Here is a 144,179-nt window from a genome sequence, read left to right on the forward strand (position 1 = left end):
AATGATCAGATGGAGGTGGGAACAAACTAGTTGGCAACTAGTAAAATTTTTTAACCTATTGGTTTCCTCCTTTGTGAAATGACAGTGTTAATACTTCTAGGATTACAAAAGTTAATTTATGTAAATTTAAACATACTTTAGAAAATACTGAAGAAACACAATTCCATATTGCTAAGTGAAAACAAACTACACAAAATTAGAAAAACCACATTCTACCCCTCACCCACAACATACTGTGACACCAGGTTTCAGGACTTAAACTTCTGTTACTTAGGTACCATCCTCATGGATCTCTGCCAGTTTCAGAACCATCAAGTTTACTTTCATAATACCTTTGCTGATTGATAGTCTTTGACTGGAATTCAAAAGTAGGAAGTAAAGAGCTACCTGGAGTAACAAGCAAATTTGGCCTTGGAATACAAAATGAAGCAGGTCAAAGACTAACAGTTTTGCCAAGAGAATGCACAAGTGATAACAAACACCCTTTTCCAACAACACAAGAGATGACTCTACACGTGGACATCACCAGACTGTCAATACCGAAATCAGATTGATTATATTCTTTGCAGCCAAAGATGGAACAGCTCTATGCAGTCAGCAAAAACAAGACCAGGAGCTGACTGTGGCTCAGATCATGAACTCCTATTGCCAAATTCAGATTGAAATTGAAGAAAACAGAGAAAACCACTAGACCATTCAGGTATGACCTAAATAAAATCCCTTACGATTATACAGTGGAAGTGACAAATAGATTCAAGGGATTAGATCTGATAGAGAGAGTGCCTGAAAAACTATGGACGGAGGTTTGTGACATTGTATAGGAGGCAGTGATCAAGAACATCCCCAAGAAAAAGAAATGCAAAAGGGCAAAATGGTTGTCTCACGAAGCCTTACAAATAGCTAAGAAAAGAAGAGAAGCTAAAGGCAGAGGAGAAAAGCAAAGATATTCCCATTTGAATGCAGAGTTCCAAAGAATAGCAAGGAGACATAAGAAAGCCTTCCTCAGTGATCGATGCAAAGAACTAGAGGAAAACAATAAAATGGGAAAGGCTAGACATCTCTACAAGAATATTAGAGATACCAAGGGAACATTTCATGCAAAGATGGGCACAATAAAGGACAGAAATGGTATGGACCTAACAGAAGCAGAAGATATCAAGAAGTGGCAAGAATACACGGAACTATACAAAAAAGATCTTCATGACCCAGATAACCATGATGGTGTGATCACTCACCTAGAGGCAAACATCCTGGAATGCAAAGTCAAGTGGGCCTTAGGAAGCATCACTACGAACAAAGCCAGTGGAGGTGATGGAATTCCAATTGAGCTATTTCAAATCGTGAAAGATGATGTTGTGAAAGTGCTGCACTCAGCAAATTTGGAAAACTCAGCAGTGGCCACAGGACTGGAAAAGGTCAGTTTTCATTCCAATCCCAAAGAAAGGCAATGCCAAAGTTTGGCAATGCCAAACTACCACACAACTGTACTCATCTCATACACTAGCAAAGTAATGCTCAAAATTCTCCAAGCCAGGCTTCAACATTACATGAACCGTGAGCTTACAGATGTTCAAGCTGAATTTAGAAAAGGCAGAGGAACCAGAGACCAAACTGCCAACATCTGCTGGATCATTGAAAAACCAAGAGTTCCAGAAAAATATCTACTTCTGCTTTATTGACTATGCCAAAGCCTTTGACTATGTGGATCACAGCAAACTGGAAAATCCTTAAACAGATGGAAATAGCAGACAACCTTTTCTGCCTCATGAGGATTCTGTATGCAGGTCAAGAAGCAACAGTTAGAACTGGACATGAACAACAGACTGGTTCCAAATTGGGAAAGGAGTATGTCCAGGCTATAGATTGTCACCCTGCTTATTTAACTTATATGCAGAGTACATCATGAGAAACACTGGACTGGATGAAGCACAGGCTGGAATCAAGATTGCTGGGAGAAATATCAATAACCTCAAATATGCAGATGACACCACCCTTATGGCAGAAAGTGAAGAACTAAAGAGCCTCTTGATGAAAGTGAAAGATGAGAGTGAAAAAGTTGGCGTAAAGCTCAACATTCAGAAAACGAAGATCATGCCATCCAGTCCCATCACTTCATGGCAAGTAGATGGGAAAACAATGGAAACAGAGATTTTGTTTGGGCTCCAAAATCACTCGAGATGGTGGTGACTGCAGCCATGAAATTAAAAGATGCTAGCTCCTTGGAAGAAAAACTAAAACCAACCTAGACAGCATATTAAAAAGCAGAGATATTACTTTACCAACAAAGGTCTGTGTAGTCAAAACTATGTATGGTTTTTCCAGTAGTCATGTATGGATGTGAGAGTTGGACTATAAAAAAAGCTGAGTGCCTTAGAATTGGTGCTTTTGAACTGTGGTGTTGAAGAAGACTCTTGAGTCCCTAGGACTGCAAGGAGACCCAACCAGTCAATCCTAAAGGAAATCAACCCTGAATATTCATTGCAAGGACTGATGTTGAAGCTGAAACTCCAATACTTCGGCCACCTCATGCACAGAACAGACTCATTGCAAAAGACCCTGATGCTGGGAAAGATTGAAGGCGGGAGAAGGGGACGACAGAGGATGAGGTGGTTGGATGGCATCACCGACGCGATGGACATGAGTTTGAGTGAGCTCTGGGAGTTGGTGATGGACAGAGAAGCCTGGCATGCTGCAGTCCATGGGGTTGCAGAGAGACACACAGAGTGACTGAACTGAACTGACTGCTTATTACAGCCAGAGGCCCAATGTTTTACGCCTTTTATCACATTTACTCCCAGGAGAGGGCGCTAACAGTGTTTACCTGGTCCTGTTTTCACAAAATTTGGAAATATTTCAATTGCGACTGGTTAAGATCCATTTATAACTCTGGGGCTTCACTGGTGGTGCAGACGGTAAAGAATCTTTCTGCAATGCGAGACGTGGGTTCCATCCCTGGGTTGGAAAGATACCCTGGAGAAGGGCATGGCAACCCATTCCTGTTCTCTTGCCTGGAGAATACCCACGGACAGAGACAGGCAGGCTACAGTCCACAGGGTTGCAGAGTCGGACATGACTGAGCAACTAAGCACGTACATTTAGTGTTGCTACAGTGACCACAGGTAAGTTACAAAGCAAGTTGGGGAGATAGTTGGACTTAGGGATACCTATTCATATGTATTAACATGTTACTACTAGACCTCCTGTTTTAGGAATCTCTCCCAGGAATACTCCCACCACTCCCTAGTCATGACATGAAGGTGCAGGTCCAAGTTAAATGAAGGCAGGATTCGGCACTGGAATACAGAACCCTGTCTGCTGGTAATCTTAATCGGAGGACTCAGCCCTTGTGGACTCCTACTTAATTTGGACACTCTCTCAAGAAAACACTGCATTATGTAGCATACAGACTATAAACACACTTTATGAATCCTTTTACAGTGGTAATTGAACACAATTTTTCTTATTTCCCGTTTGTACGGTATGATATGCAGACAGCATGTCCATCTCTGAAATCTTCTGCATACCAGCTATCAAAAAATAATTTCACATCTTAGTATTCCGAATTATGTACTACTTTTCTTAAAAGAGAGCTCCCTGAACTATACAAGCATTAAGTCCCACACTATAGAAACAGTATATTAAATCTTTAGCCTCCTTCTGTTCACACCTGTATTATCAGCACAAAATAAAAAAGGAACTTAGAATTGGTCACCTTCCTGTTCATTTCTGCACTTGCATATGTCAGGTTACACAACCTGAAAACGTCCCAGTGATATGTACTAAAGAACATCCTTATTATATAACAGGATACCTAGATTTTCATAGTATTTACACACATTTATGCTAGGCCTCTAGGCCCTCCTGTGCCTGTGCAGCCTCGGGTTGGTCCTCCCGGCCACCGGCCCTGGCCTCGGGCGTGGGTGGCTCCTCCCAGCTGCCGCCCCTGGCCTCGGGCTCATGGTGGCTCCTCAGGGTCACTGCCCCTGGTCTCGGGTGTGAGGTGGCTTCTCCCGGCCGCCCCTGACCTCGGACGCGGGGTAGCAGGCACAGGAGGGCCTAGAGGAGCTATCCCACGTTGAAGATCAGGAAAGGTGGCGGTAAGGAGATACCCCTCATCCAAGGTAAGGAGCAGCGGCTGTGCTTTGCTGGAGCAGCCGTGAAGAGATACTCCACGGCCAAGGTAAGAGAAACCCAAGTAAGATGGTAGGTGTTGCAAGAGGGCATCAGAGAGCAGACACACTGAAACCATACTCACAGAAAACTAGTCAATCTAATCACACTAGGACCACAGCCTTGTCTAACTCAATGAAACCAAGCCATGCCTGCGGGGCAACCCAAGACGGGCGGGTCATGGTGGAGAGGTCTGACAGAATGTGGTCCACTAGAGAAGGGAATGGCAAGCCACTTCAGTATTCTTGCCTTGAGAACTCCATGAACAGTATGAAAAGGCAAAATGATAGGATACCAAAAGAGGAACTCCCCAGGTCATTAGGTGCCCAATATGCTACTGGAGATCAGTGGAGAAATAACTCCAGAAAGAATGAAGGGATGGAGCCAAAGCAAAAACAATACCCAGTTGTGGATGTGACTAGTGATAGAAGCAAGATCCGATGCTGTAAAGACCAATATTGCATAGGAACCTGGAATGTCAGGTCCATGAATCAAGGCAAATTGGAAGTGGTCAAACAAGAGATGGCAAGGGTGAACGTTGACATTCTAGTAATCAGCGAACTAAAATGGACTGAAATGGGTGAATTTAACTCAGATGACCATTATATCTACTACTGCAGGCAGGAATCCCTCAGAAGAAATGGAGTAGCCATCATGGTCAACAAGAGAGTCCGAAATGCAGTACTTGGATGCAGTCTCAAAAACGACAGAATGATCTGTTCGTCTCCAAGGCAAACCATTCAATATCAGTTATCCAAGTCTATGCCCCAACCAGTAATGCTGAAGAAGCTGAAGTTGAACGGTTTTATGAAGACATACAAGACCTTTTAGAACTAACAGCCAAAAAAGATGTCCTTTTCATTATAGGGGACTGGAATGCAAAAGTAGGAAGTCAAGGAACACCTGGAGTAACAGGCAAATTTGGCCTTGGAATGCGGAATGAAGCAGGGCAAAGACTAACAGAGTTTTGCCAAGAAAATGCACTGGTCATAGCAAACACCCTCTTCCAATAACACAAGAGAAGACTCTACACATGGACATCACCAGATGGTCAACACCGAAATCAGATTGATTATATACTTTGCAGCCAAAGATGGAGAAGTTCTATAAACAAAAACAAGACCAGGAGCTGACTGTGGCTCAGATCATGAACTCCTTATTACAAACTCAGATTCAAATTGAAGAAAGTAGTGAAAACCGCTAGACCATTCAGGTATGGCCTAAATCAAATCCCTTATGATTATACAGTGGAAGTGAGAAATAGATTTAAGGGCCTAGATCTGATAGAGTGCCTGATGAACTATGGAATGAGGTTTGTGACATTGTACAGGAGACAGGGATCAAGACCATCCCCATGGAAAAGAAATGCAAAAAAGCAAACTGGCTGTCTGGGGAGGCCTTACAAATAGCTGTGAAAAGAGAGGCGAAAAGCCAAGGAGAAAAGGAAAGATATAAGCATCTGAATGCAGAGTTTCAGAGAATAGCAAGAAGAGATAAGAAAGCCTTCTTCAGAGATCAATGCAAAGAAATACAGGAAAACAACAGAATGGGAAAGACTAGAGATCTCTTCAAGACAATGAGATACCAAGGGAACATTTCATGCAAAGATGGGCTCGATAAAGCACAGAAATGGTATGGACCTAACAGAAGCAGAAGATGTTAAGAGGAGGTTGCAAGAATACACAGAACTGTACAAAAAAGATCTTCATGACCTGGATAATCATGATGGTGTGATCACTCATCTAGAGCCAGATATCTTGGAATGTGAAGTCAAGTGGGCCTTAGAAAGCATCACTACGAACAAAGCTAGTGGAGGTGATGGAATTCCAGTGGAGCTGTTTCAAATCCTGAAAGATGATGCTGTGAAAGTGCTGCACTCAATATGCCAGCAAATTTGGAAAACTCAGCAGTGGCCACAGGACTGGAAAAGGTCAGTTTTCATTCCAATCCCAAAGAAAGGCAATGCCAAAGAATGCTCAAACTATCGCACAATTGCACTCATCTCACATGCTAGTAAAGTAATGCTCAAAATTCTCCAAGCCAGGCTTCAGCAATACATGAACCGTGAACTCCGATGTTCAAGCTGGTTTTAGAAAAGGCAGAGGAACCAGAGATCAAATTGCCAACATCAGCTGGATCATGGAAAAAGCAAGAGAGTTCCAGAAAAACATCTATTTCTGCTTTATTGACTATGCCAAAGCCTTTGACTGTGTGGATCACAACAAACTATGGAAAATTCTGAAAGAGATGGGAATACCAGTCAGAACTGGACATGGAACAACAGACTGGTTCCAAATAGGAAAAGGAGTGTGTCAAGGCTGTATATTGTCACCCTGCTTATTTAACTTATATGCAGAGTACATCATGAGAAATGCTGGGCCGGGAGAAACACAAGCTGGAATCGAGACTGCTGGGAGAAATATCAATCACCTCAGATATGCAGATGACACCACCCTTATGGCAGAAAGTGAAGAGGAGCTAAAAAGCCTCTTGATAAAAGTGAAAGAGGAGAGTGAAAAAGTTGGCTTAAAGCTCAACATTCAGAAAACGAAGATCATGGCATCTGGTCCCATCACTTCACGGGAAATAGATGGGGAAACAGTAGAAAGAGTGTCAGACTCTCTTTGTGCTCCAAAATCACTGCAGATGGTGACTGCAGCCATGGAATTAAAAGACGCTTACTCCTTGGAAGAAAAGTTATGACCTACCTAGATAGTATATTCAAAAGCAGAGACATTACTTTGCCGACTAAGATCCGTCTAGTCAAAGCTATGGTTTTTCCTGTGGTCATGTATGGATGTGAGCTGGACTGTGAAGAAGGGTGAGTGCCGAAGAATTGATGCTTTTGAACTGTGGTGTTGGAGAAGACTCTTCAGAGTCCCTTGGACTGCAAGGAGATCCAACCAATCCATTCTGAAGGAGATCAACCCTGGGATTTCTTTGGAAGGAATGATGCTAAAGCTGAAGCTCCAGTACTTTGGCCACCTCACGCAGAGTTGACTCACTGGAAAAGACTGATGCTGGCAAGGATTGCGGACAGAAGGGGACGACCGAGGAGGAGATGGTTGGATGGCATCACGGACTCGATGGACGTCTGCGTGAACTCCGGGAGATGGTGATGGACAGGGAGGCCTGGCATGCTGCGATTCATGGGGTCGCAAAGTCAGACATGACTGAGCAACTGAACTGAACTGATGCTATTTACCTCTTTGCTACTCTGATTCCACCTATTTACTTACAAGCCATAGTTTTAAAGTTTTTGCCAAATCAACACGGCTTCTTCAGTTTTGATTTAACTTTTAGAAGTTTATCTGCTATCATTAACTATGTTTGCCTACTTAACACATGCACTTCATTTAAAGTGTGCTTTATTGGTTATAAATATTGCTACATATTTAATTTTTAAATCACTGTACCAGTTTTTAATAAAAACTAATTTTTTTAGTCCCTTATTGGTTGGATGGCATCGCTGACTTGATGGACACGAGTTTGAGCAAGCTCCAGGAGTTAGTGATGGACAGGGAAGCCTGGTGTGCTGCAGTCCATGGGGTCACAAAGTCAGATACGACTGAGCAACTAAACTTTTGGGCCCATTACAAGAGGACTAACAAGCACTTCATCACAACCAGTGATGTGACATTCCTTACTTAACCAATGCCCTTCAAATGAACGTTTCCCATTTTTAAAGTATCTCAGTATAGGCTTCCTTGATGCCCTCTCCTGTTTCTGAATATGGCAGAATTGCTTACCTCTGAACTGCTACCTGAGGATATGTAAAGCTCCATTTTACTTAACAGAATATATTTTTAGGGGTCCTTCTTAACAACACTGTAGAATCTAAAGTATACTGTGCATGAGTGATAGACATAAATATAGGACGTGCTGGAAAAAAAGGGGAGTGACGGTGGTGGGAACAGTCAATATTCAGTTTGAAGCCATACTTTATTTTTAATGTAGCTAGAAATATCCAGTAACTATGTATTTTTAAGCAGAAAAAAATTCCTTTACTTTTCCTTTTTATATAGCATCATTGGCACAAGAAAAGGACATTTCTGGTTTAGAAATGATGATGTTGAGTTCCTACTGAAACAAAGTACGTGCTTTATATTAACCTAGAAATCTAAAAGCACAGGATTACATTTTCAGAAAAACAATTTTACTTTTACACACTTATGTTAGAACACACTTAGGTAATGTATAAATCAAATAAAAAATCCAGCAGTAGCTGGTCCTGAGGTACTCACAGCACACACTGGAAATTTTGAGAATGGAGAACACACATTAACAAAAGGAGCATCAGCAAGCTCAAATTCAGGTTTATATGCTGAGTATTTCTAAAGGGTTTAAAATGCATGCTCAATCAGCATAGTTTTTTCTCACTTCACTGATGCATTTCTACTTGCTTGTATACAGCAAAGGGTGAGAACCCGAATTATCTTATGATTTCAGAAATGTGTTCCATGGAATTTACATCACTGCTCCTACCACTGATTCCTCAGAGGAGCAAAGTATAGGGGGTCTCATCCCTTGAAATTTCTGTTCAACACTGGCACTTTAAATTGAAAGATAGCTAAGTAGAAACCTAGCAATTCTTGTTAACAGTGCTTGGACTTAAGTCTCATGTAATGTAAGAATTGGATGTACAACAGAAAATCATTTTCTTTATCCTTGGAAGAAAGGAAAGGGGAGTAAAGAGAGTTGCAGTATTTAAGAACTGAATAGAACAATGAATCTTTCACAATGCTGACAACTCCACAATGAAGAATCATCGTGAATCTCATTAATTCTTTAGTGATTAGGAAGTCAAGTTTCCCTTTTTGTGTATCAATTAATTCAAAACTCTCCAAAGATTAATACTACAAGATAAACTCAAACTGCAATAGGTATTTCCTAAGTAGGAGACCAAACATCAAAGGGAATCCCTTTTTCCAAGGTCCTTTGAAATGTTACGATTTCACCAAAGAGAAAATCTAACACTTAAATATGAAATCTCTTCGCTAAGTAAGAAACTGAAGCTATTATGGGTATTACCCTACATAGTCACTGTTTGTATTAAATATTAAACCCAGCATTAAATATGCCTGCACAATTATGCTATGAATAATGATAGCAATGATGTTAGTCAAAGAGGACCATCTTTAGCCCAAGAAGAGTAGGAAGAAAAAACTGAAAACAAGCAGAAAAAGCAGACAAATTGGGCATTTTCTGATGTGAAAAGGACATTTTTAAACACAGAAATACAGAAAGGAAAACATTCCCTTATTTCCCCTATGTGGAAATACGAAACATTTATTTTAGGTATCAGACAAGAACAGAGCTAAGTAATGCAATTTTACTGCAGCATTATAAAAACCATCCCTCCACCACAGCGTAAGATTTAACTGCATGTGCGCAAGGGGACATGTGATATAAAATGTAGTACGATGACTGCTGCCCTGCCAAGTACTTCCAGTCCCTCCCCAGGCCCTACTGCAATACTGGTGGTCCCAAGAGTTCCAGAAGCAAATCATTTACGACAGTAACAACAAAGCAATTAAAAAGACAAATCAAAATGCCTCAGTAACCATATGTCCAATTCAAACTTTATCTATTTAAATGTTGTATTTGTCTCCCACTAACAAATCTTTATTTCACTCAAACTTGGAACAATAAATCTTCCACACTGATGTATCTTACTTGCCTAATTAATTCAAAGGAAAAAATCAAAATCATTAGTAAAGAAAAATGTAGGGGTTAATACACCTTTTTAAATATTTTTAAGGTTTAAAAATTGCTTAAAGTTTTAAATTTCTAGTAAGAAAACATTATCTGAATGAATACCCTAATGGCAAACCGCTGTAAAATGTTTTCAGCTGCATCTGGGGCAAAGGGGTAGGGATTATCTTCAAAGCACCCCAGCTTTCTTCATGAGAAGGTCAGAGGTACACTGGTTTGTATTATTGCAACATCCATTAGGTGATCTAAGTTGCTTTTCCTCCAGCAGGGCTTTATGTCAGAAGAGCATTATGCTTGACCTCCAAATTTGGCCGACAATTTACTGATGAGATTCATAACCTTTGGGTTGCTCTGATATTTTGACATATTTGCCGGGTTCTGGGCCACATCCTGGAAGGCCACCATAACTTCGGATCCTGCAAAGAAAGGTATATGTATATATATTTTTAGTATTAAAAAAATATTCTATGGGTCATCAATTTTATTATCCTAAACCCCATCTCTTAGACCTATAGTTCTGATATACGGCAAAACTGACACAACACTGAAAGCAATCATCCTCCAACGTTCCTCATGGCTAAATCAACTCAGATTTGGACAAACCCCTGAAGCATAAATATCATTAATGCACACTTCAAAGTCAAACTCGACTATGTCACCCAAGACAATTGAAAAAAGAGGTATACAATTTTGATATAAAGATAAGGACAACTGGATATAATTAACTATTGCAGAGTATTCCCTACAGACTGCTTTTTAAAAACTTGAACTACTCATTCTGAAAAACAGAAAATGAACGTCACGACTACATAATAAGCTACTGGGTAAATTCAGCTCAGTAAAATATGGCTATCAGAGTAACCTTAGTATGTTCCCACATGGAATTATGAAAAAAAGATGTTTAATGATATAAAGTTCAACTTTGTTCTTCCAAGTCTTACCTGCATGGCTGCAAGGACCTCGGGATCACTAAGAATTTCATTGAGGCCAGGCATTCCCGGCATTCCCCCTCCCATTCCAGGCATTCCTCCAGGAAAATTACCAGGCATTCCCCCAGGAAAGCCGCCTGCAAGAATAAATGAGAGATCTGTATAGACACCAACCATATTCCCAAGTAGTCTGGGAGCATATTATTTCCTCTGATAAAAACATGTGCATGCACAAAGAACAAGGCTGCTGCTGAACACTAAACAGTCTGAACATTCAAACTGGAGGCTACAAGATAATTTTCTTTTTAAAAATAAGGCTGTAAATACTTATTCCCTAGTAACAAAACTAGAGAGAAAGCTAATAGTCCCTTGGAATTATAAAATTGAAAAGTCTAATGTTGATATTGGAGAAGGAAATGGCAACCCACTCCAGTATTCGCATGGGAAATCTGATGGACAGAGGAGCCTGGTGGGCTATAGCCCATGAAGTCGCAAAGAGTCAGACACGACTGAGCGGCAGAATACACACCAATGTTGATATATGGCAGAAACTGATACAATATTGTAAAGCAATCATCCTCCAATTAAAAATAAATATTTTTTAAAAAAGAAGAAATACAATTAAAAAGTGTAATAAGTCATCTTATATCTTCTCAGTCTTTAATATTATTCATCTGTTTCAATTTAAAGTCATGTTTTTCTTCTTAAAAACAATATTCTTCTAAGCAGTTATTCCTTCAAGAACTACCCTAAATACATGTTATAAAAAGTTGTGGATTTTTGGAAGTTCCCTGGTGATCTAGTGGTTAGGATTTGATGTTTTCATTGCCGTGGCCTGGGTTCAATCCCTGGTCAGGGAACTGAGATCCTTTAAGCCACACAATGTGGCCAAAATTAAAGAGGGAAAAAGAAAAAGCTTATGGATTTTTTAATCTTCACCCAAATTGCATCAAAATTTCTGAAAGTGAAAAAAAAGTTCTAACAAAAAACAATCTAATTCTAGTATATTTTTAGATTATAAACTCAAATTTTTCTACTCAATTTCTCATTATCATTAATCTTTACATTCACTGGAGATATTCTAAAGTCACAATTAACACACTATAATAATATAAAGACATCCTAAAGAGAAATACAGGTAACATTAACATATTCCATGGATCAAGTCATTACAAGTAAAGCTACTCTAAAGAAGAAATATACACAACAAAGTGATTTCCATCTGTCTCAACAATTCAAACATGCCCATAAATAACTAACAATCACAGATAAGACCTAATCAGATAAGGAGACCTGAAAACAACTTCTAGCTTCTTACGCTGCTGTGACTTTTTAAAACTAGTCTCCACAAAAATTACTGACCCAAGGCAACAACAGTGAGACAGCCTGCTTGTCAAATCTATGTAATAAAGCCCATCATACAAAAAATTATCTCAAGTGCTAGCCCACATTAGTGGTCATTTTCTAAAACAAGCAACCTGATATGAGGTATTAGCTTATAAACAAAAAGTAAGCCATGAGCTAAAATCTATTTTCTTGCTTTTGCTCCAAGTCATCCCCACCCCCTTTTTTAGTTGCTGGCACATGACCTGTCACAACAGCAGCTACCTTTTCTAGCCTCTGATCACGTAAATTCTAAGTAGAGAGGTGATGTGTACCTGCCTCTATAACTCTTCACAAGAAAGCTAGTTACTTTGAAGCTGCTGATTCCCCATTACAATGACAAACTCAAAAAAAAAAAAAAAAAAACCTCTTCATCTTTACATAAATGTCACACTGCCTCAATTCAGAAAGTATCCAAAAATATACTGAGCACCTTTTTAACAGCTCTTCTACCTATACTGCAGAGGCCTCTGCTGGTGGCTCAGACAGGAAAGAAGGTAAAGAACCTGCCTGCGATGCAGGAGAACCAGGTTTAATCCCTGGGTGGGGAAGATCCCCTTGAGAAGGAAATGGCAACCCACTCCAGTACTCTTGCCTGGAAAATTCTATGAACAGAAGGAGCCTGGCGGGCTTCAGTCCATGGAGTCGCAAGGAGTTGGACACCACTGAGTGACTAACACTTTCACTGCCAGTACTCAATGCTTATAGGAAAATAATATACTGTATTTCCAATAACAAAATTTTACCAAGAATGAAACTTTCCCAGGGACTAATGGTACTAAGTACAATATACACCTGAGCCCCAAACTGAGAATAATCCCCAATATTAGGAATTTTAATTTTTCTTTCAAAATACCTGGAAAAGAGCCATACTGAGATCCTGATTGTCTTCTGGCTTCTTCCTCCTTTAATACGAAAAGGAAATAAATTACATAGTAAGAAGTCTGCTGTCCATGCCTACCTTATCCATACAAACCATGAAAAAACCGTAAAATAAACTAGCTAGAGGAGGTACAAGAATGACAAGTTTCAAAAGGCAATACTGGGCTAAAGACAACATCCCATCCCTCAAAAAACCAACTTTCAATTGGATTCTCAATGAGGAAATATTACTTTTGGTGGGCTTCCCAGGTGGAAGCTAGTGGTAAAGAACCCGCCTGCCAATGCAGTAGACATAAGAGTAGGTTCAAACTCTGAGTCGGGAAGATGCCCTGGAGGAGGGCATGGCAACCCACTCCAGTGTTCTTGCCTGGAGAATCCCATGGACAGAGGAGCCTGGCAGGCTACAGTAGTCCACAGCGTCTCAGAGAGTTGGACATGACTGAAGCAACTCAGCATAACTTTTGCTAATGATTTTAAGTAGTATTTTGGACTTGGAACTAAAACTAAAAAATAACGAGCCAATTTTAAATAGCTATGAATTCACTACTAAAACAGAAGGAATCATAAAACTTAAAATCAGGGCATGCATTCTAAACAATGCAAATAATACTGGCAAGTTTTAAATTAATTACCTGGCCAGGAAGAAGTCTTGATTTTAGGAGAACACAAGCAAGGATAAATTGGTGCTATAAAAACTCACTTAAGAACTTGAAGACTAAGCAATGAAGGGAAGGAAAACCTTTTAAGTAGTATCACTATCCTATAGAACTGCAGCCAGCTCTTTTTATTTTAAAAAAGCCAAGAATTAGAATGATATCCAAAAAAGTCTAATCTACTATATTTCTCTTTAATGGTTTAGGTACAGAAATCTTACCCTCTGGGCTCGCTCATGTTCTTCCCGAGCCTTCTTAACCCTTTCTAGTCTTTCTTTGATCTCACGCTCTTCACGTTTTCGCTCATACTTTCTCCGATGTTCAGCAATTTTCTGGGCCTAGGAAAGAAACAGTCACAGAAAAATGTCTTCTCTGAAAATAAATAAGGTCATTGATTTGTGTTGATTATTTTTCTTTGGGGAAAGATTAAACTTAACACAGTTCCGAAAAATTAATTAAGTTTATCTTACAGAAAAAGACCTAACTCAGCCACAAGCGGATGGTGGATAAATTCTGGGTTAATGAGGCCATCATTAAAGGATGTGAAGAGGGAACCATGTCTGGGCAGCTACAGTTCACGTGCAGGCAGCAGATCTTAGAGCTACCACAGCCAAGCAGTGAGACTCAGAACCTTAATGACAACATGAGTGGGCTTCCCTGGCAGCTCAGCTGGTAAAGAATCTGCCTGCAACGTAGGAGACTCCATCTCGATTCCTGGATCGGGAAGATCCCCTGGAGAAGGGACAGGCTACCAACTCCAGTATTCTTGGGCTTCCCTGGTGGCTCAGACGGTAAAGAATCCGTCTGCAATGTGGGAGACCTAGGTTCGAATCCTGGGCTGGAAAGATTCCCTGGAGGAGGACATGGCAACCCACAGCATTCCTGCCTGGAGAATTCCCATGGAGGGAGGAGCCTGGTGGGCTACAGTCCACAGGGTCTTAAAATTTTGAGTCAGACACGACTGAGTGACTAAGCACAGCAGAGGCTTATCAACTGTGACACAGAGAAAAGAGATTTGAAGTTAGAGGAGTGTTAAAAATTTCAAACAATTAACTAGTGCAAAGATGATAAACAGATGTCAAATTGCATGGCAATTCTTGCCCGATACCTGCCATGGGAAGGCAGAGACTGGGAACACATATAGCAGTTATTTCCCACAGTTTAATTATACTTAAGTTTTCCTCATCAATCAAATGAGGGGGCAGGAAGAGAAGTATGTTAGTTTTAACTATAAGAATCAACCAGGCACTAGTACAGAGTAGATGTCAAATACTTGGAATCTAGCATTTATTCATAGAATAGAAATCTAAGATTCATATTCAACTGTTACTTTAGCTTCTTCATGATTATTTAAGAATTTGCGTTCTAGAATATTTCACTCAATAACCTTGTTGATTTAGCCGTTACAAAAGAAAGAAAATCAAATCATGTGACAGATTAAATTTAATAAAACTTCCACTATCTTAAAGTCTTTGAGAGTAAATTCTTCAGAGTGGAATTTCACACAAAAGGAAAGATTTGCCATATAGATGCACTAAGTTATTTTAACTAACAATTTTAGACAGAAATACAGACAAGCCAGACTCAATCTTGTGTCACATTTTCTAGATTTTCTGTTTTCTCCTCTGCAAAAAGTTGATGCCCCCTTTACCATTTCTAATTTTCTGGTTATAACTTTGCAGGCCTGCAAACAGAGCCTGCTGTAAATAACTGAATGAGAAATTAAAGCATGAAAATTCAATGAGATTTCCTGAATTCAACACAAATTTAAGTGATTACAGACTGTAACTTCTAATGGTTGTTTCTTTGCATCTGCAGTAAATTTACTGCCAAGGGTTAAGTAACAGAGCCAAGGAGTATCACCGTAATGACTTTCCCTTCCTTTACTTTAACATACCCTTGGTTGAACTTCCTTCAGCATTGCACTAGCATCTTCATCATAATCCAGCTTACAGGCAAGGGCAAGATCATGGGCAGCTTCTTCCCAATGGCCCAGAAGTCTGAAACAGATTTAAAGTAATTTTTGGAGGCCTTTATCCATATTCATTTATGTAGCACAGTGTCTTTCTTATAAAAAAGGACTGTAACAGAACAGGTTTAAGTTAGATAAGGAACTACAAATTTTCATGGACTAATTATTACATTTCTACTCTATAAAAATTTAGTATGAGTTTATTTCCTCTATGGTAACTGGGAAGCTGTTTTCCTAAAAAACATTTAATAACTTAAAAAAAATTCTTTTTAATTCAGAATATATTTTTAAAAATTATGTAGAGCCACAATTTCCAACTCATCAAAAACAGAGTTAAGGGGTGTGGGGTGGCTCTGGGGCTAGGGATGGCGGCGGTCGCTGTTGCGGCGGCTTCAGAACCAGCAGGAGGAGCCCAGGGAGCGCCGTAAGATGGGCCGGCTCCCAAGACAGTGGGGAGGACACTGCTTCTTATTACAGCTGCTCAGAAGCCCTGGAAGCTCAGATATGGGCGCTCCAGCCAAAAGCACAGAAGGGTGCAGGGCAGTCACAAAGAAGCCCCTTCTGACGCCCCAAGGAGTAAACCGACCCTTTCCAGGATCCAGACCACCACAAGGCAGTATGAAATCTGTTCATGAGAGGAGTCAGGAATGCCTTCCACCAAAAAGAGACCTCCCCATGACCAACGAGGATATGGGGAGAACCACCAGCTGCTGAACTAACCACACACCCTCCAGTGATGCCTCTGAATGGTCCCCAGGGGTTGCGGTGGCCGGGTAGAGCCAGAGTCAGCCTGGGGGGCAATGGAGCTGAGGCCACCACTGGTCTGACCGTGGACCAGCATGGCATGCTGTATAAGGTGGCTGTGCCACCTGCCACCTTCTCCCCAGCTGGCCTCCCATCTATGGTGAACATGAGCCCTTGCCCCTCAAAAACAAACAAAAAACAGTTAACATGATGTGTATTTAACATGCTAACTTCTATATGAGATAGGAAACAATACATGTGTACACATTTTATTTAAAATAGAAGATGAATAAGAAACTAAAGTTTGGTGAGTGAGTGAATGAAGTCGCTCAGTCGTGTCCGACTCTTTGCGACCCCGTGGACTGTAGCCCACCAGGCTCCTCCGTCCGTGGGATTCTCCAAATAGAGTAGAGGATAGCAATGGAAATGAGACTTCTCTGGGTATACCTATTAACACAGTTTTGAGTCTTTAAACATGCAAATGTTTCACATACTCAAATAAGAACAGACAGAAATAAAACAAGCCCTAACCCTGAACACAAGCAGAAATAAAAAGAGGCTACTTGTTTATCACATTGACAACATTAACCATGCAGGAAAAATTTATGCAAGTAATTTTTAAAATAGCATTTTGACTATATCTTAAGTGAGATGTATCCTAAGGATAAGAAAAAACTACCAAAAAAAACCAAAAAAACCCACTTAGAGCATGTATCACTTTTTAAGGCATGATTCTAGAATACTGTCAAAAAATACTAAAGGCAAAACATTTAACGCTGAATTTTAATTGAAAATGTCAGTATAAACTCAAAATTTTAAAACTTTTCACCCCAAGAACATTATATTTTTAAGTTAACTGAAATGACAGTGATGATATCCTGGAAACAATAAACATACCTAAGTGGCCAAACTTCAGTTTTCCACAAAATAGTCCCACTAAGACAAACCATGATTTCTTGGAGAAATAGTCTGTTGCAAGTCAAAGTACAGAATGACTCCTTGTACCAGTAGACAAAAGAAATGCTCAAAGACAAATGGGGTCTTTAAGACCATCCACAGCAATGCATGATCTTTCATATACCCAGAGAGCATTAATAACAATTTTCCAATCTTTTACCTGTATCTTTAACATTGTCTTCATAATCATTAGTGCTACTTTACTGAGTCACCTAATACAACTGCCAACATCCGCTGGATCATCTAAAAAGCAAGAGAGTTCCATAAAAACATCTATTTCTGCTTTATTGACTATGCCAAAGCCTTTGACTGTATGGATCACAATAAACTGTAGAAAATTCTGAAAGAGATGGGAATACCAGACCATCTGACCTGCCTCTTGAGAAATCTGTATGCAGGTCAGGAAGCAACAGTTAGAACTGGACATGGAACAACAGACTGGTTCCAAATAGGAAAAGGAGTACGTCAAGGCTGTATATATGCAGAGTACATCATGAGAAACGCTGGGCTGGACGAAGCACAAGCTGGAATCAAGATTGCCGGGAGAATTATCAATAACCTCAGATATGCAGATGATACCACCTTTATGGCAGAAAGTGAAGAGGAGCTAAAAAGCCTCTTGATGAAAGTGAAAGTGGAGAGGGAAAAGTTGGCTTAAAGCTCAACATTCAGAAAATGAAGATCATGGCATCTGGTCCCATCACTTCACGGGAAATACAAGGGGAAACAGTGGAAACAGTGTCAGACTTTATTTTTCTGGGCTCCAAAATGACTGCAGATGGTGACTGCAGCCATTAAATTAAAAGACACTTACTCCTTGGAAGAAAAGTTATGACCAACCTAGATAGCATATTGAAAAGCAGAGACATTACTTTGCCAACAAAGGTCCGTCTAGTCAAGGCTATGGTTTTTCCAGTGGTCATGTATGGATGTGAGAGTTGGACTGTGAAGAAAGCTGAGCACCGAAGAATTGATGCTTTTGAACTGTGGTGTTGGAGAAGACTCTTGAGAGTCCCTTGGACTGCAAGGAGATCCAACCAGTCCATTCTAAAGGAGATCAGCCCTGGGATTTCTTTGGAGGGAATGATGCTGAAGCTGAAACTCCAGTACTTTGGCCACCTCATGCGAAGAGTTGACTTACTGGAAAAGACTCTGATGCTGGGAGGGATTGGGGGCAGGAGGAGAAGGGGACGACCGAGGATGAGATGGCTGGATGGCATCACTGACTCGATGGATGTTGAGTCTGAGTGAACTCCGGGAGTTGGTGATGGATGCGTGCTGCTATTCATGGCGTCGCAAAGAGTCGGACACGACAGTGACTGAACTGAACTGAACACAATAGGTCCCAAGCATGTTCATCTCCATCTGCACCCGCCCTTGAAGCACAGAACTTTTCCAATCCAGTAAGACGTAAACAGCACAGGACACTTCACCCCAAACCACAAAGACTTATCCATATATTAAACTTTGCTTTCAGATCTGATTACTAATCTGGGTGAAATTCATTTATTTCCCCCCTTATCTGATAGTTCATGTTACCAAGCAGTGATTGAAGTAGTTTCAAGTTATTGTATTCCTTCTTCCATAATATACTGGTTGTTTAATGTTAAGTTACAATGACAAAGTCTTAAAATAAGAGAAAGTTTGTAAGACACTGATATAAAGTTACTCTCTTTTCTTAGAGACAACTTGGAGAAAAATCCTTGGCTACATGTGGCCAAAGATGTTAACACTGATATTCATTGAATGGAGGAAGTGAAAAGAATTCTTATTTTCTTACTTGTTCCATATGACATAGAGTCTCTCAGTTTTACACATTGAGCATATACCATATCAGGTTTTTCTTTTTTTTTAATAAAAAGAAGGTATACTAAAATACCAGATTTAAATTTGAGGAGCTCTGAAAATAACTAGGTTCCGTTATTTACCTGTGCGCTTTCCCTCGCCACTTGTATGGCTGAGCTGAATCAGGATTTATTTCAATAGCTCTGTCACAGTCTCGGATGGCAGCATTTGGCTTCTGTAATTTGATGAAGACACTAAAAAATAAGTTTGGTGTTAAAAAGTATTCATTTCAAACAACATCTTTAGGATTGCCATAGAAGCAATTCTATCTAAACAAATAAGCGGAAATTAGCTCCTTTATTTAGATTTCTCACCTGGCTCTCTTGGCATACAGAATAGCCAAACGAGGATTTAGCTTGATGGCATCTGTGAACAAGTCAATGGCTTTCTGTAGTTCACCTAAAGTGAAACAAGTTTATTGAGAAATAGTGGATAAAAAATATTAACTGTTTCTCTCTTTTATTAGCCTTTCACATTCCCCTTTTAGTCCAGTAGAAGACTAGTTTCTAAATTAATACACAAAAGTAGCTCTTCAAAGCAAACCTTTACCTATACTGTAAGTCACCCAAGACAAAGAGAATTTTGGGGAACACAACCCCCCTTAAAAATATCAGAATACCACACTCTTGGTAGGACTTATTGACTTTTTAAATTAAGATAAAATCAAAGGCTAAGACAATTTTATTCCATTAATTTTCTTTTATCCATTAAAAGGATAAAATTAAACTTATGAAGGAAAAAGTACCCATACTACGTTCATGAGGCTGATATAGAAATTCAAAAAAAAACTAAACATATCAGAGACCAATAAATTATACATATCAGAGACGGTTCAAAAGCCAAAAAAAAGGGGGGTGGTGGTGGACTAGAACTGATGAGAGACCATACCCGTATTTTAAACTCATTTTCAGTACCCCATTCTCGTAGTTGGCTTTTGTTTATTAGTACCTTCAGTAAAGTCAGTTAATAAATAAACATAATACACAGGAAACTAGTGAGACAAAACAAAGAGTTTTAAAGTAAAGGCCACAATTCACTATGAAAAATATTTACCCAGTTAACTAAAGTGTTAATTAAGGACCTTAACAGAACTCATGAAACAATGCAGAAAAATGTTCTGTCTTATCAGTTACTCCTACAGATGCCTATTAGAAGTTAAATTTGGATGTCTAACAAGCAATTCACATCTACCACGTTCAAAATGAAACTCTTAATTCCTACCCCATCTCCAAATTTATTCCCCTACCCTACATTCTCAACTAAACACTTTTTATGTATATAATAGGATAACACAAGTAAATATATTAGAGACAAAGATTTTGACTTTACGAACTAAATGGCTCCTTCGTTCAGTCTAGTTCAGAGGTCAGCAACATTTTCTAGAAAGGGCAATTTAATAATTATTTTAGGCTTTGCAGACTAACAATAGTAACTATTAAGCTCTGCAGTTTTAGTGGGAAAGCAGCCTCCAACAAAACATAAATGGGTGTGGCCCATGTTCCACCAACTCTATAAAAACATGAGGTTGCAGTTTGGAAACTCCTGATCTACCCTCAAGCCCCAAATCTTGCAGTTATTCTTGACTGCACAATCTGAAACCAAAACCCCTCTGTCTCTACTTTTAAAATATATCTAGAATCTAACCACTCCTCATTCTGTTAGGTAAACAGAAATCCTAGGGGGTGGGGCTTTTAAGAAAAATTAGTGTGGAAAAGGAATGGTCAGGAAGAGAAGTGGCTGGGACGAACTGCTGGGTACAAATTGAATTGAAATAGGTGAAGACGACCTTTATACAGAAGCAGTAAAGCATAAGTAAAGGAACACTGAAGGAAAGTGAGAATGGAAGATTAATATTCAAAAAGAGAACAAGGCTGGGACGGCAAATATGGGATCTGACTCTAGCAGGTCTAATGCTATAATTATCTTCAAAACGTATGCAAAAGTTAATTGCAGGTTACAAGCAAAGAAGTGTGTAACAATAAAAACAAGTTCTAAGTAAGAATAACCTAGGAACAGTGATCAGAAAGCAAGAGAGACATTTCAGGTAGACAACCGATTAAGGTACGGCAATCATATATAGGAACCTGAGTAACAGTCAACACTGAACTCATTCTAGGGCCTTCCCTGATGGTGTGGAAACCATTTTAAAATAAAACTTTTGGTCATCTTCTAAGTCTATGGATGAAGTCCAAATGCACAACAGCATCTATTCAACAATGGCATTGTGACACTACGCCACAGGTATGAAGAGGTCTGCTTAGTACCCAGTTACTAAATAATTTGTTGTTATACATTTTAAGTAATTAAACAATATACTTATACTATCAGCACTCTCCCATTCTGATAGGATTTTCTGAAGAGGTTCTAACGTGCAGAGACTAGAACAAGACTGTTATGTCAATGGACAGTATTTGTCAAGGGTTTTACTATGTAAAAAGTTGAGGATCACTGATCTAATACCCTTTGGGGTGAAGTCGTCCACCTTTTAAAAGCCTCTTGTCAGGCGAAAAACACTATAGTTAAGAAAGCACAGTCTTGGAGTGACAATCAGGATCTGTCCACACTCTGAGGCAAGATAATGATACTTGAGTGCTCATTCCAGCCTCTCTATCAATGGGCAAGAGCTGAGTGGAGAACAGGACACTTTCTTCTCCAGCACAAAATACTCAAAAGATTTAAATTCCCTTTCACTTGCCCATTATTAACAGTTACTGTAGCAGAAAACTAGAGAAGAGAATATTCAGACTACTACAGAAATACAGCAAAGAGAAAAAAAAAGAACACTCACCATCATTTAGGGCATCAATGGCAGCCACTTTTTTATCATTTGCCTGATCCATCATCTCCTCAGTTATCTAGGGGAAAATTGAAGATCAACTCAGAATTAGTAGAAAAGCAAAGGGAAAGAGGAAACAATTTGGATTTTCTTAGGGGTGTAGTAATCACAACTCCCATTTTCATTCATTCGTCTCTGGTCTTCAGAGAATAAAGAGGATAATTAGTAAGAAATCGTACAGGATACACTTTAATCTTTCATACTAAACAATAAATTTCACTCCCTGTATACTCTGCCCTAGACATGATTTTTGCTCCCCTCCATCCTGATCAGAGCAGGTTTTTGCCAACCTAGTTTTTTCAAATCTTTTCTAGTTATTCACAAGTATAGGCATAGCTTTTTAAAAATTGTACTTTGCAAAGAAACACTGCACCTTTTACAAACTGAGGGGTTTTGGCAACCCCAGGAGTATACAGGAGGTATTTTTCCAACAGCACTTGCTCACTTTGTATTGTATTTGCTATGTGATCTGTGATGTTACTACTGTGACTTGCTGAAGCCTCAGATGGCCAATTTTTTTTAGCAATAAAGTACTTTTAAATTAAGGTATGCACATTTTTAAAGACATAATGTTATGGCACACTTAACAGACTACAGTATAGTGTCAAGATAACTTCTTATATGCACAAAAAAATTTGTGACTCACTTTATCCTAAAGGTCTGAAACCTAACTCACAATATCTTGGAGGCATGCCTGTACTATAAAACCCGGTCTCCTCACAAGTGAAAAAGTTAGTTCCTAAGAGGCTTGAATTGACACAAGAAAAATGTCCCATTCTTTTGGTCCAATAACCATCCATGAGCACCTATACTAGACAGAACAAGACACTGTACAAGATGTTGACACTACAAAGATTATTAATGACAAAAACATAGCAAATGTCCTACAAGAAGCAATTTAACAAAAAAAATCCACTCTATCACCATCACTATAAAATATGCTGGCTAATTCATTAAGAAAATGATCTGACAGATTTAAAAACTGGAAGGAAAATACCAAGCTGTCTTTGTACCTAGAAAACCCAACAGAACTGACAAGTTATTAGATTTGCTATGACAATTGAATGAAGTTCTCAGATACAAAAGCTACATAAAAAATAAACCCAGAGTTCTTCCACATCTGTAGAAGTCAATTCTAAAATACAATAGAAGAGGATCCCATTCTAAAAGCACACAAGACTTTCGAGGGAGGGGAAGGGGCAAGAGATAAAATTCTGTTAAAGGACACAGATAAACACTATGCTCATGAAAAATCTATTGACTACATCAATCTTTCCAGTGGTCATGTATGGATGTGAGAGTTGGACTGTGAAGAAAGTGGAGCACCGAAGAATTGATGCTTTTGAACTGTAGTGTTGGAGAAGACTCTTGAGAGTCCCTTGGACTGCAAGGAGATCCAACCAGTCCATTCTAAAGGAGATCAGCCCTGGGATTTCTTTGGAGGGAATGATGCTGAAGCTGAAACTCCAATACTTTGGCCACCTCATGCGAAGAGTTGACTCGTTGGAAAAGACTCTGATGCTGGGAGGGATTGGGGGCAGGAAGAAAAGGGGACGACCGAGGATGAGATGGCTGGATGGCATCACCGACTCGATGGACATGAGTTTGAGTGAACTCCGGGAGTTGGTGATGGACAGGGAGGCTTGGCGTGCTGCGATTCACGGGGTCGCAAAGAGTTGGACACAACTGAGTGACTGAACTGAACTGAACCTTAAGTTACTCAGTAAATTCAAAGCAATTCCAACAAAAATTCACACAAGTTTTGGACAAACTAAAAAACCCTTTTAAAAAGAACAAAGGAAAACACACTTGTCAGATAGTAAGACATCCTGCAGGGCCAGGATAATTTGTAAAAAGACGACTTCAGTTTATGGCAATACGGTACACATAATACTCTGAACAAGTCTAAAACACACCTTTCAAAAGCCATCTATGACCTAAGAATGTAGAAATCCTCAAAGAACAAGATTAAATGAAGACATGAAATTCAGCCAGGTGCCAGGCACTCCATCTGCTTTTAACATTGTGGAAGGTATCAAACCTGGTGACCTTGCAATTCTGTTTTTGAACACAGTGCAGAACACATGAAACAAAGTCTAGATTCAGGTGACACAAACGTATGCTGCCTACTCAGACAGCCTCCAAAACCGGTCGGGAACCCCAAATGCCTATTCCAAAAATAAACCTGTGCAAAAAGGGAGGGCTGTGTAGTGAGAAGAAAAAGAAATCTCCACTGAAAATTCATAACCACAGTCACATTACTTGTGTAGTTAAACATTCAAGGAAAAAACCATGAAAATTTAAAGTGGCCCTTGAGTCAGTAGCACCAAATCAGAGTGTTGATGGAAGCAAACATCTCTCTCTCTCTGGAGAAACACCTATTTAGGCCTCAAAAACTTTCCATAAAACATCCACACACACACAGTCTCTCTCTCGTGCGTGAACTACAATAAACAAAGTACCTCAATGAGCAAGAGTCAGAAAATATAACACGAGAATAAGACCAGCAAAACAATCTGATAAAAGAATTTAATGTTTTAAGACTATTAAGAAAGATCTGAAAATGAGTAAGGAGCAAAACACTTATAAATAACCAAGTCATCTTTAAAATAAAAATCAAAGTGAAAATATCAAAATGAAAAACAAGCATTCAAATTCCAACTTCAATAGAACACCTGATTAGACAAAGAAAGCATATGTAATTCATCAGAGTGTTAAAGAGATGGAACTTAATGATGAAAAGGTCTAATGTGTATCTAACTACGGCTCCTGAATGATAGTAGAGAGAATGGGAAAGAAGCCGTTTTTGAAAGAGATACTAGCTGTAAATACTCCAGAGCTTAAAAAAAAGTTAATCACCCTAGGATTTAAGATGCCTAGTAAATCCCAAGTAGGATAAATACAAAGTATTATAAACCTAGACACACTGAGATGAACACCACCATTTTACGCAGTATGGCAATGATGAAATAGGACAATATTAAGTAGTGATAAGGGCCTGGACCAATCTTTTAAGCTATGATTAATATATTACACTGTTTCTCAAGCTCCATTTCATTATCAATCCCCAAAAAAGCTTACTAGGCATTTTGCCCTTACTTCTCACCTCCTCCATTTTAACTGTGCAGATATACTCCATACATGTTAATGTGTTATGATCTTTGGAATACCACTAACCACAGTAACACCTAAAGGTTTCTGTCAAGACCTGCCTCCCAAGAATCAATTTTCACCACCTTGAGATTAATATAGTGTGTTGTGACAAAATCATTTTAGAAAACAACTGGTACTAGATATCCCATTAAGAGGCAATTCCACTTGTAGAAATAAATGTGAGGTGAACTCTATAGTTTTAAGAGCAGGTCAACCAGATGCAAAACTGAAATAGATAACAGAAAACCAGCATTTTTTTAGAGTATGATTAAAAATACAGGGAGTTTTCCCAAATATTTTAAGTAATAAATGCTTTCCTAGATGCCTTAAGTCAGAGTAAGATTTAACATGCCCTTTTCCTAGGAGAAACACGTCATAAGATAACTACAACAGGTAAGCTTTCACAGTCCTGACACCAAATAGAAAATAAGCCATTGACTTTACCTCTACACTTTCATCTCCCATTTCTTGAGGTGCATCAGTATCTGGTTCAATCACACCTTCATTGTCAATTTCTGTCAAAGTTAAGAAAATGACAGTAAGAGCTGTGCTATCCAATATAGTAGCCACTGGCCACAGGAGGCTATTAAAAACGAACTAACCTTGGCTTGTGTAACTGATGAACTGAACATTTCACTCTAGATTAACTTAAATATTTTACTTTGTTAGTTTTATTTAAACCGATATACTAAAATATTTCCTTGTAAAACACAATTCTATTGTTTTGGTGAGATTACATTTCATTTTATTTTTTTTTATTTTTTATTTTTTATTTTTAAATTTTAAAATCTTTAATTCTTACATGCGTTCCCAAACATGAACCCCCCTCCCACCTCCCTCCCCATAACATCTCTCTGGGTCATTTTAATAGGCACATAATCACACTATAGTAGGTACCCTGCCAAGAGCAGAGTCTACACACTATTCCTAGTATGTATTACACACAGACACACCACTGATTTAGTCAATGTCAACAAACCGATTCAATGCAAATACTCCGTTCTACATACCAATACACTATACTTTTTTTTTTAATTTTATGCAGATAGCACAAGTTACTGTGAAGCTGTTGTAAATTGTGATAAAATATTTAACTTAACCATTTTCTGTCTCTGTAAACAGCACGGATAAATTTTAAACTCAAGGTATACTACTGACAGGGCTTCCCAGGTGGCACTTGTGGTAAAGAGCCCGCCTGCCAATGCAGGAGACAAGAGAGATTTGGGTTCAATCTCTGGGTCAGAAAGACCCCCTAGAGAAGGGCATGGCAGCCCACTCCAGTATTCTTGCCTGGAGAATCCCATGGACAGAGGAGCCTGGAGGGCTACAGTCGCAGAGTCAGATACAACTGAAGTGACTTAGCACAGCAAGTACTACTGATACAGTATTAGGAAACATATTTAGCAAAGTGAATTTGATAAAAGCAGTTTCCTCTAAACAGTCAAAAAAGAATGAAATCAGAATTAGCTACCTGAAATCAGAATTCACATCCAAAAAAGAAAATTTTAATTCATTTTTAACAGGAACTGAGCTTGTGTGTGCACTCAAGCTTGTGTGTGTCTGACTCTTTGCAACCCCATGGACTATAGCCCACCAGGCTCCTCTGTCCATGGAATTCTCCAGTCGAGAATACTGGAGTGGGTTGCCATTTCCTCCTCCAGGGAATCTTTCCGATCCAGGGACTGAACTCTCGTCTTCTTCACTGCAGGCAGATTCTTTACCTGCTGAGCCAACAGCTTAATTCAAGCACAAAATGCTTAATTTTTTAGAAATGATTAAAGTCATGGTAATTTTCATAAAACTGTAAGACTAAAAACTATTTTACAGTAAGTAAAAGATCTGATTAAGCCCCCAAACAACAAGCCCTTTCCAACATACCAAAGATTAAGAACCAATTCAAAATTTTAAAAATTTTAACTATTTTTTTTTTAGCTTTTAGATAGGTTCTATGAATTAAGAGACTATCCAATTAATAACTAGGGTATATATTTATAGTCTCAAAGGACCTCCAAATTTATGAAGAAATTGATCAGTTTGTAGTCTGAAAAAACAAAACCAAATAAAACCCCAGGCCCATGACACATCAATTCTTCTAAACTGAAGCAATATTACTAACATAGATGCAGATACTAAAGGAAAACAATTTTTTGGTACTTGATTCAGTTATTTGTACATTTTTACACACATCTAGAAACACCTGGGTATGTGACCCAAGTTTCTCTACAAACTTTTTTTTTAACAAAAAAAATTGTTTTGTTCTTTTTTTAAACAAATTTCATGTCTGAATACTGATCAAGTATTTCCAACAAAATGTAACATCTGCATTGAGATATACTATAAATATTTAAATACTCTGAATTTGAAGACCTACTATGAAAAATGGAAAAACAGCTCATTAACAATTTTTCCATACTGATCACATGTTGAAATGCTAATAACATTTTACATATTAGTCTAAATCCATTATTTGAATTAATTTCAACTGATTTTAATTTTTAAAATGTGGCTACTAGAAAATTTCAAGTTTCATATGTAGTTCATGTTATACTACTATTAGCACTGATTAGTCAATCTAGTAAAAAAAATCAACACGGGATCATATTATAGTGATCATATTATATTATCAAATACACACTAACTACCATCTCCTCACCTAGATCACTTTCCTCACTTGATGGTTCGTCTGTCTTTATGTTTTCCTCCGCCTTCTTACTATCTGTTTTTTCTTCCTAGCAAAGGGAAGGCAAACAACGCTATCAGCATTTAATAACACACCCAATATATATTCTATTAATTTATACAGATTTATATATATATACTATTCACATACACTATATTTCAGTTGTTAATGTTCTATCTTGTTGTGTTTTAGCAAACTACTTTAGTTTTCTATTTTTATTGCTCTTTTTAAGTATAGGTCCACTCCCTTATCCAAACCATTTAGACAATGAGTTTTAAAATTTTAAAAACGTTAAGATTTTAGGAAGCTAATAAAGTGGATATACCACATATTATGTCCACTATAGTCCACAACTCCCCATAATCAAACACATAACTACTTTTGCAAAACAAAAAGTTTTAGCAGAGATACATGTTAAACACAATTTTATCTTCATACGTATTTATCATATGGCAAAATAGTCTATCTAGGGCTCAGAATCTACCAAACTGACAAATGACTCATCTAAAAAAAGAATTAACTATTTCTGGAGCTTTTACTTCTCTCATTTCACCCCTCAAAGATAATGTTAAATAATAAAACGGCAAATTTTCTCATCAATTTAAGACAGCTAAAGAGAAAATTCTGAGGAGGGGAAAACCTTCTAGACATAGAGGCACAAAATAACAGAAAAAAGAATCTTGAAGAGAGCACTCTTCCCCCACCCTCATTTCTAAACTTTAGCTACCAGTAACCTCCCCCACGACTGAGTGACTTCACTTTCACTTTTCACTTTCATGCATTGGAGAAGAAAATGGCAACCCACTCCAGTGTTCTTGCCTGGATAATCCCAGGGATGGGGAGCCTGGTAGGCTGCCGTCTATGGGGTTGCACAGAGTCAGACACAACTGAAGCGACTTAGCAGCAGCAGTAACCTCCCCCAGCAACCTCCCTACTGTACACACCTTTTTGGCAAATATGCTAAAGCAACACCCTGAATCACACTCAGAAATACCCCTCAGGTAGTAGGCAGAAAAAATAGAGCACAACAAATTTGGGCTGTTTTTTCATTTACTTTCCAAATATTAATAAAGTACCTACAAAAATACTATACTACATGGTAAAAAATGATGATAATTATGAATGGGAATTTCCCAGAGGCCCAAAGGTTAGGATTCACTGCAGTTCCAGGTTTGATCCTGATCCTCAGTGGGGAAGTAAGATCCAGCACGACATGCGGCATTGCCCTCCCCCACCCCAAAGGATGAAGACTACAAACGCACACAATGACAGAGCTTACCACTTACAGCTCATGCATATAACATGCATCCAGCGTTTATTCTCACTTATTTTACAACACAGTGAACATTCAACCCCACATTCTAAGTGTCAAATCAGATTACAGAGATTTGACCGCAGAATAGAAATCTTATCGAGATCTTATTTCCAAATGATTTCTTGGAGAAATCAGGGGTGGTAATCTGAGGGCAGCAGGTGAAAAACATTCCTAAGAAACCTTATAGTACTTTATCACTAAACACACAAATGAAATTCGTAACTTACCTTGGTATTTTCTTCCAATTTAGTTTTATGAGCAGCAGGTGGTATTTTACCCCCCATGCTTGAGGAAGATGAGAAAAAAATATATTTAGAAAACTAAAATTAAATGTGCACCTTTCCCATTCTATTTAATGTGATAGTTATCAAAAAGAATCTTCAATTACTCAGTATCTTTGATACTGATAATGAAAAATGGCTCCTGTGTACCAATCACTAAATCATTACATAATCCAAAACACCTAAGCATGCAATTCAGCAGAGTGAAGGGATTTAATGATAAGGAACAAGCATACAAACAGGACAAAATTCTTTAAAATTAACTTTTCAAAAGAACACAGTAATCAAATATGAGTTTTCAGTTAAATTTTAATGAAGACACTAGAATTCTTAAACTAAGTAAGTTTCAAAATGCAGCATTCCAGAATGTATTTAGGGTGACATCCAAACACAGTCCTAACAGTTTAATTCATGTTAAAACCTTGGGAGAGTATGGCAAAAACCACTGCAATATTGTAAAGTAACCAGCCTCCAATTAAAATAATTTAAAAAAAAACAAAAAACAAAAAACCTTGGGAGGTAACAGTCCTGCCAAGTAACGTATTAAACAAAATCTAACCCTAAGGAAAGATCAGACAAACCCAAATTGAGGTAAGTTCTATAAAACAACTGGCTTGTAATATTAAAAATTGCCAAGGTCATGAAAATCAGTGAGACTGAAGTACTATTTCAGAACAGAGACATGACAACAAAGTGCAACATGTAATTCTGCAGACTAGATAATATTAATGCATCAGTTTCCTGAGCTGATGACTGCACTGCAAACGACAGTCCTTGTTTGTAGAAAACACACACTAAATGGCACTGGGGACACAGTGTTGAAAATAGTTCAGGAAAAAAGTTCTTCATACTACATTTGCATTGTTTGCAAGCTAGAAAACAGTTTCCAAAAAATTTAAAACTTGGGAGGAAAACCCAAGAGGGTTTTATTCATAAACTAGATTTAGAATTTCTCACACTCCAAATTCTAGTTAACTACTGGAAGGTAACACCAATTTATAGGTACAGAAGTTTTATTTTATGCATCCAAGATTGAAAACAAGCTAGTTCCCTGTCAAAATTGGACTTTGTCAATACAGGCGTTTACGTAGAACTAGGGCAGAGACCTTCTCCTGTGGGATCACAGAAGACTTCAGTCCTAATTCTCTTACTTTGGCAACATTCAGTCTACTCTGGTATAGTTACTGACACACATGTACAAAAAACTGGGTGCTATATTCTAAATTCACTGACAGTGCAAATGCATTCGGTTCACTTCATTTAAAATATCTGCTGAAACAAAGCTTTACTATATAGCACAGAGAACTATTAGAAAAGGAAATGGCAACCCACTCCAGTATTCTTGCTGGGAGAATCTCATGGACAGAGGAGCCTGAAGGGCTACAGTCCATGAGGTCATGAAGAGTCAGACACAACCGAGCAACTAACACATAATGGAAAATAATTTTGAAATATACGTATAACTGAATCACCTTGCTCCTCACCTGAAACTGTATTTCAATAAAATAAATATATATATATATTTTTAAAGACAAAAAAAGAGTATTTGCTGAAGAGCAACAGTCCATGTACTATGCTGGAGACTAGAATACAAAGATACTCCCTTTTATCTTAAATTACCATAAAATGAAAGGATAAAAAGCACCTACAAGATAGAATGTAGACCGAGTTGTCAAATAGGAGAAAACAGCTTCAGAAAACACTTCTGCCTCTAGAAAAACAAAAATACTCCAAAACATATTTCTGGGAAAGAATGTAGCCTCCCCAATTCCCACTAGCTACAGAGCCAAAATTTTTTTCTTCATATTTCTCTTTGTCCAGTATATTAAACTTATAAATTCTTAAAACTAAATGAAGTTTGAAGGTATAAATAATGGTAGAAATTATGGCAAATAAGCAAACAGATTGTCTAAGCCGCAGTATCCATGACTAATTTAGTACCGGAGTGGAGGAAAACCTGAAATGGAAACTGAAGTAGCCTTTAGGAATATTCTTAGACCTTGCAAGTCTCCACATTCAGCCCAATCTACTATAACCTTAGACTGCTTTAAGAAGGGTGATATGAAGGCAGAAAAGAGAGGAACTGAAACACTTCAGAGACCCCAACCATTTAAGTTTTAATTTAGATGGAAACAAGTAACAAAAGCTTGTAGGTTAGCACCTCAGCTTAAACGTTCAGAATTCGGTGTGTACACATGCAGATTCACCAACAACCAAAAGAATATAAAAAACAGAAGAAAACTGGAATTACCTACTGGAAACATTAAAATAAGACACAAGGTTATCTTTTTTTTTTTTAACGACACCTCAGAGTATTTTTCAGACCTTAAACCAGAATTCTCTTACATAGCGACCAGCTCTCCGTGATAAGTTAACAACAATGTTCTCAGATATGTTTTAACTTTTCTTCAGAGTCCTCTCTACCCATCTAGTGGTGGAACAAACCATGTATCCACTGGGTATAACGTTCACTTTTGATGCCAGTTATTTCTTTCTGCAGTACAAGTCCCTTTTTCCTGCAATTTTAAGAACCTGAACTAATTGTAGGCTCTTTCCTCTAAAGAATGGATAATAAGAGGAAAGCACACAAATACCTTAAGTGACACTTTTGGATCAAGTTACGCAGATCTCAGTTTCTAGTCCTGAAAATCTAACTGCAGCTCTTACGGGCTTTTTTCTGTCAAAAAGGAGAATCTGCAGAACAGTATTCTTAACTGTTAACAACTGTTACTAAGCTACTACAGTAACTAACTGTAAGTGTGCTCAAATTTTTACATAAGTATCAGGAGCAGAAATCTTACAGTAGCGAGTAAACTGGTATGGGTAAACAAGGACTGAGAAACTTAGGAAAAAAAAAGACTATCCCACCACAAATAATGTTGATGGATTTGAACTTAAATCTCTTCATTAGAACAAGCTCATTGGAAGAACTAGTCTTTCAAATGCTGGCTAATCGTTGGTGCAGCTTTCCCTATAAAAATATTACTGAAGTAAACACATCAATGTTTAGGGTAGTACCTTTTAAGGGTCTCGTTTCTTTGTACTGTCGCTACGCATCACGGTGAGATGCAATTTTGTATGTCATCTCTTTCAAATTCCTCACCAGAGGTATTGATTTAAAAAAAAATCATCTCGGGGAAGGGTTCCCTTTCTTAAGTTCCCCTCCAAAACGCAGAATACTAACCTCTAAATATCAAAACGAGTTTCTGTGTTTATTTATTTGTATTACTCAATAGATTGCTCTCATACTGTTTCACAGCTAGCATCTGGCACAATGCCTGTTCAATTAATTTCACGCTCGTAGCGACGTACTCTAGAGTTACAGATAACAGGAACAGACGGTGTTAACAAGCGGGTTCTTAAAAAATCATTTTTCTTACAGTGTTTGAAGTGATGGAACTGCCACTACCAAAGGACAAGAAGTGATTCCCAAAATAATTCTACGCACTTAGAATCGTAATCACATACAGCTATCACTTGTACCGTAACTTATTAACCACACCAATTTTTAAAAGCATAGTGCGTGTAAGAGTTGCTTTGTGTTACTGCGACTTCAACAGGACACCAGAGACGGCAAGAAAAACAACTCCACGCTAAAGAGCAGTCTTGCCGCCCTCCCCCTTCCCGTCTAGTGTCCAGGTCCCCGCAACACCCTGCATCTCCGTATTTCGACGAAGACCCTGAGGTGGCCAGGGTACAGGCAACCCAGCTCTGCCATTTCTTTCCGTGCCCCTGAACCATCTAAGCGTCCCGATCCTCCATTAGCCCCTCGAGGTGGCCTCCAGGGACTGAGCCCCGCCGCCGAGCTCCCTGCTCCTCTGCCCCGCGCCAGCTCGGGGCCCAGCACCCGCTCCGGCCGTCCCTCTTCCCTCCCCCCAACGGTCCTCAGGCCCGGGTCTCACCTCTCCACCCACTCCCTCAGGAAGCGCATTTCCTCGGTGTGCAGAACGCTGGGGTCCTGCTTACACATTTTCACGAAGGCTCGAAGCTCGCTCACTTTGCGGGGGTCCATAGTCTAGCGGTGGCGGGAGGCGGCGGCGCGGCGAAGGCGGCGGCCCGATTCCAGGCCCGGGCGCTACTTCAGCGTGACCGCGTAAAGGGGGCGGCTGCCGCGAGGCAGAACAGACTAGAACCTCCCTGGCCGCTGGCTCCGCCCACCCAACGGTCTCGTGACCCCGGGTCCTTCGCCTGTTCATTCCTACTCCCTCTGCCGCTGCCCTGCGCACTGCTCAGAACCTTCTAGAAGCGTGGCTGTTCGTGCTGTTGCCTGCCTCTCCATACACTCATTGTTATATTAACGCTAGAACTGGTGCTTTAGAGGGATCATCCTCCTATCCTGTGCTTTCAAGGAGGCGGAAGCTGTTAGACTCTGCAGGTAGTCATTTAGAACAGAATAGTCTCTTGAGTGTGACCATTAAATAGAACAGGATGCCATGACGCCACCAAGATGGCCCTCCGGCCGGAGCGTCCCTCACAGCTCTGGGCGTGACGTAAGCATACTGCGCCGCTGTGGGTGGAAAGCCCGGCGAGAGGCGCCGGCCGGAAGGGGAGGGGCGCCTGGTCAGGTTTCCTGGCGACGCAGCCCTGCTGGCGACCGCTACTCCGGCAGGTTTCCTCGTTTTCTTCGTGACGCCTGAGCGTGGCAGTTATGCCTTGGCTACTCTCTGCAACTAGGCTTGTTCCCGCGGTAGCAAGCGCCCGCAGCCTCTCAGGTTAGACTTAACCTCCCACAGTGTCCCCTCCGGAGCTTGCTCTACGAAGCCTGAGGCGCGCCAAGCGGGATCCAAGTTGGTCTCAGGCGACCCCTGCTTCGGCGGACCGTTCTGCCGGGACTTCCACGCCCAAACCCTCTGTGCACTCCTCGAATTTCTTCTCTTCCTCCTCCTGCCCCTGATAAAGGGTGGGCCCAGTGTTCTCTCTACCGTTGAGGTATTCTGGGAGTTGAAATGACTGCAGAGAGAAAAGTGTGTACTGTCTTCCCCGAGGGGCTAAGTCATGCGGACTCAAGAAACTTGTGTCAGTTATCACACTTGTTCTGGTGACAAGGTGTCTCTCATCAGGTAGCTCTTGTTAGGATAACGTAACAAGTTTAGGATAACTTAAAATCGTATTTTCGTGTTTTCAAAGAGCTGACATGAGAGCTGGCTCTCACGAAATGGAAGTGAAACGTTACATTTAATAATACAAATCCTTTGAATAGTTCCTCTTGGAAGAGGTGATGTTTGGAAATACTCCTGAGGCTTTATATGTCTGAAAGTTTTGCTTGTAAAGGCAAGGTAGAGTATTCTGGGAATATGGGGGCGGGTATTTTTAGGGTGTATTGTATCCTAAGGAATTAATGCAATGAACATGAAACTTGATCAGTGAAGGCTGAATTGTCTGCCTTTCAGGCAGATCTGCCATTGGGTCATATTTTAGTTTTCTGGGGCGATAGATGAACAGTGTGTGCATCAGAGCATGTGGTCTGTGACACCAAAACTGTGTCTTGGCATTTACTTGTTGTGTTGCTATACTTGAATTTATTGACACTGGGATGGTAATTATATCAAGACTTACTCCTAACTCTAAAATATAAAAATAAAAAGTAATAATTGTCCAGTGCACAGAACTTGCTCTTTGCTTCTAATAGCTAGGCTGCAGAAATCTGTCCCTCTCCATGGAGAGTAGGTGGATAGATATGCTGTTAGTCTTGAACACAAAGCCCATAGCTTATGATTTAGAGCTGGAACCATTGATTTACTTGTGACTTTTCTTCTTTTTTTGTGTTTGTTGAGGCTTTGTGTGAAACCCGATTAATCAAGGTTTAGGACAAGGTACTGGATTACACCAGGGCTTCCATGGTGGCTCAGCTGGTAAAGAACCCACCTGCAATGCAGGAGACCTGGGGTCGATCCCTAGGTTGGGAAGATACCCTGGAAAAGGGAACGGCTACCCACTCCAGTATTCTGGCCTGGAAAATCCGATGGCCAGAGGAGCCTGGCAGGCTGCAGTCTATGGGGTCTCAAGACCATGAGATCTCAGTTGACTTAGCGACTAAACAACCACCATACATATACAGGCTTTCTGAATGAATGATCTCATTGGATCTTCACAAGTCCAGTAAGTTAGAGCAAATATTTCACTGATAGCGAACTGAAACTAACACAGTATCACAAGTAGCAAATCAGGAATGTTTTGTGATTGCCATATAGTCCTTTTCCTGTTACACTTGTGCTAGGTCTTTCTCTAGCTTAGTAGAGTTCTTTTGGAACTTTTTATTGAGCCAGAATAGCTTCAGTCAATAACTTTTGAGTTAGGGAGTCATTCTGGATGAATCTCCACTTGCCTAGAGTTGCAGTCTAGTCAGATGATAGAGAAGCAGCAGACAAATGAGAATATAGCAAAGAATGGTGATTAGAGTCGACTCAAGTGACATGGGAGCTCAAGAAAGGCAGTATTGTCAAGTGGCCAAGTTGTGTCTGACTCTTGGCAACCAGATCTTAGTTCCCCAACTGCTCCCTGCAATGGAAGTGTGAAGTCTTAACCACTGGACCGCCAGGCAAGTCCTACTTACAGCTGCCATAGTAGGCCTGTTTAAGTGTATCAGATTATGTCACTCTTCTGCTCAGAGCCTCCAGTGGCTTCCTGTCCCAAATGTTATACCATAGTTTATAGTGTGATCTGCAAGTCATTGCATACTGTGGACTTGTGTTACCGTTCGTACTTCATCTACTTGCTCTCAGAAAGGGCCATGCAGATCTCCTCCATGTTCTTCATGCACCTGACACAACATGCTTTAGGGACATTGTACTTGCTAGTCCTGCTGCCTGGAATCCTCTTTGATCAGATATCCACATGGCTGACTCCTTCATTTCATTGAGATCTTTTCTCACACATAACCATCATTTCACCCTGGCTACCTTGGCTGAAATGTCAACGCTCTTGCTCCAAAACTTGTATGTCCTTCCCCTGATTTTTTTACTTACACCTGTGACTAACATATTTTACTTCGTATTTGTTTATTGTCTCTCTCCAATCTAAGCTCTGTGGCAGCTAAGAGTTTTTTGTTTGTTCATTATTGCATCCCAGGTACCCAGGACAGACCTAGGTAGACCTAGGACTACCTCACAAATAGTGGGTACTCAAAAAATACCATTGAATGAGTGAAAGAATAAATAGGATGAAAGCAGTGTATTTTGAAAATGAAATAATTGTAGGAAGCTAAGAAGTAATTGTGTTGAAATTAAATTCATTTAAAGGAAGCAAATATATAAAAACATTGAGCTCAAACCAGTTGCTCAATATCTGATATATCTCTAACTCTGAAACTCATCTGTTTTTCTTCCATCGTAAGCCTAGGTTGCGATGGCTAAAGGTGGTATTTTAGAGTAATGTATTTTTATATCCTGTGTACATACTCAAAAAATTAGAAAGTTTCCTATCTGGTAAACGTCACTGATGGCCACCCATGCATGATACAGTCACATTGCTCTGAACAATCCAGGGTAAGTCTGGCTTTAAAAGGAAAAAAAATGTAAAATACGTGCATGCATGCTGTCACTTTAGTCGTGTCTGACTCTTTGCGACCCCACGGACTGTAGCCCACCAGGCCCCTCTGTCCATAGGATTCTCCAGGCAAGAATACCGGAGTGGGTTGCTGTTCCCTTTTCCAGGGGATCTTCCCCCCCCGGGGATCAAACCTGCATCTCTTAGGTCTCCTGTGTTGGCAGCTGAGTTCTTTACCACTAGCACTACTGGGGAAGCCCGGTAGCCAGTTCAAAATCTGTCTGCTGCTGCTGCTGCTGCTGCTGCTAAGTCGCTTCAATTGTGTCCGACTCTTCGTGACCCCATGGACAGCAGCCTACCAGGCTCCTCCGTCCATGGGATTTTCCAGGCAGGAGTACTGGAGTGGGTTGCCATTGCCTTCTCCATGTAAAATACATGTAACATCAAATTTACCATGTTAATAATTTTAAACAGTTGTGAAAAGATCTCCAGAACTTTTTCATCTTGCAAATCTAAATCTGTATCCACTAATAGTGCTTTCTCCTCCTCCCTGCAGCCCCTGGTAACCGTACTTCCACTTTCTATTGCTATGAATTTGACTTTAGAGACCTCATATATGTAGAATCATAATGTCTCAAAGTTCATCCATGTTGTCACATGTGGCAAGGTTTCCTTACTTTTTGAGGCTGAATTCAGAATCTGTGTATGCCTATATATATAAATATTTTACTTATCCATCCAACTGTCAATTGACATTTGGACTGGCTCCACCTCTTGGCTTTTGTGAATAAGTGTACTATGAACATAGACGTCCAGATATAAGTGTAGCTATTTTTAACTTAAAATGCTTTTATACTTTAATTTTTAATTTATAGTGTCTTAAGTTGTGTATGAAGTGCTGTGATCATTGAAAAAAGTCATCTCATTAATAACTATGTAGACTGAACCCATGTGTTTTAATACATTTTTAGCTGCTAATGCTTTATGTACGTCAGAAGCTTTAATTAGATCAAAGGAATGATTTTAGATTATAGACTTGACTAAAGAAAAACTTCATAATATATAAGCATGTATATGATATATATAATATATAAGCATTGCAGGCAGATTCTTTACCATGTGAGCCGTAAGGGAAACCCAAGAATACTAGAGTGGGTAGCCTATCCCTTGGGCTTCCCTGGTGGCTCAGAGGTTAAACCATCTGCCTGCAATGCGGGAGACCTGGGTTCAATCCCTGGGTTGGGAAGATCCCCTGGAGAAGGAAATGGCAACCCACTCCAGTATTCTCGCCTGGAGAATCCCATGGACAAAGGAGCCTGGTGGGCTACAGTCCACGGGGTCATAAAGAGTTGGACACAACTGAGTGACTTCACTCACTCACTCATGCAGCCTATCCCTTCTGCAGCATATCTTCCCGACCCAGGAATTGAACCAGGGTCTCCTGCATTGCAGGTGGATTCTTTACCAACTCAGCTATGAGGGAAGCCCATATAAGCATATATCTCGAAAACAAAAAGTAAAATAATTGTTGCTGTTTTCTAAACTCGTAATATCACTGTTAGCACAATTCATCTTTTTCTAACAAATCTAATCCAAACGACCACTCATCAGATGTCTACAATCCTGCTAAGCATGTTAAAAACATAATTTTAGTGTAGTATTAAACAAATATTATCTACAAAACTGATTAACAGAAATACACACGGAGTTGTGTTCAAATGTTATATGAACATAATGTGTCTGAAGAATCAATTTAACGATTCCTTTTAGTTGACTTCTTCTTCTGTACTTCTTTATGCTTCTTTTTTTTCCTCTTACCACCTTCTTTGAATCCTGCTGAGAAAACAGAGGGATTCCAGTTACTGGTGACCCAAGTCATACCCTGCTCATCATTGTTTGCATGTTTGGGGCTGCAAGATTTTGGTGAATAATTGTTAAGTGACTGTCTTCTCCAACTGCATTCTTCAGCAAAGCTCTCTTCACCTGCCACACCATTTGAAAGAAAGAACTTCAACTCACCATCGTCTTCATCTCTTTCTAGGTCATCCTTGATAATTATTTTTGTATTGGTATTTCTGCCATTAACAATCTTACCTGAAGTTGTAACAGTAACGTAGTTATCCATCCCACTATCATCAAATGCCAGGGAAGAAAATAAATAAAGTCCCTCATGGCCCAGTGAACCAAATGGTGTATAGCTTGTATCATATGAAGAAAATCTCTCAAAAACTAGGTATTCACTGGATGTAGGGAAAAAGGATCTTGCACCTCTGTTTCTGCTTCCATCGGAGCGCCTTGAATTACTTAAAAGGTCTTCAAGTGAGTCTTCAAAGAAATGAAATGAAAATGGGTCCCTTTCACGAAAAATTTCTTTGAAGACATCATCTGGCTTACGGAATGTGAAGCCATATTCAGAAGAATCATCGAAATCACTTCCACCTCCACCATTTAATCCTTCTTTGCCATATTTATCGTAAATGTCCCGTTTTTCATCATGTGATAATACCTCATATGCCTCAGCTACTTCTTTGAATTTTCTCTCGGCTTCTTCTTTGTTTTCTGGATTTTTATCCGGGTGCCATTTAAGTGCCACTTTTCGATAAGCCTTTTTAATATCCTCAGGTGAAGCATGTCTCTCCAGTCCTAGAACTTGATAGTAATCCACCATGTTTTTAACAGATGGTTGGAAAGGGCTGCTCTAGGGGGTGAGAACTGTAGTTTCCTCTCAGCTCAGGCTCTGCTGGTGCTGGTGGTAGAGGCAGTGACTGTAAATAGGCATTTTTACATTGAGGACAATGTTATTACCTTGGACCACTGCTAGGAGACGTTAGGATACTGATTATGTGGCAAGCAAGCTTACAAGCTTATGTCAGAGGGCTGCATTGTGGTGTCACTCTGGGCTTGGTGTAGGGACCAGACCTTCTAAATGGAGCTAGTCCAGAGTCAAACCAGACCATCCTTAACCCTCTGGACTGTTTCTCCCATGTTTTCCTAGAAGCCTCAAACAGTGCCCCATAAACCAGTGGAACCTGTTGTAATATGGCCACAGCATGCCCCTTGCATAATATGACCTCTGGGTTACTGAGCTTTAATAACCTACTTCTCAGTTCTTCCATGTTTTGGTTTGGAAAAATGAAGACTTTGTGAACTCTGAAAAAGTACTCAAGCAGTTGACATACTTATTTCAACCTTAGAAAGTCATCGTATTGGTTTCCTGAGACCACCATAACAAATTAACATGAACATGTCTGCTTAAAAGAGTAGAGGACTTCCCTGGTGGTCCAGTGGATAAGAATCCCCCTGCCAGTGCAGGGAACGTAGGTCCAATCCCTGGTCCAGGAAGACTCCACATGCAATGGAGCAGCTAAGCCCAAGTGCCGCAACTGCTAAAGCCTGTGCACCTTGAGCCCATGCTCCACAAGAGAAGCCACCCAGTGAGAAGCTCACGCACCACAGCAGAGTAGCCCCCGCTCTCCACAGCTGGAGAAAACCGCACACAGCAATGAAGACCCAGCACAACCAAAATTTTTTAAAAATAAATACATTAAAAAACAACAACAACAACAACAAACGTAGAAATGCATTGTCTCCCAGTTCTTGAGACCAGAAGCTTGACATCGTGTGTCAGCAGGGCTCCATTCCTTCCAGAGGCTCTAGGAGGGACTCCATCCTTTACGTCTCAGCTTCTGGTGGCTCTGGGTATTCCTTGGCTAGTGGCCACATCACTCCTATTTCTGCCTCCGTGGTTACATTGCTTCCTTCTCTTCTGTCTCTCTTCTTCTGCATTTCTCTTGTAAAGAAGGACACAGGTCATTGGATTTAGGACTGACCCAGATAATGCCGGATGATCTTTTTATCTCAAGTTCCTTAATCTAGTTCTACATTTGCAGAAACCTTTCTTCCAAATTAACAGTCACAGGGTCTGGGGATTACAGCATAGGCATATCTTTTGGGGGCTACCATGCAAAATATTGCAGTGATAAAACCATTTTAGTGCACTGAGACAAACTTTTTTAATGGAGTAGGGACTAAAAACAACAATCATAGGAAGAACAGTGTTCAGTGAAATTTAAATACATACATCGTCATTCCTACTTTACAATCCCTACTAGAACCTTTAACTTGATGTAGACTTTGGCATTTTGCTGTTGAGTGATTGTATGTTCACAGGGAGATTGTATGGCACTAATAGTGTCACTGGGAATTTGGCAGAGAGGACTTACCTGAGTGGCAGAGTGGAGGGGAAGGAGCAAACATTTTGAAGTTAAAACTGAGTTTAAATCCTAGCTTTCTAAGTACTGCATGAGAAAGTGGAAGTGTTAGTTGCTCAGTCATGTCTGACTCTTTGTGACTCTATGGACGATAGCCTGCAAGGCTCCTCTGTCCATGGAATTCTCCAGGCAAGAATACTGGAATGGGTTCCCATTCCCTTCTCCAGGGGATCTTCCCAACCTGGGGATCGAACCCAGGTCTCCTGCATTGCAGGCAGACTATTTACCATATGAGCCAACATTGCACAGATTACTTCAGAATCTTGATTCCTTATTTTTTTTTTTTTAAGCAATAACGCCAATCTTGTGACAGTTAAAAATCTAATTCCTTAGTTTGGTGTACAAAGCCTTTAGTTGTCTGATCCTTATCTTGCTGATATTTTACTTTCCCTCGAGCAGCAGCACTGACCTGAAACTCTCTTTCCGTCCCTCTTCCCTTAGTAAGCACACACGCGCGCATGAAAGCACAGTGTCTTCTCTGCCTTCCCTTTCGTGCCCCATTCATGATACCTTCCACTCCCCTTGTCGCTTTCACTTGACCAGTTCCTGCTCAGAGTAGGCGTCAGCTACTTCTGCAGCCCCACAGGAGCCCCGTTCATGTGCTTCTCTGTTGCCCAGAGCTCTGTGCCTGTCTTTGTCACCGAGCCTTCCCACAGCATTGTTTTAGACTTTGTGCTCTCAGAAACCTTGTGTGTGAATCCATCACTGTGCTCACCATGTGGCATTGCTCTGTCTCACATCCACTAGACTCTATATTCTTTTAAGACCAGGGCAGATGGTCTTATGTTATTCTTGTGTTTTTCCCAGCATGTGCCAGTCACACACTTAATAGATCTCACTGAGTACTCAAGTATTGAACTCTAGTATTCAGTACTAGTATTGAAGCTTACTAGCTTCCTGTGTACTAACGGTGATTAAGCATTTTTCATACATTATTTCATCTAGCTCTAACATTCTAAGATTAAATGAGATAGTATGTGCATATTTTCCCAGACTTCACATATTCTCAGTAAAAACATTCACTTTTTCTGAATTTTAGGGCACAGCGTAACACTACTTCAATGAAATGCTTCCTACCCCTTCCCCTGCTTTTGTTTGTTTCCTTTCTTCTGTTCCCTTAGTTCCTTATTCATATGCTAATCATACTGTGTGTATATATGCCTCTATTATGTAATAGCAGACTAAAGTCACTCAAGGTAAAAATAATCTTATTTCTATATCCCTGAGGCCCAACACAGGCTCTGGCTGTCTCAGAGGAAGGGCCATGCAAATACTGAAGGAGATACTGACTTATAATTTTCTAAAGCAAGCCACCGCTGAAGACAGATAAATGTGGATATATTGTGAGGGCTAGCTAAATGCACTGTTCCATTTCATCATCCTTATTTCTCCTTCAGGATGCTTGTCATGTTCACGGCGAAGATACTCCCTGCAGCCCATCCCAGAGAGGAGGATACCAAACCGATACTTAGGCCAGCCCAGCCCCTTTACACACCCACACCTCCTCAGACCAGGTAAGGCCTTTGAACTGTGATGACCATCTCTCTCCTCAGATGCTTTGTCTAGAACCATGCCATCCAGTAGAATTTTTTAATTAATGTAAATTTAAATAGCTGTAGGGCTAATAGTACTGTTTAGACAGCACCATCTAGGGGAGTAAATATGATTAGGCTAAAATTCAAACGTATCAGTGAAAAAAATATGTATTTCAAGATGTTTTTAAAGAAACGTTTCCTAAAACGTAATTTCTAGAACTGTGTTCTGACTATCGATTCATTGTGAACTGTGCTAAAGACATACTGCTGCTGCTGCTGCTAAAGTCGCTTCAGTCGTGTCTGATTCTGTGCGGCCCCATCGACGGCAGCCCACTAGGCTTCCCTGTCCCTGGGATTCTCCATCAAAAACACTGGAGCGGGTTGCCATTTCCTTCTCCAATGCATTAAAGTGAAAAGGGAAAGTGAAGTCGCTCAGTCGTGTCCAACTCTTAGCGACCCCATGGACTGCAGCCTACCAGGCTCTTCTGTCCATGGATTTTCCAGGCAAGAGTACTGGAGTGGGGTGCCATTGCCTTCTCCGAAAGGCATGTTAGGAAACATTTTTCTTGAAAACATGAAATGCTCATTTCAGTATTAACAAAAATATTTCTATAGAGATTACACAAGATCTCCAGATGTGATTGTCCCAGCTTTGAGAGGTGCTAACAATGATAAAGGTGATGCAAAAAGTTGATAAAAGTTTACTCCACTGATTCTTACAATAAATTGGTAAAGGTTTACTGCACTGATTGTTTTTCTGCTTTATGATTCCAATATTGCTGCTAGAAGATATGTCATTTAGTTGAGTTCAGTCGCTCAGTCGTGTCCGACTCTTTGTGACCCCATGAATCGCAGCACGCCAGGCCTCCCTGTCCATCACCAACTCCTGGAGTTCATTCAGACTCAGGTGCATCGAGTCAGTGATGCCATCCAGCCATCTCATCCTCTGTTGTCCCCTTCTCCTCCTGCCCCCAATCCCTCCCAGCATCAGGGTCTTTTCCAATGAGTCAACTCCTCGCATGAAGATATGTCATTACTATCATTCAAATTCATACCTAAGGTTTCTTTGTTTTGTTTTTTCAAAAAGACAGTTAAGTGATGAGCTATGATGAATGAATATCATCCCAAAGAGGTAGATAGGATGAAACCAAATGCTTTGTAGAAAATGCAGTCAGGTTTTCCCAGGCTTCTGCCATGGGAAGTTAAATCTGTATTTACTGTGTAAGCCTAGATTATTAATACAATCTGAATTGCCTTTGGAAATATGTTGCTCTTTCACTATCTCCACTCAGTGAATGATACCAGTGTGTCTCTCAGTGAGGGCTTCCTGTTGCTGATTCTTCATCAGACTAGAGTTCCTGCTGGGAAGTCGGCTGAGACTCAGGAAATGCAGCTCACCACTGAAACACACAAGAAATCAGAGTTTTTCAAAGCTGTAAGGTAAGCTTTGTAGCAGTACAGTTGGTGCTAATTTAACTATTTCTCTCTCCAGTCAACCTGCCTGTAGCTTCAGTTTGATATTAAGTTTTACCAGCTTTGAAAATTACTGATTTCTCGTGGTGAGATGCTTTTACATGGTGAGCTGCATTTTCCAGGCCTTGAAACTAGTAATCATATCCTCAGGGTGATGGCCTCTGTGTCTAGACTTATTTCTGTCACGTACATGGTAACTATATAAAAAGTGAGTATGAGTAAATATACACATACAAGTTCATATGTTCATATAAACTATGGGGAGAAAGGAATACACATCGTGATCTTTATTCTCCTGGACAATAAGGATTGGTGTAAGTGAGAAGGGATAGAAGTAGATGCAATTTGAAAAGAGAATTATCATTGTGAAAGAAGCCATCACATACAGTTTCCAAAGCATTAATCACTTATCTTCCACCATGTAGAGATGCAGAACTTATCAAAGTATTAAAATAATTGTGGGGTGTAGGAAAAGTCAATTATTAAGAAAAATGAAAAGACATGTAATCCTTTTTTTAAAATCTCTTTTATAGACCTAAAGTCAGTTTGTTTGAAATATAAAATTATGTTTCTATGGTATGTTTTGCTCCCAAAGGTTTCGTGTTTGGCACGTTTTCCCGGTACTTGCCAGTACTTTAAACTTTTGGAAAACATCTCAGTCATTTTCCTAATTATTATACAAGTTCTACATATATTATAGGCAAATTAAAGAATACAGATAAGCATAATTTTTAAAAAAAATTGCTCATAATTCCACCATTTAGAGAAAGCAACTATTGAGATGTTAGTGCTTCATTTTTCTAGACTTATTTCTTACATAGAATTGTGTGTGCATGCATACACACTCTATATACTGATCAATTATTTCCTTAAAATAAATTCTTGGTGGGACTTCCCAGGCAGTCCAGTGATTAGGACTCAATACTTTCACTGTGGTGGCCCAGGTTCAGTCCCTGGTTGGGGAATTAAGATCCCACAGGCCATGTGGCAAAAAAAAGAAAAACCCCAAATTCTTAGAAGTGAAATGACTGGATCAACCCCTGAATTTTTAATTTTCCTGGATTTCTTTTGGCCATACCTATGCGTTTCCTGAAGCAACAGTAACTTGGAAGATATTAGCAGAAAAACATGGGAGATAAAGGAGTTCTGTGTTGGCTGTGCTTACTACTACTTTAGATGGAACTAAAGAGTCAGATTCACTCCCCCAAGTCCTCTCAGTGATTTTTAAAACTTGTCCTTTGCTTAAAGAAGTCTGAGCATTATAGGCTATTTCTTCTTTTTATGACATTGCCATCTCTGTGTTAAGAACCATGACAGAAATGTCAGTTCTTCCTCCTTGATCATTAACATGCCTTCTACTTATTATCTATCACCAGGAAGAAAAGGGATTCCATGAAGGAAGGCAAGTGGCATTCTGAGCTAAATACCATTACGAACCATGAGTCTGCTTTTACAGTATCTGTACAGGAAAGACACTTAGATAGTTCCTTGACATTGCAAGGTGTGCAGCTTCATCAACAGTTCCCTTCCAGAGGATAGGAAAAATTAGTGCCTAATTAAGTATTATTTACAAAAACCTATATTTCTAACATTTTTATGTTCCTAAGCAAAATTAATTTTGGAATATGTGATATAGTTTGGAGCTTAAAAGGGGGTTATTCAAAGAGTTGGGCTTATCAGAATGACTTGTCTGACCTATGCAGAACCACTTCTTGGTTTTCTTTCAACTACAGCAATGACTAGATTCCCTGGGACATAATCAGAACACAACTGTGTGGCCCAGAATTTGAGGGAATGCCTTTACCATGAACTTTTTTGTCCCTTATCATCAAATAATGGCTAAGACTGTATGGTTATTTTTAAGTGTAATATTTAAAATGATGAAAAGAAAGGTTCTAGAGTGGATTATACATAATCATTCCCAAATCTTCTTCACTTAAAAGTTTCAAAACCAGTTAGTTATCATCTTTAGTTTAGTGATAGTTTATTTATAGTTCTGCCTTAAGCAAGGGGTGTATTTTTTTTTTTAAGTTTTGTTAAACATGGTTGACTTTAATAGTATCTAAAAGATCAAGATTTATTTCAGTTGGGTGAGATTTTTATACTATTATAGATACTACAGAAACACCTTTGTGAATATTTCTTGTCCATACCAAGAAATTCTCTGCTGTAAAGATTAGCATGAATCTACCCCAGGAAAGAATTGGAAATCTTCTAAAGAACTGAATTATAAAAGTCTCCTGAATCACTCGAAACTCATTCTTATCATTGTGCAAGAAAGCCAGATAATTTGGCGCTTTCATGTAAAAACAGTTACTTTTATAAGGATAATGATTGTCCCTATACCTACATACAACAATATAACTCATACCTCATTCAAGATATAGAACATTGCCATCACCCTAGAAGGTCCTCGCATACCCTTCTAGTCAATCCCACCTCCGTCCTTAACCACTGGTCTCGTTTCTATCAGAGTGATTGTTTTGCCTGTTCTTGAGTTTTGTGTAAGTGAAATCATACAGTATGAACCCTTTTTCTCTGGCTTGTTTTGCTCAGTATATGCAAATAAAACCCATTTAGAGATTTTTTCAATTATTTGGTCATTTCATTTTTCAGAGACATCTGTGTTTTACATTGTAAAGGAAATGTTTGTTAACTTTTTCTTTATCCCCATTTTCCAACTATATAGTAATAGATCATTTTATGCACTTCTTTCTTATTACACAATAAAAGCTACCTAATATTAAACAGAATTCAGGGACACGTCTTCAAATCAGACCATGTTAAAATCTTAACCTAGGGACTTCCCTGCAGTTCAGTGGTTAAGACTCCTCTCTTCCACTGCAGGGGGCACAGGTAGAGAAACTAAGAACTCACATGCCACAAGGCACAGCCAGAAAAGAAAAAAATCCTAACCTAGTTAGTTTCAGGAAGTAATTAAAATACATACCTAGACTGTAGCAAAGACTTGCATCTTTCCATCCATATTCAGTCTTAATAAAACTTACCTCTCTGGGTTTTCTGCCTGGCTGATAAAATATGAAGAACATTTTTCTTGTTGTCTTCAGAGGCCCAGTTCTCGAAATCCTGGAAGAGCTTTTCTTCTTGGCAGCTGACTCTCAAGACTGATTATGAGACTTTGCTATTTAGAGTCCAGATTGTGACATCTAGGCATTTGATTGGCTAAATTAGCTTGTTCGATTAGTCCCTCTATCCTTAATTGACTTCACGTGATAAAATACTGACTGTGCCTTTTAATACTTTATAGTTTGATGACATTACCCATAAAGTCTATTCAGATACAATTTTATCTGAAGAAATTCAGGCTACATTGACCATAATGGTTAGTTCTGAGATCAAAGGCCATAATAACTGTCAGGTTTACCTCTAGAGTTAAAGTTCATTGCGTTATCACACTTTTACCCCCTCCTTCAATTGATAAGAAAAGGTATGTTTTTCCTTGGATAATTTTTCTGTTGTGACCAAGAGTTCCTTGAAATTTCATAAGTTTAGAAGCATTTAGTTGATAGTCACTCTATAGTGTTTATAATTAGTAAGCTTGGGGAAATGTAGCCAGTGTTTTAAATATTTCTCATATAGTCATTTGTATGAAATTATGTTCAAATGATGAATGCTTGAAGGATGTGAAAGATGGTTTTGCAATCCTGCTTTGATTTTTAAATAATTTTTATCTTTTTTCAGAAGTTACTTTCTAATACACTGTGTATACTCTGTTATTAATGAAAATGAGATACATTCATTAATTACTATTACTGTGAGTTTTCTTTAAAAAAATTTTTAAAAACACAAAATGAATTGATTTTTTAGGTTTACTTTTATTACATGGACTAAGGCTGTGAAATAACCAAAAGTGAAGCACAGTAAAGGGACAAAGGTAAAACAAAAAAAGGAAAAGTTGGATTATTCACTTGTTATAAGCAGCCTCTGCTTTTAGAAAAGAGTATGTGCTGTTTGTGGGAAACTGGGACATTTCCAATATTGAGTAACAGCAGCAGAATTAACATGAATAATTATCAGGGAGATAAATAGTTAAGCTATTCTTAGGCTCTAGTACAAAGTTCAGTATTCTGCAGTGGAGCCCTAGGGTACTCTTAGCCAACTTAATCCTGAGAGAGAGAAATGTGATATGTATGAGCTCTTCTAGGACCAGCTCTGTTACTTGGCCAATTCAAATTGTCACAAGACCCCTCATTTATCTATCTCGTTTCTCCCCAATTTCTTTAATAATAATGTCAATGTTTCTATTGTAGGTAAATAAAAGTTAAAAATTATTAATGGGATACAGCTACAGGTAAATCAACTAGACACTTCCCAAATAATCGGAAACAACTGAGTTGCATGTACTGGGCATGAGTACCAGGAAAACTCGAAGAACGCTGATCCACCAGTTTCTCCCCTGGGACTATCCCACAGAGATAAAAGCACCAGTGTACATAGGGCAGGAAGGCACCCTGTGGATACAAATATAAAGATATTTATTATGATAGCAGAAAGTTACATGAATGCCCACCAGTAGGGAAATTAATCAGGAAATTATGATATAGTGCCCCAAGAAATAATATGGAGACATCAAGCAGATTGAGTTGAAGTTATGCCAGATGAGTTGGGGGGAGGGATTTCTAGGAGGTATTGTTGTGTTAGAAAATCAATGTGAAGAAAAGACTGTGTGGTGTCCCATTTTTGTAAAACACTAGGGACTCATAAAACCCTAAATATAGGCAGTACGTATGTGTTTATATGAATATTGAGAAAAACAGGATTGTTCAGTCACTAAGTCCTGTGGTGGTTGTTGTTACTAGGTCATGTCTAACTCTGTGATCCCCTGGACTGTAGCAGGCCAGGCTCCTCTGTCCTCCACTATTTCCTGAAGTTTGCTCAGATTCATGTCTGTAATTGCCTCCGCTCTTCTCCAGTAGCATCTTTGACACCTTCCAACCTGGGGGGCTCATCTTCCAGTGTCATATCTTTTTAAAAAGCCTTTTCATACTGTTCATGGGGTTCTCACAGCAAGAATACTGGAGTGACTTGCCATTCCCTTCTCCAATAAACCGCGTTTTGTCAGAGCTCTTCATTATGACCGTCTATCTTGGGTAGCCCTGCACAGCATGGCTCATAGCTTCATTGAGTTATGCAAACTCCTTCCCCCGTGACAAGGCTATGATCCATCAAGGGGAAGTTTACTTACTAGTATACAAACCATGGGGGTGGCTCTAATGTGGGTAGGAGGGAAGGGGAATGAGGGCTCAAATAATGAAGAAATGGTGGGAGAGGAGAGTATGATGTGATTACATTTATACACAACTATAAGATGTATATATGGAAAAGAAATAGTTAATTTTTTAAAAAGTAGATCAAAGGAACAAATGAGCATAAACAGGGTTAATTAAGAAAGTGTTTTGAATGAGAAGGGTCTAAAAGCAAACATCTTGAGCTTCAAGTCTTGGAGTGGAATTGCTTTGGAAGGAGAAGAAATTTAGAAAAGGGGCACATTGTAAGCAATGTATTAGGGAAAGAACAAGTTGAACTTGAGACTTAGAAGTAATTAATTTCACAATAATTGGAGGAATACTAAGAAAAAAGTTCACGTCTCCAAAGACCACATATTGTGTAATTTCATTTATGTGAAATCTCTATAATAGACAAATCCATAGAGATGGAAAATAGCGGCTGTCAAAGGCTGGGGTAGATTCAGAGGAAACAGAATGACCTAGGCTAATTGGTGTGGGGCTTCTTTTTGGAGTGATGAAATTTTCTCAAATTGTTTTGGGTAATGGTTGCACAAATCTGTGAATATACCAAAAAGCATTGAATTCTGTACTTGTAAGTGGGTGAATTGTATGGTATGAAAATATCTCAGTAAAGCTGTTACCAAAAGTGTTGGCCAGATAAGTTGAAGTTACCTGGTAGAGAACATTAATATGTTAATATTAAATATAAGTGTCAAAATAGCTTAATTGTTTGAATTTGATCTAATGGACAATAGAAAACCATTATAGGTTATGAGTATGGAGTGGACTGTCCATGGTTTCCCTTTTTTACCCTCTTTATCTCTTTATTTGAGATTTTAATTGCAAGAGTATATACTCACTGAAACAAAATTCAAATAATATAAAAATCATGTTAGAGAATTTCAGTTTATCTCATTCGCCATGGGTTACCACTATAAAAATTGTGATTCTTTCCCAAATTTTTATAAATTTTTTTTTTCTCCTTTAAATTTTTTTTTTAAATAATGGGAACATATTGTCCATCTTGATATTTAACTTCTTCTACACAGCAGTGTTTCATGGCCATTTTCTCATACTTGCATATGGAGACTGGCTACCACAGGGAATAATAATTAGTTTCCCACATCATAGAGTCATTGTGAAAATTAAATAAGTTGATTGTTGATGTTCAGTTACTAAGTAGTGTCCAACTCTTTGTGACCCCGTTGAACTGTAGCCCACCAGGTTCCTCTGTCCATGGGATTTTCCAGGCAAGAATACTGAAGTGGCTTGCCATTTCCTTTTCCAAGGGATCTTCCCACCCCAGGGATTGAAGCCACATCTCCTGCATTATCAGATGGATTCTTTACCACTGAACCACAAGGGAAGCCCAAGTTGATACATGTAAATAATTAGAATAGTACAGACGAATAGTAAGCATTCAGTAAGCATTAGATGTTGTTTTACTCTTAATATTGTTAAGTGTAGGCTTAGGAAACAACTGTTTTAGTAGCTCTTTTGTTTGAGAACCTGAAGTGAAAGCAGGCATAATTTCCACTCAGAAGGGAAACATCCATGCAGGCATCACTGGGCTAGTAGCCAGGCAGTCTTCTAGGTACTAGTATTAAGAACTAAGACATAACCCTTCAAAGGTTCTTAAAATGGCTTGTTTGGGTGAGTTTAAAGGAATCTGAGACTCTTGAAATTATATTTCAAAAGTTTGTATGTGCCTACACGGCGTTTAGTAAACAGAATAAATCCATAGCTTTCACTCTCTAGGGCATCTTCAAGTCTTTAAGAACCACTTACTTTATCAGATTTGATTCTCATGACAGCCCCAAGAGGTAGATAATATTACTAGAGTTCAAAGGCCTGCTATATTCCAGTTGTTATTCTGGGCCCTGAGAATATAGCATTGGGCAAACAGACAAAATTCGATGTCTTCAAAGAACTTACATTCTTTTGGGGAAGTCTTACACAGAAAATGTGATCCTTCTCCTCACCTTGTATATTGAAACTTAAGGGCAACTTGGATTGTGTCCCTGAGAGTGCCTTCTGCATAATAATGTTTAATAAATATTTGAGCGAATGAGTAAAAGAATGAACCAGAGAGCTGGAAAAGATCTTAAGGGGTCGTGATCCCAGTTTTCAGGCAGGACCACATTTAACTATCATTTCTTCCAAATTTTTGCAGTGGAATAGGAATTTGAAACCTGGGTTATCTCCTTAATTTTGCCATGTGCTGTGAGGAGATTGGGCATAAATTGAAGAAATGAACTTGAGTGTCTCCGTCTAATATTAAACTACATTAAATATCGATACTCTGCCACTATAGAAATGAGAAGCTTCACTGTTGTCTGTCGTTTCTAGGGGAGGTGACGCCAGGACTATCCCAGGTGGAATATGCCCTTCGCAGACACAAGCTAATGTCTCTGATCCACAAGGAAGCACAAGAGCAGAGCGGCACAGACCACACAGTGGTAATGCTCTCCAACCCTACATACTACATGAGCAACGACATCCCCTATACTTTCCACCAAGACAACAATTTCCTGTACCTGTGTGGATTCCAAGAGCCTGATAGCATTCTGGTCCTTCAGAGCCTCCCTGGCGAGCAGTTACCAGCACACAAGGCCATGCTTTTTGTGCCTCGGAGAGACCCCAGTCGAGAACTTTGGGATGGCCCTCGATCTGGCACTGATGGAGCAATAGCTCTAACTGGAGTGGATGAGGCCTATACACTGGAGGAATTTCAACATCTTGTACCCAAGCTGAAAGGTAACAGATGGGAGCAGAAGTCAGATCACAGGCCAGGTTGGGACTGACACCTTCTTGCCCATTTGTTCTTCATTTGCTAAAACTATTAGCATGGCAGCATTTCCCTTGGCACTGTGAAAGAATATAAAGCTTTTCCATAAGACTTTAAGGATTTCATTTATTCATTTGCTAAATCTTCATTAGATTATTCATTCAGAGACTGTTCTAGTGTGAAATCCCAGAAAGAGGATTTTAATGTGGAGGATGGCCATGGGCCACTCTTCCAGATTACTGACCAGTCTGTTGACCCTTGCCTGCTACTTACCGTACCACTTTTGCCAACTCTTCAGAAACGGGCAGTATTCTCAAAGAATGATTTATCGTTCACCAGCAGCAGAAACACCTGGTGGTGCATCATAGAATTACAAATGCAGAATAGATACTGGAAGTGAGAAATCTGGCCCCCATTTCATACCTTCTAGCAGAATCTGCATTTTAACAAGATTCTCTGGTGGTTTATGTACACAGTTGAGTTCATGCCCCTTGAAAAACGTCTCTGTGTTTATTCTGGTAGAATTGTGATCACTCAATGTTTTGAGATTCCTTTTCTAGAACTTTTCAGAATGTATACTACATTATAAACTATCCTTAGTGATTCTTATACATCTACAGCTCCAGGAAGTATTTTATTTTTTAAAGTGTCCAAAAGTCACATAGAGCCAAATTTGGTAAATAAGATAGATGGCCAAGTTATAAACTATTGATTTTAGACAAAAAAAGGTATTTGATTGTAAAATTTCAGTCCGATATTCTTGTAAGATTTATAAACATTTCTGAAGTCATTCTCTAATTAAAAGAGGATTTCAAAATTGCTTCCAACAATCCTGGATTGAAAGTTTAAAATCTAAAAAGGTTTTGAAAGCCTAAAAAGGTTGGCCTATGATTTTATAAAATGACGGCAAATAGTCATGGTTGTTTTACTTTTTAAAAATTACAACAACTAAATTTCTGTTGAAAGTAAGATTAAAGTTTTACATGTAGTCTATATTTAAAATCGTTTTTATTTTAAAAAGTGAAAATATTTTGGAAATTGTATCACTAATGCATACCCAATCAACATTTTTAGGGCTTTTCCCCCTCTTCTGTCCCAAGTCCATTGTATGAAACATAGAAATCTTCAGATTTAAATTGTTGGGAATATTACTCATAGGTTTCTGTCAGAAAATAAAAAGGGGGGAAAACAAATAGAGACATGGTCTAAGCGGAAAAAATTTTCATGGTGTGCCTTATCTTATGTCTCGAGCAAAAGTCAACCATTTCCTTGGGTCTGCAAAGTGAAAAGGTGAACTGTGGTTATCTGTAATGAGAACACATGGCAGATGAAGGAAGACAGGTATTCTGGATGATTGTGGATTATCAGCTGTGAGACCCCCTCTCACCAGTACTGAGACTGTTTGAAACTAAGGGACAACCATGAGGTTGTGAGCTGAGTACTTTTTCGGTCCTTCTGTGTTCAGTTATTTAACAGTACCTCTAGCTGACCTGTGGTGTGGAGAACAATTGTCAGAATTGTTCTTAAACAGCTAATAAATAATCAAAGCTTGAGTAAAGCTCTAGTTTCATCTTTTGTCTTTACAAAAAAACACTGAGGTTTGAGGGTGGAAAAAGCCGTATATCCAGTCTCAGAATATCTTGCCATTTTCAGGAAGGGCCTTCCCAATGACTTAGGTCCTGAGAGAGTGTGTTCAACCCTTTAGAGTTTATACTACACATTTTAAAATAGTTTTGACTCTTCAAGTCTATGACAGGTGGTATTTCTTGTTGCTGTCTTATTTTAAATCTGTTTTAAGCTGAGACACATACACTGTGGTATGACTGGATGAGGCCTGCTCACAAACAACTCCACTGTGACTACATGCAGCAGCTGGCAGAGGTCAAAGCCAGGAGCAAGAACAAGGTTCGGGCTGTGCAGCAGCTGGTACAGCGCCTCAGGCTGATCAAATCTCCTGCAGAAATTGAACGGATGCAGATTGCTGGGAAGCTGACATCACAGGTATGGCTTCCTACCAAAAAAGTTCTTCCCCAATTAAAAAAGTCCAGCTTTTAGGGTTCAGTGAGCACCCTGAGGTTGTGTACCCAGGGCAGTGGTCTCACAGCACATGGACATACAGCTTCTGCTTTGATGTTTACCGAGTGTGTCTAGAGACTTGTGCAGTACTTAGGAAGGCAAATTAGATATCCTTCTTATGTCTTTTTATCCAATGTCTTAGTTGTTTCTCTTTGGAACAACATAAGTTAATTCATTTTATTTCCTTTCCTTATCATAATTACAGTAATAGTGGCAGGGCTTATCAAAGTAGATTCATGGGACCTAAAATGACCATGCTTACAAATTAATCAGTTTATTACAGGAGAAGGGCACAGTTTATCAACAGCATTAACGTGAGAATAGCTATCACAGCCAATGTCTGTCTCACAGCCGTGTCCAGAGAAGCTGAGTGCAGGCTCCTGTTGTCCTTCCCCAGTAAGGACCGGGCAAGGTGCATTTTCTCTGGGGCTCAGGAACCACAAATGCATGCATAGAACACCTCGGAACCAGGAAGCCCCAGGAACCTCAGCTAGGGAGTTTTGGATTTTGGTCTCATTGGCATATTCCTGCTCTGTAACAGTTCTCACAGAGACCAAGTATAAACCTTTGATCTCATCAACATAGAGTAGATGACATTCTACCATCATATTGTGGTACCTCTTTTAAACCATCATCACAATTGATGACTACATAATGTTCATTTAGACTATTATTAATCAGTGTTTTTCAGGTTCAACCTGTTAAATATTCCCGCAGTTTGCTTCCCAACATAGCTCCTCTATAATAGATCCATCCTATGACGTGAGAATCAGAAACAAAAAAAAAAACAACCCAAACTAGCTACATTTGTATTGTTTCATATAGTCAAACACAGAGCTCTCTCATCTCTTGTCCATTTTGAGAATGTATGTTCGCTCTGGGAATCTGGGAAGTGTGTTTGTTACGTTGGCTATTGTGTAGCTCTGTTTTAGGCTCTTCAAAAGAGAAAGAGATTTCATCAGAGCCCTCCACCCCAAGGCGCTTCCGAGTCAAGGCTAGGAGAAATAGTATTGTCTTGCTTTAAGCATCTCTTGAGGCACAATATTACATTAAGTTTTCCCTTTTATGTCACCTGTTGATTGCTCCCTTGAAACTGTTTTCCATAGTGGCTTCACCATTTGACATTTCTGCTAGCAATATACAAGGGTTCCAATTTCTCTGCATCCTCACCAACACTTGTTTTTTGGTTTGGGGGTTTTGTTTGGTTCGTTTGCTTTGATGATAACCATCCTAATGGATGTGAAATGGTGTCTTGGGCTTCCTTGTTGGTCCAGTGGTTAAGAATCGTCCTTACGGAAAAAAAAGAATCTGCCTTGCAATGCAGGGGACATCGGTTCAATCAGTCCCTGGTCCAGGAAGATCCCACATGCCCTGGGGCAACTAAGCCAATGAACCATAACTACTGAGCCCACGCACCGCAACTGCAGAAACCTGGGCACCCTAGAGCCAGCGCTCTGCAACAAGAGAAGCCGCTGTGATGAGTAGCCCTCGCACCACAACTAGACAGCGGCCCCCACTCGCTGTAACTAGAGGAAGTCCACACGCGGCAAAGACTAGAGCAGCCAAAAATAAATAAATGATTTTCACACACACAAAAGAAATGGTATCTCATTTTGGTTTTGATTAGCATTTTCCTAGTCACTCATTTTCTGTGTGCTTATTGGACCTTTATATATCATCTTTGGAGACATGTCCATTCAGCTCTTTTGCCTGTTTTCTAATAGAACTATTTATCTTTTTGGTTTTTAGTTGCAGAGTTCTTTACATAGTATTCTGCATACTAAACCTTAAGAGATAAGGGTCTCTGATTTTTTTTTTTTGTCCTCCATCAGACAGTTTACCATACCTGAATTATCTTAGTTGTAGCGTGTCTCAGAAGCCTCACTGGTTCATTAACAAGTGGCGCAAGTTTCTTTGGTTAGAGCTCCACCTGCTGCCCAAAGTGAGTGAGACTCGTCTGAAGAAGAGTGAGCTTTGTCAGACCGAAGCCGTCCATACCTGCCCTCAATTTGCAATTCCTTTCCAATCCATTATGCTAGCTGCTAAGGTTCAGATTTATCTTTTTCAGATTCCATTGATTTAAAAGCCAGTACTACTTCAAACCAGCAGTGGTTTGGCAGTCACCCAAGCTCAAGAGTTTTATTTTCATCCCTCTTATCAGAATCATCCTTTTTCTTTCAAAATAATTCCTTAACCATGTATTTTAAGAATAATTCAAGTATGCTGGAACAGTTGGGTGTCCACATGTGCAATAACGATGTTGGACCCATACCTCACACACGTATACAAAGATTAACTCAAAATAGATCAAAGACCTAACCTAAAGAGCTACAAGTATATAAAGCTCCTAGAAGAAAATACAGGGCTGAATCTTTATGAATTTGAATTTATTAAATATGACACCAAAATAAGCAACAAAAGAAAAATAAATAAATTGGATTTGATCAAAGTTAAAAATAGTTGTGTTTCAGAGGGCATTTTTCAGGAGCGTAAAAAGGCGACCTCCAGAATGGGAGAAAATGTTTGCTGATAAAGGTCAAGTATTCAGAATATGTAAAGAATTCTTGCAACTCAAAAAAGGAAAGCCCATGATAGTCCAGAGGTTAGGACTCCACACTGTCAATGCTGAGGGTGATGGTTCAATCCCTGATCAGGGAACTAAGATCCTGCAAGCCTCTTGGCACGGCCAACAGAAAAAAAAGGACAGCCCAATTATAAAGTGAGTGAAACTTGAATAGACATCTCTCCAAAGATATACAAATGACCTAAGCACATGAAAAAATGTTTTAAATATCATTAGCCACTTGGGAAATGCAAATCAAAATCAGATACCACTTCATACCTAATAATATGCCTTATTAAAAAATAAATAACAAATGTTGAGCTTCCCTGGTGGCTCGGTGGTAAAGAATCTGCCAGCCAGTGCAGGGGACATGGGTTCAGTCCCTGGTCAGGGAAGATCCTACGTTCCTCAGGGCACCTAAGCCTGAGCACCACACTGCTGAGCCTGTGCTCTGGAGCTTGGGCATTAAGAGAAACCAGCACCATGAGAAGCCTGTGCACTGCAGCTAGAGAGTAGCCCCCACTGGCTGCAACCAGAGGAAGCCCGCATGCATAATGAAGACCCAGCACAGCCATAACTAAATAAAAATCTTCCTTAAAAATTAACAAGTGTTGGCAAGGATGTGGAAAAATCGGGACCTTTGTACATTACCCTGGTGGCTCAGACAGTAAAGTATCTGCCTACAGTGCGGGAGACCTGGGTTCAATCCATGGCTTGGGAAAATCTCCTGAAGAAGGAAATGGTACCCACTCCAGTATTCTTGCCTGGAAAATCCCATGGTCGGAGGAACCTGGTAGACTACAGTCCATGGGGTCGCAAAGAGTTGGGCACGACTGAGTGACATTTACTTACTTGCTTGTACATTATCAGTAGAAGTGTTCAGTCACTGTGGAAAATACTTGGGGGTTCCAAAAAAAAAATAAGTAATTATTATATGACCTGACAGTTCTTCTCTTGGGTATGTACCCAAAAGAATTAAAAACAGGTGCTCAAACAATGGTGGTGGTGGTTTAGTCACTAAGTAGTGTCCAATTCTTGCGACCCCATGGACTGTAGCCTGCCAGACTCCTCTGTCCGTGGGATTCTCCAGGCAAGAATAGTGGAATGGGTTGTCATCTCCTTCTCCAGAGGGTCTTCCTGACCCAGGGATTGAACCCAGATCTCTTGCATTTCAGGCAGAATCTTTACCGACTGAGCTATGAACGAAGTTGAGTCACCATTGACAATAGCCAAAAGGTGCAAACAACTCTTATGACCATCCATTGATGAACGGATAAGCAAAATGTAGTGTATATATCTATACATACAGTGGAATGAATACTTGTCAGCCGTAAAAAGGAATGACATACTGATACATTCCACAACATTGATGAACCCTGAAGCCATTATCCTAAGTGAAGCAGACCAGACACGTTATGTAGTTCCGTTTATGTGAAATAGCCAGAATATGTAAATCCATAGAAACCAAAAGCAGGTTGATGCTTGTCAGGGCCTGGGGTGACAGGGATATGGGGAAAGTAACTGCTTGTTTGGGTAGGGCGTTTCTTTTGGGGTGGTGAAAATGTTTTTAAACTAGACAGAGGTGGAAGCTGCCTAGCATTGTCAGTAGACTAAATACCACTGAAGTGTTCACTTTTTTTTTTTGGGGGGGGGGGCCATGAGGCGCAGCATGTGGGCTATTAGTCCCCCAACCAGGAGCCAAACCTATGCCCCCTGTGGTGGAAGCACAGAGAATTCCCCAAATTGTTCACTGTTAAATTGGTTAATTTTATGTAATGTAGATTTCATGTTGGGTTTTTTAAAAAAATGAATGAATGAATGTAGATGCCAGATGTACTAACAAATGGCAGTTAAACGGATCAGTTGTTAAAGACAGTGGTAGTGCTCACCAGTCTTGAGTTACCAAAGGAGAAGGGTACAGTGGGTCGAGAAGCAACAGAACTAGACTTGCAGCAATGGACTGTTCAAAGTTGGGAAAGGAGCACGTCAGGGCTGCATATTGTCACCCGGCTTATTTAACTTATACGCAGGGTACATCATGCAAAACACTGGACTGGATGAAGCTCGAGCTAAAATCACGATTGCAAGGGGAAATAACCTCAGATATGCAAATGATACTGCTCTAATGGCAAAAAGTGAAGAGGAACTAAAGAGCCTCTTGATGAAGGTGAAAGACGAGCGAAAAGGCTGGCTTGAAACCCAACATTCAAAAACTAAGACCATAGTATCCGGTCCCATTACTTCATAGCGAAAGGGGGGAAAGTGGAAGCAGTGACAGATTTTATTTTCCTGGGCTCCAAAATCACTGCAGATGGTGACTGCAGCCATGAAATATAAAAGACGTTGGCTCCTTGGAAGGAAAGTTATGACAAACCTAGACAGAGTATTAAAAAGCAGAGACGTTACTTTGCCGACACATACGGATATGAGAGAAGGCTGAGCACCAAAGAACTGATGCTCTCGGATAGTGCTGAGAAGACTCTTGAGTCCCTTAGACTGCAAGGAGATCAAACCAGTTAAAATTTTCAACTGATTCAGAAAATCAACCCTGACTGTTCATTGGAAGGATTGATGCTGAAGCTGAAGTTCCAGTACTTTGGCAACCTGATATGAAGAGCCAATTCATTGGAAAAGAGTCTGATGCTTGGAAAGATTGAAGACAGAAGAAGGGGGCAGCAGAGGATGAGATGGTTAGAGAGCATCACCAACTCAACAGACATGAATTTGAGCAGACTCAGGGAGATTAGTGAAGGACAAATTAGTGAAATGTGCCTGGCACACTGCAGTCCATGGGGTCGCAAAGAGTCAGATACAACTTAACCACTGAACAACAATAACCCATCAGCCAGGTCTAGAGTACAGGCTCCTGTTGTCCTCCTCAGTCAGGACTGGGGAAGATGAACTTTCTCGGAGGCTCTGGAACCACAGATACACACATAGAACACTTCGGAACCAGGCAGCCCCAGGAATCTCAGCTAGGGATCCTAGGGTTTTGATTGTGTTGGTATATTCCTGCTATGAAGCAGCAAAGCCCTTCAGAGGTCCCAGAGAATCCAAGAGCAAACACCAGTAATTTCACTGTTATCAATACTGATAAGCTGATAACAGACTGCTTGGAAACTCCTCTCAGCACTATTAACCAACATGGTTCAGACCTTGACTAGGGTCAGTGCTAGGCAATGTTGTCCTAAAATTTAGAAGGAAGAAAGTGGAAGTGTCAGTCACTCAGTTATGTCCAGCTCTGCGACCCCATAGACTGTAGCCCGTCAAGCTCCTCTACCCATGGGATTCTCCAGGCAAGAATACTGGCGTAGGTTGCCATTCCCTTCTCCAGGGGATCTTCCCAACCCAGGGATCGAACCTGGGTCTCCCACATTGCAGGTGGGTTCTTTACCATCTAAGCCACAGGGAAGCCGTCTTAGAAGTATTAAGTCTGGTAATTCCTTTATAATCTACCAATTTAGCAATGACAACAGAGAATTTGCCCTTATTTTTCTTAATAAACAACTTCTAGCTATCAGTGATTATATTCCTTCAGAGTTCCCAACATTCTAATCTAGAATGTTTCTATAAGACTTTTGATATTTGGGCAAAATAGTTTCCTTAAGAATAGTTACACTAGGGCTAGAAGGTGGGAGAGAGGGGTTCAGGATTGGGAACTCATGTACACCCGTGGCTGATTGATGTCAATGTATGGCAAAACCAATACAGTATTGTAAAGCAAAATAAAGTAAAAATAAAAATTTTTTTAAATGAATGATAAAAAGAAAAAAGAATAGTTACACTAACAAAAGGGTTAAAAAAAAAAAAATCTTACAGAAAAACCTGGGCAAACTGTTTGGCCAACCCAGGAATCCCCTGTGATAGCCGCGCTGCATGTGTGCCGTGTTTCCTATCTTTGTAAACATCCGGGTCTGCAATTCCTCACTGGACCTCATTTCAAAAAGGATTTTGATTAGCTTACATGGATACATAAAATACAAGAGAGCATAAATTCATGGTAGAGTTGAAGAAAAGCAAGATTTGAGGGGAATGGAGCTAAAACAAAATAACCAAAGGCACATTGTGTAAGATGTTACAGAAAAACCCGAATGAACTTATTAGCCAATCCAATAATTAAATTACTGATACTGTAGGCCGGTGGTTCTCAACCGGGGGCAGTTTTGTGTTCCCTAGGGGACATTTGGCAACATCTAATTATCACAGTTAGGGAATGCTACTGTCATCCTGCATTGAACAGTATAGCCCCCAAAGAATAACCTGGCCCAAAATGTTGATAGTGCCAAGGCTGGGGAACCCTGCTGTAGGCTCTACCAGTGAATCCATAATTGCATATATTCCAAGGCTGTAGAAGCATTTTGAAAGATAAATGACAGATGTGTTTCCCTGCTGCTCATTCTAGCATACAGTGTATATTCTAAGTGGGAAGGTTGAATGCCCTTCCACTAAGTCTGTCATCAGCCAACTATTCCGGAAAGCAGTATTTTCCCCTTTGGAAAGCTGTATTATCGCGCCCACAAAGCCATAACTTCAGGTCAACAAAGTTGGGGAGAACCGTGTTTTTCATTTGAGCTCCAGTATTTTGAATGTTAGGATAAGCAACGTAGTTAAAATGAGACTATGTTCTTTTCTTCCTTCCTTCTCTTTGCAGGCTTTTATAGAGACCATGTTTGCCAGTAAAGCCCCTGTGGAAGAAGGCTTTCTTTATGCTAAGGTGAGCTTTAAATGCCTGGTGAAGTTTTGTCGGAGGCAAATGTACTTTCTTGATTTGCATATGGCATCCAGTTGGCTTTCATGGACATGACTAGGGTATCCATGAAGAGGATTTGGTTCTTAAATGTCACTGGTAATTTATTAGATGAGTCTAAAATATGTAGAGCTACCCTGGTAGCTCAGCTGGTAAAGAATCCGTCTGCAGTGCAGGAGACCCAGGTTCAATTCCTGGGTCAGGAAGATCTGCTGGAGAAGGGATAGACTACCCACTCCAGTATTCTTGGGCTTCCCTGGTGGCTCAGCTGGTAAAGAGTCTGCCTGCAATGCGGGAGACCTGGGTTTGAGCCCTCGGTTGGGAAGATCCCCTGGAGAAGGGAACAGCTATCCACTCCAGTATTCTGGCCTGGAGAATTCCATGAACTACTCCATGGGGTCACAAAGAGTCAAACACGACTGAGCTACTTTTACTTTCTTTCACAATTAAATGGAGAAAATTGAAAAGAACAGATAAAGAAGGAAGGACTTTCATAAGTGGGAGTTAAGAAGAATCATAGTATTTAGGTAAATGTAAAGGCAGAGAATCCGAGGCGGTTCTGTGGATAGTAGCAGATACGAAACAGCCTCCAGCTTCGTCCTAGGACATAACGAAGTTAGAATTTACCGTTTGCCTAACATCCTTTTTCAAATTTCCGGAGCATGTAAGTTGGTAGCTATTTGGAAGGTTGAAATTGGAAATTTAGAGCTCTTGTTAAAAATGCAAGTTGTATTCCAATGTTTACCTAAATAAGAAAAAAGTAACATGTAAAGTGCCTAGACTATATCTCTGTACTCAGCCTGATCATAAGTTTTCTGTGCTGTCTTCAGGACTTAACTGTTTGAAAATCATAGGAAAGTTAGAGCACTTGGAAGAAAAGAACAGATTTAGTAATAGCGTTGAATATCAGTATTGGGGTGAGAATAAAAGAAATGGACTGAAGTTATAGCATTAAACTTTGGTTAAAAAGATGTGATGGATCGTTTTCTGGTATTGACTTAAGTACTTGACTGGAGGTATGGGCTGTTGAAGAGAGACTAGGCTAGGGCGGCCTTAAGGAAATCCTTTCTTCAGTCCTGTATTGTCAGACTTTGCTGCTGTTTTTCAGTTTGAGTTTGAATGCCGGGCCCGTGGTGCAGACATCTTAGCTTACCCACCTGTGGTTGCTGGAGGTAACCGGTCAAACACTTTGCACTATGTGAAGAACAATCAGCTCATCAAGGTGCGTAGATCCCCTTCAGTGCTACTACCTCTGGGTTCAGATGCCTTAGTAGGAAACAGCTGTAGCCTCACAGCCCCTTAACCTTCAGCTTTCACAAGCTAACTGCCATTTATAAAACCCTTTGTTTATAAAATGCTTTTATAGACATGCTCTCCTTTGATCCTCACATTAGCACTACGAGATAAGAGCAGTTATTAGCATGCCTGTTTAACAGAAAAGAAGCTTTAGGTAATTCATTAATGCAGAGCCAACTATTCTAGTCTAAATCCTCTGCTCATTTCATGTGGTAAAACTCCTTCACTGAGGTCTTGTGCCAACAACAGGCCAAGCTTATTTTGGAAGCAGGCAGATTTTACCGATAGCTTATTAGCTGTGAGGGAACTTATATTTTATGGTTTTCTTCCCAAGTGATTTAAAAGTAAAGAATCTTGTATTCCTTTATTAAGTCTACTTTTAATTATCTACTTAAATTTACAGTAAATTCCAAAAAATGAATATAGCAAACATGTAAATTACACATTTTTTTTCCTAATGAATACCCGTTAACCAAAGACTCAACTCAAGAACACTGCCAGTATGTTCAATCTTCTTACAGACCCTGATGCTCTGCCCTCGCACAGCCTCCCTCCCAGAGGTCACTAAGCAGTATCCTAAATGTTTGTTTGTCATTCTCTTGGGTTTTTAAAAAAATAGTTTTATCATATAGACATGATTCCCCAAACAATATTAATTAGTTCTGCCTCTTTATGAACTATTTAAAAATTACATACTATTATATGTAGTTTTGGGAGCTTAGCTTTTCTTTTCACTCAAGCAGGATAAAATAATTTTTTTCCCCATGTATTTGTATCTGTTTACACTCCTGCCAGCATATATGTATAGTTAATTCTGTTGACCATATTCTCTCTATCCCTTTCTACTGTCAAACTTCTTAATTTCTATCATTTTAGTTGGAATAAGACATTGTGGCCTTAAATTCCGTTGCATCTATTCCCAATGAAGTTAAGCATCTTATCTTGTGGCACAACTGGTTCCAACTTGCTCATGTGTTGTTTAGTATATTCTGATTTGTGTACATGAGTGAGATTGTCTTATAATTTTTCTCTTGCTGTCTTTCTGGTTTTCACATCAAGGTGTCAAACAGTTTGTTTTTTAATATTATAAAATGATTTGAATTAACATTCCTTGAAAATTGGTTAGAACGTCCTGTGGAATTATTTGGGCCTGATATTATCTCTTATGGGCCTTTTAACTGTGGTTCAATTTCTTTAATATACTGAGACTTTCTATTTATTTTTACATATCTTAATTGTAAAATGCAACTACTGGGAAAGTACTTAAACCATAAAGGAAGAGTTAAATGGGTAATTTTAAAGACTCGTGTAACCATTACCCAGATCAAGAAATAAAACATACCAGCAAGCTGTAGCTTGCTGGCCCTCTGGGCCAAATCCAGCCTTCCACTTTGTTTTTTAAAGTTTCATTGGAACACAGTGATTTCTGCTCCCCTACCCCCACCCCATGGGCAGAGTTGAGTAGTTGCATCAGAGACAGTATGGTACACAAAGTAAATATCACTAGCCCTTTACAGAAAAAACTTGTCAGCCCCTGAAATAGGGCCTTACTGTGCCCCCCACCCCCAAACGGCTTTTCCTCCATGCGGTCTTTGCCCTGCCTGTGATAGCTCCTCCTCTCCCTGATCGGGTAACCACTCTGCCAGTGTTGATAGTGATCATGTCTTTGCTTTTCTTTTTATTTTACAATTAGTAAATAATGTAGTTTCACATTATTTGCTTTGGTTTCAGTTATGTTTGAACTTAATGTATTTGAAATACTATGTGTGTCTTCTTTCATACAACAGTATGTTGTTGCATGCCACTTAGTTTGTTCATTGTAATAGCTAAAGTGTGGAATAGCAGGTGAAGTGTGGTTTATGAAGTTAAATCTATTTTCATAAGAATGCTAAGATGTTACATGCTCTTTTTCACTCTTACTGTCTCTCAACTGTACAGTTAAGTATCCCAGAGGTTTCATGACATGAAACATCACTCCAAATTGAATGCAGAAGCAAATATGAGGAGACTCTAGCTGTCTTCTATTTTTCTATGCTAAGTAGAGATTTGCAAAAATGTAAAGCAGTGCCACTTTTCTAACAATTTTTAGAAAAAGTTATTTTCATTAAAAATGTTATTTTAGCATGTAATGAGTGGGTTTATTATTATTTTTAAATGAATAAATATTATAAACTTTTCTGTTTTAATTTCTTTCTGTGATAAATATCCATAGATGGACATTTATATATTTTCTGGATTTTTACCATTATGAAGAATATTCTGTGAACGGTATATGTTATCAAGATTGCCTAAGGAACACCTAATAGTGGAGTTGCTGAGTCATAGGGTATGCATATTTGCAACTTTGGTAGAAAATGCCTAGGATATCCCTGGTGGTCCAGTGGTTTAAACTCTGCGCTTCCATTGCAAGGGGCTCAGGTTTGATCCCTGATTGAGAAAGTTCTGCATGCCACGCAGTGAGGCCAAAAAAAAAGACACTGCCAGACGTTCCCAAAGTGACTTTATCAATTTATATTTCCATTCTTCCTGAAACAGTTTTGTAGATTATATTTTTCTAGTATTTCGTCCAAGTTTTTAAAATTATTCATAGAATTATCTTACATTTTAATCTTTTGTGTTTGGAATTAATTACACTTTTACATTCTTTTTCTTTTCTTTTGTTTTTTGTTTTCCTTTATGTACCTTTTTACAGTCTTGAACTATTTTTGCCTTCTCTTTTTTTCTAATAAAACTTAATAGACAGTTTCTTTAAAAGTAAATATACATATCCCTATGAACCAGCAATTTCTTTTGTAGGTACTTTTCCAAGAAAAATTAAAACACATATCCCCAAAATGCCTTGTGCAAGAATGTTGATAGCCAGTTTGTATCTAGGATATTAGATGAAGACGTTGCCATGTGGTATATCCTTACGAGAAAGGAGCAAACCACAGCACTACCAAGAGCACAAATGACCTCAAAAGAAAAAAATTGCAAGCTATATGATTCTACTCCTGTGTTCATATGGAGTTCTGGAATAAGCAAAACTCATCTATGGTGATAGAAATCAGATCAGTGGTTGCTTCTGATGGGGCGTTGACTGGGTAAAAGCGTGAACATACGGTTACCTGGGTATATACATTTGACAAAACTTAGTTCTGTACACTTCAGATCTGTGCAAAGAAATCTCAGCAGAGGTTTGCGGGTTTTTATTCATCTGTGAAAGTCACATACCATTAATGCTATTTTGTCTTTGCTTATTATCTTACCACACTGTTTCCTGGCCTTTGTTAATTTACTCTTCTCTCTTTATGTTCATTCTCTTCTTCTTTTTCTAGCTTCTTAAATTAGGTGCTAAACTCTTTTTTTTTTTTTTTTTTTTTTTACTGTGACATGTGACTTATAGGATCTTAGTCCCCTGGCCAGGAATCGAACCTGGGCATTGAAAGCACCTGGTCCTAACCACGGGACCACCAGGGAATTCCCTAAATTCATTAATTTTCATCCTTTTTTCCTTTCTAAGCATGATTATTTAAGAATTAATATTTCACTTTCACTATATTCCATGTATTTTCTTAAAGTTGTCATATTTATCAAATGTTATAAACAATAAGTATATTGTACTGTTTAAAATAATAATAAAATGAACAACCATGTATCCACCATCAAGGATAGAAAGAATACTGCTTGAACCTTAGAAGCTTCTAGGCAATCACATGCACATCTATCTCCCTTTCTATCTCCTATCATCCTAACAATTATTTTAACCATTTTTTGGTTTTTCTTCATAGTTTTACCACCAGGGTACCTGTTCCTAAACAATATAGTATTCATTCTTGGAAAACTAGAGAATAAGCACAAATCTAGCTTTATAAGGCAAGAAGACATATTGCTGTTATTAGAGCAAGTAAGAAATAAGGGAAAATGGTCGAAAACCTATAGGTCATAGTCTAGCTTTGGTTATCTAAAAGTTTTCAATTCAAGTTACCGGGCAAGGTTATCAACAAGCCACGAGAAACACAGGGTATTGGAAGGGCTCTGCTCTTGACTGGCTAGTAGGAGCCTGGCACAGTTGTGGTCAGAAAGACCGCAGGCTGCCCATGGTTCTGCCTCAGGGCTTACCACAGCGACGTGCAGCTCTGTCAGGAAGAGGTCACAGCAGAGGCTTTAAATAAACTTACCTGCATGTTCATCTTCCCTTCTTAGCTCTTAGATGGCCTTTCTGGGATCACCTTCCTTCCACCTCAGCTTCCTTTAGATGAAGGTATATAGCTGATAAACTTGTTCCACCTTCGTTTAGCCAAAGCAGCTTTATTTCATTCTCATTCTTGAGAAATGGCTATGCTGAGAAAACCATCCTAGATTGACAGTTATTGTTAGTCATCAGTTTTAATATATTTTTACTCTTTTCTGACTTTTTGCTGATCTTAGAAAAGAAAATAATTATTCTTTTACTTTGGGAAATTTCTTTTTGCTACATTAAGATTTCTTTTTCTTTGGTATTTCTCAGTTTTATTGTATTTCTAAGTACAAATTTATTTTTACGTGTCTCATTATGATACCTTCTGGTTCCTGAATCTGTAGATTTGTGTCTTTATCAGTTCTAGGAAATGCTCAGACATTTCTTTAGATATCACCTCTTCCATGTCTCTGTTCACTCCTGCAAGGACTTCAGTTAGATGTGTTGATAGGTTAAACCTCTGTTCTGTTTCCGGTAAGCTGACTTTTCTTTCATGTTTACATTGGTTTTGTCTGTCTCTGTCATATTCTAGGGGATTTTGGTAGGTCTGTCTTCTAGGAAACTAAACTTTTTCATTTGTCTAACCTGCTCCTTCAGCCGTCCACCTAGTGCTGTATTTCAGCAGTAATTTTTATCTCCATTCCCTTCAAATCCACATGGTTATTTTTTAGTTGTCACTTGTTGCTTGGTAACCTTATCTCTTTAAACATTTCATGACAGCAGTTATGTCATGAATTCCAGATAATTCCATCACCTGGAATTCTGGAAGACCTGAATTTGGTATGTGTTGTTCCTGTTCAGTCTCGCTGACTGGGGCCTGCTGTCTCATGTGCTCGACAGTGACAGCCTCTGGTTGTGAGCTCATGTTTGCTTGTTGTTATTTTGGGGAAATTGTGAAGTCCCAGATTTGGGAGCCATTTCCTCTCAATATTATTCGCATATGCTTTTGTCAGAAGTGAAGTGGGTCCTGATGACCCAGGGCCCTGTTATCCCCTGTGAATGTCCTGGGTTACTGAAGGAATCTCCTGCTCATCTTCCCCACTCTGCAGACACTTTCCTTCCTATATACTGTAATACTTACTTATCACTCCCAGCCCTAGTTTCAGTTCTGGGCTGTCTTTATTCAAGGAAAAAAAGTCTTTAAGACATCTCTTATATGATGTAATGTCAACATTTCATAGAATCTATTTTTATCCAGAACTGAGTTGTTTTCTAAAATTTAGTCTATATTTTGCCAGAAATAAAAACCACATTCATTCTTCTTATCATTACTATATATGTATTTATCTGACCATTATTCTAGTGTGTGCCAAGTTCTGTGCTTATTTAGATATGAATGAGATATGGCCTGTCTTCAAAGACAGAAACAGAAAATTTCAGTATAACGTGACAAGTGGTAAAACAGAGATTTACGCAAAGTGTGTTTTTTTTTTCTTTTTTTGCTCCCACCAAATGTTTTGATGGAGAGCAGAAGAGGGAGTGATATTCTAAAGTTAAATGGGTTAGTTATATGTGAATAAAGGCCTTGGATACCGACTTACATAGGTTTTTTTTTTTAAATTAATAGTGACAGAAGTAACATTTATGATGTGTTGATGTTCACATCTAGTGATTCAAACCCAAGCACTATGGTTCCAGAGCCAACACACTTAACCACTCAACAGTGCTGTCTTTCTTGACCCAACATGAATTCATATGAAACACTTAGATGCTGTTTCTTGTGAGCAGGAACCAGAGATTAGTCTCCTTTTTAAATTGGAACTTTTTTTTTCCTTAATGAAAGGCATAAAGAGTTTAAGTTAGAAGATACAACTGACAGTCATAAAGTCACCTTTGTTTACCTGTCTTATTCTTGTTCCAGGATGGGGAGATGGTGCTGCTGGATGGAGGCTGTGAGTCTTCCTGCTACGTGAGTGACATCACTCGTACCTGGCCTGTCAATGGCAGGTAGGGCTGCTGCAGATCCCACTGCTTCTTAGGAATATGAGTTAGAAAATGGATATGTTCGGAATAAAGGACTAAAATATACAGGGTCCCTCCAGCTCAGGTTAACTGCCTTTACAAAGCTCCTGATTCTTTTCTGAGACTGCTTTATTCATCATATCATAGGATGAGGCATGTTAACTAGATACCTAGTTAACATGTGCACACACTTTTTAAAAAAATAAAGTTTTTACTTTTCTGATCGCAAAAATAATATTTAGGTTTTGGTAGAATAGTTTGGCCAGGTTAACCCTCCACAGATAATAATTATAGAATCTGGACAAAATATTAAAAACAGCATTTAGAACTTCTCTGGTGGTACAGGGGGCAAGAATCCGCCTGCCAGTGCAGGGCACACAGGTTTGAGCTCTGGTCCAGGAAGATTCCACATGCTGTGGAGCAACTAAACCCGTGCGCCACAACTAGTGGGCCTGCATGCTGCAATTACTGAAGCCCGTGCGCCTGACGCCTGCACTCCACAAGAAGAGAAGCCACCGCAGTGAGAAGCCTGCACACCGCAACAAAGTAGCCGCCACTCTACAACTAGAGAAAGCCAGCCTGCAGCAACAAAGACCCAGTGCCACCAAAAATAAAAAAATAAAAATAAAAACAAGTGTCTGAAGACACCAGAGAGCTTTCTAAAAGCTGGCAGCAACTGCAGCTATAAGTCTGTCCTTGAAAGAAAAGCTGTAATGGGTAAGATGTAAGTGGTTAGAGTTTTCCTCCATTACTGCTAAAGAAATGATTATTCTAAGGACATGCAGAAACTAGTAAGTTACTAGTAGCCAAAGTATCGACTAGTTTATCCCATGACATCTGCTTTGCCTGTAAGAAGTAGGTCTTTAGACTGTTTTTTTCTTTGGTTGGTTGGTTAGTTGACTGGTTGGTTTTGTTTGTGTTTTGTGTATTTTTAATGGTTAAAAAAAAAGGGAAGGATCAAGGTTTGGCCTGATCTGGCCCTCTAACTGCATTCATGGCTGGGTGCATCTTCTCACTTCACCATGTCTATCTGCTGACCGTTGAGAGGTTTTCTAATCAAACTTAGAAGAAAACTCCCTGCAATATCAGGCCGTTCCAAATTCTCGTTCTTGGGTTTCCCTGTCACCAGGTTCACGGCACCTCAAGCAGAGCTCTATGAAGCTGTTCTCGAAGTCCAGAGAGATTGTCTGACCCTCTGTTGCCCTGGAACCAGCTTGGAGACTGTCTACAGCATGATGCTGACATTGATAAGCCGGAAGCTAAAGGAGCTGGGGATCACGAAGAACATTAAGGAGAAGAATCCCTTCAAGGTATTTCACGTCCTTCGATCCCAGTTCTTCAGAACACCTGACATGCTGCTTGGGCTTTATCCTATGAAAAGCTAATTCGATTTAGAAACAGGAGTTTGTGATTCTTCTATAAGAGGGACTTCTTTGAACATAGAGGAAGACAAAAGGCGCAGTACTTCTTTCTCCCAGAAGATGGCGGCACACGCAGTTCATTGCATACTGTGTGACTAGCTCAGTCTTCAGGAAACATAAAATGAAGTCTGGTATAGACAAGGTGGAAAAGGACAGAAAAGGGAGGAGAGGTTAACTCTTTAATTCTTTTTTAATGATTTTGAAAAACTAGGGGTCGAAGAGTGAAGGTGTGTGTGGCTTCAGTAACATTGTTGAGACTTTTAACAGTATCCTCACTTGCCATGTCTTTAGGGAATTTCATCTGCATCCAAAGTGTGATGGTGTTGAAGAAAACTTTAAAGACTCAGTTTTAAATTAAGATGCCAGGTGGTCAAGCCAGACAGACCAGTAAGGTATCTCTTATCTCCAAGTTAGACTGCCAGGGCTTCTTATATCAGTAGGGAAGAAGCTGTAATTCCTCCTGTTCATGCCAACAAATCTTTAATTAACAGACAGAAGTACTCAGGTTGGTAAATGCCTCATAATTACTGTGTCATATGACATTTCCTACCTACCCCACAAGCTGCTGTGAGATAGTTAGGGTCTCCAGAGAAGGCTCCCTGAGAGGGATGTGGGCATGTTGGAAAAAGAACTGTTCTAACATAATCATCTCCCCTCCCCGCCAGAAAAGAAACTTCACTTGCCATTGTCATTGCTGGGGCGACCCCAGTTAGCATGTGTGTAGTGTGAAGTGGTAGGAACAGAAATGTGGACTCGTTATTAACAGAATGCCATGGGCAGAATTACACCCAAGAAGTAGCAGTTTCAGTCTCTGAAGCATTAGCCCAAGGGTAGACGACGCAGGCGGCAGAGCTCAGGGCAGGGGCAGCACTGACACACATCTCATGGATTTACACAGGCCCAACTTTCCCCCTAAGGGTCATTGCTCTGATAACACTGTGGTCATATCATTTCCAGGCTGCTCGAAAATACTGCCCCCATCATGTTGGCCATTACCTGGGGATGGATGTCCACGACACTCCAGACATGCCCCGCTCCCTCCCTCTCCAGCCTGGTATGGTAATCACCGTGGAGCCAGGTAAGGGGAGGTGCCAACAGCCTCCCATCCGCTGGGACGCATAATCCTAGTGTTAGATAGAAGGGCAAACACTTTCTTCTTATGTGAACCAATGTAATTAAATTGGAAGAAACAGGAATATGAATCTCTCCAGTATAGAAGGGAACTTTATTTTAGATCCTCCTTGAGCTTTTTTATTTAACATCACACAATTTGTTTAATTTGACTTCTCCAATAAACAACAGATGGGGAATACTTCCTATCAGTAGATATTAAGAAATAAATATTTATTTTAACCCTGCCTTTGCCAGGACCAGTTTGTACTGGTCTTCCTTTTGTGGTGGGCTGCTGACGCTTGTGAACCCCTGGCACTTTCCTTCAGAGATTCTCAGATTCCCCACATTCACAGTTGCAGCTCCTCTGCAAACTGCATGGAACTGCCTGCATTATTCCACTCTTCAGTATCCAGACCCTTTCTCCTGGGCTTCAGAGAGAGCGGGCAGTCTGATGGTTCCCCAGCCTGAATGATGGTAGCCGTGGGGCAGGAGAGAAGTAGAGGCCGTGGTGGAGTGTGAAGATGGAGACTACAAGTTAGTTTTAAACACAGATGCTGTTTCTCTCATTAAAGCAGATCTCAGTCTTAAATTTCAAGTGTTTTAACATCTAAATTATATAAGTTATAGCTGGGACACGCCTTTTAAGCTCCCCTTTGAGCCCAGGCGTATGTTGCTATCTGTGGCCTTATTTACCATTTAGTCCAATCAAGTTGCCACTTCCTTAGACTTTGACTACACTTTCCTTTGCTGATCCTTTTCTTATCACAGAACAGCATCTGTGAGTATAGAACAGGAAATTTAAAGTTTCTTAAAATGAAAAGACCTGGTATCTGTCTGATTTTATGATTAGAAAGGGAAGCTTGGCCTTTTAGAATTTTTCAGATGTTCATTAAACTCTTCCTTTTTCCCTCTTTATATCATGTGCATCAGTTACACTTATGACTTCTTTAAGTATTTCTGCAGCTTCTCGTTGCTGAGACTAATATAAGTGTTTTTTAAATACATGATAAAATTCTATATGTCCTTATTTTTGCTAAGTGCCCTTCTTCCAAGGGACTGTTAGGCAAAGAAAGAATGCATTTATGTAATCTATTAGTTCCCAGCATATATTGACATACTCATAAAGTAACTTTAGTGGCCTATTTGAGCCATTAGCACATGACAGAATCATGATCAACATTATTGTAGTTGAAGAGATCTTGAAGACTAATAACATAAAATAACTACAATAATAGTTCTAGTAATGTTCAGTTCAGTTCAGTTCAGTCGCTCAGTTGTGTCCAACTCTGCAACCCCATGAATCGCAGCACGCCAGGCCTCCCTGTCCATCACCAACTCCCGGAGTTCACTCAGACTCATGTCCATCGAGTCAGTGATGCCATCCAGCTATCTCATCCTCTGTCATCCCCTTCTCCTCCTGCCCCCAATCCCTCCCAGCATCAGAGTCTTTTCCAATGAGTCAACTCTTTGCATCAGGTGGCCAAAGTACTGGAGTTTCAGCTTTAGCATCATTCCTTCTAAAGAAATCCCAGGGTTGATCTCCTTTAGGATGGACTGGTTGGATCTCCTTGCAGTCCAAGGGCCTCTCAAGAGTCTTCTCCAACACCACAGTTCAAAAGCATCAATTCTTCGGCGCTCAGCCTTCTTCACAGTCCAACTCTCACATCCATACATGACCACAGGAAAAACCATAGCTTTGACTAGACGGACCTTAGTCGGCAAAGTAATATCTCTGCTTTTGAATATGCTATCTAGGTTGGTCATAACTTTTCTTCCAAGGAGTAAGCCTCTTTTAATTTCATGGGTGCAGTCACCATCTGCAGTGATTTTGGAGCCCCAAAAAATAAAGTCTGACACTGTTTCCACTGTTTCCCCATCTATTTCCCATGAAGTGATGGGGCCAGATGCCATGATCTTCGTTTTCTGAATGTTGAGCTTTAAGCCAACTTTTTCACTCTCCTCTTTCACTTTCATCAAGAGGCTTTTTAGTTCCTCTTCACTTTCTGCCATAAGGGTGGTGTCATCTGCATATCTGAGGTTATTGATATTTCTCCCGGCAATCTTGATTCCAGCTTGTGCTTCTTCCAGTCCAGTGTTTCTCATAATGTACTCTGCATAGAAGTTAAATAAGCAGGGTGACACTATACAGCCTTGACGTACTCCTTTTCCGATTTGGAACCAGTCTGTTGTTCCATGTCCAGTTCTAACTGTTGCTTCCTGACCTGCATACAGATTTCTCAAGAGGCAGGTCAGGTGGTCTGGTATTCCCATCTCTTTCAGAATTTTCCACAGTTTCTTGTGATCCACACAGTCAAAGGCTTTGGCATAGTCAATAAAGCAGAAGTAGATGTTTTTCTGGGACTCTCTTGCTTTTTCAATGATCCAGAGGATGTTGGCAATTTGATCTCTGGTTCCTCTGCCTTTTCTAAAACCAGCTTGAACATCAGGAAGTTCATGGTTCACATATTGTTGAAGCCTGGCTTGGAGAATTTTGAGCATTGCTTTAGTAGTCTGTGAGATGAGTGCAATTGTACGGTAGTTTGAGCATTCTTTGGCATTGCCTTTCTTTGGGATTGGAATGAAAACTGACCTTTTCCAGTCCTGTGGCCACTGCTGAGTTTTCCAAATTTGCTGACATATTGAGTGCAACACTTTCACAGCATCATCTTTCAGGATTTGAAATAGCTCCACTGGAATTCCATCACCTCCACTAGCTTTGTTCATAGTGATGCTCTCTAAGGCCCACTTGACTTCACATTCCAGGATGTCTGGCTCTAGATGAGTGATCACACCATCGTGATTATCCAGGTCGTGAAGATCTTTTTTGTACAGTTGTTCTGTGTATTCTTGCCACCTCTTCTTAATATCTTCTGCTTCTGTTAGGTCCATACCATTTCTGTCCTTTATCGAGCCCATCTTTGCATGATATGTTCCCTTGGTATCTCTAATATTCTTATAGAGATCTCTAGTCTTTCCCATTCTGTTGTTTTCCTCTGTTTCTTTGCATTGATCTCTGAAGAAGGCTTTCTTATCTCTTCTTGGCTATTCTCTGGAACTCTGCATTCAGATGCTTATATCTTTCCTTTTCTCCTTTGCTTTTCGCTTCTCTTCTTTTCACAGCTATTTGTAAGGCCTCCCCAGACAGCCATTTTGCTTTTTTGCATTTCTTTTCCATGGGGATGGTCTTGATCCCTGTCTCCTGTACAATGTCACGAACCTCATTCCATAGTTCATCAGGTACTCTATCTATCAGATCTAGTTCCTTGAATCTATTTCTCACCTCCACTGTATAATCATAAGGGATTTGATTTAGGTCATACCTGAATGGTCTAGCGGTTTTCCCTACTTTCTTCAATTTGAGTCTGAATCTGGTAATAAGGAGTTCATGATCCGAGCCACAGTCTCGTTTTTGTTGACTGTATAGAGCTTCTCCATCTTTGGCTGCAAAGAATATAATCAATCTGATTTTGGTGTTGACCATCTGGTGATGTCCATGTGTAGAGTCTTCTCTTGTGTTGTTGGAAGAGGGTGTTTGCTATGACCAGTGCATTTTCTAGACAAAACTCTCTTAGTCTTTGCCCTGCTTCATTCCGCATTCCAAGGCCAAATTTGCCTGTTACTCCAGGTGTTTCTTGACTTCCTACTTTTGCATTCCAGTCCCCTATAATGAAAAGGACATCTTTTCTCGCTGTTAGTTCTAAAAGGTCTTGTAGGTCTTCATAGAACCGTTCAACTTCAGCTTCTTCAGCATTACTGGTTGGGGTATAGACTTGGATTCTTTTTTATATCTATTACCTCACTTTCACTCCACATTTTTATTGGTAGGTACTGTTAGGATCCTGGCTTTACAGATGAATTGTAACACAAAGTGGTTAACTTAGTTGCCCCAAATCATCCAGTCACTGCCATTTCTGAACCAAACATTCTACTTCTTTTTTCTGCTTCTCAGGAATTTATATTCCGGAGGACGACCAAGATGCCCCCGAGAGGTTCCGTGGTCTCGGTGTACGAATTGAGGATGATGTGGTGGTGACTGAGGCATCCCCGCTCATCCTTTCTGCAGATTGTCCCAAAGAGATGAAGGACATCGAACAGATATGCAGTAGGGCCTCTTGACCCTCACGGCAGCCCGCGTGGGTCTCAGGTGCAGGAGGGGTGGACGCAGGCATCTGTGCGTGTGTGCTTTCCAGGGGTCTCTGTGTGGACACTTGTTCATGTGTTCCATTGGGGAGTGCTGCAGCTGTGTGAGTCTGTGTGATTATGTGTGTTGTCTTTTTGTTTTCTGTGGCTAGAAATTTGGAATAATTGCATTTTTGGACTGTATGTTACTGCAACTTTATTAACATTAATTCTGTAGAAATAATGACCGAGACAAGGTTAATGTTAAGATATAAGGAAAGATGTTGGTTACATATGTTCATGCATTCCAGTTGGCACTTGTGGAAAATTCTCTCCTCTCCAGGTCCTTCCCCTTCTGCACTTTTCCTGAGATCTACCTAATATCATAAAATTTTTGTGTAATGCTTGTACTTCGAGCTAATCACCAGAGTCTGCCTACATTGAAAGCCACCTGTCAGTGATTGTGGGTGGCCAGGATGTACCTGCCATAATACCTGCCTTACCTGTTCAGGAGCCCATGTGAGCCCTCGGGGCACTGGTGTTCTCCAGCCCCATCACTGAGCCACAGTCCAGATTCTAGCAACACTAGCTATCGAACAGAACATTTTTGAGCTTTTCTTACTATTTGGTTGCCTGGGACCTGGAAGGTGTTTAGAGTCTTGATAAGGAAATGGAAGAGAAAGAAAAGTATGTATGTGTCTGCTCTAGATCCAGACCGCCATCTGTCTATTTTCAATCTAAAGAGCACTCCTTTCCCAGATACCCTTGCTGTCTTTATAGACTCTTACCACACCGATCTTCAGAGCACAGCCTTGAAGCTGCTTCTCTGGCCAAGGGCAGATCCTCTGCTCACCCTGTTAAAAGTCAGGGGAACAGCACCCGGTTATCATTCTGTGATTTCCTCTAGCGCTGATAAAAGCAAACCATGGAACCCAGCCAGTAGCTGTAAACACCCTCTGATCCTTTCCTTCCTTGGACGTTAGCACTGGACGGGCAATGGGAAAGGCTAGCATTTCCCTCCATACAGCATTGAATGCAGTTATGTTAAACTCAGTTTGCAGAGTGAATGGGGCTAGACCCTTGCAGATGGTTTATTTGGGAGCTTCAGTCATAGGGGGCTGCTTTAGGAAATAGTGTATTCACCTCCTTTAAACCTGAATATGAACCCAAGGTGTATAAAACATGCTGTTAGAACATAAATTTAAGAAAATAATTGCTTTAGGGAAGAAGAGGCTAGGAGAGGAGCATTGTTGCCTCTGCCACATACTTTTATGGCTGTGAAAGTATTCGGGAGTTGCTATTTCTCCCTGTGATAAAGAAACTGTGACTATGTTTCTTTAATTTGAAACCCAGCAGTTAAGAAGTAGAATAATAACTCTCCTCTTCGCATAGTTGTACCCAAGTTAGGAAGGTACCTCTCATGGTGACTTAAAGCTGTCTTTGTGTGTCTTCTTTCAAAATATTGTTATCTTTTCATTAACTTTCGTATGGTCAGAAAAGGAAAACTCCTACTATAGACATTATATATTAACTGGGTTTCAAAGCCATAAAGTAAGTTAAACCTCCAGATGAAGACACTGTATCTCATTAAAATTTTAAAAATGGGCTTTGTTACATATTTTAAGACATACATAACCAACATCCTCCTTAACTTTCTTAATAATAGAAAGACTGCAGACATGATGCGTGCGTGCTGCCTCTCCTGTCCTGTGTCCATGTCAGATCACAGACACAGCACAGCGGCTTTTCACCAGCCCAGCTGTGCCTTCAGAGTCCTTCCAGTAACTGCTGTCAATAAAACGAGTTGGGCTTTGAGTTAGCCTCTGTTTACCATCCCTCAGCTGGCATATGATCAGCGATCATGTAACTTATTTTTGTATGTATGTTAGAAAGTACATGAGGGCCGGGGTGGCAGCATAAAGGACCTCTCTTGGAAGAGGTTTTTACGGTGTGGTTCTATTTTTAATTTTTTTTTTAAGTTTCCTGAAGTGGGATCTGTATCCCAGAATGTAAGCTGATAAGGGTGTGTTTTAAGCCTAAACAAATATACTTCAAGCTGAAGTGCTTAATAATTCTAACATGAGAACGTGACTGTATCATTAAGCCCTAGTGGTAGAGCAGAATTCCACCATCACAAAGCAGATGGGTCTTCCTGGCTGCTCTCACCTCTGCCTGTGTGTCCCTGAGAACTCGGGGTGAGCATCAGTATTATTCAGGTCAGGGGTCTCCACTGAAACCCAAGCCTTTGGGGGTTCGCTTCATGAGGAGCTGAGGGAACTGCAGTCTTTGTGAGCATTTCTTAATGCTTTGTTTGACTTTTGTGCAATTATATAAGTTCAATTTGGACAAAATGCTGTTACTTTTTAAGGCGCTATTGACTGAAAATAAATACATTATTCCCCAACAAGGGAAGAGCATTTGTTACTGTCATTTTAAAAATAAACTATAAAACAATATAAGAATGTATGGTTGGTGTTTGTGTGTTATTTTCAAATCTAAAGTTCACAGCTTTAAATGCAACTTTTGTTTTACAAAGTATTTTGTTTTACAAAGCATTCATTGACGACTGTCACACAATCATGTTGGCAAACTTGGAATAATCTTATCAGTCATAGAAGGGGGAAACCAGTGGATTAGATTTACTCAAGGATGTAACATATAACATGGTGACTATACTTGATAACATTGTATTGAAAAATTGAAATCTGCTGAGAAAGTAAAACCTAAATGTTCTCACACACCAAAAAAAGAAATTTGTGAGGTGATGGATGTGTTAATTAACTCGATGGGAGACATCTTTTCACAGTATATATGTGTATCAAATCATTAGGATGTAGACTTTACAGTATTGTCAATTACAGCTTAAGCAAACTGGGTAGGCGGGGGGTGGGCGGGGTGGGGGCAGCCTTCTCAGGTGGCTCAGTGGTTAAGAATCTGCCTTCCAATCAGGAGACACTCAGTCCCCAATCCAGGAAGACCTCACATGCCTTGGAGACACTCAATCCCCAATCCAGGAAGACCTCACATGCCTCGGAGAAACAAAGCCCCTGCACCACAACTGTTGAGCCTGTGCTGAGTCACTTCAGGCGTGTGACCCTATGGACACAGGAGTCTCCAGACAAGAATACTGGAGTGGGTTGCCGTGCCATCCTCTAGGGGATCTTCCTGAACCAGGGATCGAACCTGCATCCCGTATCTCCTGCGTTAGCAGCTGGGTTCTTTACTACTGGTGCCACCTGGGAAGCCCCATCTGACCATGTGACTGGTTAAAATCCTTCAGTGGTTGCTCATCACTGTAGATAAAGACCAAAACTCTTCGCATGGCTCTACCGAACATCACATGCCCTGGTTCATACCAGTGGTAAATGTTGATCAATTGACTCTAGGAGGATAAGGGAATCCCCAGTTGTAGCATTTGCCAATTTCCATGGCATAAATAGGACAATTATGGCCAATTTCAAGATACCAACTTATGGATCTGGGAAGAGGCTAACGATTGTTGCACATCTTTGCAGACTCGTATCACACTGGTTCTCTTCATGTTTGAGCCATTCCAGGCTTCCTCACGAGTGTGCTGTGCGTTCTATGCTTGCAGCCCCTCTGTATGCTGTTGGCTCTACCTGGAGTGGCACCTTCTTCCACATCCCTCAGTGTGTGTGAGTGCTGGAGCCAAACTGCCTCAGTTTGCAGGAGCAATTGTTAACCTTTTGAGAATTTTGCAGTCTGACTGCTAAAGCTACAAATCAGAACTTTATTTCTTTTTTAAGAACTGGTTTTGTTTGTTTGTTTTTAGTATTTATCCATTTGGCTGTGCCAGGTCTCAGTTGTACCCAGGATCTTTGGTTGCAGCATGCAAACTGTTAGTTGTGGCACATGGGATCCAATTCCCTGACCAGCGATTGAACCTGGGCCCCCAGCATTGGGTGCTTACAGTCTTAGTCACTGGACCACCAAGGAAATCCCAAGAGCTGTTTCATTTTATTTACCAGCATACCACTGCATCCAGTCTTCTTTGTCTGGCTCTCCTTCAATCTCAAACCATTTCCTCTAAGAGGACTTCCTCTACCTTCCAGGCAGTCTTTCTGCTTCAAGGCACCCTTTACTTCTTTGCTAAAATTCACTGGAATTATCGTTAACTGACTATTGCCTCTCTTCTACATATGGTAAATTCAATGAGGAAAAGTGACTTTTCCAAGTTCTTAGAATATCAGATACCTTTGAATCTAAAGCAATATGGTAGAGTTGACACACAGCAGGTTCTGTGAATATTTTAGGAATATTTGTTGAATGAATGAATGGGTGGATCAACTGAACAGAGCTAAACTGAACAGCCCATTGCATTGTAAACTAAAATTATGAAGGGTAAGAATCTATATGGGGTCTACAAATAGTTTATGCAGCAGGAGCTAGTATACAGAAAGGCATGGCCAATCATCACAGCCAGGAAAATATCCAAAGGAAAGATCAGTACATGAGGCTTTCATAGCTTAATGGAACAGCCCCCACCGTAGCTCTTCACAGCGCAAACAACTTGCAAACTGTTGCTGCTTCCTCTCCTGTATCTCTACAATACCTGCTTCCAACAAAGTTTAAAATTTTTCAAAATTCAAATAAGATTAAGTCACTTTTGGGCTTCCCAGGTGGCGCAGTGGTAAAGAATTCATCTGTCAATGCAGGAGACACAAGAGACTCATATTAAATCCCTAGGTCGGGAGGATCCCCTGAAAATGGCAACCTACTCCAGTATCTTGACTAGAAAATCCCATGGACAGAGGAGCCTGGTGGGCTACAGTCCAGGGGGTTGCAAAGACTCAGACACAACTGAGTACATGTGTGCATGCACACATGTCACTGTGAGTCCCCTCCCTTACACTGTTCCCCTCCAATGCCTTCCAATAACATCTACAATAATATCCCCACCTGATCTGACCCCTACCTGCCTGTCTCACATCTCTTAACCACCCTTGCTCCATAAATTTCAAATTTATTCAATCAACACTTAGTGGGCACATACAACGGACCAAGCACTGTTCTAGGAGTATTTGTTATCAATAAAACAGTAGGGAATTCCCAGGCTAGGATACCAAGCTTTCACTGCTGAGGGCCCAGGTTCAAACCCTGGTCGGGAAACAAAGATCCCACAACCTGCACAAGGCAGTCAAAAATAAAGAGAATAATAAAATATTCCTTCTCCTGGCCAGACACACAGAAGCAATAAATCTAATAAATGAGTAAACAAACAAAAAGTGAGAAGGTACATGTACCACTAAAGGAAAAAGTTCAGTAAAATGAACTGGAAGCATATCATACAGGGTCTTTTAGGCCCTTGCAAGGAATTCAGCTGAAATGTTACTCCTCATAGGGGCCTTATCTAATCACCTATTTTAATATTGCCTCCATCTCCTCAGTCTCATGACTTTTTTTGACTTATTGATACCTGCGATTTTCTGATGTTTGTTGACTTGTATATTATTTCCCTATGAGGTGTTTGACTCTGCATCACTGTATCTCTCCCATTTACAACAGGACTCAGTACACATTCAATGAATTTGTTGAATGAAGATATCGCTAACTCACTTCAGTAGTGTCCGACTCTGTGCGACCCCATAGAGGGCAGCCCACCAGGCTCCCCTGTCCCTGGGATTCTCCAGGCAAGAACACTGAAGTGGGTTGCCATTTCCTTCTCCAATGCATGAAAGTGAAAAGTGAAAGTGAAGTCGCTCAGTCGTGTCCGACCCTCAGCGACCCCATGGACTGCAGACTTCTAGGCTCCTCCGTCCATAGGATTTTCCTGGAAAGAGTACTGGAGTGGGGTGCCATTGCCTTCATATGCCCTCAATACTTTAATTTACTCTGGTTTTCCAATACTCCGGCAAGAAAACAAATAACTGAATTCCTAAAATGGAATCATTAATTTAAAAAAACTTGCTTTGTAAGGTTTCCTCTCACACAAATTTTCTATATTGTAGTCTGGTTAAAGCTGTGGTGGTGTTTCCACAGATTTGTTGTTCTTTACGATTAAGACAAGGAAACAAATCCTATTTCTTCTGGTTTAACAGTGGAGTCAACACAATCCATCACTCCAATTTTCTTTTAAGAGAAAACATGCGATTTCAAAAAAGTCAACACAAGATTTAAGAGTGATCGAGCAGAGTCATACCTCTGCAGGATTAGAGATGAAAAAGTGGAGCCTGGTCTAGAGATGGGAAGGTGACAGAAAGTACAGGTGCTTTTGCGGTTAAGGAATGATCAGTAAGAATAAGTGGCAAATACCTCACACAAATACTTCAAAAAGTGCAGCGACTTCAAATGCGAGGATAGCGCAACTAGAGGAAAGAGGGCCGAAATTAAGGAGAAAGATGAGCACTCGTTGAGGAATGGGAAGAGTGTGCTCAAGCGAGTGAAGATGAAATCGTGCACTTGAACCACAGGCCCTTCCAGGGCGGACTGGTATATTTGGGGTAGGCTGGGGCCGGCACTTCCCAGGCTCCTAAGCCTCCTCCGTCCCCCTCTTTCAGGTGGGCAGGTGAAGGCAGGGCTGGAGAATGCCTGTTCAGTTCAGTCCTGGGGAGGACACTGGGCAGGAGGGGGAGACCATCTTCCCGCTGAATGCTGAGGATTTCCCGAATTGGAATCAGGAACTCGAACGGCCTTTCAGGGAGGGTAAGCACCTCCGCCGGGTTCAGAGCCGATCTGTATCTGGAAAGCCCAGTGTGAGGTCTCAGGTTTGGCGGCAGCAGGAGGCGGGACGCCCACCCTTGCTCCTTCCCCGGAAGAACGCGACGAGGACCGGCGGGCAGCGGGGGTTGCGCGGCGCCGGGGAACGAGACGCGGAGCCGGTGCTGCAGGTCGCGGTGCAGGCGAAGAAAGCAGCCGCCGCCCCAGCTGAGAGTGTGGCTGGGGGCTTCCAGGGGGAAGGGCAACAAGAGCGGGTCCTTTCGAACGTCTCCACCCAGCTCGCTCGCGTCGGCCGGCCCCGCCCCGCCCCGCCCCGCCCCGCCCGAGCCACTCCGGCCTCCGCCTCCTCCCGGCCAACGCGGGGTAGGTGTGTGAGGAGGGGTAGAGTGGGGGGGAAACTAGCGCCAGCGCCTTTAAGGGGCGTGGCTACACGCTCCGCCCCTACCTGCCCCTAGCGCGCCAGAAAGGGGTGGGGTGAGGGAGGAGGTGCCAGGGTGGGAGGGGAAGTGAGGCGTGCGCTGGCGCGCAGGCGCAGTAGCCGGCCGACAGACTGTGTATTTCCAAAATGGCGGCAGCGATGGATGTGGATACCCCGAGCGGCACCAACAGCGGCGCGGGCAAGAAGCGCTTTGAAGTGAAAAAGGTTGGGTCTCGCCAGCGCCTTCCTCGGGGAAGCTAGAGAGACGCGGATCTGGCTGGCAGGCCCGAGGATGACCGAAGCGCGGAGGAAAGGGCTTCATTTCAGGGCGTTCCTGGGACAGGGTACCAGGAAAGGAAGCCGGGGGGCGGGCCTTAGGATTGATCGGCGTGGCTGCGGCCCACTGTCCGGGGCGGTGTTGGTTTCGTTCAGAGGCTGAGGGGCCAATCACGGAAGTGCTTATTGAGATAGTGCGGTTGCGACTTGACTGCAGGAGCCAAGCGCCTGAGCTGTCACTGGAGTGGCGGAGGGGTGGGGAAAGAGCGGGTGGGGTGGGTGGAAGGGGGGAGTCGGAGCCTTGCGGCGGGTGGAGGATGGGGGCAGTGCGGCGAAAGCCGGGAACCTGAGGTCCTACCGCATTGGAGGCCTCTGAGGACCCGGGCTGGACATCTCCGTGCCTTGCCCCTGTCTGAAACTTGGAGTCCCTCTGACGGACCACGACCTGGTCTTCGCCTAACCGAGGCCTCCCTTACCCCTCTCCGGTCCTCTCCCTTGCCAAGTTAAAAGTGTCTCGAGTGTATCTCTTGGCTCTTCTGAGAGGTCTGTAGGTTTGTCACAAAGCTGCCCCGAGTCCTGCGGTCATATCCAGAAATCCCCTGTCCAAAAAAACAAAGCATGGTGGAATTTGTTAAAATGTGAGCTCAAACCTTGTGTCATTTAGCGAGAGTTGAGTACTAGTTGCGAACGACCTGGTAGAAATGGAAAAGCAGAAATGTGTGAAACGTGTCTATTTGCATGAAATGCCTTACGGTTGTTTGCAACTATACAGTTTGGGAGAAAAGTGCCGATTCCCAACTAAGGTAAAACAAATATGTACAAAATGAAGACTCTGAAATAGGGAAGATGTTCTAGACCCTGGCAGTATTCCCCCTCCTGGTGCTTTTTGTCGTTTCATTGTGGGCACTGCATGCTCAGGTACAGCCAGCAGCCATATTGAAGAATAGAAGTAGGATTTTTTTTTTTCCTCCAAGTTGAAGCTGTCGTGTGAAAAGTACTGAAGAAGTTACCAGACACTGAGAACTAGGCTAGAAAGAGATGAAAGTTAAGGAAGTGGCACCAGATTCGTGGATGAAAAGGAGTTTGGAAATATTTATAATTGCAGAAGTCAGAAGGTTGAGTTACTTAAATGCTACTTTTAGATAAACTCTTGCGGAAATTAAATATAACAGTCTAAGCAGATAGGAAACAAAATTCTAAAGTTTGTTATGCAATTATCTTGTAAGATTTAAGAGATGACCTTGGTGTGTACTGACACTGGGTGATTGGTTATCCGCTTATCCCATGATTACCCGTTTTATGATCCAATCATCATCTTAGTTCATTCTGTTCCTTGCTTTCCCCTATTCCTGCTTCCAGAGTTGCCTTGAAGAGCAGATACTCATTTATGCAGAAATTGAGCTCTCCTGCAACTGGCAGTTTGCAGGAGAGCCTGTGCAGTAATTCACGTTTGTGATTATTAGACCTAAACCAGACACTTATACATTATTCCTGATTTGTTTGCATTGACATGGCCACCTAAACTGTAGGTAAAAATTAAAAGATGACCTTCATTTCTGTGTTCATTTACTCGACTGTTGGGAGAATGGGTGTGCATAGTGTAGCTCTTGCTCTCTGAAATAATAAATGAGAGTAATGTACTATCCAGCAGCTCTTTTGTTTAGTGGTCCTTGTAGCCAAAAAGATGATAAGTGCAGCATGAAATCCTAGAGTGTGTGTGTGGTTTATGTGTTGTTTGTGTGTCCTTGTTACGAGGAGTGGAGTGCATTGTTCCCTGTTTTCTCTTTGCAGTGGAATGCAGTAGCCCTCTGGGCCTGGGATATTGTGGTTGATAACTGTGCCATCTGCAGGAACCACATTATGGATCTTTGTAAGTAATTGAAGGAGGATGGGGGGAGGTTGAGAAGGTTACAGAGATTGCGGCTATCCTGATGTGACCAGTTTTCTTCTTCACAAAGAAATATAGTCAGAGCATTTGGGGCCTTCTACATCTCGTTTCAAATAAAGTAGCTTTTTATGATATCCTGCAGGCATACCCATCTCTCAGAATAAATCTGCTCAACCTAAAGATGGCAGGGCCACATTTAGAATGAATTGTGGACACGCAGGTCCTGTTGACTATATCCTATTTCCCATCACGTAACCACACTCAAAGACAAAAGCAATGAAAGAAAATTAACTTTGAGCTAAAACATTCTGCCCAGCACTAGTTTTTGCTGGGGAAAATTTATGAAGAAAAGAGGCCCAAGAGTGGATTTTCAGTGTTAGCCCCAAATGTAGTTAGAGGGCATCACTGCCAACACCTCAGTAGTCAGTTCATTGCTCTAAAGAACTTTCATTTCAATTTCCACATATTTCATTACACATAGTAGGCAATACATAGTAGGTTTGGTTCTAGTTGTTGATGGAAGTTAGTATCCTTATAGTAATAGGGGGCCAGAATGTTGATCACACCAGGAACAGTCATTTTTTCATCCAGATACTAAAATGGTTTGATTGAAATCAGAAATAGCACAAAGAATGTGCAGCTTTCTACAACTGAAGTTATAACTTAGTTTTCAATGACTTACCTGTCTCTTTGGGTTTCTCTTGAGCCGCTGTCCTGCTTTACTCTGGCAGTTCCTCTGACTTTCTCTCCATTCTTGAGCTGCCTGTGCTCTTGTTTAGAACCTTTATATATATCCTGTTTGAATCTTCTCCATCGCTTCTCTACCACTCTCCCCCTATCTTTATCTGACTCAGCACTAAGTGTGAGTCAAAGATGCAGGCACATACATAATTTAACATTTTCTGATACTCATATTAATAAAGTTAAACAGATGATTTGTATTTTATCCTATATCCAGGATATTTTAAATTTCAACATGTAATCAATATTTTAAAGCAAAATATTTTACTTTTTTTTTGTACTAAGTTTTCAAAGTGCATTATACACTTCCAGTGCATCTCATTTCAGACTAGCCACATTTCAGGTGCTCAATAGCCATACGTGGCCAGGGCTGCTTATTAGGTCATGCAGAACTAACCCCTAGTTGGTCTTCAGATCTCACCTTAAACTTGCTCAAAGATGTTTTCCCTGACCATACTTACATACACACAAACACAAGCTAGAACAGTTCTGTTCAGTATTTCCAAGATGTCCTATAGTTTCCTTTGAGATTCTGTGGCAGTCATTTAACTTAGTTGGCTCTTCATAATTCCATGTTATTTACAGCTGTGTTCTAGCATCTGGCATAGTGTTCAAGTGCATAATAGTTTCTCCCTAGGTGCTTGCTCTGTGAAGAACAGAAACAAAACAGGGGGCCAGTCTGTGATCACTGCAACTTGGAAAGCACAAATCAAATATTTTGTGTTGGAAAGTAGTCTTGGTCTGTGTTGGTCGTTTACTGCCCTTGGTTTCTTTGAGTTTTGACCCTGTTTTAACACTTTTTCACACAACAGTCAAAGCAGATCAGCAGCTACCATGATGTTTAATGGAGATAGAAAAGACCCATCACAGAAAAACACATGCACGGTTTTCCATGTGCTTGGGTGGGGTTTTTGATTACATGCTTGCCCTTTTTTTTTTTTTTGGCTGTGCATTTTTACAAGGAGTTGTACCCAGAGAAAATTTTACTTTCTTGAGGCTCTCTTCTATAAATACTTAATGATTTTATATAATCCTGACTTTTTTTTTAACTTCTTGTGTTTAAGTCATTGTGTGTCTCTCTGGTTGCAAGAGAATGGACTTCTTGAGAAGACAGTGACAGACAAAGGCCATTGATATTGTCTTTTCTTAGTGTTGAACGCTTGAGGGGTTGATGTGGGCTTTTAGATAGACACCTGAGAGTGAAGTCGCTCAGTCATGTCCGACTCTTTGTGACCGCAAGGACTGTAGCCCACCAGGCTCCTCCATCCATGGGATTCTCCAGGCAAGAATACTGGAGTGAGTTGCCATTTCCTTCTCCAAGATAGACGCCTGCTTTATCATATATTTTAAATGTCAGATGCAGAAGGAGAGCACTGAACTCCCTATAACAAAGTAATTTCACGTCATGTGTTTTATTCATTTGATGAATATTTACACCCTGGGTGTTTTGCAAGGCTCCAGGATAAAACAGTGACTGGGCTCAGGTCTTTACCGTTATGAAACATACCCTTCTGCCTATTACAGACACTAAAGAAATCTGGTCACTGCAACTGGACTTGTCTTCCTTTCAAAAATGAATTATGGTTCTTGTAAAAAGGCTTTTCGTTAAAGATGAAAATAAGAATCATGATTTAACAGTGGCCATTTTATAACAAATTCTGGCCTGGTGTTAAATGAATAATTATATACATAGTTATAAATAAGTGAGTAATTATGGCTGAGCTCCAGTTGAACCCACCTACAAAGCATTCTTGGTGTGAAGACTTCCCTTTTGGCATCCAGATTGATACTATATGTCCTACTTATAGCCTCAGACTTCACTTTGCATTACCCTGCTTCTTGGTTCTTTTAAAGAGTTGCTGAAAAATACAATCTGCTAGGTGTCATTTTCTCCATTACCTCTGGTAATCTTGTCCCAGATGAAGGGTTGTCCAGAAGTGCTTAGACCCAGCCTTTGCCCATAAGTTAGTCTTTTCCTAAAACCACAAAAAAGATCCATCCGTGTTTTCAAAGGGTGAAATCTCTTCACTTCCGGGAAGAAGCTATTGCTGCTTTAGCAGTCCTCTGGTGGTGACGGCCCTTGTGTTAAAGTCCTCAAGCTTTGTAAGAACACTTGTGCCTTTGCAGGGGTCTGATAAGAACCTGTTGCATGCTGCCTTTTTGTCTGCTTTAGGCTGACAGTGAGCAATTTCTTCCCCTGTTTAAGCAAACGACTAAACCCCTGTGCTCATTCTCTGAACCAAAAGCTTGAAAACATTTTATCTTTGAGAACACTTAGAGTAATTTTTCATGCCTTATCCCCTTTTATCTGGCATTCTAGATTGCAGTCCTATTTCTGCTTTTAAAATTATTGTTAAAGTGTAGCTGACTTACAATATTTTATTAGTTTCAGGTGTACAACATAGTGATTGAAAGTATAGCGTATACTCCCTTTGAAGTTATTATAAAATGTTTGCTATATTCCTTGTGCTGTGCAGTTTATTTTTGTTCTTTCTTAAGAATTTTCTGATAAAGAATAGATACATATTTGGCGCCCATTCTCTATTTATAGAAGCCATTTTTGTTTCCTTATTCAAGTACTGAGAGCCTACTTTGCAGTTGGCGTAGAAAGACAGCCCCCTAAAAATATGTAGACCTAGAAAAATTTAAACACGGTAATATGCCTTGAAACAGTTTCATTATTAAGTAATAATAATTGTGCCTCTTACTTAGCTGATTTCTTAATACATAGTCCGCATCTAAGTGAGAGGATTCCACTTGAAGAACATCAGATTTTCTTTTCTCTGCATCTCTTTGGAACAGGGTGCATTCACAGCCCCCGTACATTCTTCTTTTTTTTTTTAATATTTTAAAATCTTCATTTATTTATTGGGCTATGCCAGGTCTTAGTTGCAACATGTGGGATCTAGTCCCCTGACTAGGAATCAAACCAGGCCCCCTGCATTGGGAACAAAGTCTTATCCACTGGACCGCCAGGGAAGTTCCCCCTATATATTTTTTAATTTATGACATAGACCCTAGCTAGGTTCTCTACTTTTCTCAGAAGGAAAACCAGTTACTTTCTTTAAACTGTGAATCTGGGTAGCAAAGAAGTTCTGTGATTTCAGATCCTTTGCCATTCATTTTCTTGAAGGATGGGGAAAAGCATTATTATGTTATATATCACTTCCCAAGACCAAGTTAACATCTCAGCATTATTTTCTTACAGTTTTACTATCTTCCACCTATTAAGTATGAAATAATTGCCTCCTATTAAATAGACTTTCCTGAAGCTTTTTATTCATCAGAAAGAAGACTCCATTTAGTTACCACCTTCAGAGAAAGCAAATTACACACTAGTAATTCTTGTTCTTGGAATATTTATCCCCAATCAAGCTTTACTCATCCTTTCTTGATCTCAGTCAAATTTTCATTCCATTTAAGTTCCCTCCCTTCCCCCTCTGAAATGGATATTTGGGTAGTTGGCGGTAATTTGTTCCACTTACTGGTCAGAAACGTCTCGGGGCAGTAAGCATCACAGCTGGTGACCCCCAGTTCTCCAAGCTGTCGGCCTCACAAACTTGCTGTGTTGTCAGTGCTTTGAGGACCTGAGTTTTGATGTCCTCGCGCAGAGCATCCACAGCCCTCTACACCCCCTTTAATTTGCTCTGTACCAGCTCCGTGTGTCTGCCTGACTCCTTCAGGGACTGGAGCTTGCCGATGAGGCTTTCATGTGGCAAACCTGGGTGGTGTAAGGGCCCAAGAGCAAACATTCACCCCGCACAGAGAAGACGCCAGTTCTCAGAACACCAAGAGTTAGGAGGTGGCTTTAAGAATTTACTAAATTTACCACATTAGGAGGAATCACTGTCATTTGGACAAGTCAGGTCACGTTCAGAATTAGAAAGCACCCTTTGCTGTGTTGCTCTGTTTTTGAATCAGGGGAGGAATTCTTTGCAAAGCATGCTGTTAAGTCATAGCTCTGCCTTCTCTGTTCATCACCCCTTTCCACATTCATTAAAAAAGAATTATAACTAATTAACCACTTGAAATTCTGTTCCAGTTGAGGCCATCACCACCACCCCCTCGCCTGTCATGTCTTCGCGCGTGGGTAGAGCCACTGGAGGTCGAAGGTGATTACTCGTGGGGGCCAGTGATCATGTCGCTCTTGTTCCCGCAGGCATAGAATGTCAAGCCAACCAAGCGTCCGCTACTTCTGAAGAGTGCACCGTGGCATGGGGCGTCTGTAACGTAAGGCAATATCTTTTCCTCCCAGCATGGCTTGTAAACATAGTACTGCTTCTCCTTCTTTGCCCATCTTGTAACTAACTAGGGAAAAAAAGACTAGCCCATCTTTCTCCCCAAAGGTACACAGATAGCAAAAAAAAAAGAAAGGCATTTAAAACCATTGTACTATTCACCCGTAAAAATTATTAGTTATAGAGGCAGTAGTTTGTCTCAACTATGAAGTATACCAGCATCGGCAGCAACATTGTTGGGCTTTGTCTTTGAGAATTGCCTTCAAAGCCTACGGCACAATCATTGGAACATTCTGTTAGTGGACATCTTTACTTGCTTATCAGATTTTCTTAAAGGCTGAGTGTCTTGTGGAACTAAGTCAGGTGAATAAATTGAGCACTCCTGTGTGTGTTGCTGGGGGGCGGGGTGGGGGTGCAGATGTACCAAGTTAACATTTGGGTTTTTTTTTAAATGTGCTTCGTGACAGAAATGTTTTGTGCAGCATCGGTGGACTGAATGTACAGCCTTCCAGGGAGTGACAGCTGTGAAGGATAATAGACATCAAATATGTTATTTCCAGCACGTTAAAAATTCATCCTTCTAGCCATGTAGTCCCAGTCATATGAGCTAAAAATGTCCTGTCCGGGTGTCCTGTGCCCAGGGGACAGAGAGCTCCCAGCATGACAAGAAGCCACACTCGAGTCAGACCACCACTCCCTGTTTCTGTGACTGACTTGCTAGGCAGCTGCGGGCAAGGTATTGGCCCCTCTAAGCCTCACATGAAATGGAGCTGTTAGTAGACTGCTTAGCATCATAATCAGGATGAAATGATTTTATGTTTAAAAAAAAATGCTTAGAGGAGTTCAGGGTTTGGGTGGGGCATGAGCCACCCATCTCCTTGCATGACCCTGCAATAAACCTTTTTCTCTGCTCAAATAAAAAAATGCTTAGAATACCTCCTGCAAGTCCCTTTGGCAGTCTCACAGTAGCCCCTGTTGGTCAAGGGACTGTGCCATCTTCAAGGATAAAGAATAAAGCATATCAGGCTCTTGGCTCTCCGTGGCATCCAGGTGTAGAGTGAGAACCATGTCACTTTGTGGTGGAAGGAAAAGGAGTGCGCTGCTCCTTAAATTTGACTCAGGAGAGTCACACTCGAGAGACCTGCCACCACGAAGAGCAGCAGGTGTGCCTGAAGCCTTTGGACTAGTCCTGGGCTCCCGTGTTGGGGACTGGCTCTGTGAATTAGGCACGTCACTTAACTCATCTGGGCTTCAGTTTCCCGTCTGTAAAATGAAGATGATAATACCCGTCACGCTTGGCGGGGTTGCTGCAGGCTCCAGTGAGGTAATAGGTGTTTATAGCCCTCCTGTCAAGTGTAAAGCACTAGGCAGTGCGTTTTGAGACTGCTGGTTATGTCCATTGATAGGTCTTAGATTGTGCGCAGGAGGAAAGCTGGGATTGAGGATGTTCAGGGATGCTGTCCCGGCCCAGCAGCCTCATTTGCAGCCCCTCTTTCCCTCCGTCTTCAGGGTGGGGTGCAAGTACAAGGACCCTGAACAGCGGCAAAGAGCCTAGTGGGGCAGCTGGGAGGGAGAAGGGGCTCCTGAATGCCCTTAGGTGAGCCTGTCTCCACTGCCTGGGGATTGAAAAAATGCCTCCACTTTCTGCCCTTTGGAAATTTTGTTTTTCCTCTTTTTCACCGTAAGTTGGGTGAGCATCAGGACTAAAAGGATCTTGCAGAGGGCCGTCGCCCTGGGAGTCTTTGTCCCTCCGAGTAGCCCCAGTGCACTGGTGTGGACTCTAGTCTTCATCACTGCATTCTGTGTCTGTCTGTGGAAAGTCGGTTTCACAGATGATAATCCGCATTATGATTCTCTAAGTTCCATGCATGTTTGGGTAGACACACTGACCAGGTTTCGGGGCTGTAAGCCAGGCCTGCCCAAACTTTCATTGTGTATTGGGGTGTCAGCACTTCTCCCTAGGCCTCACCTCAGCCGACCCGTCGTGGCTCAGATGCAGGGACCCTTGCTGCTCCATCCTGATGCTGCTCACACGAGCAGGGCTGAAGGATAAGCATCATTGCAGAACTGCATCTGCACGTCACTAACACACACAGACTGCTTTTCCCCAAATGCAAAGGCCAGCTCCTCATTCCCTGTTAGCACCAGTGTTCTTGGTACTTTTGCCCTTTTACTTCCCATCTTGATCATGGAACTAGCCCTTTGATGCTCTTCCAGCTGCTTGCATGCAGCGTGCCCATCACATTGCTTCCTCTTTATCAGATTCCTTTTTTAAGATCCTGGAGAAGGAAATAGCAACCCACTCCAGTGTTCTTGCCTGGAGAGTCCCATGGACAGAGGAGCCTGGTGGGCTACAGTCCACGGGGTCGCAAAGAGTCGGACACAACTGAGCGACTTCGCTTCACTTCACTTTTTTAAGACAAAATCTCACCGACTACTAGAGGCTTGTTGAGTACCAAGCTTTCATAATATCAATGCCTCTATGAGCAAATCTGCAAATAGAGTCCTTTGGGCAGTGTTGAGCTGGGTGTGGAAGGTTGGGGACGTGCCCGTCGCAGTTCTGGGTGGTTGGCGGGAGTGATGCACCGCCACGTGCTAAGGAAAACCCTCCCCTCCTGGGGTTGCCTTCTCCAAGACGGGGAGGGATCTGGAGACCAAGAGTGGGGAATTTGAAATGTGCGGATGATTGAGAGCCTCCTTTTGCCTGTGTGTAAGGAAAGCAAGCCTCCCCTCCAGGCCGACTAGACCCAGGAAGCCCCACTCCATCTTACCTTAGGCAAAGGGGAAGAGACCTCATTGCGTGAACACCCGCCACGCTTCCTAAATGTGTTCTTCATTTGGTAGGAACGAAGCCTCTCGCAAATGTTTCATGGGCCATGGCCTGGCACCTAGCCGGGTGTGACCCCTTGTAGACCTTTTGTCTCCCATTGTGTGCTGCCTTCCATGATTCTTCTCCAGCCGCTGTGTATCACCACCCTGCTCCCCTTGAGATATATTGTCCATAGACGGCTGAGCCTGCACAGAATTATTTTTAATAAAATGTATCTTTTCTTCCAGCATGCTTTCCACTTCCACTGCATCTCTCGCTGGCTCAAAACACGGCAGGTGTGTCCGTTGGACAACAGAGAGTGGGAATTCCAAAAGTAGGTGTCCCCGGCTGTTTCGACATCGTATGTAAGGTTGGGCTTTGTGGTCAGTGCCGTTCTTGGACCCACGTCAAGCTGGAGGGTGCACAGTTTTAGAAGATGAAGACATAGAACATGGCTGGTTCATAAAGTAGCTTTCGGTTAGTTAGATGAGGACTCGTCTCTGTGGAAAGTGCATAAGGTGAACCAACATTAGAAACTTGCAGCCTAGAGTTTCCCAGCCATCTAGGTAGGGTCTTTGGAAGTAGTAGTAGGAGCTTGCAAATTCTCATTTTGCAAGCTATTAAATATTTCCACAATCACATCAAGAATAAGGCTCCAGGGGCTAACTAATGTCATCTGTCTTTGCTTTGGGCTAGAATTATATCATGCTTCATTGGTTTATCTCACAGGGATTAATTCTGATACAGCATCTGTGGCTATCTCAACTAAATCATTATTGTTGCTGCTGTTAATTGTAGTAGCGTGTAAGTAATACACGGCGTGCAAATTTTCAAAACTTCAAATGATCAGTCTGTACTAGTAATTCCTAAAAGAGGAATTTCTGGTTTAAGAGTATGTATGTTTTTATTTTTGATAGTGTCAGATTTTTTTCCTTTCCCAAGAGTATGTACTAATTCACAGCCCCTACCAACAGTGAAGCAGAAGACTTCCTCCTCCATTTCTTGCCAGTGCTTTGTTATCAGACGTTTTCATCTTAGCTACTGACAGGTGAAAATTAGTTCTCAATTGTATTTTTTAAAACTTTGAGTAAAGTTGGGCTGCTTTTCATATGTTTTAATGCCTGTTGTATTTGTCTGTGAAACGCTTTTTTATCTGTTGAATTTTCAGTTAATTTATCAAATTTTTAATGGAAAGGGGGATTTTCGAAGTTCTCAAGAGATCTTTGTAATTGACTGTGCCGTGGAGCAGGCTCAGGGTGCCATCTTGGATCAAAACTGTCTCACATAGCCCATACACGTGCCCAGGGCTGAGCCTAAGAAGTGGGGGGGGTGACGAATCCTCCTGCTAGGCTTTGACACTGTCGCTTTATCCAGCTGGTGACTTTGCCTGGCTGTGGTTATGAGTGCCCTGGGAAAACAAATTCATAAGAAGCAAATTTCATTTCAGCATGCTTTAATCTGATGGATAACTTCCAGGTTATTCTCACTAACAAGCTGGAGCTCTACCCTGTGAGGACTTTTTTAGGGAATTTTTAAGCGAATTTCTTATAAGGAGTACTTAAAGAATTTAGCAGCCCTTCAGGATGATGGCAACAGTGATGCAGAATTCTGGTGCCCTGGTCTCCATCTGTGTAGCAAAGTATTTTCATTAGAGGCAAACTACCCACTAAGAACCATGGCCAAAGATTAAGATAATAATGGATTCTGTGTTCAAGAAATCTTACATGTGGAAAAAATGTCCTACCATTGGTTATAATCTTTCTGGAGCCAAGTTTTGGCCTCTGAGGAAATCAGAAAGGACCTGAGATCCATAGCTAGTTTCTCGACAGTTCTTTCGGCGGTGCTCAGCAGACTCAGGGCTGTAATTGGAACTGGTGATAGATTTTGACACTGAAGGCTGTTCGGTTACTATCCTCTGTAGGGGTCTTACCCTAAACTAGCCCAAGTATGGGAGTTGAGGGGAAGAGGCGGCCCACAGGGAAGAGGGCGGAGGATTCAAGCTGTCTTAGCTGCTTACTGGCCATCAAGTGCAGCTCCCTTTCACAGCCATTAGCCGTGACTCCTCCCTGTCACTGCCCAGCATCTGCCTGGCACCAGGAAAGAGTCAGGTGGGTGCAGTTGAGTGGGGGACCATCACTATGAAGAGGGTGGTAGGGACAATGTTACAGGAGGCCGGTAGGCTGAAAGGGGCAGAGACCAGGGTTGTAACCCAATCTTCAAAGTTTTAACCAGATTGGTGGATATATTTTTAGCAGGTGTTACAGTCTCAAACAGGGAATCACGATAAGGAATGAATTAATAATTTACTTTGTCTTCCAGGTATGGGCACTAGAAAAAGAATTCTTCCATCAAGCTCAACTGTTTTTGTTACCCACTGAATGCCTTGCCCTCCTGTTACTTATTATAAATTAGATAGAACTGTGTCTCTTCTGCTTTGTCTTTTCGGTTTGCTATTCCGGCAGCCATACTGTATTCTGTGTCAAATAAAATCCAGTTGGATTCTAGAACAGACGCTGTCTTTTGTGTATGTGCAAAAAGTGAACACAAGTAAAGGGCCTCCTGCCCCTTTCTAGGGTGGAAGGCCAGGTTTTGAAAGTGAGGTGTTTGTTCATCAGAGCCAAAGCAGGATCGTCCTGTGAGCACGTCGCTTGGTCTCGAGGAAGCCTGGTCCACAGCCTGGCTGCTGCTGATGATCTTGGGCGAGTGGTCTGTCTGCTCCGAGCTCTTCCTCCTCCGTGAAGTGGCTGCTAAGGACTAAACAGGATCATGTGGGCACAGAAAGAGGCCTTATAAACTGTGAGAACGCTGTACAGGTGTTAACTTTGTGTATGACATGTTGCTTTCTCATTTTAGTTTAGAAAAGTTAACTTGAAAAAAAATTTATATGTCATCTTGGCTGGCGATGGAGTAATCTGTGAACTCAAATTGGAAAACAGTGTCATTTAGAGTTAACGGGAGAATTCAGGTTTCCCTTCCTCACCACCACCCTTTGTAATTTGTTTAAGATGCCTTGGCTGTGGACAGAACTGCCAGTTCTAACACTACTTCAGTCTCTTAGTCTTTAACTGAGAGGCGGGTTAATTTACTGCAGTGATTCTCAAAGTGTGTGCTGAGGACTTGCGGGAGTAATGGAAACACTTTCAGGAGGTTCACGAAGTTCCTTTTCCGGCTGCATGTCTGTACAAGGCCAATTTTTCTTTTTTTCCTTCAGACAAAGCAACGTATTGAATGAAAAAACAGAGCAGCGAATCCAGCTGTCTTCTGCTAAGTCAGATATAAAAGAGATTTGCAAAAATGTAAAACAGTGCCACTCTTCTAACTTTTGTTTTGAAAACTAGTTACTTTGAATAAAAATATTTATGTTAACGTGATGGGTTTTTGTTCTTTTAAAATCTTTTAAATTTCTCAGTTTGATTTCCATTGTGGTAAATATCTGTGGATGCAACCCCCATAAAAACTCTTTGGTTTCTTCAGTGTGTAAGATCATAAGGGGATCCTGAGACTCAAAAGTTTGAGAACCTCTAGCTTAGTAATAAGAACTTTGAGGTCCAACCTGGGTGGAACCCAGCTTCCCCACTTGGCCGCCAGTAGTGCAGTCGCTCAGGGCCAGGTGGCTGCTGCCGTCGATGTTCCTTCCACCCTCGGCAGAAATCACCTTTAAACCCCTTTCAGGTGGTCGTTCACACTGCAGGAACACTTAAGCGATGCAGAAGAACGGTTTTCACACAGCTGGCGTCACATATTTGCAGAGTTCTGCCTGGGTGTTCATAAAGACCCTTGGTTGCAGAGCGGCCGACTCCAGCTTCTGCTTAGGTCATGGAACGTTTGTGAGGGCTAGGGGGCTGTGTCCTCTGAAAGGAGTAAGGGACACAGAAGGGGCTGGACCTAAGAATGAATGACTAGAACCAGGGCATCCCTGCTGGGATTCTGTCGCTCTTTCACAAAGACTAGCTTCTCTTTTGCTGGCTACGCTTATGGCTTGTGGGATCTGGAGTCCCTAACCAGGGATCAGACCTTCACCTGATGAATGGCGGTGCAACTCTCCCATCCCAATTCCTGAAGCCGCAGGCATTCAGAGGCATCTGAATCTAAGTAGCCATTAAACTCCATTCACCTGCTGCCCTCTCACTGCAACCTGTGCCCTCTTCTCTGTTCCCGTCGCCACTGACAGAGCACAGGCTGTCTTCAGTTTCCTCTAAAACAATTGCAGTTCTCCAACTGTTAACATTAGTCTCCTTGCTACAACCTGAAACAAATCTTTAATTTGACTGATGCCCCTTCCACTAGCTGGGAAATCTCTACGGTGATGGACAGAGCTCACTTCCCATCATAGACGAGCGTGCCTCATCCCGGCTACTCCGGCTTCCAAGCAGCTGGAGAGGCAGGGTACCCCCACCTCCATCAGAGACACTCGGCCTGCCATCCTCTGTGGCTATGGGCAGCAGCACTGACCCAAGACCCAGTGCAGACAGCCGAATGGGTTGTGGCAGCCGGTGTTTAATAGCCTAAATAGCCAGCACCTTCCGAGACCAGTTCTGTGGCATCATTTTGGCCGTAGTCCCAGTGGCTGCCCATTTTCTGAGCCTGATTCTCCAACATGGCCTGTGCTGCGGTGAGCTCTCCAACATCATTTCTTACGTATCCAGTCTGCTGCAACGATAGCCCAGGCCTTTGGTTCTCAATGGTCATCATTAATCCCCTCCTGCCCCTGCCAGGTACGTCTACACTGTTTTCTTATTCATTCTCAGAACATTCCTAAAAAGCCCATCATTTTATGAAAATGTCATCTGACATTTTTTATTCACCTCTTCAGCCAACAGAACATTCTTCTAAAAGAGTCCTTTGCCTGTGTTTTCTCTCCTCGGTTTTTGTCCCCTATTTGATCAGTTTCTTTTTTCGCGGCACTGCTTGGCATGTGGGATCTTAGTTCCCTGACCAGGAATCGAACGCCTTTCCCTGAAGCAAGGAGTCGTTAACCATTAGACCACCAGGGAAGTCCCTCTAGTGATATTTTTTCCTTCAATGCCTTTTATTTTCATCCTGCTTGGACCAATTTTTCAGCCTACTGTTGAGACACCTTTTGAGGGCCTCTTGTCCCCACTGAGCCCACTGCCCTGCCCTCTTACTTGGGCCTTCACCCCTTGACATACAGAGCCTCACATGACCTGTAACCTCAAAGCACATCCCCATCTCTGTTCCTCTCTTTCCAGCCTGGCATGAGCTCCTCTGACCTCATCCCAGTGCCATGCAGAAGCTTCAGCTGGATTTGCTTGAACCCCCTGTCCTTCCAGGAATATCTCCTGCCCAATCCAGTCCACCTCCCTCCTCCCTTGTCTCAGTGCTGAGTTACCTGAAAGGCTAGCCCTCCCCAAAACTCCTCTAAACAGGGTCAGGACCCCTGCCTCCCTTTAGGGCCTCCAGCATCGTGGTGTTTTTTCTCCGAACTTTTTGAAATCTCCCGCAAAGTGAGGCCATATTTCTAGCTAAACCCAGGCTGTGATGAGGTCTGAAACAGCGTGGTGTCTTTCGCCAAAGTGTCCCCTTTCTTCTACTTTCTTCAGAGCAACCTCAGAGTAGCAATTTTTCAAACTAATTGTTTCTACATTTTGCATTCTGAGACATGAAACTAACCATTACACAAAAGTAGAGCCTATCATCCTATACTTAGCAGAGAATGGAACTATTTTCAGATGCCTTGATAATTATTCTATGTTCTGCCAAACAAACTCCTCCTGGAAGTAACAGCCTCTATCTTGCTCAGAGACACTGATATCCAGACAAACAGTCTAGAAACATTAAACTCATCTTTAATGCCACCTCAACCCTCATCCCAAATATCCATGTGGATACTGTGTCCTATTATACTTCAGTTTTGCATCTCTCAAATCCACTTTTGTCCACTCTGTCTCCACTATTCAGGCCTTGATCATCATCTGGATTGTTGAAATGTTTTCATTATTCCCTTCACCTACAAGATTTAGGAGCCGTTATAATAGAAAGTGGCTTCCCAGGTGATGTTAGAGATAAATAACCCTCCTGTCAATGCAGGAGACTTAAGAGATGCAGGTTCGGTCCCTGGGTCAGGAAGACCCCCTGCAGAAGGAAATAGCAACCCATTCTAGTAGTCTTGCCTGGAGAATCCTGTGGACAGAGGAGCCTGGCAGGCTACAGTTCATGGGATCACAAAGAGTCAGACACGACTGAAGCAACTTAGCAGGAATTCATGGGGCTTCCCTCATAGCCCAGTTGGTAAAGAATCCACCCGTGATACAGGAGACCCCGGTTTGATTCCTGGGTCGGGAAGATCCGCTGGAGAAGGGATAGGCTACCCACTCCAGTATTCTTGGGTTTCCCTTGTGGCTCAGCTGGTAAAGAATCTGCCTGCAATGCAGGAGACCTGGGTTGGGAAGATCCCCTGGAAAAGGGAAAGGCTACCCACTCCAGTATTCTGGCCTGGAGAATTCCATTGACTATGCAGTCCATAGGGTCACAAAGAGTCGGACACGACTGAGCGACTTCCAAATCACTTCACTTCACTCATGCACATAATAGAAAGTATCATGAGAGACTAGTCCAAGGACTTCCCTTGGTTTATTAGTCCAGTGGCTAAGTCTTCACCTTCCAGTGTGGGAGGTACCGGCTCGACCCCTCAAGGCCAAAAAATCAAAACATAAAACAGAAAGAGTAATGTAACAAATCCAATAAGACTTTTTAAATAACCCACATTAAAAAAAAAAAAAAGAATAATCCAAAAGGTCCAGTTTTATGTTGTCTAAAGGTTCTGCCCCTTCAACAAACTCATGTTCTCTGACTCTTCTGAGCTGTATTCTCAAGAGTCTGCATCTTCATTCATTCAAAACTGTTGGGGAACAAGGGAAAGATGAAGGAGCATACATTTGCCAACAATTTCTTTGTTTACACCGCTAATGTTTAAATCTCACCAAATTTCAAAACTTCACAAAAATACAACTGCCTAGAAATAAACATGTAGACATGCTCTAACACTAATCAAATGGAATAATAATTGTACGATGGGACTTTAATAGGGTAGAATATTTTCTTTAATTGTGAAAACTGATAAGAAATACATAAAAGCATTTACTATGTGATGCCAAAAGGATTATTATGGGCATCGTGATTGCCAATGTAGTATATTTGACAATATACTCCAGTAAAAAATATAGACAATATGCAAAATGAGATTGTGCTTAGGCATATTAAATTGTGGATCATTTATCACCATGTTTCATTTATTTTTGCTATGTTTCCTCTTGCATTTGAACAGGAAATAATAAGGAAAAGGGGGGCTTCCCTTGTGGCTCAGTGCTAAAAAAAAAATTGGCCTGACAATTCAAGAGACTCAGGTTTGATCCCCAGTCCAGGAAGATCCCACGTGCCGCAGAGCAACTAAGTCCGAGAGCCACAGCTGTGCTCTAGCATCTGGGAGCTACAACTGCTGAAGCCCCCGTGCCTAGAGCTCTGAAACAAGAGAAGCCACACAATGAGAAGCCCGAGCTCCCCAACCAGAGAGTAGCCCCCGCTCACAAGCAGAGAGAAAGCCTGAGCAGCAACAAAGACCCAGCACAGCCAAAAGCAAAACAAACTTAAAATATTTTTTAAAAAAATAAAATAAGAAAAAGAAGAATTCCCACTCCCCCTCCCCCACCAAGATGCTAAGATGTCTTCAGACTCCGGAAGGCTCCACTTACCAAGATCAGTGGCTTAAACTACTGAAGCATGATTCTCAAAACTGACGACTTCCATCATGTTCTCATATATACAACCTCCTCTGATCTTCCTAACCGCTGCCTCTCTCAGATCTTTGCTTCTGAACCAAGTCAGTGGCTGGGTTCCTTGTCTGCACCCCCATCCCAGGGCAGCTTGGAGACACCCGAGACTGTGTTCAGCTCCCTTGTGTCACACTGACAACCCCATTCTTCATTGCTTTCCTACTGGGTGCTCCTATAAAAATGGCAGATGCTGTAAAGCTCAGGAGCCTCTCTCCTTGCTTTATCTGAGTTGCCAAGCTCCTCTCTGCTGTCATTATATCTTCCTTTGTTTTATCCCATCCTCTTGAGTATACAGCATTATCTGTATTTTCACACTCCTACTCAAATTTCTCCCTAAGGCCTTCTTGATCTCCACTGCCTTCCCATAGTGAGGGGTCAAATGAGTTTAAGCTAAAAGCCTGGCCCTGCTACCAACACGAGGTGACTCTGAACAAGGTTCTGAGCTTAGGAGTCTTATCTTTAAAAATAGGTATAAGGGATACCATGAAAAGTGAGAAATAAAGAAAATTAGATCACCTGCTGAGATTAACATCGAAGAGAGCCGAGCTGGGATTACAGATGGGCAGACAGAGGAAAAGTGGTTCCCAGGCAAGCAAGAAAGGACCGCGAAGGGATTGATGGCATTAATACATCCAAATAAATAATATGTTGACTTCTAAAGGGGCTTAATCTCAGCAACCTAAAACCTGAGCCTCACTGAGTCAAAAGTACGCAGGGCCCATCCCTACTCCCTGCAGAAGCAGCAGCCTTGGCTACTAGACTTTGACTAGTAACAGCCATTGACAAAGCCAGCCTCCCTTTGGAAATCTGTGTCTGCTTGACATGTTTGTTTCGTTGGATTTTATTATTTATTCACGTGTTTGTCGCATGCTTTCTCTAGCTGCGGCGAGCGAGGCTCACTCTCCCGTTGCAGAGCTCGGGCTTCTCATTTCAGAATCAGGCCCTAGAGTTAAGATTTCAGAAGACAAGCTCTAGCTGTGGTACACCACCAGCTCAGTTGCCCTGCAGCATGTGACGTCCTCCCGGACCAGGGATCAAACCCATGTCCCTCACGTTGGCAGGCAGACTCTCCACCACTGGACCACCAGGAAAGTCCTGCTTTAAATATCTGCATCATCTAATTAACTTTAAAAAGCTCTTCCTTGGCTTTCTCATTGAACTTAAATTGAAACTTCTCACCCACAGCAGCTCCTTCTCAGGTGAGCTGACCCCTGCCTGCCTTACCACATCTAAGAACGCCATTCCCTCTGGTATTCACAGAACTCCAACCACCTGCCTGACCACCCCCCTCTGCCTCAAGGGAGCCAGGACCTTGGCCTGGGGCTCCCCCACTTCTCAGCACAACTGGCTTTAAGCCTCAGAGCTCCCCTTAATTGCCCTGCCCCAGCAGGACTTCCCTGCCACCCGTTCATTCTATCACATCAACCCATTTTATTGTCTACACAGTACTTGGTGCTACTAAAATCCTCTTGGTCCCTTATGTGATCACTTGTTTTACCTGGTTCTGAAATTTCAGGAGAACAAAAACCTCACCTGTCTCATTCACCCCTGACTCTCCAGCACCTACCAAGGTGCCTTTCCTGATTGAAAAAATAAACAGAGGAATGAGAGATCAATTGACTCTTTCATTTATTTAACTTAAGCTGACCAAATCAACTGTGATCCGGGTTTGGTGGTCTATTGGGAAAGAGTATTAAACTGACGGTGGACATGTAGTTTTCTGATTCTTGTAATAGCTACGGTTCACCTTGAAATTAATGTTATCTTTTTAAAGTCTAAGGGTTTGGTAATTATTGTTGATGTCTATATTTACCATTATTATTCATTACTGTTAATGATGTGACAGCCATCAATGAGAACTTTATCATCGACTGAGTCTTCATGAAAGTAGAATCTACAAGATTAGTGCTGTTACTGGTCCATGTTGCAGATTAAGAAACTGAGGCTCAGGGAGCTTAAGTGACTGTATAAATTCTCACCGTAGGGAACGGCAGAGGCAGATTTTAAATTGAGGTTGAAAATGAAAGTATTGATCACTCAGTTGTGTTCAACTCTTTGTGACCCCATGGACTGTAGCTCTTCAGAATCCTTTTCCATGGGATTCTTCGGGCAAGAATACTGGAGTGAGTGGCCACTGCCATCTCCAGGGGATCTTCCCAACCCAAGGACTGAACCCAGGTCTCCAGCATTGCAGGTTGGTCTGATGCAAAAGCTGGTGTGCTCATCCCAAGGCCCACAGTTGGCACTGAGCTCTACCTGCCCAGCCTCACCCAGGGGATTCGACTCACCCTCTCTCTTGGTCTTTGGGGATGATGACTCCCCCTCACCCTACACCTTCCAGAAGCCTGGCCCCTCAGTGCGCAGCCACCCATACCCAGAGTTGTCAGTCTTTTTCTTTTAAATTGTGGCCAGATACAACCTTTAGGGAAGGAGTGAAGATGAGACCTGTTAGTTTTTTGTTTGTTCACATTGTTTTTTTAATTTATCTTTTCAAGTCTTTATTGAACTTGCTACTATATTGTTTCTATTTTACGTTGTTTTTTTTCTTTTTTTTGGGGTGAAATGTGGAATCTTACCTCCCCAACCAGGCATTCAGTTCACATCCCTTGCATTAAAGGCAAAGGCTTTTTTTTTTTTGGAAGGCAAAGTCGTAACCACTGAACCACCAGGGAAGTCCCTGCTTTGTTTTTTTAGAAGCTCAGTTCTTAATATATTGAAGGTCAGAGTGGAATGTACAAATCAGTAATAATAATAATGCTGTTCATTAGATTGGTGCTTGGGAAAACAGCCATATTCTCTGATTTTTTTTAAAGAAGTAATTTCTTTTTCTCTCTTAGTATTTTATTCATCTATTATTTATTTATTTATTTGGCTCCTCCAGGACTTAGTTGCCAGCCTGTGGTATCTCATTCCCTGACCAAAGAGTTCCCCATGTTCCCTTATTGATAAGAAGGCCTGACGTTTGTGCAGCCCTTAAGCATTTACAAAGGGCTTTCACTCCGTTATCTCATGTTTCCCTTACACTAGCCTTTCCCAGAAGAGGCTACGTGGGCCAGTAGAGAGGAGGCGATCTTAGAAAGAGATAAACCTGGGTCCCCTCCTGGCCCACCACCAAGGAGCCATGAGACCGTGGGCAGGTCACTTGATTTGAGTCCCTTTTTGAAAAAAAAAATTATATATACAATATCTCATTGTAGTTTTGATTTCATTTCAGTTCAGTTCAGTTCAGTGGCTCAGTTATGTCCGACTCTCTGCGACCCCATGGACTGCAGCACACCAGGCCTCCTTGTCCATCACCAACACCCAGAGCTTGCTCAAACCCATGTCCATCGAGTCGGTGATGTCATCCAGCCATCTCATCCTCTGTTGTCCCCTTCTCCTTCCGCCTTCAATCTTTCCTAGCATCAGGGTCTTTTCCAATGAGTCAGCTCTTCACATCAGGTGGCCAAAGTACTGGAGTTTTGATTTATATTTCCCTAATGACTGATGACTCTTGCCTGGAAAATCCTATGGACGGAGGAGCCTGGTAGGCTGCAGTCCATGGGGTCGCTAAGAGTCGGACACGACTGAGCAACTTCCCTTTCACTTTTCACTTTCATGCATTGGAGAAGGAAATGGCAACCCACTCCAGTGTTCTTGCCTGGAGAATCCCAGGGACGGGGGAGCCTGGTGGGCTGCCGTCTATGGGGTCACACAGAGTCGGACACGACTGAAGTGACTTAGCAGCAGCAGCAGCAGCAATGACTGATGATGTTTAGCACATTTTCATGTACTTATTGGCTATGTGTATGCCTTCTTTGGCAAAATGCCTATTCAAATCCTTTACCCATTTAAAAGATGTATTTCTTCATTTTTGGCTGTTCTGCGTCTTCCTTGTTGTTCAGGTTTTTCTCCAGTCACTGCGGTGGTGAGAGGTTGGGGAACTGCTATCCAGGTGCAGCGCGCGGGCTTCTCTTGTTACAGACGGCAGGCTCTAGGGCACGTGGGGTTCAGAAGTTGTGGTGCACTGGGCTTAGTTGCTCCACGGGGATCCAGGGATCGAACCTGTGTCGCCTGCATTGGCAGGCAGATTCTTTACCACCGAGCCACCTGGGAAGCCAGGTCTGTTTCTGCAGCGCTACTGTCTGAATTCACATCCCCCCAAAGAAGACCCCGAGACAAGAACTCCAGAGCTTATTTCGGAGGAGACTCCCGGAAGCGCAGCAAGGGAAACGGAAAGTGAAACGGAAAGTGAAAGGAGAAGAAAACGAGGACGCGCCTGTGGGCAGCGGGGCTCCGCCTCACTGGGAGGAGCCTCGCCGAGCTCTCAGCTCAGTGCTCGCGGGGGTGTGTCCGCCCACTCCCACCGCCCTAGACGTTTCACATCTCCGGCCCTTCAGGGCTGCCCGGAACAAAGGGCTGAGCACTGAGAGCTGGAGGTAAAGGCTGCATGCAGGGACATCCCCAGCCGTCCAGTGGTTAGGACTGCGCTTTCACTGCAGGGGGTATGGGTTTGATCCCTGTTCAGGGAACGACGATCCCACATGTCACACAGCATGGCCAAATAAATAAATAAAACAAAACAAAGCTGCATGCAGAGAAGCATCTCCTGTACCTGCAGGTAAACTAAAAAGGACCAAGGAGTGATGGGGCAGGGTACCAACAGCGTCTTCAACCACCATCGTCAGCCCGCTGCCTCTCAGCCCTTACTGCTTCATCAGTCTTGCCTGCTCAGAGCTTCCTCTGGATCAGACTTTTACTCTTGCCTTTAATCTCCGTGCATCTCCAGGTTTCTGTGTCACTCTGCTGCCCAAGTCTCTGTGGAAGCCTCACACTTAACCAGTCCTCCAGAGAAGCTTGGATGGCCCCTGGGGTCACCGACCTGACTGGGCGGGGCTCTCCACACCCGCCCGGCTCATCAGACCCGGGCCTCCAAAGCTGGCTGCCCTGACCACAGGCCCTGACCACAGGCCCTGACCTTCTCCCAGCCCCTATTTCTGAAGTCCAAAGAATAAAACATAACAACTCATTCACAAGAAGCATTTCTGACTCCTTTTCCAGTCCCAGGTCTCCCAGATTGTTCATTTGTATCCCCGTCTGATGCTGAGAGATCATGATTGTTCATCAGGATCCCCCTTTGCAAATGAGGATATTGCGGCTTAGAGTGTTTAGCTAAGAGCACACAGTTAGTCAAAGGCAGGCATGCACTTGCACAAAGTCTCAGTCATTTTATCTCTTTTTAAAAACCTCATTTGCTTACAGCTGCGTCAGGTCTTAGTTGCAGCAAGAGGGACCTTTCTTTGGGGCACATAGGCTTCAATAGTTGCAACATGTGAACTTAGTTGCTCCCGAACATGTGGGATCTCAGTTCCTCGACCAGGGAACCTGAGTTCCCTGCATTGCAAGGCAGATTCTTAACCACTGGACCACCAGGGAAGTCCCAGTTGCCTGGTTTTCTATTGAGTTGTTGATCATTCCTGTTTCTTTCAATATCTTCTATATTTTCAATGACAAATATATATGTATGGGAAAGTTTGCTCTCAGCCCATCACACACAGTGTAACTTCTGTTTTGGTACCTGCATTGATTCCTGTAATGCCAAACTCCCCAGATTGCCCTCCTGCTCTCTGGTTCAGTGTCTGTCCTTCTGCCTCTGGCTCTTCCTGTGAAGTCTTCCTCATCACATAAATGGCACCATGACCATCTAGGCTCCGGTAACAAAGAGAGGGCTTCCCTGTTGGATCAGTTGGTCAAGAATCCGCCTGCCAGTGCAGGAGATGCAGCAGACGTGGGTTCCATCCCTGGGTTGGGAAGACCCCTGGAGAAGGAAATGGCACTTCTCCAGGGGAGAAGTGAAGGAGCAAGGAAGCAATACTGGAGCAATACCCACTCCAGTATTCTTGCCTGGAGAAGTTCACGGACAGAGGAGCCTGATGGGCTACAGTCCACGGGGTTGCAGAAAGAGTCGGATACAACTTAAACCGCCACCAAGAAATATGGATGTCTCTCTCTAATTTTTTTTTTTTTTTTCCCAGCTTGGCTTGCAGGATCTCAGTTCCCTGAACAGAGACTGAACTTGAGTCACGGCAGTGAAAGTCTGGAATCCTAAGGACTAGACCACAAGGGAACTCCCTGTGGGCATCTCCTTCCATCTTCCTTCTCCCTCATCTATATTTGACTTATCACCAAGCTCCATCAGCTTAACCTCTTAGTTCAGTTCAGTTCAGTCGCTCAGTCGTGTCCAACTCTTTGCAACCCCATGGACTGCAGCACGCCAGGCCTCCCTGTCCATCACCAACCCCCAGAGTTTATTCAAATTCATGTCCATTGAGTCGGTGATGCCATCCAACCATCTCATCCTCTGTCATCCCCTTCTCCTCCTGCCCTCAATCTTTCCCAGCATCAGGGTCTTTTCCAGTGAGTTCTTCACATCACGTGGCCAAATATTGGAGTTTCAGCTTCAACATCAGTCCTTCCAATGAATATTCAGGACTGATTTCCTTTAGGATGGACTGGTTGGCTCTCCTTGCAGTCCTGTCAAATCCATGCATCTCTCTCCATCTCCCCCACCCGGTCTAAGGCACCATCACCTCTTACTTAGACACTCGCCAACAACTTCTCTGGTTTCTCTACATCTGCTCTGCCTCCTCCAATCCCTTCTCTCAGGATCTTTTTTGACCCAGACTGATCTTATCACTGGCTGGAGCCACTTTCTCCCTCGAGAGACTCTCCCCAGCTCCCCAGTGACATCAACCTTCAGAGCAAGTCTTCCTTGCTCCTTATTTCCTGGAGACCTTTTCCATTCACATTCTTTCTCTCTTGAAAGCTACCATCCCCACTCCGTATTAATTTTCTCAAGCAGGAATGACCTTTCTTCCTCCCTCAAGTTCAAGTAGAGTCTCCCTCATCCTCACCAGGGTTCAGCCAGCTGAACACTGATGTGCAGCCCCCCTGGACTCTGAAATGCAATCCACCAGCAGGAGTGGAGGTCGGTGTCTTCTTTTCAGAGACAAAGGAGGCTAACACCATGGAAGGCAGAGCATCAGTCAGTTCAGTTCAGTCCAGTCGACTAGGAGAAGGTATCCCTGGAGCAGAGCCCTGAAGGTGAGGACAAGTCTTCCAGGCAAAGGCCCAGGCTGGGGACAGACACAGTGTCTGAGTGAAACATGGAGGCTGGCACAGCTAGGGTGACACCAGCAAGGGTAACACAAGCCAGGGTGGGGTGTGGGAGTTGAGGGGGTGTGGGGGGTGGGGGAGTGGAGTGAAGGCGGAGAGCAGCCAGATTCCGAAGTCATGGATTTGGAATTCTATCCCAGGGCCTTAGGAAGCCAAAGGAGGGGAGTCACTTGCTGTGATATATGTTTTAGAACATTCGCTCTCAGTGCTGCATGAGAATAGACCATAGTGGGGCAGATGTGTTGATGGGAGCGCTGTGTGGGACCAGGGGGGAGTAACCATCACGGGACCAGGACTGAGCGTGAAGGCCACGAGTGATGCTGGGTACAAGGTGGATTTAGAAGCAGGTGCTTTTAGCACTTGGTGATGCGTTGGACAGAGCTGCTGCTGCTGCTAAGTCGCTTCAGATCAGTTCAGTCACTCAGTCGTGTCCGACTCTTTGTGACCCCATGAATCGCAGCACGCCAGGCCTCCCTGTCCATCACCAACTCCCGGAGTTCACTCAGACTCACGTCCATCGAGTCGATGATGCCATCCAGCCATCTCATCCTCTGTCGTCCCCTTCTCCTCCTGCCCCCAATCCCTCCCAACATCAGAGTCTTTTCCAATGAGTCAACTCTTCGCATCAGGTGGCCAAAATACTGGAGTTTCAGCTTTAGCATCATTCTCTCCAAAGAAATCCCAGAGCTGATCTCCTTCAGAATGGACTGGTTGGATCTCCTTGCAGTCCAAGGGACTCTCCAGAGTCTTCTCCAACACCACAGTTCAAATGCATCAATTCTTCGGCGCTCAGCTTTCTTCACAGTCCAACTCTCACATCCATCCATGACCGCTGGAAAAACCATAGCCTTGACTAGACGGACCTTTGTTGGCAAAGTAATGTCTCTGCTTTTCAATATGCTATCTAGGTTTGTCATAACTTTCCTTCCAAGGAGTAAGCGTCTTTTAATTTCATGGCTGCAATCACTATCTGCAGTGATTTTGAAGCCCCAAAAATAAAGCCTGACACTGTTTCTACTGTTTCCCCATCTATTTCCCATGGAGTGAAGGGACCAGATGCCATGATCTTCGTATTCTGAATGTTGAGCTTTAAGCCAACTTCTTCACTCTCCTCTTTCACTTTCATCAAGAGGCTTTTTAGCTCCTCTTCACTTTCTGCCATAAGGGTGGTGTCATCTGCATATCTGAGGTTATTGATATTTCTCCCGGCAATCTTGATTCCAGCTTGTGCTTCTTCCAGTCCAACGTTTCTCATGGTGTACTCTGCATATAAGTTAAATAAGCAGGGTGACAATATACAGCCTTGACGTACTCCTTTTCCTATTTGGAACCAGTCTGTTGTTCCATGTCCAGTTCTAACTGTTGCTTCCTGACCTGCATATAGGTTTCTCAAAAGGCAGGTCAGGTGGTATGGTAATCCCATCTCTTGAAGAATTTTCCACAGTTTATTGTGATCCACACAGGATCCACACAGGCTTTGGCATAGTCAATAAAGCACAACCAAATAGAGGTTTCCAGGGTGACTTCTAGGCTTCTGTTCTAAGTGACAAGGTGAATGCTAGTGCCATTTACTAGGGGGAGAGAGGGCTTGTCGGTTCACCTCTTCCATTGTGTACATATATATTTGGCTGCATCGGGTCTTAGTTGTAGCATGTGGGATCTTCATTGAGTCATGCAGGCTCTCCAGGGTGGCGCTCGGGCTTAGGTGCCCCGAGGCATGTGAGATCTTAGTTCCCTGACCAGGGATAGAACCCAGGCCCCCTGCATTGCAAGGCAGACTCTTAACCACTGGGAAGACCACCAGGGAAGAGTCCCACAGCTTCCATTTGGGAGGGTCTTTTAAACAAGTGGAGATGTCCAGCAGACCGTCATGCCAGGAACCCTACAGAGAGGCTGGGGGTGAAGCTATAATTGGGGCTTCACTGGCAGCCAGTGTTCCAAGTGTGCGACTGGGGTAGGGCACCTGGGGACTGAGCTCAGGAGAGAAGAGAAGGGGTCCAAGGAACAGGCAGAGGACATGGGCCCATCACATTTCACACCGTCCAAAGCCAGCTCACCCCTCACCACTCGGACCCTCAACCTCCTATGACTCCGAGCAGCCCCTAATCTGGCCGTCGCCCGCACTTCCTGATCAACCAAGTGCTCCCACCATGCTCTGGAATTCACAGCGTGCCGTCAGCAAAACCCTGTCTGTCTCCACGTCTTCTCTGCTAGCCTGACTCTCCCATGACACTGCTTCCTCTCAGTCCTTAAATGGGGACTGTTTCCTCCTCGGGACTCCCTGGACCAAAGGGCCAGAGGCGGGGTGAGCCTCCTCCACACTCCTGTCTCCTCTCCCCCTCTGTCCCTCTCCCCCTCTTCCCTGACTCAGTCACTCTCCTTTCCTCAGATGCCTCTTTGGTGCACAGGCCCTTAGAGGAGGTCCCCTCTCTCCAGTCACTCCCCTGCCTTCCTCCCAGGTGCTCCACATCCACCCCAGGGCTCACTGCCTCTCTCTCCACCTCTACTCCTTCCGGCCTTCTCCATGAATCCTGCATCCACGGGTTAGACCACCCATCAAACCCCCAGGCTCTTGGTCTCTGTGCTGCCAAGAATCTGCTCTTTGGCCACCATTGATCTTGTCATGCCCCAAACCTTGTCACTTGCAAGAACAGCCCCATTTCCAGACCTTCTAGGGCTTCCCAGGTGGCTCAGTGGTAAAGAAAACACCTGCCAATTCAGGAGATGTGGGTTCCGTCCCTGAGTTGGAACGATCCCCTGGAGGAGGAAAAATGGCAACCCACCCCAGTACTCTTTCCTGGAGAATCCCATGGACAGAGGAGCCTGGCCGGCTACAGTCCATGAGTTACAAAGAGTCAGACACAACTTAGTGAGTAAACAGCACTGCAAACAGACCTTCCCAATGCCCTAGTCTGGTACTTCTACCTCCCACTTTATTTCCTCCCTTTTAGTCTCCTGGGACTTCCTTATAGCTCAGATGGTAAAGAATCTGCCTGCAATACAGGAGACCCAGGTTCAATCCAGAGAAGGAAATGGCAACCCACTCCAGTATTCTTGTCTGGAGAATCCCATGGACAGAGGAGCCTGGTGGGCTACAGTCATGGGGTTGCAAGGAGTCAGACACGACTAAGCCACTAGCCCACACACGTTTGGGACCCCTGAGCTACCGGCTGTCCATCTTTTAGCTGCTCGTCCCTGCCTTTCCCATCTTCATGTCTGTTGTCACCCAGGTTGGCTCCATCGTTGTTTTAATCCATTCCTTGCTGAACTGCTGAGTGTCCTTGGGGGAACAGTACCCGTCTGAGGTGGAGCACGGGCTCTAGGTGCAAAGGCTTCAGTAGCTGGGGCACACGTGCTGAATGTTCTTACTTTGACTTTATTACATGAAAGTGAAGGTAACAACATTTGCTGGGAAAGATTGAAGGCAGGAGGAGAAGGGAGTGACAAAGGATGAGATGGTTGGATGGCTTCACCGACTCAATGGACCTGAGTTTGAGAAAGCTCCGGGAGATGGTGAAGGACAGGGAAGTCTGGTGTGCTGCAGCCCATGGGGTCGCAAAGAGTCGGACGCGCCTGAGCGACTGAACAACAGCAACAAAGGGCCTCCATGCTGCTCAGCAGCCACCCTCACCCACAACGCTGGTCCTTTTCTTTTTCCTCCCATCTCTCTCAGAGATAAAGTTATCCGTACTAAGTAGAGCCTCCTTCTCAGCACTGGTTCTGTAGGCATTTTGTCTGGATGATGGGGTAGAATCTCAAGAGCAAGGAGATCTGAGGTCTCCCCACCCATCCTGCTGAGGGCATGCCGAGTGTTGTGGCTGAGAGCCAGAGCTTTGATTTGCACCGGCTGGGTTTTTTTTTGACTGAGCTGGATCTTGGGTCTTCCTTGCTGCCCGCAGGTTTGTTGTAGGCGTGGTGTGCAGGCTTCTCATTGCGCTGGCTTCTCTTTTTGTGGAGCGCGAGCTCCAGGCACACAGGCTTCAGTTATTGCAGCACTCCGACTCAGTAGCTGCGGCTCATGGGCTTAGTTGCCCTGCTGCAAGTGGAATCTTCCTGGACCAGGATGGAACCCATGTCCTCTGCACTGGCAGGCGGATTCGTTTCCACTATACCATCAGGGATGTTGCTATAGTGGTTTTGAGACTAGAGGGGCAGCCCCTATGACGGGGAAGGACACGGTATATATCCAACAACAGTAATTTGGAAAGCAAAGAGATAAAATGTTCGGCTTCTCCTGGGGTGGGAGGAGGAGATTATATCTGGGGTTAGAGGCGGGAAAAGAGAGTCGGGAGGAGTTTGGTGGGGCCTTGCTGATTCAGGAGAAGAGCGGGAGTTTACTCCTGTAGTCCAGCAACTCCTGGGACCGTTGGAAACACCCCCCGCTTGAGCGGGTCCAGCAGCCCACCTATCACCTACATCCAGGATGGCGGAGCTGTGCGTCTTGCCCACCCCCCTGGTGGTCTAGCTGGCCAAGTCCTTCTGCCCTGAAGCCTCGCTCAGTCCATCCAAAGCATCCATGAGAATGAATAAGACCTTGTCAACAGTCACGACATAGGTCAGCACTCTGTGGACACTTTGGGGGCTCGTGGTAGTGGAAAGCCCCTGGCATGTGTTCTGGGGAGGATCTATCCAGAACTAGCTTGGGATTACTCCCCTTTGTGGATCAGTGGTGATACCCACTCCCATTGTCCTAGCTTTCAGGGATCGTGCTTTGTTCTGGGGTGGCAAGGGGAGGAGGAAAGGCGCCTGGTCTATTGAATCTCTCCTGGAGTGGCTGTGGCCAGGAAGCTTTCTAAGTCCTGTCTGTGCCTAGAGGCTCCCTAGTCCACTAACTTAGCTCCATCCTCATTGCTGCTTACCTGGTTATCTATCCTCTCTCAGAAATCACTTTCTGATAAGTCTCTTTGGCTTACTCACTCCCACTCTGCCCCATTATTCTAAAATCCAGTTCTGGGACTTCCTTGGTGGTCCAGTGGCTAAGACTTCAAGCTCCCAGGGCAGGGGGCCCGGGTTCAATCCCAGGTCAGGGAACTAGATCTCACATGCTGCAAATAAGAGTCTACATGCTGCAATGAAGATCAAAGATCCCATGTGCTGCAGCTGAGACCCAGTGCAGAAAAATATAAACAAATGAATGTTTATTTAAATAAAAATAAAGCCCAGTTCCTGGGACTTCCCTGGCGATTCAGTGGTTAAGACCAGGTGTTGCCAATGCAGGGAGTACAGGTTCGATTCCTGGTTGGGGATCCTATATGCCATGCAGCGTGGCCAAAAGATAAACAAAAAATAAAACTCAGTTCTCATCATGTTGTTCCAGGGACTTCCCAGGTGTCTCTACTGGTAAAGAACCTACCTGTCAATGCAGGAGATGTAAGAGACATGGGTTTGATCCCTGGGTCAGGAAGATCCCCTGGAGAAGAAAATGGCACCCCACTCCAGTATTTTCCTTGCCTGGAAAATCCCATAGACGGAGGAGCCTGGAAGGCTACAGTCCATGGGGTCACAAAGAGTGAGACACAATTGAAGTGATGTAGCCCAAAGGCAGGGTTGGCAAATTTCAGCAAGAAGGCCAAATGCAGCCCTCTGTCTGTATTTGCATAGCCTGGGAGTTAAGAATGGTTGGAAAAAACTCAAAAGAAGAACAGTTTTCTTTTTTATTTATCTTCTTATTTTTTGGTCACGCTGCACACCTTGAGATCTTAGCTCCCTGACCAAGGATTGAACTCTAGCCCTTGGCAGTGAGATCTCAGAGTTCTAACCACTGGGACACCAGGGAATTCCCAAGAATAGTTTTACATGACACATGAAAATTATATTAAATTCAAATTTGTGTCCATATTTTTCTCTCTCTTTTTTTTTTTTTTTTTTTTTGTGCAACCCACAGGCATGTGGAATATTAGTCCCCTGATCAGGAACTGAACTCATGTCCCTTACAATGGAAGGGTAGGAATCTTAACCACTGGGCCACCAGGGAATTCTCCTTTCATTTTTCAAAAAGCCCTTGTGTACCCTTGGGCTTCCCTGTGGCTCAGCTGGTAAAGAATCCACCTGCAATGCGGGAGACCTGGGTTTGATCCCTGGGTTGGGAAGATCCCCTGGAAAAGGGAAAGGCTACCCACTCCACTATTCTGTCCTGGAGAATTCCATGGACAGTCCATGGAGTCGCAACAAGTTGGACCCGACTGAGCGACTTCCACTTTCATTGTGTCCCTTCTCCACTTGGCTGAGTTACTCATCTTCTCCCGCTGTGCTCTGAGGTCACCTCCTCCAGGGTGCCCTGTCTGGCCCCCTCCAGGCTGGATTAAATGTCAGTTGAGTGTGTTCTCCCAGACCCCTCCACCACATCACCTGCTGCAGGGCAGACCCCTGGGCTGTTAGCTGCTCTGAGAAGCCCAGGAAGCTAAGAACTGGAGACTGATGGGCCTGCAGGAAAGGGTTCAGTGGAACTGTGAGCAGAAGCCAGGTCATGTAGGGGATAAAGGGATGTATGGGGAAACTGAAGCAGCCAGTGTGGACAACTCATTCAAAAAGAATCAGCTTAGGAAGGGAAGAGGCTAGTTGTTAGGAAAGGACACAGAGGGGAGGAGAGAGGGAGGGAGGGAGGGAGAGAGGGAGGGAGGGAGAGACATGAGGAGTTTGGTTTGCTCTTGGCAAAGAGTGAGAGAGCCCACCGAAGCCTGAGGGGGCATCCAGGAGAGGAAAGTGGGATTTGGGGTGTGAGAGCCCGCACAGTGGGGAGGACTGGCCTTCCATGGCGTCTTAGTCCGTCCAGGCTGCTATAGTAAAATAGCGCAGACCTGATGGTTTATGAACAATAAACATGTATTTCTCACAGTTCTGGAGGCTGGGAGTTTAACAGCAGATGTGTTTGGCTCCCTCTGGAGCCTTGTTTATATGGCATGAATCCCATTCATGGAGTGACCTCATCACCCCCAAAGACCTCCTAATACCATTACATTAGGTGTCAGGATTTTTTTTTTTTTTTAATTTGGCCATGCCATGTCAGTTGCAGCATGTGGGATCTACTTCCCCTACCAAGCATCGAACCCGGGACCCTTGCATTGGGAGCTTGGAGTCTTAGCCACTGGACCACCAGGGAAGTCCCAGGTATTAGGGTTTAGCACATGAATTTGGGGGGACAAACATTCAGACACAGCAGATGGAAAAAGGACACATATTCCCTTCAGGAGGCAATCAGGTGGGCTCCTCGGTGGCAGGATATTGTGGGGAGATCCTGTCTGAGGGCCTTCGGTTTCTGTGTGGAATAGAAGGTGAGGTCAGAGGTAGCCTCTGCAGAGGGTGCCAGGGTGAGCTGACGAGGACCCAGTGACAGTCACCATCCGTGAAGCGATGGCGACAGACCCTGTGGTTACCCGGCTTCCTCCAGCAAAGCTCAGGGCCCAGGGGCTCCCCAGGAGAGGAAGGGCAATCAGACTGACCCCAAGGTGGGGGTCCCAGGCAGGCGCAACAGGGAGGTGCAGCAGGGAGAAGAGGGTGTTGTCAGGAGAGCAGCCGCGGTGGGGACTGTGGAGTCCGCGAGGGAGGGGAAGGGAGTGAAGACAGGTGTGGAGTCAAAGACGGGCCTGAGGTCCAAGAACAAGAGTTCAAGCCACTAAGAGCTGGAAAGGAGGGGCTCATATGTGGGCACGAAGGAAGCAGAGCAAAAGAGGGGCTGGAGGGGAGATGAAGATAGAAGCTGAGCTGTCAGTGAATGAGCACAGCCGAGACGGGGACTTCAGAGGAGGCAGGAAGGACGAGGGTCTGGAAGACTGGGGCAGGTGCAAGGAAAGGAGGGGGGACGCTAGAGCGAGGGAGGGGTCCTGGGAAGGGGTGACCTCAGAGGAGAGCGTGATTTCTGTTCCAAGGTTCCAAACTGGTGGCCTACAGGCCAAATCCTACTTTGCTTTGCTTGCTCGAAAATTAAGTCAGTAAGGGAATTCCCTGGTGATCCAGAGGTTAGGACTCTGCGCTTTCACTGCTAGTGCCACGTGCTTGGGGAACGAAGTTCCCACAAGATGCGTGGTGCAGCCAAAAAAAAAAAAATTTAAGTCAATATGAAAAACATCAGGTTTCTCACAATGATCCAGATTGTTGGCCTCTTTCTCTTTGTTTGTTTCTGAGATATAATACCCATACCATAAAATTCACATTTTAATATGTACAATCCAGTGGATTTTAGTACATTTGTAAAGGTGTATAGTCATCATTATTACCTAATTCTGGAACATTTTCATCATCTCCAAAAGAAAGCCCATACCCGCTAGTAATCACTCCCCTCTTCCCTTCTCTCCCAGTAACCACTTCTCTATGGCAAGTCTCTATGGATTTACCTAATCTGAACATTTCATATGAATGGAATCATACAATTAGTGGCCTTTTGTGTCTGCCTTCTTTCACTTAGCATGTTTTCCGGGTTTATATTGTAGCATGTGTTGGTGCTTAGCTCTTGTAGCGGAATAATATTCCGTTATATGAATAGACCACATGTTGTTCATACATTCATGCCTTGATGGACTTTCAGGTTGTTTTGATTTTTTTTTTAACTTTTTGGCCACACCTGAGGCATATGGGGTCTTGGCTCCCTGACAGGGGATTGAACCTGTGTCCCTTGCATTGGAAGCACAGAGCCTTAACCATTGGACCACCAGGAAAGTCCCTAGGTGATTTTTTTGACAAGAATCAGCTTTCCAAAGGAAAAAGGGGAAAAGTTTCAGAAGGTGGAGAGCAGAGGGCTGTTAAAACAAGACAGGAATTACAGAATGGTGTGGAGAAAAGGGATGGCCAAAACAGATGATATCTGGGGCAGTGACCGAGGATTAACACGTCGACATTCTAGGAATCAGCGAACTAAAATGGACTGGAATGGGTGAATTTAACTCAGATGACCATTATATCTACTACTGCGGGCAGGAATCCCTCAGAAGAAATGGAGTAGCCATCACGGTCAACTAAAGAGTCTGAAATGCAGTACTTGGATGCAATCTCAAAAATGACAGAATGATCTCTCCAAGGCAAAGCATTCAATTTCACAGTTATCCAAGTCTATGCCCCAACCAGTAATGCTGAAGAAGCTGAAGTTGAACGGTTTTATGAAGACCTACAAGACCTTTTAGAACTAACACCCAAAAAAGATGTCCTTTTCGTTATAGAGGACTGGAATGCAAAAGTAGAAAGTCAAGAAACACCTGGAGTAACAGGCAAATTTGGCCTTGGAATGCAGAGTGAAGCAGGGCAAAGACTAATAGAGTTTTGCCAAGAAAATGCACTGGTCATAGCAAACACCCTCTTCCAACAACACAAGAGAAGACTCTACACATGGACATCACCAGATGGTCAACACCAAAATCAGATTGATTATATTCTTTGCAGCCAAAGATGGAGAAGCTCTATACAGTCAACAAAAACAAGACCGGGAGCTGACTGTGGCTCAGATCATGAACTCCTTATTACCAGATTCAGACTCAAATTGAAGAAAGTAGGGAAAATCGCTAGACCATTCAGGTATGGCCTAAATCAAATCCCTATGATTATACAGTGGAAGTGAGAAATAGATTTAAGGGACTAGATCTGATAGATAAAGTGCCTGATGAACTATGGAATGAGGTTCGTGACACTGTACAGGAGACAGGGATCAAGACCATCCCCATGGAAAAGAAATGCAAAAAAGCAAAATGGCTGTTTGGGAAGGGCTTACAAATAGCTGTGAAAAGAAGAGAAGCGAAAAGCCAAGGAGAAAAGGAAAGATATAAGCATCTGAATGCAGAGTTCCAAAGAATAGCAAGAAGAGATAAGAAAGCCTTCTTTAGCAATCAATGCAAAGAAACAGAGGAAAACAACAGAATGGGAAAGATTAGAGATCTCTTTAAGAAAATTAGAGATACTAAGAGGACATTTCATGCAAAGATGGGCTCAATAAAGGACAGAAATGGTATGGACCTAACAGAAGCAGAAGATATTAAGAAGAGGTGGCAAGAATACACAGAAGAATTGTACAAAAAAGATCTTCACGACCCAGATAATCATGATGATGTGATCACTCATCTAGAGCCAGACATCTTGGAATGTGAAGTCAAGTGGGCCTTAGAAAGCATCACTACGAACAAAGCTAGTGGAGGTGATGGAATTCCAGTGGAGCTGTTTCAAATCCTGAAAGATGATGCTGTGAAAGTGCTGCACTCAATATGCCAGCAAATTTGGAAAACTCAGCAGTGGCCACAGGACTAGAAAAGGTCAGTTTTCATTCCAATCCCAAAGAAAGGAAATGCCAAAGAATGCTCAAACTACCTCACAATTGCACTCATCTCACATGCTAGTAAAGTAATGCTCAAAATTCTCCAAGCCAGGCTTCAGCAATACATGAACCGTGAACTCCCTGATGTTCAAGCTGGTTTTAGAAAAGGCAGAGGAACCAGAGATCAAATTGCCAACATCAGCTGGATCATGGAAAAAGCAAGAGAGTTCCAGAAAAACATCTATTTCTGCTTTACTGACTATGCCAAAGCCTTTGACTGTGTGGATCACAAGAAACTGTGGAAAATTCTGAAAGAGATGGGAATACCAGACCACCTAACCTGCCTCTTGAGAAATCTGTATGCAGGTCAGGAAGCAACAGTTAGAACTGGATATGGAACAACGGTTTCAATCTAGATCAGCACTATTCAATGAAAACAGATTATGAACCAGATGTTATCAAACCACTGTATTTTTTTAAAGAAGACCTTATTTTTCTTTTAGGCTGCCCTGGGTCTTCGTTGCTGCACAGGCTTTCTCTAGTTGTGGCGAGTGGGGGTTACTCTCCAGCCGCAGTGCACAGGCTCCTCATTGGGGCTCTTCTCTTGTTGCTGAGCACAGACTCTAGCGTGCACAGGCTTCAGAGGCCGCAGCTTGTGGGCTCCACAGTGAGGGTTCAGCAGCCATGGCACCTGGGCTTAGCTGTCGCTCGGCATGTGGGATCTTACCAGACCAGCGATCAAACCAGCGTCCTCTGCATCGCAAGGCAGATTCTTAACCACTTATCTTTGCCAATCCTTGAGTCTAAATGGCATCTTGTTGTTGTTTTAAGTTTATGCATCTTTTTCCGGAGACGGCAATGGCAACCCACTCCAGCACTCTTGCATGGAAAATTCCATGGACTGAGGAGCCTGGTAGGCTACAGTCCATGGGGTCGCAAAGAGTCGGACATGACCGAGCGATTTTGGGCTTACCCGGTGGCTCAGTGGTAAAAAAAAAAAAAAAAAAAAAAAATCTGCCTAATATGCAGGAGATGAGGAAGATGTGGGTTCGATTCCCAGATCGGGAAGATCCCCTGATCGGGAAGATCCCCTGATCGGGAAGATCCCCTGGAGGAGGGCATGGCAACCCACTCCAGTATCCTTGCCAGGAAAAATCCTGTGGACAAAGAATATGGACAAAGTCCATGGAGTTATGAAGAGTCAGACAAGCCTGAATCGACTGAGCACAAGAGTATCTTTTTAATGTATTTAAGAGCCATGTTGATTTCCATTTCTGTGAGCTCTTTGTTCATATCCTGGGACTATTTTTCTATAGGATCTTAGCTTTTTGTATTTTGAGATATGAGTTGTCTTTATGTTACAGAAATTTGTCTGTTACATGTGTTGCATAAACTATTTCTTAGTTTGTCTTGATTTTCTTATTTTTTTCCATGGAAAATTTTGAAAGTTTTATTGTGGCCGAAGTTGATGACTTCTGAGTTTTGTGTCATGCTTAAGTAAGCCCATCCCACTGCAAGATTATAAATTTTTAAAAATTTGCTACTTTTATGGTTTCATAGTTAGATTTACATCTTTGAGCCATTTGCAGCTTATTTTAGTGAAATGGCACCCCACTCCAGTATTCTTGCCTGGAAAATCCCACGGGCGGAGGAGCCTGGTAGGCTGCAGTCCGCGGGGTGGCTAAGACTGAGCGACTTCACTTTCACTTTCCACTTTCAGGCATGGGAGAAGGAAATGGCAACCCACTCCAGTGTTCTTGCCTGGAGAATCCCAGGGACGGGGGAGCCTGGTGGGCTGCCCTCTATGGGGTCGCACAGGGTCGGACACGACTGAAGCGACTTAGCAGCAGCAGCAGTACAGGAAGGATACAAATGTATTTGTTTCCAAATGGCTACTCATACTCCCAGGAAAACTTCTTACATAATCTACAATTTCCTGTGTGTATTTAGGTCTGTTTCAAGATATTTTACTCTATTGATCTCTACTCATGTTTCCATACAAAAGTATTTTAATTACCATAGCTTTATAATATGTTTTAATATCCAGTTGGGCTAGTTCCTCTACTTACTCTCTTTTCAGGAATTTTCTTAGCTCTTAAAAACTAGTTTTCTTTTTCTCTGGGGAGAGCCCATATTAAATTTATAAATTAGTTGAGAAAAAAGTGACATCTTTCTAACACTGATTTACCTCCTTTGGATACGCAAAGCCAGCATGATTTAGAGTCTATTCTGCTCCTTGCTTTTTTCCACTAAGCAGTATATCCTGGAGATCTTCCCATTTCACATCACAGAGTTTCCTTCGTTTTTTGTATAGCTGCATAGTATTCCATTGGTAGACGTATTTTGTTTAAACTGGTTCCCTATAGATGAATATTTATTCTTTGAATCTTTCGCTGTTACACACACGACTCATGTGCACTCATCAGGCATAATCCCACCCCTTTGTGCATGCCCCCTCCAATGCCCATATTCACATGGCTCAGCCCCTCACCTCCTCCATGAGGCCTATCCTGACCACCTAATACCCTGACAGTAATCTTCTAACACATTGTATCACTTACTTTTAAAATTATGCTTATTATCTGTTTCCTTCCACTAGATTTGGAGAAAGAAATGGCAACCTACTCCAGTATTCTTGCCTGGAGAATCCCATGGACGGAGGAGCCTGATAGGCTACAGTCCACGGGGTCGCAAAGAGTCGGACACGACTGAGCGGATTCACTTTCACTACTAGATTAAAAAAGTGTTTGTTGTTATTTGTTTTGTTTTGTCAATTTGCTTGTTTGTTTGCATTCTTGGCACTCAGAAAGCTATCTGATATGGGATAAATAAGCATTCAGTAGTAACTGCAGGATAAATGAATGGATGTACGCACAGGTAGGACTTCCCTGGTGCCTCAGATGGTAAAGCGTCTGTCTGCAATGCGGGAGACCCAGGTTCGATCCCTGGGTTGGGAAGATCCCCTGGAGAAGGAAATGGCAATCCACTCCAGGACTATTGCCTGGAAAATCCCATGGACAGAGGAGTCTGGTAGGCTACGGTCCATGAGGTCACAAAGAGTCGGACACGACTGAGCGACTTCCCAAACAAGTACATTGGTAAGATAAATTCCCAGAGCTGGAATTGCTGGGTCAAAATATAAGTCCTCTGGGACATCCCTGGTGGTCCAGTGGGGAAGACTCCGCGTTTTCACTGCAAGGGGGATGGGTCTGATCCCTTGTCAGGGAACTAGGAACTGGCCGAAAAATAAAAAAGTCTTCCATTATATTTTCAAACCAATCTTTTTATATCTAGTAAGGCTATTGATTTTTGTATATGAAATTTGTACGGAGATGCATTACTGAATTGTGTGCTACAATTTTCTAGTTGAATTTTGTAGGCTTCCTAAAATATAATTGTATCATTTCACCTGTAAATAATAATTATATCACTTTTTCCATCTTTATAACTGTTTATTTAATTACATTGGTAAGTGCCTCTGGAACAATTATAAATAAAATGATGGTAGTGGATATACTAGTTTTGTCCTGACTTTAATGAGAAGTCTTTTAGGCTTTTTGGCTTGAGGTATATACATATGTATTTGTATGGGTGTGCGTGTTGAGGGAGGTGGCGGTGGGGCGTAATTGTACTTTAAGGATGCATTTTTTCCATCCTCTTGTTAAGGAATTGTCTTAAGAATCAAACATGGATTTTTGAACTTTTTCAAATACCTTTTCAACATCTCTGAAATAATCAGACAATTTTTCTCCAATGATTTGTCAATATGGTGACTAATATCGATGGTATTGCTGATGTTGAACTGTCTTTTATTCCTGGTACGACCTACTCAGTTGTAGCATATAACTTTTGTGTGTGCTACTGGATTATATTTGCTAGTATTGGGTTTACAGTTTTTGCTGTTGTGTTCACAAATGAGATAATCTGTGGTGTTGCTGTCTTGTGCCATCATTGACAGATTTGGTTATTGACATGTAATATTCATACAAGTAATCTGGAAGCGTTGACCTGACATAGTGGTTCAGAGTGAATTCTGGAGCTAAACTCAACTGGATCCAAATTAGGGTCTGCTACTTACTAATTGTGTCACCCTGAACTACTTATTGACTCCTTTTGCCTGTGTTTTTTCATCTCTAGAGTGAGAACAATAATTTATCTTTAAACAGGAATAATCCTCTATTGTGAGAATTAGATGAACACAGCACTCGGAACTGTGTCTGCCACTGGGACTCTACAAATGTAGCTGCTTTCTTATTATCACTTCCAGGGCCGTAAACCATTTGAATGGCATTTTTACTCATCACTTTATAAAGTTTTGGTTGAATTCACCTGAAGTCTTGTTTGGACTCAGTACTTTTTTTCCCCTTTATGTGTGGGAGAATAGCTCTTTAATAAACATTTTCATTTTCTTATGTAATATTTGGTCTGTTTACAATTTGATGCTCTTTAAGGACTGATTTTTGTAATTTATGATTTCCTAGAAAACCACCCGTTTAGTTCAGGCTTTCTCATTTACTTGCATAATCATCACAATTCTTTTAAGGTTCTTTGTAGCTGTGATTATTTCCTCGGTCTCACTTCTGGTTTTGTTTAGAATAGCCTCAAGAAGCTATTTCCTATATTTCAGAAAGTCCAAACCCTACAGGCATGCACTACTTAACAAAACTGTGGAGTTTCTGACTTGGGGCTAAAATACTATCAAAGCTCCTGAGGGGATGGTTATCTCCTGAAGCTCTGATGGCAGTTCTGTAATTGTTGATGGATAAAGAATCAGGCTACGGTTTAGTTACCACTTATGGCAAGTGTCCTCGGTAGATATCATTTTTTTAAACTATGGGTCTGTAGTGAAGGTGGCGGTGGTGGGACAAACATAGGGTCCTTGGTCAACAAGGATGGTCAAGAGCAATAAAGGTATGACTTTATTGTCATCAGGGACTCTCTCCTCTTTGCTGCTTTGTGTTAACCTTTTCTGGCTTGGACAGAAAAGCTGTAATTAGTGCAGAGAGAGAAGAGTTCACTGGTTTTGTCCTGGATTGCCTGAAGCACTTCTAAAAGTTTGGTTACCGTGGCAACCGTGTAATCGCCCCAAGGGTCTGTTAACTTTGATCAGGGTGAATCTGGATGGAGGTGTGGGAGACTGGAAAGAGCTTGGTTCCTTCATTCATTCCCTCGACATTGGGGAGACACGTGTGAACCAGACAGATAAAGGTTTAGCAAGAATTACAGATTATGGGAATTCCCTAGTGTCCAGTGGCTAGGAGTGGGCACTCCCAGGGCAGGGGGCCCGACTTCAATTCCTGGTCAAGGAACTAGTTCTCACATGCCGCAACTAAAAAAAAAAAATTCACATGTCCCCATTGATTCGGTGGACCGCGACTAAGACCCACTGCAGCCAAATAAGTAAAAATAAATATTTTTAAAAAGAAAAGAATTATAGATTATAAGAGTCAGCTAGACCACATTCAACTGCCAGCCCTGCCTCTTCATCGCTGTGTGATGTCGGCGCGGTGCCTAATCCTCCCTGAATCTCCTCTGCAGATGGAGCGAAGACGACTTCTGCGAGGCTCTTGGATGCGGAATAGGTGCCATACCCACGTTGGTTCCCTTCCTCCTAGTCCCGACTCAGCCATTTACAGGCGGCGTGACTTGGGAGAAGGTATTTATCTTTCTGGAGCTTCCGTTTCTTAAGAGATGATCCGTAAAAGTCCCTTCCGTCTCGGGAGCCTGGACCCTGAAGGGTTAAATACAGCCGCTCTGCGGAGCCTGATTGGCTGCTGCCGCTCCTTCCTTCCCAACCGGAACAGACCCGGAAGTACAGGTTCCCTAGGACGCCAGCAACACCCCGCAGCCACAGGCTTTCCAGGGCAGGGCTGATTTCTGATGCGAGTTCCGTGCTTGTCAGACCAGATTCCCTGGTCTGGAGTTTGGGAGATCCAGTAGCCCGGAACTGACCTCGCAGGGAGACATCCCTTTGTCTCGCTGGGCTGCTCTGCTCAGAAAGGGGATGGAGGACCGGTGACAGTCCATCACAGGCTTCAAGGAAGCTAGCCCCGGGAGTCACCGCAGGGCGCTGGGTTCCTCATAGAAGGAGCGTTTTCTAATTGAGATCAAAATTCACAAAACATGATTTGAACCATTTTAAAGTGTAAAACCCAGTGACATTTGGCCAATTTTCGGTGTGGTACAACTATCACCCCTACCAGTTCCGAAACACCTTCGTCACTTCCAAGGGAGACCCTGTGCCCCTTAAGTAATCCCTCCCTATGTCCCCCTTTCCCGAGCCTCTGGCAACCACTAACCTTCTGTCTCTCTAGATTTAACTATTCTGGATATTTCATATCAATAGAATGATAGTACGTAGTCTTTTGCGACTGACTTCTTTCACTGAATATAATGTTTTTGAGGTTTATCCACCTTGTAGCATACATTGGTCCATCATCCCTTTTTATGGCTGAATGACATCCCATTGTATGGGCCTCCCACATTTTACACATCTGTTCAGCCACTGATGGACACCACTGGACTATTGTGAATATTGCTGCTATGACAATTCATGTACCAGCATTTGGTTGAATACTTCTTTACAGTTCTTTCAGGTATATACTCTGTAGAGGTTCCATTCTGCCAAACTGGGGCAATAATCCCTGGCCTGCCTTCCTCACTGGCTAGTGTGAGGATTGGGTGTAAAAGTGAAGGAAAATATTCGTAGTAGGGCTTCCTCATAGCTCAGTCAGTAAAGAATCTGCCTGCAATGCAGGAGAGCTGGGTTCGATTCCTGGGCCAGGAAGATTCCCCTGGAGAAGGGAATGACAACCCACTCCAGTATTCTTGCCTGGAGAATCCCAGGGACAGAGGAGCCTGGTAGGCTACAGTCCATGGGATCGAAATAGTTGGACACGACTTAGTGACTAAACCACCACCACCAGTGCTAACAGCTCTGTTTTACATCAACATCCATTAGATATCTCCATGCACATGTCTGACATAGATCTTAATACATCCACATTGACGTGGATCTCCTCCCCAAAACCTGGTTCACTTGCAGCCTCAACCATCTCGGTTGGTGGCAACTGATTCCTTTTGTTAGTTCAGGCTCAGCATCGCCATCATCTCCTCTCTCTTTCTCACACACACACTCCAGATCAGAGCCCTCAGGAAACCAAGCTGGTCCCAGCTTCAAAATACACCCAGAATCTGATGATTTCTCATCACCACCACTGCCCTACCAGGACCTCTGCACCGGTTCTCCCAGCCTCACTCTGCACCTCCTTTTAAAATGTAAGTCAGATCATGTCGTTCTTTTGCTCAAAACCTTGCAGTGATTCCTCTCCACCTGGAGTCAAGGCCAAGTTCACCATGACCAGCACTGCCCCATGGGATCTGGCAGCCTGACCTGTGACATCATCTCTCTGCTCAGTTTCCCCGACCGCCCCCACCCCCAGCCCCGCCAGGCACGTTTCACCGGGGGAGCTTTGCACGGGCATGTTCCTTCTGTGCAAACATTCTTCCTCAAGATACTAGCACGTCTGCCTCCCTCACCTCCAGTCTTGGCTCAAATGTCACCTTCTTTTTTCTTTTTCTTTTAATGGGTTTCCGTTTATTATTTTTCATGATAAACTTTTCTCTTTTTTTTGGCCATACCGAGGAGACCTTCCCTGACCAGGGATTGAAACTGTGCCCTCTGTAGCATAGTAGGTGCTTGATGCCTATTTGCTGAATTAGTAAACAATACTAACAACAATGGTGACAATTAATTAAGCCTATTAATGACACATCCTCCACAAGGATGCCACACAAATTTCATAAACAGGGGCTTGCCTGGTGGCTCAGTGGTGAAGAGTCCTCCTGCCAATGCAGGAGACTTGGGTTCGATCCCTCATCTGGGAATATCCTAAATGCCGCAGAGCAACGAAGTCTGTGCGCCACAACTATTGAGCCTGCGCTCTTGACGCTGGGAGCTGCAACTTCAGAAGCCCACACGCCCTGGAGCCTTTGCTCCGGAGCACCGCAACTAGAGAGAGAAAAATCCTCCGCAGCAACAAAGACCCAGCACAGACAAGAGTTTTAAAAAAGAAGAAGGCGTTGTCTTTAAAAAAAAAAAATCATAAACAAAGTAGAATTCTTTTGCTTTCATTTTACAGGAACCTGGGGTTCAGAACTTTTTAGGCAACCTTCCCCAAGCGACTGTTTAGCACTTGGCAGAGAACAGATTGGAACCCAGATCTGACTGCAAGACTCTGGAATTCTTACTCTTTTCTACTTTGTCCTGTGGTCACTGCAGTGTATTTAACATGGTTCACCCACTCATTCGTTCAGCAAATATTTCCCAAGCCTCTTGCACTCCTCCTCTCCTGAAATGCCAGGCCCTTCACTGCAGACTGGGGACCCTCACAGAGATGGGTCTGGATCCTGGGGGAGGAGCTCAGGTCCTAAGTTCTGGGCAACCTGTCCCCTGGGTTTTGTAAACTGATCAAGGGGGCTCTGTCTCCCTAGCCACTCATGAGCGCTACTAAAGGGGAGACTATCTGAACTGATTGACCCCCTTTTACAGCAGGAACAAAGCAGCTTTCCACACCATAGCCCTGGCGGTCAGACTGAGTGAGGCCAGAAGGAGCACATCCCACTGCACCTCACCAGGTGAACAAGCCAAGAGGAGGGCCGTGGGTGTGGGTGCGGGCCCAGGCCGATGCCGAGGGGTGGGAAGACAGGGAGGAAGTGTGGGCGAGGGGGAGTGCTGGCTCTGGAGCAATCACGATTGCCACACGGGGAGATGCCAGCCCCAGACTCCCTCCCAGGGCTTCGTCCCCGCTTTCTCAAGCCCAGAGACTCACTGAGCACAGTGTGGCCCGGAGGGGCCCTTCCTCTGGCTCCCGCTGCTTCCTCCCGCCCAGAAGCCGCATGCCTCCTCCGGGCTGCCCCCCTGCAGTTCACCCCCTTATTCCTTCCTCCTGAGCCTCCCAAGGAAAGCAGGGGGTGGGAGTGTGCGGGGAGGGGAAGACACGACAGTTCGTCCCACTAATCCTCAATTGCCTGGCACTTCATGTTGTAAAGCCTTGCTGAGGAGTTGGTTTTGGGGTTCTGGGTTTGATTAAACACACGCACACACACACATACACACACGCACACACACACACTCTGGGTCCTGCATGCCCCATAGCTTTTCTTTCCTGTTTAGCCAACACACATTTATGAGAGCTTCCTCTGGGCGGGACCCTCTGCCAGGCGATGGGGGGCCTGAGGGGTCCTGGGGAAAGCTAGAAAGGGGACTGCTAACCACATTGCAGCCACAGGCAGGGGCAGGGCAGCTCTGGGGCCCCCCGAGGAGTTCCTGATGCAGCCTGGAAGGCAGGGACACTGCCTAGAGAAACAGGCGAAGGACAAGAAGGCTCTGAAGTGGAGCTCAGGAATGGAACTTAAGTGCCCAAACTCAGGGGACACTGTCCTTGTCTCCCTTGCAAGGGAGGCCTGGGCAGCGGAGTGAATATTCTGTCCTTGAAACTACAGCTGGGAGGTGGAAGGGGCGCTCCCATTATAGAGAGGGGCAAACTGAGTCACAGGGGTGTGTTTGCACACTCCCCTAGATCACAGGCTGCCTTGGAGGTGGGAAATCAGGCTTGACTGCAGCACCCAGGGTGAAAAATACTTAAAAATTATCCACGGGTGGGGTATTTACTGGTACAGCAGTGTATTATAGAAATGGATAAATAGGATTTTATGTAGTATGATCCAAATTTTATAAAATACACAGGTACGCACACACATTTTTTAAGTTGACACTGGTAGACTATAAAATGTTAATAGTTGTTATCTCTAGGTTGTAGATTACAGATGTTTTTAAAAGACTTTTGATTATGCTGAAATATGCTGGAATATTATGGAAATATGCTGAAAAATACAATAGGGTAATGAACCATTGTTGTTGTTCAGCTGCTCAGTCATGTCCGACTCTTTGAGACCCCATGGACTGCAGCATGCCAGGCATCCCTGTCCTTCACCATCTCCCAGTGCTTGCCCAAACTCATGTCCATTGAGTCAGTGATGCCATCCAACCTTCTCGTTCTCTGTCATCCCCTTCTTCTCCTGCAGTCAATCCTTCCCAGCATCAGGGCCTTTGCTAATGAATTGGCTCTTTACATCAGGTGGCTTCAGCTTCAGCATCAGTCCTTCCAATGAATACTCAGGATTGATTTCCTTTAGGATTGACTGGTTTGATTTCCTTGCTGTATAAGGGACTCTTGGCGTGCTGTGATTCACGGAGTCGCAAAGAGTCGGACACGACTGAGCGACTGAACTGACGGACAGACTAAGTTTGTCGTGGAAATTCCCTGGTGGCTCAGTTGGTAAAGAGTCTACCCACAGTGCAAGAGACCCGGGTTCAATCCCCGGGTCGGGAAGACCCCCTGGAGAAGGAGATGGCAACCCACTCCAGTATTCTTGCCTGGAAAATCCCATGGCCAGAGGAGCCTGGCAGGCTACAGTCCATGGGGTCGCAAGAGTCGGACACAACTGAGCGACTAAACCGCCACCAGGTTGGTCATAGCTTTTCTTCCAAGGAGCAAGCATCTTTTAATTTCACGGCTGCAGTCACCATCTGCAGTGATTTTGGAACCCCCCAAAAATAAAATCTGACACTGTTTCCACTGTCTCCCCATCTATTTGCCATGAAGTGATGGGACCAGATGCCATGATCTTAGTTTGCTGAATATTGAGTTTTAAACCAACTGTTTCACTCTCCTCTTTCACTTTCATCAAGAGGCTCTTTAGCTCCTCTTCACTTTCTGCCATAAGGGTGGTGTCATCTGCATATCTAAGGTTATTGATATTTCTCCCTGCAATCTTGATTCCAGCTTGTGCTTCATCCAGCTCGGCATTTCTCATGATGTCCTCTGCATAGAAGTTAAATAAGCAGGGTGACAATTTACAGCCTTGATGCATTCCTTTCCCAGTTTGGAACCAGTCCTTTTGTTCTATGTCTGGTTTTAACTGTTGCTTCTTGACCTGAATACAGGTTTCTCAGGAGGCAGGTAAGGTGGTCTGGTGTTCCCATCTCTAAGAATTTTCCACAGTTTGTTGTGATCCACACAGTCAAAGGCTTTAGTGAACTGTTGTCAGCCCCATAACCGACCACCCATGCCTGACCATGCTCCATCCACCCCTCTGTGATGTACTCCATGGCAGTAAATCCTACAGATCATATTATCTCTTCTCTAAATAGTTCAGTGTGTATCTCTCAAAAGAAGACATTTAAATATATATGTGTGCGTGTTAGTAGCTCAGTCGTGTCTGAGTCTTTGCGACTGTATGGACTGTAGCCCACCAGGCTCCTCTGTCCATTGGATTCTCCAGGTAAGAACACTGGAGTGGGTTGCCATGCCTTCCTCCAGGGGATCTTCCTGACCCAGGAATCAAACTCCCATCTCCTGCGTCTCCAGCATTGAAGGTGGATTCTTTACCGCTGAGCCACCTGGGATGCCCCCAAATATATGCACATATATATGGCAACCACGATACCACTACATCTAAGAAGATATACAATTATTCCTTAATATTATCAAACGGCCAATCTGTGTTCAGATTTCCAATAGTGTCACATATGCATAGGTGTCTCCAATTTACAGTTGCTTTGAAGAAAATCAGGATGAAAATCATGACCGCTTTATGTAATTAGCTGATATACTGTTTAGGTATCTTTTATCTACAGTGTCCCCCTTCATCTCCTTTTATGTTCTTCGAAAACACATTATTTATCCTAAAATAGCTGACAGTTTGCTGATTGCATCACTGCAGTCTAATTTAACAAGTTTCTCTGTTCTTTGTATTTCTCGTAAAGGGATAGTTTCACCTAAAGCCTGATTCGATTCAAATTAGAGTTTTTTGACAAGACGAATTCAGAAGAGATGTTGTGTGATTTTACTAGGAGGCAAAAAATGTCTGGCTGTCTTCCTTGGTGTGACATGAGCAGCCTTGTCCTGTTGAGGTCCCTAAATTCATGAGGAGTTGCAAGATGAAAATCACCTAATTGATCATTCTCTCTGGATCAATTCCAGAACACCTCTGTGAAGAGAAACTTCCTCTCACCACCTGTCTGATTCATCTGAGGTATCGATCTCAAAGGAAGGGCATGAAAAACGCTTCAATCTCACCCTTTATTCACCAGTCTTCAAAATAATGAGTTTGTTCACCAGCATCCACCAAAGGCCTATGGAAACCTCAACTCAGGTCCTGAGTCCTTTGTCTTTTTTTTTTTAGCAAAAACACATACATATATATGTTTTTAACTTTTTATTTATATATTTACTTTTGTCTGTGCTGAGTCTTCGTTGCTTTGAGAGCGTCTCTCTAGTTGCGGCGGTCCGGGGCTGCTCTCTAGTCGCAGTGAACAGCCTTTTCATTGCGGAGAACTAGAAGCAGTGGCTCCTCTTCCTGCGAGCACGGGCTCTAGGGTGCACGGGCCGCAGCAGTTGCAGCATGTGGGCTCAGCAGTTGCAGCTCCTGGACTCCAGAACACAGGGTCAGTATATGTGGCACACGGGCTTAACTACTCCGAGGCGTGTGGATCTTCTCAGATCAGGGGTTAAACCTGTGTCTCTTGCGTTGGCAGGTGGATTCCTGCCCACTGAGCCACGAGAGAAGCCCACGTGTGTATGTATTTGCTTGTTTCGACGTTTTGGCCAAGCTGCCTGTGGGATCAAACCACTGGACCACCAGAGGAGTCCCACACCCTGTAAGTCCTGATAGCCTCTTTGCTAGCTGGTGTTTCCAGATCTTCCAGAATTCTCTGGGGTTCAGATCTAGAATCAGCCAGTCTCGAAGGAGCTCTGGTTCCTCTTGAAGGCAATTGTGTTTAGAGACCATAAGCTGGGTCCTAGGGTTATAATTGGTTTCTTAAATTTTTTTTCTCTTGTTACTTTTTATTTTGAAATAATTTTAGACTTACAGAAAAGTTGCAAAAATAGCACCAAGAGTTCCCCTATATCCTCTTGCCCAGCTTCCTCTCAGGTTAACATCTTACATAACCACAGTATAATGATCAAAACCAAGAAAATAACATGGGGACAATACTATTAAATAAAATTAACTGCAGACTTTATTCAGATTTCACCAATTTTTCCACCAATGTTCCCCCACCCCCGCCCTATTCCTAGGATCCCATTGGATGGCACGTTAAATCTACTCATCAGGTAACCTTAGTCTCCCCTCCCCTTAAGGGTCCCTCAGTCCTTCCTTACATTAATCGTGATCTTGACACTTTTGAAGGGTACTGGTCAAGTGTTTTGCAGAATGTCCTTCACTTTGAGGGAGGTTATGCCTTCTGGGGAAGTATAACGGAAGAAGAGGACTTCTTTTTACTACATTAGGGATACCTGATGTTCGTATGTCTTCTTCCTGAGATATGCAGCTTAATCACTTGGTTAAGAGGGTGTCTGCCATATTTTTCCAATCTTCAGTTATTATTTTTTTGTAGTTAATAAATAGCTTTTAGACAATGCAAATACACTCTTCCTCCTTAAACTTTTCCCACTAAGTTTTCCATCCATTAGTGGGTACTGGCTGCCATGATTATTATTATGGTGTTCTAATGGTGAGCCCCTATTTCCTTCATTCCTTCTGCATTTATTAATTGGAATCCTTCTGTAAAAAAGAGCTGTTCTTTCCTCTCCCGTGTTTCCTCATTTATGTATTCATTTATTCACTCACCCACGTACATCAGTATGGATTTGTGGATATTTTATTCCATGGGTTATAAGCCAGTTCTGTAGCTAGTGTAATAGGCTTTGAATAAATGTTTCTGGAAGAAAGCAAGGCAAGCACAGGGAGAGAAAGAAAAGAAGAAATTGATAGGGAACTTGTCTTAATCACCTGTATGTAATAAATCTTCATCAGAACACAGCATACAGGTCAAGTAAAGTGTTCCAGTCCATCCGTGTGTGCTGGTCGGAGGGGCTGTTCTACAATGCGGGTCTGAGTTGGTTGGGGGACACTTCACTGCCCTGGGAGCCCCTGGGAGGGGGGCTGTTTTTCTCTCTGTCCTCAGGACTCTGCCTGGCCAGGGCAGGTGTGGTGAATGCTGGTTTCTTTAGTTTGCCATCTCACTCAGAGTAAAAGCCTAAGGTCTTGCAAAGCTCTGAGTCTCCATACTCTGGGGCCCCCTTGTCCCTGTCCCCCTTTCTCCTCTCTGTCCCTCCTTCATTCGGTTCCACTCACACTGGCTGTGCTCCCTGAGGCAGGCTGCACTGACCTGGCCTGCTCTCCCCCTAGGTGTAGCTTGACCCTCTCTTCCTGCAGGTCTTCTCCCGGGAACTCCCCTGACCGCCCCCCACCCACCCCAAACTGCCACCTCTCTTCCCACACTGCCTCCCTCCTCCTCGCATAGCACTACATATTTTTTTCCTATGTGTTCTTTCATTTTCTGTCTCCCTCCCCTTGAGTCTAAGCGCCTGGAGGAGCAGAGGGACTGACTTCAGTGAGGCAATAGGAGTTCGGACAAATACAACACGGTGTGGAAGCCTCGAGGAGTGGCCAGGGAGGGCTTCTCGGAAGAGGAAGCCTCTCAGCTATGGAGCCAAAGGTTGTTCAGGTATCAGTGAGGTGAATGGAAGCATGTTGGGAAGAGTCTTTTAGGAAACAGGTGAGAGGGAGCAGGTCACTCGGGGCATTGTGGGTGCTGCAGACGGCTGGCAGAGAGAACCTCAGCATCTGCACAGGGTCTCCCACGTGGCAGGTCGTGGAGCCACTCGGGGCCCTGGGGGGTGGGGCGAGTGGCAAACAAAACAGCTCCTGCTGTCACCAGGGAGACTGGAAGGAGTTGGGAGAAGGGAGAGGAGGTGGGTCCTGAGGACAACTGTCTGGTCCACAGGGATATTCCTGGGCCATTCTCGGGTGAGAAAAGCTGGGCAGCAAAAGCCAGACATCAGAGAGATTGAGGTGGAATGTGGGGCCCAATTGCTGGAAAACATGGAATTTGGTCTATATCCCCAGGACAGAGGGCCACGGGGGCATTTTAAGCCTAGAAATGGCACCATCCAGCTTGTATTTTGGGAAAGATTCCATCTCCTCCTTTCTGAAGAAGCCTCGACTCCACTCAGCAGTGTCTACTTCGCTTCTTTTTAGTAACCTTTCTTCCTTCAGCATGAAATCTCCTTTTCCCTAATTCCTACTGTTGCTGTTTTTTTAAGTTTTTTTTTTTTTTTTAAACATGGACCATTTTTAAAGTCTTTATTGAATTTGTTACAATATTGTTTCTGTTTTCTGTTTTGGTTTCCTGGCCAAGGGATCTTAGCTCCTCAAGTGAAAGTGAAGGTCGCTCAGTCATGTTCTGCTTTTTGTGAGCCCATGGACTGTATAGGCCATGGAATTCTCCAGGCTTAAATAGTGGAGTGGGTAGCCTTTCCCTTCTTCAGGGGAATCTTCCCGACCCAGGGATCGAACCCAGGTCTCCTGCATTGCAGACGGATTCTTTACCAGTTGAGCCACAAAGGAAGCCCAAGAATACTGGAGTGGGTAGCCTATCCCTTCTCCAGTGGATGTTCCTGATCCAGGAATCGTCCAGGGATCAAACCCGGAGCCCCCTGCACTGGAAGAGGAAGTCTTAACCACTGGACCACCATAAGTCCCTCCCTATCCCTAATCCCTGAGTACTGAATACTCGTGGCCTGGGCAGGAGACCCTGAAGCTTTCACCCTCTCATTCTACTGGCTCCCACATGTGTCCTTCAGGTCCATTTTCTTGCTTTGCATTTATTGTAATTAATAATTTCATATTTGTGTTGAGTGTTTACATGTTTATGGGCTTCCCTGGTGGCTCAGACAGTAAAGAATCTGCCTGTAATGCAGGAGACCTGGGTTCGATCCCTGGGTCAGATCCCTGGGTCAGGAAGACCCCTTGGTAAGTTCTGGGCCACCAACCACTGTTTTGACTGTGGAGTACACACTTCCAGTGGTTTTCAACATAATTTTAAGTTGTTAGGAAGAATGCCTAACACCTATTGAGTGATTACCTTGTTACAGGCATCGTTCCCATCATAGGAGCAGGAACTCATTTCATCCTTACAACAAGCTTATGAGGTTGCACTAGTTTATATTCTCATTTTACAGATTAAAAAAAACAGTGAGAACTTACAGACTTAGAAAACAAACTTATGGTTGCCAGGGGGAAGGGATAGTTAGGGAGTTTGGGAAACTGCTTTTCAAAATAGGTAGGTAACCAACCTGTGGCACCTACTATGTAGCACATGGAACCATTCAATCTTATATGCCAGCCTGGATGGGAGGAGGTTTGGGGGAGAATGGGTACATGTATATGTATAGCTGAGTCCCATGTATGACTGTCTCACCCAGTCCTCCCTTTTTACAAAGAAGACCTAGGCTGGAAGGTGTTATCTGGAATCAAGTCTATCCTGGTAAGCGATGGTGGGGTAGCCAGGTTAGGACTAGGACAAAGTTGGGACTTCCCTGGCCGTCCAGTGCTTAGGCCTCTGTGCTTCCACTGCAGGGGGCACGGGTTCGATCCCTGGTCCCTAAGATTCTGAATACCTTGAGGTGTGACCAAAAAAAAAAAGAACCTGGACAAAGTTGTTACCTCCCCCTGTTGCCCTCAGTGGGCCCGGCATCCATTGCCTGCAGTGTAATGTGTATGATACCCTCTGGGCTCCCGCTCTGCCCAGCCCTCAAGCCTCCCCCTCATCTCTCTGCCCATCACCCCGTTCCTCCCCCCTAGCTTCCCTTTTTCCTCCTGGGCATTTAGGGGACACCTGAACCCAGCATGACTGGTCTTGATAATGGCTAATTGTTGGTGTTGTCTGCATTGCTGGACCACCAGCTCCAGGAGAAGAGGTCTACTTTGTGGAGCCCCCAGTTCCAAGCACAGCCTCTGGCTAAGACATACATGGTGAGCAAATGGATGCTTGTAGTGGGAGAATAAGGGAGAAATTACTGCAGTGGCCAAGGTGAAAGTTAAAGTCGGTCTGCGCTAGGTGTGTGTGGGGGTCGGCTCAGTCGCTCAGTCCTGACTTTTTGCGGCCCCATGGGACTGTTGCCCGCCAGGCTTCTCTGCAGTTTTCCAAGCAGGAATACTGGAGAGGTTGCCATTTCCTACTCCAGGAAGATACTTCGTGGCCCAGGGATGGAACCTGCACCTCTCGAGTCTCCTGCAGTGGCAGGTGGATTCCTTACCACTAGCACCACATGGGAAGTCCACATGGTGGGGGCAGGGGTTGTTAGGAGAGGGAGAGGGACAAGCCCAGATGGCAAAGGATTTACAGAGCTAGAATTTAGATATTTCATTTTTTTTGTTTGTTTGCTGTTGTTGTTTTTGATGTGGATCATTTTTAAAGTCTTTACTGAATTTGTTAAATATTGCTTCTGTTTTTTTCTTTTTTTATTGCTTCTGTTTTATGGTTTGGGGTTTTGGGGGGGGGGTGCTGGCGGCTGGGAGGCACGTGGGATCTCATCTCCCCAACCAGGGTTCAAACCTGCATTCCCTGTGTTGGAAGGCCAAGTCTCAACCACTGGATCACCAGGGAAGTCCCACAGACGTTTGTTTTTAATGGTGAGAAAACATTATCGCCGGTCCACACCCTACTCATCCCAGAGGGGTAAATCATGGCAGATTATCTGGAGCCACTGAAGGCTTTTGAGCAGAAAAGCGATTGTTCCACAACCGGCACTGTTCTGCGTGTTTTATATTTTGTAAGTTGCCTCCGTCTGACACAGTAACAGGGCCCCTCGCCCCTGGGCCCACCCTCTGTGGCTGGCCCCACTCACTGCCCCAGAACCCTAGCAGGTGCGGCCACTGGAGTGCTGCCTGAGTTTCTTGGGCGATGGGAGTGCTAGTGAGGCCGATGGCCTGTCGGCGACATCAGGGTTGCTGCGACAGGGCTCTTGTCGTGCTAACAAGGTCATGTGTCTGCAGGTTCCCTCAGTTGCTGCTTCTCAGCCGCACTGAGAGGGAAACAAGGCCAGCTTATCACCAGGTAGCCCATGGCCCCTACAAGCCAGTGAACAGAGAAAGGCCCACCTGTTTATCCTAAATTCAAATCATCATGGAGTGAGACAACCTACAATCCAATCCCGGCGCTGACACTCTGCGTCCTCACAAGTTACTGAACGTCTCAGTGCTTTCATTTCCCCAACTGTACGATGGCTATGTGAGGAGTAAATGAAATACACATGGAAAGCCTTTCACACATCCCTGGCGGGTGGTTATAAATATTAGTTAATATTAAATCCCATCCCTCCTATCCTCTATAGAAAAATTCGACAGAAAGCCCAGAGGCCTCCTCACGCAGCAGGGCTGGGGTGTGATGAGGGACAGTTTTCTGGGACCATCCACTGGGTGGCCTGAGGTGGGGGAGGGGCACGCTGGCCCTCCTACTGGGCCTTCAGCAGTGCCCTGTGGCAAGGCCTAGGGCTTCCCGGATTCACAGCTCCCACCCTAGACCTGCCCTTGGTATTCTCTGTTGGGTGGAATGTAACCAGGTTAGGGTTATTTGCTTGAAGTGCGTCTTGGAAACTCACTGGAGCCCATAGGGACAGGCTGGTCCCATCTGCAGCCCCTTTGTTCACTTAATTCTCTTTTTTTGGCTGTGCCAGGCCTTAATTATAGCATGAAAGATCTTTAATTGCAGCATGGGGGATCTAGTTCCTTGACCAGGGATTGAACCCAGGACCTCCTGCATTGGGAGAGCAGAGTCTTAGCCACTGGATCACCAGGGAAGTCCCTCATTCACTTATTATTCATTCGCCTGAGCACACACTGTGCTGTGCTTCCCAGGTGGCGCTAGTGATGAAGTCAGTGCAAAAGAAGCAAGACACATAGGTTCGATTCCTGGGTCGGAAAGACCCCCTGGAGTAGGAAACGGCAACCCACTCCAGTATTCTTGCCTGGGAAATACCATGCACAGAGGAGCCTAGCCGGTCCACGGGGCCTTAAAGGTTCAGACATGACTGAGCAATTCCACACACACACACACTGTGCTGGACATTAGGGAGTCTGTGACGTCTAAGCTCCCTCTAGGGAGTCCTGTCTCCCTCTAGGAGCTCACAGTCCTTGCAGAGGAACCAAAAGAGCCAAGAGGCAGCTTCGATCTGGCAGCATCCAGACCACTGGGCCCTGCCTGGAGACACAGGTGTGGATGGTGGGAGCCCAGGTGGAAGGCCCAGCTGAAGCCAGGCAGGGAAGTGAGAACTGGTTTGTTCTGCTGTTATCGGAAAGCCTGCAGTGGGGTGGCTGGAGAATAGGTTAAAAATATGGCCCAGAGCCTCATAACTTCCCCCCAAAATGTGGCAAAAGGCCTGCTCCCTGTGTGTGTTAGTCACTCAGTCGCGTCTGACTCTTTTCGACCCCATGGTCTGTAGCTCACCAGGCTCCTCTGTCCATGGGATTTCCCAGGCAAGAATATTGGAGTGGGTTGCCATTTTTCTCCTCCAGGGGACTTCCGGACCTAGGTATTGAACTTGGGTCTCCTGCTTGGCAAGCAGATTCTTTGCCATCCGAGCCACCAGAGAAGCAAGAACGGAATTTGCTTTTTCCAGAAGATGGAGGGTCAGGATGGGTTAAAAAGGGAGAACCGGCAATCAGAGGGGAAGGGTGCTCTGGATGATGGTCTGGGGACTAATGGTGAGACCCAGGCAGATGGGAGGGACACTGAGGGGCAGAATCAGTAGGACCTGGACCCTGGCTGAGCCGACAGTCCTGCAAGCTTCCAGAATGGCAGCGCAGGCCCCCGCACTGACTGCAGTCCCTGCACGAGGAATGCCAGGACGCTCTGACAATGGACTTGTGCAAGTCTGTGCAGCTCAGCTGAACAGGCGGAGCAGCCCATTGCCTCCAGAATCTGTCCCATGCCAGCATCCAGCTTTGGTTTGGCTGAACTACCCAAGTGACCCGTCCATGCCCCCTCATAGGAAAGCATGAACTCAGCACTTAGCATAGAACCTGGCACAGCACAGACACTCAGTAAATGGTAGGTGGGATTATTTATTAAGCCTCGGTAGGGAGCACTTGGGGCTTCCCTGGTGGCTCAGTGGTAAAGAACCTTCCTGCCAACACAAGACACATGAGTTCAGTCCCTGGGTTGGGAAGATCCTCTGGAGAAGGAAATGGCAACCCACTCCAATATTCTTATCTGGGAAGTTCCATGGACAGAGGAGCCTGTCAGGCTACAGACCACGGGGCCGCGAAAGAGTTGGACAAGTCTTAGCCACTAAACACAACAGGGAGCATGGGGCTGTGGGTGGAGGTGTGGGAACAAAAGACTTCTTCCATTCACTCAGTACTCACTTACTGAACAGTCTGGGGACAGGCCCCGGACAAGGCCAGCTAGGGCGCTGTGTCGGAACTGACTGAGGGATAGCCTGAGGCCCTAAGCACTGCGGGACAGAGGAAAGCTGAGAAAAGGGGGTTCCTTCAGAACTCTTCCTAGTGCAGAGGTGGCAAGAGAAAAGGATCTCCCAGCCTACTGAGGGGTCAGGGTCTGGCTTCTCAGAGTCTACATCTAGTATCTTATCATCTAGAAGCAGTGTTCAGGTCACGTGGCCTTTCTAAAAACAGGCCAAGGAGCAAGCAAGTACTACAAGTGGCTGGCACTACCTGGAGAGCCTAGGCCTGGCACACAGAAGGGCCCTGGGCTGGCTGACTTCCCACAGCTTCAGGGGCCCACCTTCTGGCCAGGGGGAAAGTCTCCTTTATTGGCTTCTTCAGGCCCAGCCCACTGCCTTTATCACTGCACCCTCCTGCCCAGCACAGGCTTGGTGCCAGAAGCCTCAGAATATTTAATGGGGTGTTGTGTGTCGGATTCTTTGCAACCCCCATGGGCCGCAGCAGCCAGGCTTCCCTGTCCTTCACCATCTCCTGAAGTTTGCTCAAACACATTGAATCGGTGATGCCATCCAACCCTCTGGTCCTCTGCCGACCTCTGTTTTAATGGGAAGTGAAAGTGAAAGTCGCTCAATCTTGTCTGACTCTTTGCGACCCTATGGACTATACAGTCCATGGAATTCTCCAGGCCAAGGAGTGGGTAGCCTTTCCCTTCTCCAGGAAATCTTCCTCCACCCAAGGATGGAACCCAGGTCTCCCGCATTGCAGGCGGATTCTTTCCCAGCTGAGCCACAAGGAAAGCCCGTTTTAAGGGGAGGAAGGAGCCCAGACCTGTGTAACTGGGTTTGTCCCGCAGAAGCTGAGGGGCGCTCAGCCCAGTCCTGCAGGTGGCGCGCACAAACGCCATTCCCATTAGACAGACCAGGAAGCCGAGGCCCAGAGAGACGGCTTGCCGAGGTCACACGCAACCCGTGTGCCCTCGCTGCCCGCCGCTCGGGCTCCTGTCAATCCCGTCCCCAAGCCTGCGACCCCCGGCCCTCAACAGTGCAGTGCCCGCCTCCTGCTCTACGGGGCTTCTTTGACGCGGGCGCAACCCCCAGGACATCCCCGCCACGCCTCCAGGGCCCTGCCTGCCTGCCGCCCAGGCCCTCCCACCCCCGCCCAGCCCCGCCGGCGCGCTGCGGCCCCCGGGGCCGCGCACCTGCCTGCGGTGGGGGTGGGGGGACCGGCCGGGCTCGGGGGCCGCCCCACTTCCGGAGGCGGGGTAGGGGTGGCGACGCTGCGCGTCTACTTTTCAGCGATGAAGCCTCGGCTGCGGCCTCCGGATGCCCGGGCGGGGAGCAGGGTGGGGGTGGGGGAAATCTGAAAAGGGAACTCGGACGCGACAGCAAACCAGTGGCGATTTCGTTCGCCCAGATCCGGACACAAAGGCGGCCGCGGGCGGCTCGGCGCGGGCAGGCGGTCCCGAGACCCCGCGGCCGCTGGGGCCCCGGGGGCTTCCGCGGAGGAAGGAGACCCGGGCGGCGGCGGCCGGCTCGGTCCGGCCACACCCCGACACCTGGGCTCGGGGCGGAGAGAGCCGCGCCCTAGGGCTCCGCTCTTTCCAACCTTTGTTCTGGCTTCAGCGCGCGATCCCCGGGCCCCTCCACCCTCGCCTCAGGGCTCATGTGGACCTCGACCCTTAACCTTCGCTGATCCCCGGGCGGTCCCGCGGTCTAGGTCCCGGGCGGGGCGGGGGTGGGCGCGAGCGCGGGGTCCCGGCGGCTGCACGTGCCGGGCCTCAGGGGGACGGAGCCCCGTTCTCGCCCCGCTGCCGCCCAGGTGTCCCGGCCGCTGGCACCGAGCCAGGGGTTGGGAGCTGCGGAGGCGAGCCCCTGGAGCCCCCTGGACCCCTGCCCTGGTGGAGATAATAGGATCAGGGCCACGCTGATAGCAGTTAGTGACAGTCAGCCCTCGCTCAATGGGTTAGATCACAGCCACAAGGGCTGACCCGAAGAGCCGGGCTAGAGTTCCTGTCCTTGAAGTTACAGGAAAGTTGGTAATCTTGGATTTTCTGTTTAATCATATTATGGAGGATTTTTTATCATAAGCGAAAGTCATGGTGGTAAGATGAGCCCCCCAGGTGCGCGGCACTCAGATACAATTATAAGCAGGTGACCATCTGGTTCTGCCTGACCCTCACTCTCCACCCACAGCCCGACCTGTCATTGTGAAACAGATCCTTGGCATCGGGTCAGATTTCAGTTGTGCCCCCTGAGACACTTACTGGCTTTTGATGAAAAGCCCTTTGTTTAGAAAACATTTTAAAAGCTGAACAGATTAAAACATTAAGGAGTGGAGATAAACATGAAGATAAAGGAGACTGAACAGGGGAAGGAGTGGAAAGACTGAAATGATGAAAGCCCAGAAGCCCAGGCCGTGCTTTCGGCGGTGGGGTGCGGGGGTGGGGTGGCGAATTAGGTTCCCAAGGTGAGAGCTTGAGCGGAGAGGAGAGAGGAGCCAGGGAGAAGAGGTGTGATTCAGGACACCAGTCGAAGGTAGAAGTGACCGGATCTGCTGATGGATTAGACAGGAGTCTTGAAGGAGAGAGGCTTTGATGACGGGAAGCTAGGAGAATGGCAGTGCTTTGAAATGCCTTGAGGTAGACTAGGGGAAGATTTGGGGGAAACCAAAGTGGAGTTTGGTATGCTACACCTGAGCTGCCATTGAGATATCCAAGTGGAGATACCGTGGGGAGGTAGGTATTTGAGGAGAATTCCCAGGGATGGGAGCAGGGCTAGAGATTCCAAGAGTGGAGTTTTAACCACTGGACCACCAGGGAAGTCCCAAGGGCTAGAGATTGAAATCCGGAAGTTGAGAACCTGTAGTGTATTTAAAAATCACAGGACTGGAATGGATAGCGGGCAGTGAAGTCAAGGGAAGAAAGTGTTCCTGAGAAAGAGAGAGGAATTGACAGTGTGGAATATCATGGAGAGGTCAAGGAAAAGGAGGACAAAGAAAAAGTGACCATTTAATCTCATAACCGGGACACCCTTGGTGAAGTTGGTGGGAGAAATTTCAAAAGAGCAACATAGTTGAAAGCCAAACCAGAGGGACCTGAGAGAACATGAGTGAGGGAGGGATTAATCTTTGGAGAAACTGTGATGTGAGCAGAAACTAGAAAAATGAGGCCAAAGAAGATACATTAAAACAAAATGAAATGACATTTTAGTACAGAGAATTTAAGATTTACTAGAGAGTAGAATAATATAATGAACCCATACCGGTCATCTAACATCTGTCTTTATCCACATACAATTTTGTTTCATCCATACCTGCCTGGTTGCTTTAAAGCAAATCTCAGAATTCATTCTCTTTCAGTCATAAATGGACTTCAGTATGTATCTCTAACAGGGAAGGATTCAATCTTTCATAGTTAAGAGCTTAGTTTTTTAACATAACTGCAAAATAATTTTCATACCTAAAAACAAGTAACAGTAATTCCTAAATAATTATCTAATAGCCAGTCACCAGTGTTCACACTTTCCTGATTATCCCATAAGTGATTTTCTAATAATTTCTGTGTTACAGTCAGGATACAAATAAGTTCATATTTTTGCACTTGATTGATTTGTCTCTTAACCTTCTTTTAATCTATAACATTTCCTCTCCTTTAAAAAATTTTTAAGAAACCAGATCATTTGTTTTTTAGAATTTTCCACACTGAGTTTTGCCGATGGCATTGCTTCCACATTGGCTCAGTGGTAAAGAATCTGCCTGCCAATGCCAGAGACACAGGAAATGAGAATTCAACCCTGGGTCGGGAAGATCCCCTGGAGAAGGAAATGGCAACCCACTCTGGTATTCTTGCCTGGGTAATCCCATGGACAGAGGAGCCTAGTGGTGCGTCCAGGAGGCTGCACATGATTTTGCAACTAAACAACAAAAGCAATGTCTTTCTAATCATGCTGGGAACTTCCTGATGCATCACAAAAAGCCTCATTTTCTCTTGGTGATTGATCAGGTGTTTTCAGCCTGATCCTTGTATTATAAGTTCCCCATCAGCCTGTCACCTTACAACCCTAATCATGAGTGTTCTTGAAAAAGCAATGGTGAAGAGAAATCCTCCCATGGGGTGAAACTGGAGTAGTGTATGTCTTTGTCTACATGGTCTAGACTTGGGGATGACCTGAGGTTAGACTTATAGGCCGTGACTAACAGAGGCTTGAAGGATCAGGACTGGAAGACGAGTAACCAGAAAACTGCTGCTGCTGAAGTCAATTTAGTCGCGTCCAACTCTGTGCAACACTATGGACTGCAGCCTGCCAGGCTCCTCTGTCCACGGGATTCTCTAGGCAGGAATACTAGAGTGGGTTGCCATGCCCTAACTCCAGGAGATCTTCCCAACCCAGGGATCAAACCCGGGTCTCCTGTATTGCAGGCAGAGTCCTTACCACTGAGCCACCAGGGAGGTCCAACAAGGAAACTAGGGAAGAGCTATGTAGATGGGGTGCTCAGAACAGGCAGTGTGGACCCATTTGTGTCCTATTTGAATGCTCTTCACAGGATATCTGTTGCAGAGGAGGCTCTCAGTATTATCAAGCGGACAAAATGACACATTCCGTGGCTGTCAGTCAGCCTCTTTCCCTGGCCACCCTGGTTCAAGTGGGTCCATGTGGCAAGGATGAAGATAATATGCACAGCTAACAAGGCCCTTCCCTCAACAAGCTGATCTGGCTTCTGCCGTTCCTGAGTGTATAACCTCCCAAAGCAGAGACCAGCACTCACCTCCTCAGCCCTGCACGCCATCATCCCCCAGGGGCTAGCCACTCACTTGTAGGCTGGTTACACTGGACCTCTTTCATCATGGAGTTGGCAGCAGTTTTCTTCTCTAGAAAATACATACATTCTGTCATCAGTGCTTCTCCCTGCATCACCATCCACAGTCTCTTAGAACGCCTTTTGCACTTTCATAGTATTCCACGCAACAGCACATCCAATCAAGGGACTGGCTTCCTAGCAAAAGAACTGTAGGTGTGAGCATGCATGCATAGAATTCAATAGTGTTACTATGTACCCCATAATCTAGGGGCAGCTGGCCTGAAAGATGGTGGAATGACCTACTGGAAGTTCTTTTCTGATGCCAGTTGAGAAGAACACCCTGAAAGGATGGGAGTCTATCTTATATGTGCTTTCTTGCACGTGTGGTCAATATGTGGTGCTGTTTGAAGGTCAAGACCAGGAGCAGCACCTCTCACTGTTACACCTACTTTCAGCTCCTTCTCCCACACCTTTAGCTTGATGGGAGGCCTCAGTTCCCAAAGGAGGAATTTGTCCTAATATTAGGGGACACAGCTATGGTTTCATTCAGTTGGAATCTGGACATTGGCACTTCCCAACTGGTAAAGAAAGAGGTTACTCTACTGGCTGGAGTGATTCACTCGAATTCTCAAAGCAAATTGTTACTTACAAATCTATCACATGCTCAGTTGTATCCAACTGTTTGCCACCCCATGGACTGTAGCCTGCCAGGCCCTCTGTGCTTGGGATTTCCCAGGTAAGAACACTGGAGTGGCTTGCCATTTCCTTCTCCAGGGGATCTTAAGACTCAGGGATCAAACCCATATCTCCTGCATTACAGGGGGATTCTTTACTGCTTGAGCCATGGGGGAAGTGTCGTTACTTACAAAGGAGGCTACAAAACTGTGTCTGGAATCCCACGGAATCTTTCTTCACTTTCTCTCAGTGAAGGGGAGGAGCCATTCCTGCTGTCCCTGATGGTTATGGTGAATCTAGGTGTTTAAGGTTCTCTTAAAACAACAGACTGG

The 144,179-nt window shown here is 43.2% G+C and overlaps 4 protein-coding genes across 6 annotated transcripts; 2 read left to right on the forward strand and 2 right to left on the reverse strand.

Annotated features, from left to right (window-relative positions):
- Nucleotides 8,310-33,959, reverse strand: ST13 (suppression of tumorigenicity 13 (colon carcinoma) (Hsp70 interacting protein)). The gene is made up of 13 exons (XM_018049073.1): nt 33,418-33,959; nt 29,462-29,519; nt 27,893-27,968; nt 25,684-25,754; nt 22,039-22,105; nt 19,565-19,649; nt 19,334-19,444; nt 15,630-15,732; nt 13,954-14,070; nt 13,054-13,102; nt 10,827-10,951; nt 10,532-10,535; nt 8,310-10,301 (listed from the first exon to the last, which is right to left on the reverse strand). Exons 1-13 carry the CDS (start codon nt 33,525-33,527, stop codon nt 10,174-10,176), a joined length of 1,104 nt encoding a protein of 367 aa, XP_017904562.1. The 5' UTR covers nt 33,528-33,959; the 3' UTR covers nt 8,310-10,173.
- XPNPEP3 (X-prolyl aminopeptidase 3) lies at nt 34,055-77,904 on the forward strand. Of its 2 annotated transcripts, XM_013964365.2 has the most exons (11): nt 34,055-34,227; nt 42,669-42,785; nt 44,099-44,246; nt 51,878-52,285; nt 54,115-54,317; nt 61,607-61,669; nt 62,811-62,924; nt 69,079-69,164; nt 70,309-70,489; nt 71,558-71,678; nt 75,663-77,904. In XM_013964365.2, exons 4-11 carry the CDS (start codon nt 51,934-51,936, stop codon nt 75,827-75,829), a joined length of 1,287 nt encoding a protein of 428 aa, XP_013819819.1. In that variant the 5' UTR covers nt 34,055-34,227; nt 42,669-42,785; nt 44,099-44,246; nt 51,878-51,933; the 3' UTR covers nt 75,830-77,904. The 2 variants fall into 2 exon arrangements, with proteins under 2 accessions (XP_013819819.1, XP_005681158.1); XM_005681101.3 differs by lacking the exon at nt 44,099-44,246.
- On the reverse strand, nt 38,709-39,767 carry DNAJB7 (DnaJ heat shock protein family (Hsp40) member B7). Its single transcript, XM_005681103.1, has one exon. It carries the CDS (start codon nt 39,666-39,668, stop codon nt 38,754-38,756), a length of 915 nt encoding a protein of 304 aa, XP_005681160.1. The 5' UTR covers nt 39,669-39,767; the 3' UTR covers nt 38,709-38,753.
- Nucleotides 83,020-96,251, forward strand: RBX1 (ring-box 1). Of its 2 annotated transcripts, XM_018048810.1 has the most exons (5): nt 83,020-83,153; nt 84,996-85,074; nt 89,993-90,063; nt 93,129-93,214; nt 95,200-96,251. In XM_018048810.1, exons 1-5 carry the CDS (start codon nt 83,076-83,078, stop codon nt 95,210-95,212), a joined length of 327 nt encoding a protein of 108 aa, XP_017904299.1. In that variant the 5' UTR covers nt 83,020-83,075; the 3' UTR covers nt 95,213-96,251. The 2 variants fall into 2 exon arrangements, with proteins under 2 accessions (XP_017904299.1, XP_017904298.1); XM_018048809.1 differs by lacking the exon at nt 89,993-90,063.

The sequence above is a fragment of the Capra hircus genome, chromosome 5 (assembly GCF_001704415.2).
Source record: "Capra hircus breed San Clemente chromosome 5, ASM170441v1, whole genome shotgun sequence".
Classification (NCBI taxonomy): Eukaryota; Metazoa; Chordata; class Mammalia; order Artiodactyla; family Bovidae; genus Capra; species Capra hircus.

Coding starts and splice junctions, on each gene's coding strand:
- RBX1 (XM_018048809.1), top strand. CDS start 83,076: ATGGCGGCAGCGATGGATGTGGATACCCCGAGCGGCACCAACAGCGGC. Junction 85,075..93,128: donor GAACCACATTATGGATCTTT/GTAAGTAATTGA, acceptor CTTTTCTTCCAG/CATGCTTTCCACTTCCACTG. Junction 93,215..95,199: donor AGAGAGTGGGAATTCCAAAA/GTAGGTGTCCCC, acceptor TTTGTCTTCCAG/GTATGGGCACTAGAAAAAGA.
- DNAJB7 (XM_005681103.1), bottom strand. CDS start 39,668: ATGGTGGATTACTATCAAGTTCTAGGACTGGAGAGACATGCTTCACCT.
- ST13 (XM_018049073.1), bottom strand. CDS start 33,527: ATGGACCCCCGCAAAGTGAGCGAGCTTCGAGCCTTCGTGAAAATGTGT. Junction 27,969..29,461: donor AATTGGAAGAAAATACCAAG/GTAAGTTACGAA, acceptor TCCCTTTGCTAG/GAAGAAAAAACAGATAGTAA. Junction 14,071..15,629: donor TGAAGGAAGTTCAACCAAGG/GTATGTTAAAGT, acceptor TTTCTTTCCTAG/GCCCAGAAAATTGCTGAACA.
- XPNPEP3 (XM_005681101.3), top strand. CDS start 34,164: ATGCCTTGGCTACTCTCTGCAACTAGGCTTGTTCCCGCGGTAGCAAGC. Junction 61,670..62,810: donor AAGGCTTTCTTTATGCTAAG/GTGAGCTTTAAA, acceptor GCTGTTTTTCAG/TTTGAGTTTGAATGCCGGGC. Junction 69,165..70,308: donor ACCTGGCCTGTCAATGGCAG/GTAGGGCTGCTG, acceptor CCCTGTCACCAG/GTTCACGGCACCTCAAGCAG.